Source organism: Lepidochelys kempii, chromosome 21 (genome assembly GCF_965140285.1).
Source record: "Lepidochelys kempii isolate rLepKem1 chromosome 21, rLepKem1.hap1, whole genome shotgun sequence".
In the NCBI taxonomy this organism is placed as follows: Eukaryota; Metazoa; Chordata; order Testudines; family Cheloniidae; genus Lepidochelys; species Lepidochelys kempii.
In genome coordinates, this window is record NC_136400.1 from 2,395,519 (window position 1) to 2,538,336 (window position 142,818).

Genomic DNA, 142,818 nt, shown 5'->3' on the forward strand with positions numbered 1-142,818 from the left:
GTGAACTCACTAGTACAGGGAGTCTCTGTTGCTTATTTGAACAGTGCATTGTCCAGTGAGGTTTCGATCAGGTCCTTAGACGCTACTGCAGTAAGATGGTCAAGTGTCAATATACCCCTCTGAGATAGTTGGTAAGTTTCCATTGTTTGTTTTAAAAATTAGGGAAATGGAGGCAGAGCAAGGAAGCAATTTACCCAAAGTCACATGGGAGAGCAGCAGCAGAACTAGGAACCGAACCCAGATCTCTTGCTCACAGCTCTGCTCGGAGCACCCTCGCAAGTTACTGTCAATCACATTATGTCAGAGACCACAAGGTGGGTGAGGCAATATCTTTTAGTGCAGTGGTGCCAAACTTTATTACACGAGTGGGCCACATAAACCAAAGCACAACCTTGTGTGGGACAAACAGATTCTCTGTCAGGGGCTGACAGCCTGAGCCCTGCTGTGGGCCTTATGAAATTCTCTGGTGGGCCCTATATGGCCCACGGGCTGTAGGTTGGGCACCCCTATTTTATTGGACCAACTTCAGTTGATGAAAGCGACAAGCTTTCACAGTATCCTACTGTGTGTTTTGTTGGCATACATTCTTAAAGTGCAATACGTTAAGGCTTATACTGAAGAGGGAAAGAGGATTAGGAAATACTGTGCACGCATAACCCGACTGAGTTAACGGCACAATCTTAACCTTTCGGAATTCCCTGACGCAAATGTTTGATCTTGAAACTTTGTTACATTAATACTGGTGGATATCATCACATGTCGTTTAAAGGTTATTTAAAAGAGCAAATCAGCAGGTAACTGGCTTACACAGTTCATTGCAATGATATGCCAACAGCCCGTAAAACAACCAATTAGGGTGCAGATATGCACAATGTGTATTATTCCTATTCGTACCCTAAGGTATCTGACAGAACTCTGATTGTTCCCAGGTGTTAGCTGCAGCCGTGATACACTACCACATGAGTTACTGAGAGTTTGGTGGATACCATATAACATATCAAGGTACTACAGGGACAGACGGTATAAGCCCCGTGTGTAATACTGGAATAGGAGAGATTGTTTTGCAGTCCTCACAGGCATGTGAATATAGCAGCTTTCAGTTCAGGACTCCAATTCTAAGCTGGTTTATGTGAGATGGTGGAAAAATTGCTAGTAGCCTAGTGTCTAGTACTGCCCTCACTGTTGCTACCCCAAACTACTCATGTCAGGATATGCATCATTATAGCAGGGTGCAGAGCTGAGTTCCTCTAGCAGGTAACTGTATTTTGATTAGGCATAAATATCAAAGATCATAAAGGACAGACACAAGTAGCTTTAGAACAAAGACTGGTGTATTTCTACCGGAACAGATGACACACAGGATGTGTGAGGGATGAATGCATGGATATTCTGAATGGCAAATACAAATCTATTTTATTCTGACAAAACTTCTCACGAGGACTGGAACACCGACACTCTTATTCTGTGGTATTACTGAGCAAACCTGATGTTTAATGCACAACCTGCCATTTTTCTTTGCATTTTTAATAATAGGAAGACAGCTTTAAGAAGACCTTGGGAAAGGCGGAAGGACGACAAAGTGTAAACCAAGCAGAGTGAATTAGCTGTACAGAGTTCATTTAGCAGTGCATCCATGTTCTGGTTTCTTAGGCCATGTCTACACTAGCTAGCATACCGATGCAGCTGTGCCACTGTGAGATTGCTCGTGAAGCCGCTCTATGTCGATGGGAGACAGCTCTCCTGTTGACATAATTAAACCATCTCAAATGAGCGGCGGTAGCTACATTGGCAGGAGAACGTCTCCAGCCAACATAGCGCTATCCACACCGGTGCGTCTGTCGGGGTAACTTGTGTTGCCCAGGGTGTGGTTTTATTCACACCTATGAGTGATATCAGTTATATTGACAAACGTGCTAGTGTAGACATGGCCTTAGAGAGAGAGAAAATGTCCTCCTCTCTTTTGGGGGAAGCTGCTTCTCAATCACTCAGCTGTTTTCTCTTCTATGAAAAATGGAATAATTTAGAGCACGTTTTCAAAAGCAGATATTAATCCCAGCGTTCCAAGTATAACAAGAAGAAACTGGCCCCAACAGAAAGAGACAAAGATTGCAAGTGATTTTCTCTCACGTCGGTGCAAATCTTTTATTTATCGTTTAATACACCATCCATTCATACACCTGTGGTACAAACTCTAGGAACCTGCCACAAAGCATTAAAGCACAACATACCTACTATTCCTTAGACATTTGCATTTTTAACTCTAATATTTCATCTCCAACCAGACAAAATGTCTCAGCAGTCACAATACTAACAAATTTAACAATACTAAAAATAAAAAAAAAAAGGGGGGGAGAGAGAGAGAGAGAGAGAAAGAACTAACTGGATTAGCTGTTCTGTAAAAATGCAGATGTCTGTTAACCACACTTCCAGGGAAAAGAAAAGCCAAAAAAAAAAAAAAAAAGTTCTCTTAGCGGGAACATGGAATCTTTGGGTTTAAAAAAATTACTTACACAAAAATCTGGCCTTCTTGAGATTTCTGTAAGGGATCATGTAAACGCATTCCAGATATTAAAATCTAAGCGTATAGATCCATTGCTATGTGGAGATCAGCAGCAGGCATGTGTGGGAGATGCGCCTTCTCTTGCATTTCTTACAGCTTGCAGCGCAGCAGCGTGAGCTGTTACCAGATCTGAAACTTACTGAAGTACCTGGAGTGCTGTATAAGGGTGCAGGGAAAATACTCGCAACACCATCGGCCTGTATTTATAAAGGGGCTTTCAGGGCTAGGAAATTTTCCAACCAGTACAATTACAGTGACTCCCAAACAGAACTATATAATTGAACCATTAATGTGGTTTAATTCAAATGACCTACCAGTAAATGCAGTAACAGGAAGTTTATATGGTAGGGAACACAAAACACAAAGAGAATGCAATTTGTTCAATAGTTTTCCTTGAGGCTAGAAAACTTGTTAACTTTGAAAGCCCTAGCAAAATGCCACACTGGTTTGGAAACCACCTACTTGGCATACAACCACATTTAGGTTTTTGTATGCTACCGTTTCATCAATCTCATCAGTTCTCCCTTAAGCATTTTGCATTTCTTTTCCAATCTTGTAGCTGAGGATTTTGTTCCAGTCAATCTTGGTGCGAGTGACGGGCAGCTGCCGACGCAAGGCTTTGAACGTGGTGTCGGACATAGTCTGATAGTTTTCACTGATTGCCGTCTGCAAGAGCAACCACATTGAAAGTGTTTGTCTGAGCAGGAGGATGGATGCTTTCAAAAAGCTTTACTCACTATTAAAGCCAGGCATGCTAGTTACCAACTAACTGATAAAGCAAACTTAGCGGGGGTGAGAGAGAGAGAGAGTGAGTGTGTGTGTGTTGAGAAAGGGTCTCTCTTGCCTTCTTCTCCCGTGAATTTATTTGCAAAAGGCCTTGTGGTAAGGCCCCTTCTTACGCACAGAACAAGCACTGCATGGGAAGCTGTAGCAGACCTTTCCTTAGCAAAGGCTCTTAGGGCATGGCTACACTCGAAACTGGGGAGCGCTCCACGGCACCGCTTTGAAGTGCGAGTGTGGTCGTGCGCCAGCGCTGGGAGAGAGCTCTCCCAGCGCTCCTGGTTCTCCACCTCCGCGAGGGGATCAGCGCCAAGGGCTGGGAGAGAGCTCTCCAGCGCTCCTGGTTCTCCACCTCCACGAGGGGATTAGCGCCGAGGGCTGGGAGAGAGTTCTCCCAGCGCTCCTGGTACTCCACCTCCACGAGGGGATTAGCACAGCTCCCAGCGCTGGGGCACTGTTTACACTGGCGCTTTACAGTGCTGTCACTTGCAGCGCTCAGGGGGGTGTTTTTTCACACCCCGAGCGAGAAAGTTGCAGCACTGTGAAGTGCCAGGGTAGCCATAGCCTTAGTCACAGGGAGGCGGAGAGGTGAGTTCAGGCTCTCTGACTCATCTGCTCCCTGGCCTTTCTGCTGAGCTTGCCAACAGCTCTATCCAGTGTGATCTTCTCATGAATTGGAATCAGTGACTTTGCACCTTCCAGGCCCCGCTCCAGTTTTCTTGTTAATATCCTAAACTGCTGACTTTATTTCATTTGTTTTTAAACACTTATATAGCCCCGTAACTGTGCCTGGTGGCTTACAGATAAACTACTGTCCCTGCTCCAAAGAATTTACAATCAAAATCAGATAAACTGACTATGAAACTAGAAACAGAAGGTAGAGAAGAAAGGACAAGGGGCGGAACAAAACTAGAGCATTAATCTCTCATGTTCTGATTGTTTGTAAATAGAGGGAAATAGCTTTTAAAATATCCATGAAAATAAACAAGCCTAATGGAATCCCATGGATCCCTGCTAAATTCTCTTACCTGATACTCATTTTCCGCATGTTCTATGATTTTAATAAATTCCTTGGCTGTTTGGACATCATTCTACAGAGTAAGAGGAATGAAATTTACTTTCAAGTTCAATCAAAAGGCTGAATATAAAAATCTATTAAATGGGTTTCCTTCTAGAATGAAATTCTGTAAATACTTAGCTCATCAGTGATTAGGGAAAGAAAGCTGACAGTTTCCGACCTACATCGGGCCAGTACCCATTAGTAACTGGGCTGCTGCTCAGCAGGGTGCAGCAGGGAAGAGAGGTAAGTGAAGCTGACATTAAACAACTGAAAGACAGGGCTGCCCTCTAGTGAGCAAAAGAGAACTGGGCATTCTCGATACAGAACAGACTTGTGAGTAGACACTACTGACCGCCTTTTTCTTCCAGCCTAATTGTCATTACAAGAATAAAGTTACCTTCTCTTCTGAGGACTCCCAAGCACTTCTTGCAACTACATTTGCCTGACCTTGGTGCTGAAGAATCAAGATTTTTCAGAAATGTGCTGTTGTATTTTGGTTCAAATTCTCCCTTTTCCTCCCATAGGGAGGAAGGCAACTAGTTTCCCCCAAGGCATACGTGACCCCTACTCTAAACTTGAAGAGCATACAACTAACACCCTGCAGCGTGCCTCTCACTACAGTCTTTAGTCTACAAGCAGTATAAGAAGCTGGGTTTCCCACATGCCCCTGTATGTGTTGCTGCTCATTGACTGGTCAGCCTATAATTTGATCAAAAGCCTTTACAGTAAGTGACACAAGAGTGGAGTCATATCTGAGAGTAAAGCTGCCTTTGGGGACATAAATCAACACAAAAGAGCTGCTGAAATGTTGTAAATTCTCCATACTCACTGAAACCGTTAGAGAGTCTTGGATGTCTTTATGGCTAACTAGCTGCACGTTGCCATCTTCATAGTAATGAACCTGCACAAAGAAAGAACAAGAACAGTTTATAATTCACATTATATTGTGGTAATACCTAGAGGCCCCAACCGAGCCAGACCTCCATTATGCTAGGTGCTGTCCACAGATGCGGCCAAAGACCAGGAGAAACTCACAACAACAATATTGTGACAGGTTTCTCAGTCTCCAGTGGAGACTAACCAAGGCTGGATGGATTTTCCAAGGGATCTTATTCTCAGCCAGGACCTTTCAATATTATGCTAATGCAGTAAACACTCATTACCGCTGGGATGAGAGCAGGCAATAAAGGGTTCACTGGACAACTTGTAGGCTTACTCCTGGTTAGCAGGGACCAGAAGTGAAGTGCAGAGCTTGGATCCACATGGTAATACAATCCACTAACACTAAACCGTCAGGCCAGACTTTAGCTATTATAACTTTCAAAGGATTCCATTTCTTTAGCATTTCATACAGCTGATGCACAATTCAGCAGTCATGAAGTGTCGTAGTTTAAAATGGCATCTTTGTGGACACCTAAGGATTTACTTTTTGAGTCAAATCCACAAGAACCCCTTGAGAAGCAGCAATACAATCGATGTGACTGTTGCTGAGCAGTGTAACTAACCTGGATCTTCAGCACTGCAACCACCTGAGCCGCAGGGGGCGTGATGGTAAATTTCCACTCTGATCTCCAACGGCCATTCCTAAAAAGAACCAAAGCACAAACGGACTGGGAAAGAGCCCAGCGTGCTGCCTCTGCTCTTCTCCCCGCGCCCTGTGGCCATATTCAAAGGCCTCACTGGGCACCTCGTTCCCTTGGTGCAGTGCAGTTCAAGGCAATGATGCACCAGTACAGCTTGGGCTCCGAAACAATGAGGGCTACAGCTCCCTGGCTTCACTAGTGCCTTTTTCACTGGCTGGTTCATGGAGCAGCACAGGGGCCTCTCTCAGAGCAATTTCATACAGCCTGCCAGGGAGGCAGGCCAGAAGCAGAAGTTATCAGGAAGTGGGCAAGAGAGGAAGCAGAGCACTTGTTCTGGATCAGCCTACTGCTTGTGCTCAAAGGGCTAGAAAAGGAAGGAATACTTTAAATACTTTTAAAGTGAATACTTTAAAATATTCTTACCAGAAGTTTTTGGGCTGAAACTGGTGGCTCTCAATACAGGCAATAATTGTCTGCTGTCCATCTACAGTCTTGCCGTAAACCTGAATTCATAAAGAAATGAAAAATAAGCATCATAGTGCCATGTTCCTGCTGCGTGTATTACACCAGCTTTGTGGTCCTAATCCCGGTAACACTAGATGGAGCTTCAATATCCTGCTATATCACAGCGCTGAGAGCATGCAGACCGTGCACGTACACCTTGTCTATGCATGTACACATTACTTCCCTTTCCTGGTCAGCTTAACACTGGAGAGGGCTGCCAGGTGCATTAGTGCATATTTACCCACAGGTGATTGAGGTAATTAAGGGAAACATTTTGCCACTAGTTTCAGACGATATGAATGCGCACACAAAATCTCGGAACCCTCTTGTCTTTGCTGTACAAGAATAAGGACCTACAAGACAGACACTAATGAAGATAAGGAGTACCTGTGGCACCTTAGAGACTAACAAATTTATTTGAGCATAAGCTTTCGTGAGCTCACGAAAGCTTATGCTCAAATAAATTTGTTAGTCTCCAAGGTGCCAAAAGTACTCCTGTTCTTTTTGCAGATACAGACTAACACGGCTGCTACTCTGAAACTAATGAAGATGTGAGCTCAAAATGCAGTACAAAGTCTCCCGTGGGGCTCACAGGCCTGGGGCAAAGACCCATCAATGAAATAAGGCAGGTACTTAACAGTACAAACGCCATTGGGATAGTGCTCTTTCACATATGCCCTCAGCACACTGTCACAGGCATCTCTCCAGGGCTTTAGAGCAGCTTCTGTGTCCTCAGGGTGGGGGTCGCCTGCTTCTTTCCTTAAATGATCAAACTTGAAGGAAAGTTTGTTCCTTGGATCCAAAAATCTGCCATTGCCCAGGTCACCGTGTTCTGTAATTAAGACCTGAAAAATAAAGGGAAAGATCAAAGCGTTTCCTTATGCTGATTTAAATCTCATTTTGCTCTTCTGGGGCTCTTGAGCGCAAGTTTGCTCAATTTCACCCCAAGGCACTATTTGTTTCAGATGAAACCTTATGATCTGAAGTGCCCTCTCCTTTGCAAGGACATTAATGGTTCTGTGGTTCACTTAATGATTTGGGGTTTGCTCTGAGGTCCTTGGAGAAACTTTCCCTCTCACCATGGTTATATTGTAGCTATCCAGCCCAAAGATGGCTGCATTCACTGATGTTGTTTATAGAATGCTTACAACGTTTTTTGGGATCCTTTGTACGAAATACAAACATCAATTATTCTGCTTCTGTCAAACTCTAATAGGATAACTCAAGCCCCATTTCTTTCTCCTTCCTAGAGAGAAGGGTGGGTGTACCTCAGGGTTCCATCATTTTCCTCTCTCTTCTTCCTTCCATAAGCCTGTATGTTGCAGCAACTCCTCCTCTGATCAAGGAGGGAGAGTAAATGTGGTTACTTCACTATGTATCAGGTTTAGGCTGGGGTGAATGGTCTTGAACAGCATAACAGGGCATTCCCTGCCTCACCAGAAGATCAGTCATCTCAGAAGCCAGACCAAGCAGAAGAGCCAAACCTCTTTCTCACAGGTTGTACAGCTTCTGTCAAATCTGCTTCTGTTGGCAGCCTAGTACTGCTATACTTCCCATGCCTGCACCACTTGACCGAACCCTCTTGCACAAGTGGACACTGGGATGCAGTTCCTGTATCAGTATTGAGCTCAGAAACCAGAGGCAGCCAAGCCTGCTTTCAGTCTCCAACAGGGCCCACTTTATTCCTCTGAAAAATGGAAATTAATTGTACCCTTCGTGAAACTTCAGTCTGTAAGTATCAAGAGGCAAAAAAATTCCCAGATCATCTTTTGGAGGCAAATGGGAAGTTCTTTAGTTTGTGATTTTATACAGGAGAAGGGAATGCAGAAAGGCTGAAATGATATAATGGGAGAGCCAATATATTTGGAATAATTGGATAAGGAGGGGTTTGGTATAGATGGAAATGGAAAACAAAACATATGCTATTTTTTAAGAGCCTGATATTGAAACCAATGGGAGCTGGGAGTATGCAACATCTGAGAGCTGCTAAACAGCCCTAAAAGAAAAGCATTCTTTGCTCGCTCTGCTTCAGGCAAGACTTCCAATGGCTTTAGCAGGGAACTGTGCCTAAGGAAGGAGTACTGAATTTAGTTAGCAATAGAGAGCATGGTCAGTCGGAGGCTTTTCTGTAAGGAGAGAAGTTTGCTAAGCACTGAGTGCAAAGAAAAATGTTAGGTGATCAGATGATCATATTTTCAACCTAACCACAACTTCCCACCCAGCTCAGTATGGAAGGTCATCGTAATACCTGCAGTGATGGATACCAATATGAAAACCTGCGAAGACAGGCAGCAAAACTTCGTCTTACCTGATCATCATACCCCTCGATCTTCACCGGAGTGAACTGATCCATGTTATACTGGGCAAATGCACTGTTAATAATGGAAAAAAAGGTAAGCTTTAACTGTGCAATCTTTATTATTTATATTTTCACTGAGGGACTAATGAATAGAAATACCAGTACAGAGAAAATGTCCATATTTAATACTTTCATAGACAGTGGCCTTGGGAATATTTTTTGGTGTGATATCTAAGGTATGACTTGACCTGGGGTAAATGACTAGTTTCCTGTGATGGGAGCAACATGAATATTTTGAGATCTTTGGTATAGAGCAACCAACTATCACTAAGGCCAGATCTACACTACAAACTCCCAACGGTGTAACTACGTTGTTATGGGGTGTGAAAAATCCACACCCTGAGCAACGTAGATATACCAACCTAGCCCCCGGTGTTAGGTGAGACAGTGCTAGGTTAACAGGAGAGCTTCTCCCATCCACATAACTACCGCCTCTCCCTTTGGCGTAGTAATATCTTCACTAAAGTGTTACAGTGCTTTAGCTGCAGCACTGTACGTGTCCCAAGCCCTCCGTCCAGCTTGCCTGGGGGACAAGAGAGACTGGTGTGCCCAAGGGGACTGTCTGTGATGCCACAATACGACTGTTGTTGTGCTTCAGGAATTCACACTTGTTACCGGGTTGGGGAAAGCCAATTATAGACCATACAACTAGTTTGGGGTCTTGGCTCTGCTTCTTGACACCTGCCCGCCCTGAGGATGGCATTCATGATTGTGAGCCACTCCACACAGCGTGACAGGTACCAGTCCTCTGGCGGTTTGAACAAAGATGAATCATTCCTTAGATGCTAAAAGGTTACAATATATATATATGTTGGCTCTCCTCATTTGTTTAGATTCTATTAAAACAAAGATAGTTCTGCTTAGACTTTTGGGAGATGACCTTCCTTTCCAGGTGTTTTGAGTGGAAGGGGGAAATTACAGTACATCGCCCCCTCCACCAACACTACAATTGATCGCAATTCACACCATTATGTCATTAGACTGAAAAAACACATGCTTGTACACTTCCTTAAAATGTTCTGAAACCTGTTTTAAACAACACTTACTGTGCCGCCCCTTCCCTGAGAAGATTGTCATTGTTAAGCAGTAATCGGACATCTAGAGAAAAGAAAGTGTTCAGACAGAGTATCAAATGTCTATCTTTGCACCCTAAAACTGAAATGGAAGCAGAGGCTCAACAAACATTACAGTAGCTGTAAATCATTTTACTAAACAGTGTGTGGTTGTATAATAGAACTAAATTCTTCCCTCCTTGCTGTCTGTGTGATGATTCTGATTAAAGACTAGTAAAGCACAACCATGCTAGGCAGACGGGCTAGCCTACTGGTCATTACAAGTAACTGTCGCTATAGTGGATAGAGCACTGGACTGGAACTCAGGAGACCTGAACTCTATTGGCCTGCTGGCCACTTACCTCCATGCCTCAGTTTCCCCATCTGTAAAATGGGGATAATGATGCTTTGTAAAGTTCTTTGAGATCTACTGATGAAACTCTATATAAGATTACTAGTAGTAGTAGTAGTAGTAGAGTAAGAATTAAACATTTTCCCATTATACTCTCCATTTTTATACATTCACAGCTTTTTGAAACATGTACCTTTCGGGCTCTAATTTTTCTCTTTCTTGGTCACTGTTCAAAACAACTTTTTTAAATTATTATTATTATTAAGTTAAAGAATTTCTTCAGCCACTTTTGAGTTATGGTAGAATGAAAGTAAACCAAAAACCCTTCTGGCTCTAACAAAATTCCAGCCACACCATTGTTGAACAGTGAAAATGGCTCCTGTGGTGTTTTCTGATGATGGAGTCCAAAATATATTACATAAATGGAAAGCTAGTTACTATTATGTCTCCATAACATAAACTTCAGAGTACCTGATTATATCCCTTTACAATCAGATGTTACATTTGTCTGGTAAAAGCCAGTTTAGAGTATTTACTATTCATCACAATACCATCAAGTCAATGCTGTACCAAAGTAGCAGAGTGAAATAGCATCCAGACAAAGGATTTTGCATTCATATGAATGGCTTCAAACAGTTCAGCTCAAGCCTGAAAGGTACTAAGGAAACACAATAGAACAACATCCACGGGTCATGCACACATAAACAAAGATCACAAAAAGATTTACTTGTTTCAGAGTAGCAGCCGTGTTAGTCTGTATTCGCAAAAAGAAAAGGAGTACTTGTGGCACCTGAGAAACTAACAAATTTATTTGAGCATAAGCTTTCGTGAGCTACAGCTCACTTCATCGGATGCATTCAGTGGAAAATACAGTGGGGAGATTTACGTTAAACCTAGGATCTTAGGCCTGGACTCCACAAATGGCTGATTTGGGTACCTCAATTATGAGGTGCTTAAGTTGGGACCCTTTAACATGGTCTAATTTTCAGAAAGTGCTGAGCATCCAGCCTCTTGTAAGGTATCTCAAGTCAGTATTTAAAATCATTAGCCACTTTTAAAAAATCTTGGCCGTAAAAAGTATAGCCTCTCTGCCAATCATATTTTGTGAGGTACCTTAAATACTTTCTGATAATAGCTGAAACCTGGAAAATCCTATGAACTATTTAATTTTCTTTTATTTACTCACCATTAAACACTTCATTAAATTCTCCTGGTGGTGCATGAGTGATGAATTTTGCAGCTATATGCACCTGCAGTAAAGCACAATAGTCATCAGACTAAATTCAATAAAGAGTGCAAGTTTTTTTGTTTAGGTACCAACACACTGCAACAGATTTACACCAGCATAGCTCACTAGCAGAACTGAATGTTACAGTTATAGATAGTGCTACTATTTATGGAGAGATTTAGGCACAAATTTTCAAAAGCGTCCTTTAGTTAAAGCTCGACAGAATTTGATTTTTCTGTTTTTATAATTTTGATGGATAATACTGATGTTTAAGTATTTTTTGAATTTTTATCTGTGTAAATTTTCACAGTTGCACAAAATTATAGGTTTTCTGCATTCATTTTGATGGTCATAAATTTAAAGTTTCACAATTGTAGGAAATTATGAGGAGGTCAGGCAATTATTATTTAGTGACAGATGTTGAAAGTCAAAAAGTTAAAGCTTTTTAACAGTTAAAATACAAACTGTTAATATCATATGCCAAAATACACAGCAAATACCCTTAAATCAAACTCTAATGTTCCCAAATAGCATTTTTCTTACTTTCCCCATCTGTAAAGTCTGATCATCAAAGAAAATATTGTGTGTGTGTATGTGTGTGTGAAATGAAATTGAGGGTTACTGACATTTACTGATAAAAATCTAATCCTTCTAAGCCTACCATTAGTTTTGTGTGGCTTCCAGTTCTGGGGACCCAACTTGAGACTTTGGGCCCGATTTTTCAGAGTATCTGAGCACCCACAACTCTAACTGAAGTCAGATGCTCAACACCTCTGATAAATCAGTCTCTAGGACTCCCAAGATGGTCACCCAAAATTTGTGAACACTTGAAAACATGGACTTTGCTTTGTAAACACCCTTTTTGATCACAAACATCACCTCAGACACCAAACTGCTCAGCCTGCACAAGTGCACACACAATTAGCCAACAATCTCCCTTTAAAAATAATCTAACCGTCTTCTTGTGACCTAACAAAACGGAGTTCCACTGCTTGGAACTACCTGGCGGTCCATATGTCGATTACGTACAGAGTGAGTTACTAAAGTCCTGAAAGGGATGGAGAGGAGGGGCCTGCTACTAGATGACAGCCTACTGGATAATTGTGAAGCTAATAAGTGTAATATACACTGAAAGAATTGAGGGTTACCTGTGATGTAATTGCTTTGCTGCTGCTGATGGGTAGGAGGAGGAGATGCCACTGACCACCAGGAAACAAGCAGCACATGATAGCTGAGAGAGGAGATCCTTTCCAAGAAGGAAGACAAATACCCTCTCCCCACCAAGTACCATGGGACTAGAAGTTTGCATAAAGATGTAGTCCTGCCTACTTTAAACACAATTAGTTATGCTTTACAGGCTTCAAAGGGAAAGTAACTGAAGTCATAAGAACTCGTGGAAGAAACAGTAAAGATACAAAATGAGAAAGCAGAGAGTGATGGAAACGTACAAAGTACAAAAGTGGACAGTGATGTAAAGTTACAAAATTAAATTGAGATGTCAGCAGAGGGAGACCCTGCCTTAGAAACAAGCCTCCAGATTTCAACAAGTGATTTCTCTTGCATCCCCTGTTGTGCGATTCTGGTGAATCCCACCACCCTGAACTGTGGGCACACCTCCTGCCAACACTGCCTGGCTTTGTGATGGATATCCTCCAGAGCAAACACGTGTCCAGAGGTGAAAGTTATTCTCAAGCTAGCTATTAAAACATTATTTCCTGAGCATGTTGTAAAGAGAATAGGCCTGATTAAGCAGAGCAGTGATACAACCCATGGCCTTAAGGCTTTTCACAAACATTGGAAGGATCAGAGAGTTAGTCAGCAGTGAGGCCAGGCACTTATATCTCAGTTTTTGACCTGTTCAGCTACTGTGGGACCCTCTTGTTCTTGCAATCTAGAGAGCAGGAGCCACAGTCTAGAAAAAAGTAGCCACAATGAAACCTTTTTACTGGAGCTAGAGCATCTCAAAATACTTAAGTAATAGCAGCCATAAAACCTTTGGGAATACAAAGCAGCAAACCCTAAGCCAACATTATTTCTGCTGCATGCACTGAATACCTCTTTAAAACTCAGGATATCGTGTATGTATACTACTTTGATTACACAGGTACATCTCCATCTTTCATCCACACAATATGACCTGTGCAAGAAGATGATGGAGCGAATATGGTCAGGAAACTTTCAGACCTAAGACCTCCTACTTGGAAACAAGGGAGAAAAATTTCTATTAAAGCTCATCTGAGCCTAGCAATTAGTTGCTGAATTTGCATGGAGTTGACTAAGGGATTCACTATTGGACACCATGGTTTAGCATTATCAGGGATCCTAGCAATCCATTTGCCATGGAAAAAATATGGAATTTGCATTTTTACAGAGAATCTTAAGTTTTTACATTTTGTAAAAAAATAAAGATGTATAAAGTAAAACCCCATTTATCCGAGTCTCCATAATCCAGCTCTCTGTATTAACTGAACCACCAGATGCCCAATGCTGACAGCTCTTGTGGTCAGCCCCGGGGTGGCTGGGGCATAGGCGGTCAGTCCCTGCGCAGCTGGTGGTTCGGTTAATATGGAAAGCCAGATAATGGAGGCTTGGATAAATGGGGTTCTACTGTATATCAATAAAACATTGATACCTATATATATTATGGCTAGGGAAACTAGTTCAGTGTTTCATTTTAACCATGGAAAAACATGGATTTTTATCAGGTATTTTTAATCTGAGAATTTTTTTTTTTTTTAAATCATGGAAAGCTAAGATCTCTGATCATTAGTAATATCATGTTACTCTCTTGTCTGGAATTATTGTTCATTTGGGGTCCTCGGTTAAGGAAAAAACTGAAAACAATTCCACACAGAACGTGGGACCATTTCTGGCATGTGTCAATAAAGGGAGTTGGTGCCACTCTGTGACACAATGTTAATTAATTTGTCTAGAACAGTATATTTCACTGGAAGTTGTACTATGAGCCTATCATGAAGCTTCACAATGTAGTGAAAGAATTAAGGATCTGGAATCAGAAGGACTATGATAAAGATCTGAGCAGGCTGATGTTGGAAGAAAGTAATACCTGAGATTTCCTGAACTTTGAAGTGGGAAAGGAAAATCAAAACCACCAGTGAGTTCTAAAATGTATTAAATGCTAGTGTGTTGTATCATTTGAATTCACGTGGCTTTGGTACTAAGGCAAATTTGTTTCAGTCTAAACAGTTTCCCTAATTCCAAGACAGGCTTTATGGTTTGCACCTGAGGGAATATAATGTTACTGGAAAAAGAAAAGGAGTACTTGTGGCACCTTAGAGACTAACCAATTTATCTGAGCATAAGCTTTCGTGAGCTACAGCTCACTTCATGAGCTGTAGCTCATGAAAGCTTATGCTCAAATAAATTGGTTAGTCTCTAAGGTGCCACAAGTACTCCTTTTCTTTCCGCAAATACAGACTAACATGGCTGTTACTCTGAAAAATGTTACTGGTCAGGACTCTGGAGACAAATAGACTCAGCCACACAATTACACAGCTCCCTTTGAGGCTTATATAAAACACACCACTTTTTTCCACTTAGTTTTACAGTTATTCATAACTTTCAATTATGGCAAAAGCTGGCTAAGGCTTTCTTTCTGGATAAGGCATTACATTCATTGTCTTCAGCCAATACAACAAGTATTGTTTTAAATTTGTCCTGTAAAGGCCATTTTGAATAACAAACCAAAGTAGTACAAATATCAAATTAATCATTAAATTAATTAATCTGCAGGAGCAGAGTTGAGAGGCCAACCCCCTTCAAAAACACTTTTCTGGCTTCTAGCTTGCAATTCTACATCCTTAGAAGGGATTTAAAACATTTCACTGACAGAGGAGGCATTGCCATGCTTTCTTGGTGCTTCCCCATCCTACCAGCATCACCTCCATCTTAGTTGGACTGAGCCTGATCAAGGCGCCAGCGTCACAGATACTTGAAAAGCAAAAACTATTGATACTTATTTATTTTAAAAAATTATGTTTTTTTTAATGCGGAAAATATTTACATTAGTTTGAGTGCAACTGACAAAAGAATAAAAACGCATAAACAAGGGCATGAAGCGGGATGGAACGTTTGCCCACCTTTCCAGGCTGGGGGCATGTCTTCACTAGCAACGTTAACGCTGCCCCGGCAGCTCTGTAACGTGGCTGTGTAGTCGCGGCACCAGCTCTCCCAGCACCATGAAAAACCCACCCTCACAAGGGAAGTAGCTCCCAGCGCTGGGAGCGTGGCTGGTGCACTGTCTACACTGGCACTTCACAGCGCTGAAAAGTGCAGCGCTGAGGGGGGGTTTTTCACCCCCCTGACCGTGAAAGTTGCAGCACTGTAAAGTGCCAGTGTAGACAAGCCCTTAGTTCCCTTCTGCTTTTTGCTGAAGCATGACAGACAGTTAGAATTGCTAAAATGTGTTTTTTCATTGTTTAATAAAATTCTACTAGCTAAATAACTCTCATCCTAGTTGGAGTATCTAAGATCCATACAACTTCTGAAAATGTGTAACAGAAAGCATTAGACTATCCTTGACCGTGATCAGGATTACTGGATAGTAACTAATATGGATACTGCTGTTCCAGTTTGCCCTGTAGACTTTACTGTGAGTCCTACCCTACATGACTGATGTGTGTGCTTTTCTTAAAAAGTATAAGCATAAACATAAGGCATGTCACTCTGTAAATGTTAAAGCGTTACTACAACTGCTGTACTCACACAACTTCACCTAACTGATGCCAAGATCCATGTCAATAGGAAGGATCACAGCAGGGAATACAGTCCCCCTACTCCACTTCCACAACTGGACACAGTTTGCTCTCTTCCAACTGAGCTCATAAAATGGCCATTAAAAATAATTATGCAGTGTCTATATTTATGCAACATCTTGGTAATTAGATAAATGATGTGTCTGGTCATTAATGCAGCTGCACAATTGCATTGTACTTGGGGCCCTGATAAAGTGGGGCCTTATTATAGTTAGGAAGACATCACCACCTCTCTTTTGGTGTTATACCCCACCTTAGACCCAAATTCTGCTCTGCACCTAAAATAGTTTGCTTCCTAAAAGACTAAGTCCAGGACTCAAACCCTGAATAAACCACAACTCCTACATACACTTCAATCTGTAAGTAACTTCACCCACTTTAGTAAGATTGGTGAAGATAACTAGACACGACAGTGATTGACAAATCTACATTTAGGACAAGTGCCATTAAAACAGCAGCCACGAGCAAAACACACACTGCAAAGACATGTAATCCTTTTTATAAAGTGTAACTTTATCCTCTCTCTCCTCTCCCTTTGCTCTGGAGCAATTGAAAAACAATGGAAGAGAGCATTACTCTACACAACTGAAAACAGCAATGCCTACTCATGAAATGGAAGAAGCAGACTTTGTATTTGGTAAAGAAATTAATCCTATATATCAAGCTTCTGCACTGTTGTCACTTCAGAGTCTCTTCGCCTTCAAGTGTCAGCACACTGATAGCATGTTCATCTGCAGAACTATGAAACTAACTATTTCTGCAAAACTGACCTACTTCCGGGCTCATCATTACCATTTCAGGTATCTCTGCAGAGTGTTAGCTTCTGCTAACTTCCTCTTTCTGAAATGGGGAAAGCATCAAGTAGTGAAGTCACCTGACCGCTATTTTTTTTTTAAATAGAAGCAGAAAAAAGGGTGACAGTACAAAGAATTCATAAGAAGCCAGAGCAATATAGATTCAAAGAGTCTTGAATATGCTGCATATGCTTCAATTATCCAACATTTACCTATGACTATGAGGGACAATGAATAGATAGGTTTCAGAGTAGCAGCCGTGTTAGTCTGTATTCGCAAAAAGAAAAGGAGGACTTGTGGCACCTTAGAGACTAACAAATTTATTTGAGCGTAAGCTTTTGTGAGCTTCATCGGATGCATCCGATGAAGCTCACGAAAGCTTACGCTCAAATAAATTTGTTAGTCTCTAAGGTGCCACAAGTCCTCCTTTTCTTTTTAATGAATAGATAGTTTTAGATGTGACAAACCAGATTAGTTCATTTTGCTTGGTCTCTCAGTGATGTGCACTGATTTTTTTATCTTTTTAAAGTCAGTGCAGTTAAAGCTAAGCATTTAAAAAGAGAAAGTGTATGCAAGACAAACAATGCCCTAAATTTGTCTGCAAAGTGTTTGCAACGTTGTTTATCGGTTAGAACAGAAGACTATGAGCTTTGACTTCTATTCCCAGCTCTGCCAATGTCAGCGATACCACAGGCAACTCGTTTAATCTCTGTCTCAGTTCCCCTCTGATTCCAGCATGTTTAAAATTGGGGAAACACCTACTGAAAGGGGTAAAAGGTGGCTTAGTTTATTTTGTTAAAATCTTCACCTGAAATTCAGTAATGAACTACAAAGTATGAATAGCTGAAAATGGTAGGAATTTATTCAAAAGAAGGAAATATACAATCTTATGGTTAGAATTTATACTATATAACATTGAGCAAACTACCCTAACTAAAAGACTATGGGTTATTCTGATGTAAGTCTCTCTCAATTTCTCTTGTTGAAGCTGTCCCATTTTGTATATCTAATTAAACATGCATTAGCCCACAGACAGCATGAGTGACTCTATAAATCAGTAGTTAGGACACTCACCTGATAGGATTTGAACCAGGATTTCCCACTTTTCTCATCAGGCAGAGGTGGGGTAATTGAACCAGGGTTTCCCCATCTCACCTGAAAACCCTAACCACTGGGCTAAAGGTATTAAAGGAGGTGGTCACTCCTCCATTCATTTTGTGTAGAATTCAGTATGCTCAGAGTTTGCTTGCAGGGCCCAATCTGGTGAGTACAATAGATAGGGCAACACCTAACTCACTTGGTTTATGATCACACTAGGGCTTAGGTATGAGACAGTGGTGTGCATGCCAAAAGGCTGAAACTTAAGCACCTTAGAAACTTTTACAGCAAAAATGTAAGTGCCTGCAGGGTTAGGCAGCAGCTGAGTGGGGATTTTGTGAAACACAGCAGAGCCTAAATTTTTATTATTATTTTTTTTGTAAATAGGGGCCTCTATGTTCCTTTGCCTGGTTTGTTCCTTTCTTCTATTGCAAAGGGTCACTAACCTCATTGATTTAGGAAGAGGCCTGGACTAAAGAAAGCTACAGAAACAGAAGGCCAGAATCACGACAAAGTCCAGGTATCACTTATTGCATGTTTGGCTTAAAAACTGCTGTTTGCAAATGGAAAAAACTGTTAGAAATTAGCCTTAGAATTGTTCAGAAGAAAGCATATTTTATCCCATACTACTAATTAGACTACATAGTACTTGCACTCAAAGCTATGAAAAGATAAATAATGCGAAGTACCAAAATATCAATTTAAAATACCAGTGTTAGCTAAAAGAAAAGGAGTACTTGTGGCACCTTAGAGACTAACCAATTTATTTGAGCATGAGCTTTCGTGAGCTACAGCTCACTACATCTGATGAAGTGAGCTGTAGCTCACGAAAGCTCATGCTCAAATAAATTGGTTAGTCTCTAAGGTGCCACAAGTACTCCTTTTCTTTTTGCGAATACAGACTAACACGGCTGTTCCTCTGAAACCAGTGTTAGCTAAGTAAAATATGTCTCCATTTTTAGTATCAACATTCAGCAGGTAATTCTAGCTTCCAAGTGAGAGGAAAGCCAGGGTAATACGTAAATGAATCTATGAAGTAAATCCTTATGAGCGGAAGCTGGTCAGAAAATTTTTAAAAGAATATTGGGGGGTGGAGAGGAAGTGATAAGTTACAGGGAAGGGGGAAAAAAGTAAATTTATTTCCCCAATGGCAGTTTAAGACACTGAAACAAAAATTTTGTGCTTATGAAGAGCTCTAGTGATATCATTCTATCTTTCTTGTCTTCTACAATCCAAAACCACTGTCAAGCTATTACCTTCTTAGTAGAGTTTATTCAATTATTAGAAGTGAGAGTAAGCAGGAAGTTGTGCAATGTAGATTGCTATCCTTAAAACAAATCTTCCTATCCACATTTCAATTTGTCAAAGTATCTACCCCTTGTGCCACTTGCATATGAAACCCAAGTTTAATCAACGAGAACTCCTATTGCTAGCAGAAGCAGATTAAGGAACTGACACACCCTGACTGACCAGATCTGGAAAGAAAACTGAGAACACCGTCTTTTATACACTGTAGTTAGTAGCAAGCAGGTCATGCTCGGTCTGCCTACACAGTGTGCTGGCAAATTCATGTTCCTGAACATGTCCCAGACTACAGCCATATACTCTCAGGTTATGCAGCTAAATTATGGTTGTAATCTCTTAAATGTTCTGAATTTTCATTGTGTTCTTTTCATAGGGGGTGACCAGAAGAGAATTTAGAAAAACTGAACTAAAGATGATAAAGGCAAAATGAAAGTTTTAGATTGACTACATCTATATTGTCAGTGTATTTGCTTAGTAGGCAAGGCCCGGTCTGCTCTGTTGACACTACATATTCCAATGACTTTTCATAAGAGATGGGGCTCGCCACAAGCCTTCCTCCAACTTGTGCGCTTGCTGACTTCCAACCTGAGGTTGGTTCACTCAGCGGTGGGGCAGGAGTTGAGACTTACAAGAAGAGGACAAGATATCACCAAGAAAATGGACATTTCCAGTTTTTTTCACAGTCACTGAAAAAGATACTTGAAAGAGCATTTGCACAAAAACCTTAGAAGGAAACAATCGTCACAAGGAACTGACTGCTCCTCTCCTGGCTCCCCACTAGTGCCTGTCTGGGTCTTCCTCCCGGGGCACCTGGAAACAGTCCAGATTAACTGTGCTGCCAAGCAGCAATTCCCATCCCATGCCTGTGAAGCAATAAAATGCGGAGGAAGAGCCCACCGTTCTCCCCCACTAGTAGCCAGACTAAAAGGGGAAGGAGGTGCTATCCACCACCCCCTCTGAAATGAGCCGGGGCAGGGGGAATTCTACTAGGGACTGGAGGGAGCGTCGTCCCACCGCTGTGGGGTGCTGTACCTGTCCGTGGGCCGTACTGGGTCATGAAATTAGCATAAGGGGGTTTTCTCTCTCTCGTTGGGGGGTGACGATCTTCCTTGGGGGAGGCAAGATGACAGCGCAGCAGAGGGGGGCACTGGGGGGTCTCGTCCCCCGCCCGAGGGAGATGTGGGGGCAGCGGAGGGGGTCTCTCCCGGCGGCATGGCGGGCGTGGGGGGACAGTGTCAGCGGGTCTCTTCCCTGGCTGTGGGGGGTTCTGGGAGAAGTTTCCCCCCTCGCGATAGGGCAAGGGGCTGTCTGGGGGTCTCCTCCTGCCCTACAGCGGGGCGAGGCCCTGCCCGCAGGGGGCGCTACCCCGGGAAGCTCAGGGGAGGCAAGAAAACCCTGCCCCTACCTTCTCCTCGTCCGACACCCGGTCCTCGAGGTCCGCCATTTTGAATCCTGTGGCTGGGCCCCGCCCCGCCGGCCACCCCTGCAAAGCACGCCGGGAACTGACAGCGGGGGAGAGGCTGGGGCCGCAGGCAACCGCCCATCCGGAAGTGCCGGGCCGGAAGCGCTGCCGGCGCCATCTTGTTTGAGGGCAATCGTGGTCCCCGGTAGTTCTCATTGACGCTAATAGGCGCCATCCCGGTCTTGGGCAGTGGATCAGCCCCGCCCTCTATGGGTGCGACGACTTTGGTGCGTGGCGCGTCCCGCACTGTTGGGTGCCGCGGCTTTTAAAGCCCCAGCTCCTGGAGGCAGGGGAAGGGCAAATGGAGCGGTTCTGCCTTCCGGGCTGCAAAGGGGAGGTGGGAACGTGACTGAATCGTTGACGGCTTTGCCAGCCATGGGAAAGCAAAAAGGGCACCGCAACTACTTCCTAATCGCACGATTTGTGCTTCCTTGGGGCTGGCATGTACTGCGTGGAGGGGCCCCACGCACGCCAGAGGGGTGAGCCCTGGGCCTGACACTGACACAGCCAAGCCTCATCCCCGGGCCGTACGGGAAGGCAGGCCCTTCGTATTGGGTACCCCTCAAATTTCTAGTGTGGGATATGCACCCCAAAATCCCCAGAGCGGGGCACGCACCCCCAGTACTGTGTGCGTCCCCCATGAGTGTAGGACACCCCCCCCGCAGTCCCCGAGCGGGGCACGCACCCCCAGTACTGTGTGCGTCCCCCATGAGTGTAGGACACCCCCCCCGCAGTCCCCGAGCGGGGCACGCACCCCCGGTGCTGTGAGCGTCCCCCATGAGTGTAGGACACCCCCGCCCAGTCCCCGAGCGGGGCACGCACCCCCGGTACTGTGAGCGTCCCCCATGAGTGTAGGACACCCCCCCCCGCAGTCCCCGAGCGGGGCACGCACCCCCAGTACTGTGTGCGTCCCCCATGAGTGTAGGACCCCCCCCCCGCAGTCCCCGAGCGGGGCACGCACCCCCAGTACTGTGTGCGTCCCCCATGAGTGTAGGACACCCCCCCCCCCGCAGTCCCCGAGCGGGGCACGCACCCCCGGTACTGTGTGCGTCCCCCATGAGTGTAGGACCCCCCCCCCGCAGTCCCCGAGCGGGGCACGCACCCCCGGTACTGTGTGCGTCCCCCATGAGTGTAGGACACCCCCCCCGCAGTCCCCGAGCGGGGCACGCACCCCCAGTACTGTGTGCGTCCCCCATGAGTGTAGGACACCCGCCCCCCGCAGTCCCCGAGCGGGGCACGCACCCCCAGTACTGTGTGCGTCCCCCATGAGTGTAGGACACCCCCCCCCGCAGTCCCCGAGCGGGGCACGCACCCCCAGTACTGTGTGCGTCCCCCATGAGTGTAGGACACCCCCCCCCCCGCAGTCCCCGAGCGGGGCACGCACCCCCGGTACTGTGTGCGTCCCCCATGAGTGTAGGACCCCCCCCGCAGTCCCCGAGCGGGGCACGCACCCCCGGTACTGTGTGCGTCCCCCATGAGTGTAGGACCCCCCCCCCGCAGTCCCCGAGCGGGGCACGCACCCCCGGTACTGTGTGCGTCCCCATGAGTGTAGGACCCCCCCCGCAGTGCCCGAGCGGGGCACGCACCCCCGGTACTGTGTGCGTCCCCCATGAGTGTAGGACACCCCCCGCAGTGCCCGAGCGGGGCACGCACCCCCGGTACTGTGTGCGTCCCCCATGAGTGTAGGACACCCCCCCCCCCGCAGTCCCCGAGCGGGGCACGCACCCCCGGTACTGTGTGCGTCCCCCATGAGTGTAGGACCCCCCCCCCCCCGCAGTCCCCGAGCGGGGCACGCACCCCCGGTACTGTGTGCGTCCCCCATGAGTGTAGGACACCCCCCCCCGCAGTCCCCGAGCGGGGCACGCACCCCCGGTACTGTGTGCGTCCCCCATGAGTGTAGGACACCCCCCCCCCCCGCAGTCCCCGAGCGGGGCACGCACCCCCAGTACTGTGTGCGTCCCCCATGAGTGTAGGACACCCCCCCCCGCAGTCCCCGAGCGGGGCACGCACCCCCGGTGCTGTGAGCGTCCCCCATGAGTGTAGGACCCCCCCCCCCCGCAGTCCCCGAGCGGGGCACGCACCCCCGGTGCTGTGAGCGTCCCCCATGAGTGTAGGACACCCCCGCAGTCCCCGAGCGGGGCACGCACCCCCGGTGCTGTGTGCGTCCCCCATGAGTGTAGGACCCCCCCCCGCAGTCCCCGAGCGGGGCACGCACCCCCGGTGCTGTGAGCGTCCCCCATGAGTGTAGGACACCCCCGCAGTCCCCGAGCGGGGCACGCACCCCCGGTACTGTGTGCGTCCCCCATGAGTGTAGGACACCCCCCCCCGCGCAGTCCCCGAGCGGGGCACGCACCCCCGGTACTGTGAGCGTCCCCCATGAGTGTAGGACCCCCCCCCCGCAGTCCCCGAGCGGGGCACGCACCCCCGGTGCTGTGAGCGTCCCCCATGAGTGTAGGACCCCCCCCCCGCAGTCCCCGAGCGGGGCACGCACCCCCGTGCTCCATGCACCCGAGTCCCCGGGAGGAGCCCGCAGGCGCAGCGCGCGCGCAGCCCAGTCCGTCTGCGGCGGGGACGCCCCCGCGCGCGCGGCCGAGCGCTGCGCTCCGGCCCCGGCCCGGCCCGGCCCCGGCGGCGCGGCCATGGCGGACAGCGGCAGCGGGGAGGCGGCTCCGGCGGCGCAGCCTGAGGGCTCGGCCTGCACCCCCGGGCGGTGGGAGCGGCTGCGGCGGCGGGGGGGCCGGGCTGGCCGCCGTGCCCTGGGCTCGGGCGCTGGGGCTGCTGGCGGCGCTCGGGCTCCTCTACTGGCTGCGGGTCCCGCTCCGGCTCCGGGACAACCTGGCGGCCGGTGAGGGGCGGGGCCGGGGGAACACGGCGGGGGATCCCCAGGGCTGTGGGGGCTCCCTGCGGGTGGGGTGGGGGTTCCCTGGGGCTGGGGGAACATGTTGGGGGGGGGAGGTTTCCCCAGGGCTGTGGGGGCTCCCTGCGGGTGGGGCGGGTTCTCGGGGAGGGGCGGGGGTTCTCTGGGGCTGAGGATACACTTGGGGGGGAGGGTTCCCCAGGCCTGTGGGGGCTCCCTGGGAGTGGGGTGGGTTCTTGGGGAGGGGCGGGGGTTCCCCAGAGCTGAGGGAACACAGTGGGAGGGGGTGAGGGTTCCCCAGGCCTGTGGGGGCTCCCTGGGAGTGGGGTGGGTTCTTGGGGAGGGGCGGGGGTTCCCCAGAGCTGAGGGAACACAGTGGGAGGGGGTGAGGGTTCCCCAGGCCTGTGGGGGCTCCCTGGGAGTGGGGTGGGTTTTTGGGGAGGGGCGGGGGTTCCCCAGAGCTGAGGGAACACAGTGGGAGGGGGTGAGGGTTCCCCAGGCCTGTGGGGGCTCCCTGGGAGTGGGGTGGGTTCTTGGGGAGGGGCGGGGGTTCCCCAGAGCTGAGGGAACACGTTGGGGGGCGAGGGTTCCCCTGGGGTGAGGGGTGGCTGTGGTGTAGGCAGGAGGGTATATTACCTGTAGGTAGTTGCTTTTGGTTTCTGATCCCTTTGCACAATTTCCCATGGGCCCAGAAGAGGTTTCTGATGTGCCACCAATCATGAGAAATGTCATTAACTCCAAATAATAGTAAGTTTTAAAGTTATGTCAGCCCCAGGTTCCTCTCAGCTTGCTCCTCCTGTGCCTGCCTGCTGAGGCTGCTTGATAGTTGCCATGGTTTTACAGTCACATTTATGGTTTTTTACTGCCCCACCCCTTGATTTGTGAAAGATCCCACCAACAGTAATGATACTGATTGTAGCGTTCACAAAACTGTCAAATGCACATAGTAAACAAACAGGGTGGGTAGGGAAGAAATAATTTTTTTCTTCTAATCTTGTCAAAATCTAGAAGTAATTGGGATTTGTTCTTTGTTTTGTTAGTGCTCATTATAAATAAACCAGCTACAGCAGACTGTCAAGTGTAGTCCAGAAAAGTGGAGCAGGAAGAGACCTTTGTTTTTCTGAAGCATAGGATAGACTGTCAGTTCTTCAGAGTTTTTGGTCTGGTTGTTAATTACACGTGGGCACTACTGGAAATAAAAATACTGCTAGTTTCATGTGCTCTGTATGTTGGCTTGGGCATGATACTTGCAAGGACACCAACCCTTCTGTTTAAAAATGTCTTACCCCTTATTAGGGCCCTACCAAAGTTGCCCTCCATTTTGGTCAATTTCACAGTCATAGGATTTTTAAAATCATAAATTTCATGATTTCAGCTATTTAAATCTGAAATTTCACAATGTTGTAATTATAGGGGTCCTGACCCAAAAAGAGTTGGTGGGGGTCCCCAGGTTATTGTAGGGAGGGTTGTGCCACCCTTACTTCTGCACTGCTGCTGGCGGGGCGCTGCCTTCTGAGCTGGGAGCCTGGCCAACAGCCACTGCTCTCTGGCTGCCCAGCTGGAAAGGCAGCGCTGCCTCTTGCAGCAGTGCAGAAGTAAGGGTGGCAATACCGCAATCTCCCTAAAATAACTTTGTGACCCCCCCTGCAACTCCCTTTTGGGTCAGGACCCCCAGTTTGAGAAATGCTGGTCTACCCCGGGAAATCTGTATAGTATAGGGTAAAAGCACATAAAAGACCAGATTTCATGGTCCGTGACTCGTTTTTCATGACCATTAATTTAGTAGGGCTATTATTGTTTCAAGTAGCATTTAACATGTCGAGAATTGAAAGAGTCTAGAAGAAACAATGCTTTTCCTCTTATTTTCTACTGTGTTTACTCTGTGCATTTGGCAGCTTTTTGTGTACAGTTTTCTTTGTGTGGATCTTTCATACATCAGCATGGAAGAATTTTTTTTTAAAAAAGTTGGAATATGTGACTCCAACGTGACAAAATTTTTAGGGAGACTCAGGCAGGTGGAGGAATTGTAACTGCTTTCACACTTTTTTTTCCCCTTCAGATGAAAGCATTTCAAGTTGATGATGTCCAAACTGGGTGAAATTGACCCAATCTGAGTTTCATTTCAGCCCATAGGGTTCTGGACAGCATCTTACAGAGGATGCTGCAATTAGCAGTGGAGATAAGGGAGAAAGCTCTCTTGTCTTCCAGGAGCCAGGGGAAAATGGGAAAAAGCTTCACTCTTCAGGTTTATTAGTTAATTATTAGCCAGAGGCTGATACCAAAGATGGAACCTCCTGAGCGAATGTGCAGGTATGAGCGTTTGGAAAGAAGCTCAGTATGCTCTCCAGCTGCTGGAATGGGGTTGGTGCCTTAACACCTCTTGTTGGGTGTGGTTCAAGCCTCATCTTTTTGTATTAGCTCCTTCCTAGACATTTGGTGTTTATAAACGTTTCAAGTGCTGTGTAATAACACTTGTAAAATACTTGGAAATTCTTGGATGGATTGGAGCTGCTATCTATTTAGAGATACTAATTATTACTGTCACCCTTAATTTTGGAAACAAACTCAGCAAGCCTTGGCCTTTCCCTAATGAGCTCCTTAATAAATTGCACAAGGCACTTGCTAAGGAACAGATTCAGCAAAATTCATTTGATGCGGTCACTCACCCTTTTGTTAATATTTACAGTCTCATAACATTAACCATTATGAATTAGAGCTTTCTGGTACTAACTTCCAATTTCTGCCTTGCCTAACAAAAATGCCCAATTTCCGTTTCCAAAATTATCCTTAGTGTGGTTTGTTCTTGGTTGAACTTGCAGTTAAGTTGTGTTCAGTGTTGTTTCAACTGCAGTTGTTGCATAAATCCTTTAATAGTGGGTAACTTTTGTTAGTGTAGACAAGGTTTTTGTGTCCCTCCACTGATGACTGCTTCCTGGCTCTTTTTTGTGGCTATCATACAAGACACATTTACCTTCATGTAGATTTTGAAAATGTTCTAATACTTTGTACAATGCTTATGTAAAAAGCAGTTCAAGAAATAAAAGTGAATATCTCCCACTGCCATGGTTTACTTTTGGCCTGGGAAGAGTTGGGTTGATGGTTTAATTGGCATGTTTATTTTGTATGAACTATGTCAATTAGAAGGATTTTACTGGGCCTTAGGTAATGATAGGCTATGGAATACTGGGTAGCATCTCAAGCTCAGTGCTTTGAAATTCACTCAACAAATCCTAGAGATGTTCAGAAATTAAAATTTCCTCTGTGGTTTGTCAATATTGTATGTTTTGTTTGATGCAACTGGAAATGTCCCTTCTGGCCCTGGTTTTGAGTTATTTGGGAGATGGTGGATAACCCTTTGGTAACACAAATGTTCTGGTATTGGAATGGTGGCTGGTGACTGTTAGGCCATGTTCTTTGGTTGTGCCACCGTCAGTTTGAAGGTTCTGGTTACCTTATATCCATCATTTCAGCTCAGTTTGGAATGTCACCTGTGGTTGGGCATGCTCTGGAATAACTCAACACTACACCCCAGCTGGTCCCACAAAGGGGATCTTTAGTCTGCTTTATTGCAGGTGGGTGAGAAGATGAGATGAAAATTGATATTTTTCTTGAGTCTGTAAGATTCTCTGAGCTGTGGGAGTTTAACACAAATTTGGTCTAGTGTTCAAATCGGTCTTTTTGTCACATTTCTGAGAACAATATGGTTTTCTAGATAAAGATCTAGAAATAGGTAAAGATTTGGTGAAACTGCAGTGGTCACAAGTATCGTTTAAAAACTGAAGGGACACTAGACCATGACACTGATTGCTGAACTACATAGGCTTCAGACTTGCTGTCATCAGATGTTTCTTTCTTCTATTTCTCCTTTACTGCGGATCAGTGGCTGGTTAAATAGATTTATGCTGTGAAGGTGGTGGACCTGCTCCTTAAAATTAACTCTTCCAGAAAAGTCTGCAATAGATGATTGCCTCAGTTTTCTTTAGCCAATGGCTAGGTAGTCAGTATATTTAATGTCTCTCTCCACAGCTGTAAAAGATGGATTATTTGTGCAAAAAAAGTTTTGATGTTATGCACTCTGATTCTGGCTTGTGACTTTCCAGTGAAAATTACATATGTTCTTTCCTTCCTGCCGCTCCTCTTTTAAAATACCCTGATTGTATTGTTGCTTTTCTGTCTGTTAATCTATTTAAAATGAATTCTTCTCTTCCCAGGAGCATATTTACTTATTGAGGAATTAGTATTCCAACATTTTGGTGTGAAGTTGAATTCAGGATTTTATGATAGAGAAATTACACTATGTTACTGTAATAGCATCCTCATCTAACAGAGAGTTCATTTTCTGCTTGCAACCCTTGCTGTGATTCCAACATGACTCTTGTCACTCTTCCTGCATGTGTACTAGTTTCTTTTCAAAGGTAAAGCTGGATGTTTCTTGGGTCTGTTTTTCCATTTAGCTGTTGGCCACTGTTTAAATTAGATTTTCAGGTTTTCTCAGAAGCCCATTTTCAACCTGCAGTATTAAACTCAACATATGCTCAGCCTGCAGTAAATATTGGACATTGGAAACAGAGGCTATCTCTGTTATGTAATACTCCAGTTGGTGGTGCTATATGATTCCAGTTTCCTCTGTTACTGCTTCCTGCAGTGGATTAGTAGAACAACTCAGACCAAACATGCCTTTCTTACTTGGAAATGTGAGATTCACTCAGGGTGGTAACATTGAAGAGGTTTCTTCTGTTCTGTAAATACCAAGGAATGGAAGTCTCTGTAAATCTACACAGTACAATGTATTTGAACATAATAACTTTTGGTGCACTCTTTGTTTTGTTGTGCCTTTTTTAATATTTGGGATCTAGCAGCACCTATTTATTGTTGATTGATTATTGATTCTATGTGCCTTTTTAAAACAGAACTTCTGATCATTTTACTTGCTAAGACTTAATAGAAACTTGTATCAAAATAATATAGCTCACTTCTAAATTACAATAAAACATATGGTCTGTCAAAATTATTTACTCATTCAATAATCATGCAACTGTTAAGATCCGTTGGTGTAGTGAGAGCATTACAATTTTGCTGTCTGGTCAAAGGATTTGTATAGAATCGTTCTGGTTACAAACACAAGCTGTATTTGATACAGTATCTTCTTTTAACTAACATCTTTCTGCTTGCTGTACTCTTCCATTAGTGAAACTACCAAGGCCCTTGCAAAACCTAAGCAATTTTGGGGTGTGTGTGTGTGTGTGTAGTGCGCTATATATGGTTGTTTATGTTGCTTTCAAACATATTTGGAATTTTCTAGTTCTGCCTATTGACTGTGCTGTTCTTCCTTCTTAACAGTGACTGTGTTCTTAAGCACTTTGACTCCAAAATTCTACGTTGCACTTACTGGGACTTCATCTCTTATATCTGGACTGATATTTGTAAGTAGATTCCTCTTCTCACTAGAGCTTTTGCATGTCTCTTGTTAAAGTGAGGATGCAAGAAACCCTCCTGTTCTCTGACCAGTCTCTAGGTGGTGTCCTTATGCTGTAAAAGAAACGAAGGTGCCTCAGTAGTTTCTGGTACACAGGACTCTATCCATTGTTACCCGAAGAGGGTATAGCTATGGTTCCCACAACAACCTTAACTCTGAATTTCCTGAATTTTGTGCTAATTGAATCTCAACCTTCAAAATAGCACATAATTTCCTGTGTTTTAAAGAGGGAAACTCAGTCCCTTTCCCAATGGATAGTTTGCATTACAAAGCCACTGCCACAACTGGCACTCTCTGATTGGCCGTCGCAGCAGCCAGACCACGAAAACTGACCACCTCTCTCACCGTTGGAAGCGGTCCCTTCAAGTCGTGGGTGGTGCGCGCAGAGAAGGCTTGCACTGCTGCCACATTGCACGTGTTCTTTGGACAAATTGACTGCCTTGGGGGGTGAAAGCTTTTCTGGATGTTTCACGAGCACTGAGTTCACTAAAAAGTTACATCTAAAGAGAGGCTCGTGTGGGAGAGGGTTTGGGCTATAAAAGAAATTATTCTTGCTGAACTCTGATAGATCTTTAGCCGTCTGAGATATCAGGCTCTGATCCTGCAGTCAGATCTGTGTGGGCAGATCTGGTTGCAGGATAAGGGCCTTTAGGAACATTCTTTCACTGTCAGACATCACACACAGTTACCAGAATATGCTGAAGCTGTGTTTAGCAGACATTTTGTGTGGCTAAAGTTAAAAGAAAAGAAAAATCTTTTTTTAATGTGAAGGAAGCAATTTGTTTACCATCGCTGCAGGAAGAATGTGGTTTGTGAGTACTGAATGGGGGATTTGGGAAGAGCTGTTTAAGAAGGAGATGGATGATGATGTTTGCCCTAGTCATTTTACATAATTAAGATACAGAAAAATCCCCGCTTTAAAGAAAAAAGTGGATTTTTTTGTTGACATTTAAAATGGATGAGTTATTGCAACATTGCACAATAGGAATGCCGTGTATTCAAATGTGACTTCTTTCTTCATGCTGATGGAAATACCCAGATGAATTGGTCTAGGGTGGTCCTCTACTGAAACTCCCGGAGATCATTACATATAAATGCCTCATAAGGCCTACAGGAGGAAAGAGGAAAGAAATAACACTCTTAACCTTCAGCATCTCATAAATGAACTAAATGACTTCCCTCCCTGGACTCTCACAGGCTATCAACAAAGCATATTGCAGGTGATACAAAATGGGCAAAAAAGTGAATTTGGAAGAATGAAACCCAAAGCTAGGCCCAGTCATGTAGTCCTTACTTCCAGGGGTAAGTCCCTTTGGCTATGTGCTAAAGTAAGGGCTGCAGGATCCAGACACCTTATTTGCTGTAATTGCTTCAGAAGTTAGCATACTTTTGTGGATGATGATCCATTATTAGGCTAAAATCTGACAAATTTCGTAATGTTTTTTCTTCCTTCAGTGTATGGAGAGCCCCATGTCTCTCTTGTTTAGTGGAAGGAGATATAAAAATTAACAATATTTTATATAGATAAATAGTGTCTGTAATCAGTTGCAAAGGGGTGTCCACATGGCTCACATTATTGTTTCATGTCTATTGTGAATACTGGAAACTTGTTGTCTAGTGAAACACTTGGGTGCAATATTTCTCTTGTTCCCATTCCAGATATTCGAATGGTGGTACTTCCAAAAACATGGCACCTCTTTCATTGAGCAGGTGTCCGTGAGCCATTTGAGGCCGCTCATTGGAGGAGTAGAGAATAGTCCTCCAGTGCCAGGTTTTTCAGACAACAACGGAGAAAACGAGACAAACAGGCAGAATTTGTCAGGTAATTCCTTCTAACTTTTGGCTTTGCAGGGACATGTTAAGTGTCTCCCCTAAACCCAGAAAGATTTGTTCAAACTAGTTGGATTTCTGTCTTAGAATGGTCTTGGCTTCACGTTAGTGCCTATAGAAACAATCAGAGAAAGATGTTCTCTCATTTGGGACCATCAGTACGAGAGAGTTGCAGAAGTGAAGAGAAATGATGATGGAAATCAGTGAAGTAAAATCCGGAATTGCTTTGTGAATACCGTTGCATTTGTTAGAACTGCTGAAAGAAGGAACCTATGTATTGCCTAGTATGTTACATAATGATTAGAAATAAGAGTTTAAGTCAAGAGATTAATACACAGCTTGAATGCAAAAAATAGACTGAAACACACCACTGAATTGTCCCAGTAATACCAGGCTTTTGCAGACACCAACATTTTACGGTTTGCAGGCTCCAAAATTACACAATTTGAGCATTGCTCCGGTTATTCTCATACAGTGTTTAACCTTCTTCCCAAGTGCTTTTGTATGACAGGAATGCTGGAAACCTCTGGCTTTGCACAAGTCATGTCCAGCAGGAAGTGATCAGGGAATGAATTGAAGTTATGTGGATTTTACAGAAAGGGCTGTAGCTGTTTAAAGACAAGGGATTAATTTTCAGAGTAGCAGCCATGTTCCGTATCCACAAAAAGAACAGGAGTACTTGTGGCACCTTAGAGACTAACAAATTTATTTGAGCATAAGCTTTCGTGGGCTGCAGCCCACTTGATCAGATGCATGCAGTGGAAAATACAGTAAGACGATTTTATATACACAGAGAACATGAAACAATGGGTCTTACCCATACACACTATAAGGAGAGTGATTTTGGAACTTTATTCAAACTTGAAGTAGTGCTCTTTCATTTTGCAGAGTGCAAAGTATGGAGAAACCCTCTTAATCTTTTCAGAGGAGCAGAATATAGCAGGTATTAATTTCATTTTATTTTCAGTATAACAAGCAATTGTTGAAATGAACTTAGAGCCTACACACACCTTTTTAACTTGTTGCCAGCGCTCTCATCCTTGCACTTCTTGGAAATAATAAGTGAGATCCAAAGAGCATCATGGGTAATTGTTGGGATTTATACCAGTCCTACACTTAAAAAATATCTCTCCAGAGCTCTAGGCACCTTCATCCCATATTAGAAATTCAAATATTCTTGTAAACAAAGTAACTCTGTAGCTTCCCCAAAGCAAAGAAACAGCTGTTCCAGTGCTCATCGCAACCCTCTTTCTCCAAAATTCTAAAATATCTGCAAACTTGTAAAGATTTGAGCTTTGCAGCATGCCCTGAAAGCTGACAGATTTGGGCTATTTCATTCCAAATCTTGAGGAGTGAGTTCCGAAGTAGAGTCTGTCATATAGAACGCCCTAGTGGAACCCCACACTCCCTTTATAGAGCGTGGTTTCAGCTTCAGTATTGTCGTTGTCCATAACTCTGACCCTGTTGCACAGGGATAGAGGCATTTCTCAAACAGGCAGTTGCCAAACCATTTTGGCTTTTAGGTTAAAAATTCATGCATTGCCTTATCACCAGGAAGCCATCTGGCAACCTGTACAGAACACTGGTGTTGCAATCTTATGATTAGAAAATGCAGGTAACAAATGATCCTTCAGTGCTAGCCCCTGTTTCTGAAGACATCAGACATCCCACTGTAACAGCTGTTACCAACACGTTTTGAGACTTTTCTTGCCTTTTGCTAAAGGTACACGTGGGTGACTGGGAAGGAACCGCTTACATACTACGACATGAATTTGTCTGCTCAGGATCATCAGACCTTTTTCACATGTGACACAGACTCTCTTCGTCCTTCAGATACAGGTACTAGCTATTTCTGCATGAAAACAGGGATGTATGTGTGAAATATGGAATGGTTGAAATATCGAAAGTGTATTGGAAATATTCACCCTAAGGTGATCCCAACTACTGACTGGAAACCTATAAAGCAATAAGTGCATAATTCAGCAATTTAGGGAGTACAAAATATATGTTTAGTGATACACTTCTGAGTTCTATAGGGAGTGCAGTCTAGAGGTTTAAAGTGATTCCTAAACTCTGCCATTGACTCACTTTGTAACTATGAGCAAGTTACTTCCTGTCTTGTGGCTCAGTTTGCCCATCTATAAAATGGGGATAATGCTAAAGTAACTTACAGGAGTATGATGAGGCTTCATGTTTGCCTAAATGCTCAGAACCTTGGATGAAAGACACACTAAAGACAGTGTGTTGCGTATATGAAATAGTAAGTTGTGAAAATGTTCCTGCTTTTGCAAAAGGTGCTTTAGACTCTACGACATGCTTAGTATTGTAGTTTGGTCTCCTGAAAAATGGTCCCCTCAGCAGCTTTCTGCCCTCGGTACTGTGGTTGGTCATTAGTTCAATACTGACTCAGAAAGAAGAGCGCCTGCGTCACCTAGATCAGTGGTTCTCAAACTTTTTTTTTCACAAACCACTTGAAAATTGCTGAGGGTCTCGGCAGATCACTTAATGATCTTTCCAAATGTTGTTTGTACCGTTAGCTAACTATTGTAAAGCGCTTTGGATGAAAGCGCTATATTAAAACATAATAATTAACGTTTTTTTGTTCTACAGATAAAAGCACACAACTCATATTTTAATATCAGTAGTCTTACCTTTCTAATGCAATGGATGTGCCCTCTCTAGCTGGGGCTGGGAAGGAGGGCCATCTCTCCCCAGCCGCCGCAGCCCTGGAGCTGGGGAAAGTCACCTCTTTCTCTCTCCGCCACAGTCCTGCACATCCCAAATTCCCCCCACCCCCTCTTCTCACCCCACTGTCCCCTCCCACCAACCCTCTTTTTCTCCCAAGGCCACCACTTCAACTTACATGTGCGTCTTCTCCAGGGTCCAGGAACCTAATTAGTGGAGCCATGCCTGCGCGGCTCCACTAATTAGGTGGGTGGCCCTTCATTCTCTTGTGTGTGACTGCCCAGGCACGCACCTTAGAGGGAACTATCCATGGACCACCTGAATGGAGCTCATGGACCATGGTTTGAGAACCTCTGACCTAGACATTCCTTGGAGTTCTCCCATTGAACAGGCTGTGTCCAACCCTGCTTAGCTTGAGATCTGATGAGTTTTCAGCTCAAGATGGTTTGGCATCCAGAATACAGGACTAAAACTCTTGTCATATAATAGAGCTATGGTTGTAACTTTATTGGTGTTTTAGTATAGATTGCAGAATTACATTTGTTAAGGGATATGGTGAGAGACTCTTGTTTTTGTTTACTTTGTTGTTTGTAATACATTTCAGAAGTTTGAAAATAACATCTTTCCTTGTTTGTCTTCAATCAGTTTCTTATTAAACTAGCCCACAGGACTTTCCCTTTGATTACATTTACAACATCATGGAGGTAAACAGTGCTTCACAGTTTGGTGAAAAGGGAGATCTTGTGTTGTCTCGGTTTGCTGTGCATCTAGAAAACCAAATATTGTAGGATAATGCATAAACTAGGCATTACAGGATTGTTTTTTCCTAATTATATATTTTTAAAACCTGGACTGTGTTCTCCACTAGTTTAATGTCTTTAAAGAAGTTCACAGTTGGGGCCATAACTAATGAACAGTCATGTCTCTTTAAGTGTATTGTAATGTTACATTTTTGTACAGTTAGTATGCCCTACCTGGCTATTGTCAGATGAGGTGCTAACTCTTATCAATTTGTCAAGTTCAGGAAGCGTTAGCTGTCAGCTAGCTGGTGACATGTTTGATATGAGGAATGTATTTTTATTGCACAAATGGAGTATATTGTCTCGTCTTTTAAGCCAAGACTAATATTTTGTTTCCAAAGGAAAACTCAAATATTTTCCACATTATTCTTACTGGACAGTTGCAGTTTTTGTTCCAAAAGAAACATGTATAGATTCTCCAGTTTTTCTTATCAAACTTGAGCGAGGCCAGATATTCAGTTCCATAAACCAACAGTTTTGGAGTCTTTTCAGAAATGCTGTTGGGTGTGAAGACTCTAATTCTGCCTGGGAAATGGTAGTGGTAAGAACATTGCCCTTCTTTTGGGTAAAGTGGGCTCTTAAATTTGGGTTCCATTTTTTCATAATGCGGGCTGATGTTGTCCAGAGATCTGCTGTGCTGAATTGGTTCTCTTCCCACTCCTCCTCTTGCTGTAATTCTTTTGCAGAAAATTAGAATTCAGACAAACCTCCTAGATTCAAACATAGTTTAGATAAAGAGCATATTCTGATCTGTGTGTATTTTTAGCTGCTTCGTAGCACCTTTCAACAAGATGATAAACAGTAACAGTATATTTTGAATTGGCTGTAACATGTTATGCCACTCGAATTTGCTCTTGCTTTCTAACCCAAACTTTAAAAGGGATTGCTTAACCGTGTATAATCTGTTAAATAACAGCTTTGAGAAGGCACTTACTCAAGGATTTAACACCACAAAACTGCACCAGAACAATAATTTTTTTTTATTATGTCTTTCCTTAAAAGAAAAGTATTGTCAATAAAAAACAAAAACTCGGATTTCATGCAGGACTGTGCCAGGGCCGCTGTCAGTGTGCACCAATGGAGTAGTTGTGCACCAGTCTGGATGTGCACAGGGACTATGTGATTTGCATGTGAAATGGGTTTTAAATGACCAATGAATAATCTCCTTGCAGATATTCCCATTTTAAGTGGAATTTGTAATCTAATCAGATGTGTCATAATATTCTGTTGGTGGTGGAAGGATTTCCTCAGGATTTAAATCTCCTTTTGCTGCATGCATCTGAGGGAAGAATAGAGTCAAGCTCAGAGTACAAATGATTGTTGGTCAAGTGGAGCTGATGTATAAATAACCTAAGTGTTAACTTCTTAAAAAGCTCTAGTTTTCATGGATGGTTAACTGTATATTTCACACATAAGCATTTCTGTTCATGATCTGTTTTAAAACATTTTTCCAACAGTTATGCAGAAGGCATGGCGAGAGAGAAACCCTCAAGCCCGAATCAAAGCAGCGTATCAAGCTTTAGAGTTAAATAATGAGTAAGTTTGAAATTAATATAAACATAAATCTAAGTTCTGGCATAAAAAAAACAAAGTGCTTTACCCAGGACACACTGTCACTTTTTGTTTAAATTTAGAATTAGCAAGAAGGAATGTCTTCGAATAGTGTGAGGGTTTTCCTGTATGCATCAATTAGAAATAAATGTGGCTATCGGATGCAGCACTTAGCTCAGGTTTGATTAAAAGATAGCTTTTGGCCTGCGTATCTTTTAATTTTTAAAAAGAGTACATTAGTTTGATTTGTGCCATTTCTGTCTTTGGGTCACTAGAAATAACGTACACAAGGAGAAAAAACTTATTTTGAGGTGAAACAAAGTCAGTCTTCATATGCAGTCTTGTTATTGCAATATCATTACTGATTGCCAATAACGTTGTAATCAGACTTACAGATTTCATGGCCACAAAGAACCATTTTCGACATTGTCACACTACCTTTTCATTGTTTTTGAGAAAATAATTTTCCTTGCTGCAACAAACTTATTTTTCCATTTGAGACATTTACCTTAAGTTCTTAAAACTGTAAAGGCTTCTGTTTTCCTAGCACTTGTCACTTGACTGTAGTCCAGTGAATACTCTGCTAGGTACCATGTATTTCACTGGGTGTTTGATAAGGATTCTTACATACTTAATTTTTATTCATTAGTAATGGGTTTTCATAAACGTTCAAGTGCTACATACAGGACAAAACCTGTAGATACCTTTGATGCCGTTACTTTCTTCTGCAAAAAATCCTTACAACTGACTTCCGTCTGAGTAGTTTGTGGCTTTCTTGTTTTTGTTTCCATTACAGTTGTGCCACTGCATATGTTCTCCTAGCCGAGGAAGAAGCAACAACTATTACAGATGCTGAGAAGTATTTTAAGCAGGCGCTAAAAGCAGGAGAAACAGTTTTCAGAAAATCTCAGCATTGCCATCCCCAAAACTCCCAGCATGAAGCGCAGCTTAGTAAGCACCTTGGCACTGACTAGTTAAACAGATTTTTCTGTTTGAGCACAAAAGCAAAATGAAAGAAATGTGATTGTTTTTAGGGTAGCAGTTGAAACACCAAACTCAGATAAGGAGAATCGCTGTTAGTACTTATTCTGTAATTACACTTTAGCATGATATGCTGTATGAATTTTATATGGTCTTCATATGAGTAAGTCTATAAAAAAGCAGATAGAGCGTGTAGTCATCACAGTAGCGTATGTCACTCTGCCTTGGTGGGCATCTGCAAACATGTGGCAGTATATCTTAATGTCTTGATCTGATACTCTGGTGGTGGGGAATAATAGAAGGATTAGTAAGCGTTAATGGTGCAGTTCACCACTAGTTTTATCCCACCCAACAGATGGAAAGAAACTCAAAAGTTCTTGCCATATGATGACTGGGAACCAAACTGAAGTGAATTGCTGGGTTTGGTCTTGGTGGACCACTGCCAGAATTTGGGCTGGGAAGGTATAGGTGATTATTCCATACTCTTACTACTTCTCTCTGCTGCTGGTTAGGGAAAGGGTGGTGTGCATTCTCTCTTGGAGAATGTCATCTCATGCCATTTTAGGCACTCTATTAAAGAGATGTCCACAACACATCCCGCAGCCCTTTTTTATTACTCCCTTTCTGCAACTAAGCATATCTTAACATAATAAAGATTGAAAGTGAGTTTTTTAGAATGGAGATTGTTTTATTTTGTTACTCAGGAAGAGACACCAATGTGTTGGTTTACGTGAAAAGGAGACTAGCCATGTGTGCAAGAAAACTTGGAAGAATAAAAGAAGCAGTAAAAATGATGAGAGATGTAAGTCATTTTAAATAAAACGTAAACAACTTGGGTAACCACAGTGGAGGGGATGGAACAATTAGGTTGTGACTGAGTTTCATAGTGAGATACGAATGTTTTCAACAAAATTTTAGTTTTTGATATCTGTGAAGTATATATGTACATAATATGGCTAATGTATTTAGAGTTTTACCTTCCATTTCCCCTTTTGTTTGGCTTGATGATTAACTTGTTAAAGTAGCTAAACTATATGCTTCGTACTATGGCACTTTATTTCTTTCACTTGCCCAAGGTGGATGGTAAGTTATTTTTACACAGGCATGTATTATAGATCAAACCAACTACCTTGTGCAGCTAGCCAAGTCAGGCGGGGAGCACATTGTGTGAACACCTGGGAAACAAGTGTACTGAGCAGATGAATGTAGAAAAAATTGTTGTGGTCTCTTTGGTGGTGGGGGGCAGAGAGAGGTGGGAAGAAGTAAAGGATGAAAAGGAACATCAGTCATTATATTAAGTTCTTGAAACCATTGCATTGAATATTTATGTACTCTATTTTATCTAAATGCCTTGCTGAATTTATTGGACAATGTGATTAGATTTATCATCTGGTTTGGGTTAGCAGCTCAGAGCTGATAATTTATTAAGGATGTGAAACAGTGACCTAAACAACACTGGAAAATGAATACAGTTCTGATATTGCATTTTGGAACAATTTATGGTTACTTGCTTTGATTAACAGATTGAATATAAGTAAGTGTGTCTGTTGCATTGGCAGGAAGAATTACAAGGCCTAAAATGGGTTATTTATCAACTTTTTTTTTCTGGATTTCCACAGAAAAGCTGATTTCTTTGGGCTTTTGTGACCTTGAATAATTTGAAGCACAAATACCAGACACATCTTATTTGGCTAAATTAGATTCTTTTTGTTCTTATATTTGGGGTTATTGTGCCCAAACTACCATTTTAATAAATAAAGGCAAAAGGCTTTCTGTGTTTTCAGATCCCGCTTATGGTAAGTTTGAGTAAAATGGAGGTATTTCTCTTTTCTGATGTGCAGTTAATGAAAGAGTTTCCACTTCTTAGTATGTTGAATATTCACGAAAACCTTCTGGAGGCGCTGCTGGAATTACAGGCATATGCCGATGTCCAGGCAGTTTTAGCGAAGTATGATGGTGAGTCACATTTGTCATGATGCCTAAAAACATTCATGTTTGCTATTGTGTGTGTTAACATAGAGCATGTGACAGATATTCCTCAAACCTCAGCTTTAGTCCGTGAACAAACACAACCGCTCTGTGTATTGGGGACAAAGTGAGCTCCAGGAGCACCTCTTTTTTTACCTCTCCTAGTTCCTTCACTGCTAACTGATTTTTTTCAGCCCTTCACAGTCAATGCGCTGCTCCCCTCACCAGAGTTGTCCATGCGAGTGAGCAGAAAAGAGGCAGTCTTCCCTACTGTCTGACCTGCGTCTTTTATACCACTCTCGGATCCTGTTTGCCAGAGAGATCAGGACTCAAGCATTTGATCCCTTATGTTGCAGTATGTTGCACAGTTACTAGTCCTCCAGGCTGACCTGCTTCCAGTGTACCGTATGCTTAGAGATTCTGTGGAAGAGCCTAGCTGTTTTGTTTGTGTCCTTAGAGTCGGGGACCAGAATGTTACACCCAAGTCACTTTCAAAACTGTCCCTTAAATCAGCTTCAGAGAGGAGGCCTACAGAAGCTATGTTTCTGGCAGTCTTCCTCGCACCCAGGAGTCAGTGTGTTCCATAATGCCTTGAATCACTATTGCTTCAGGGAGTAAGTGGCATGAGGGTCTTGCCAAAACCTAATACCCAAGTGTGTGGCCAGTGTGCTGATATTACTCAATCCATGCTGTGTTGTGTGGGTATTTTTCATTAACACGGTAAAAATGTTTACGTGGTCATGGGATTTTTTCATGTTGACTTCAGAAAGTTTGACACTTATTTAATTTAGGGGGCACTGATTCCTTCTAAACATCTGGAACAGTTAGGATGAGCTTCAGAGGGCTGTAGACTCAGAGAAACTTGCGAGAAATCCTTCCCATATGGTACTTGCCAGATGCTTGGCTGGTTTGTTACATGATGGACAAGACTGAGAGAGGTTTTAAGAAACAGGAGGAGTTCAACTGGTACGCAAAGACTAGTATTCAGGAATTTATTTAGGAACAGAATCTTTTGTCTATTTTTACAATAACCTTGTATTGTAGAATTTTAACTCTCCTAAAGACAGTCAGGTCAAATTTGGGACCAAATTTAAGCTTTGTATAAATTTAGGTTTTACAGAAACTAAAACCGATAGATATTTTTCCATAGAACTAAAAATAATTAAATGGTGAGATATTTTAGTTAAATTCCCCTGTAGTGTTTGTAATTCAATGTTGAAAGGTGCTAATGTGTGAGAACTTGAAAATGAAATTTACTAGAAACTGACTAGTATATTTTTAAGTTAAGAAATGCAAAGAATAACTTGAAGGTTAAAATTTATTTGTTTTAATACTGAGCGTGGTGTTTAACACAGCTGAAAATGCTTTCTAAAGGTGTTTAACCCACTAATGTACCTCTATATAAATTCAGTTTTACAACATCATATCTGATAACTATGCTCAGACATGAGTGGTGAAGAACAATTCCTGACCCTGCAACTGGGACTGTAAAACCAGGGGATTTTTCTGAAAGAGGATTTTGGGGACTGGTGCAAAGCAGTTAAGGAATTGAAAGTTTCTAGTCATAACTGAAATGTTCCAGATGTTGAATTTACTGTATGGGCCATCCCAAATGCAAATCATTCAGCTCAGAGGAGACAGATTTAAAATGTTTGTCTTACTTTAGAATCCTAAAGTTAACTATTTATTGTACCATAGATATCAGTCTTCCAAAATCAGCAGCAATATGTTACACAGCAGCACTGTTGAAGGCCAGAGCTGTTTCAGATAGGTAAGTGAACACAGAAACTACTGAAATCAGTGAATTATGCTAATCTTGGATTCTGGTGTAAAAAGATAGATCAATTATTAAAAACAAAACCCTAAATCCCATGTGTAGCATTCATATCTCTGAAGACAGATTCTTTCTTTATTCATGAGCAAATGTTCAGCTTCTCTCTTCTTCTGTTATTCTCGTGCTTCCTTTAAAGTATACATTACACACACAACTAGTCCATACAAATATCCGATATTTAGCTCTTCTGGATTTTAGATGGTTCACTCTTCCTGAGCGCGTGCTGAGATGATGGAGGGTGTGTGTGGAAGATGGATGCTTGACCCTTCATGGAGATTGGTGCTCCTCTTTCCCCCCCCCCCCCGCTCTGGTTGCTTGCTGACTGCATCCTCTGCTAATTTTAGCTTTGCCTCTTAGTGTGTGTCATCATAAAATCTTGTAATGCTAATTGAATGCTCAGCTTTCAGTCCAGTTTCCATCTGAAAACTCCAGATGCAAAAGTTTCTAGTATCTTGGTCATCACTTCAACTTCTTGTGTTTGTTATGCTCCAGAGAAAATAATTCCATAGCGCCACTTGGTTTCCAAAAGCTTAAGATGCCTTTGGCACGTGAATAAGGATGGTAGTCAAGATACCTGAGTCAGTCACCTGTGGTGGTGAACTGCATAAAGAGCAAAGCAGGGCTGAGCCAAAATGCGTTTTCTCATTCTCAAGAATCAGTCTTTCCCACAGTTTATGATGAGCTTCAATCTTAAAGTATCATTCTTGTTTGCATTTTCTTTAGTAAATTGTTGAGTTTGGGTTTTCCATGCAGGTTCTCTCCAGAAACAGCCTCCAGAAGAGGGCTCAGCACAGCAGAAATTAATGCTGTGGAAGCAATTCACAGAGCTGTGGAATTTAACCCTCATGTCCCAAAGGTAAGAACTGACTTTTTTTCTCCTTATGGGGATCAATTTAGCTTACTATCTGAAATATAGTCACTATTTGCAGTGGTCCTGGAGTCTCGCTATCTCTGTGGAACATGTGACTACTTCTCTGTGGTTGAAGTAGGCTGAGGGTAGCTCATGTAAAACCTGAAACTACTTGGAAATCCTGGGTGAATCGTAGCATGGGTAGAAATAATAGCATCCACCACTAATGACTGCTATAGTTGAAGTTGCAAATCAGCTTCCTTGGTATCTTCTTGTTCTTGCACATTTGTAACTTTTCCAGCCTTTAAACTCAGTCTTGTATATAGTCTATAAGAAGAAGGTTTTTTCACTAGGAGGGTGGTGAAACACTGGAATGGGTTACCTAGGGAGATGATGGAATCTCCTTCCTTAGAAGTTTTCAAGGTCAGGCTTGACAAAGCCCTGCCTGGGGTGATTTAGCTGGGGATTGGTCCTGCTTTGAGCAGGGGGTTGGACTAGATGACCTCCTTAGGTCCCTTCCAACCCTGATATTCTATGATTCTATTCTATGATAAGGTTGCGCTTTGGGCAGTTCATAAAATGGTTGTAAAATACAGGTTAAGAACATTTGAAAATACACTACAGCACATGTTCAGTGGAAAACTGAAAGTGGCATTTCTAAACATAGATTCAGTAGTCATGTGGCAGCAGCTGTTTGACTGCATGGTGAAGTGCCCATACAACTGAGCTGATTTAAACATGCAAAGTGTGTTTAAAAGTAATTGTCACTCTCCTGCTGCTGCTACCATCCTGAGAACCTGTGGCCTAAAGGAATTAGCTGGAATGCTTGGGTTCTCAGGACAAATTTTTTGGTGGCCTCAGAGTGTGGCCACCAACTCTTGATGGTGGCCGCTCTCACACTTTTTCCTAATATACTTCGAGGGTTAAAAAAACCAAATAAATATGCACATATACACATCCAAATTGTTGTAATTTATTTATTGCTAGCTAGTAAGTCTGTTGTGAAAAGTGATGTTAACAAACATACAAGTAGCACTTTTCACAGGAGACTTAATCAGCCCTGGCAAGCCTGGGGGCAAATTAAGCCCCAGATGGAGGGTCGGGGAAGCAGCGGGGGCCAGTGGGGCTGGGGGAGGCATCAAGGGCCTGAAGCCCTGTGGTCATAGCCCAAAGCAGGACTGGCTCTAGGCACCAGCGAAGCAACACAGTTCCAGGGGCAGCATTCTGGCCATCTTTTTTTTTTTTTTTTTTGCTTGGGCAGTTGTGCGCTTGGGGCAGTGAAAAACCTAGAGCCAGCCCTGGCCCAAAGCCCCATGGGGAGAGGCCGGGGCCCAGGGACAGAGCTCAAAGCCATGTGGCCGGAGCCTGGGGCCTGCCACTGTGCAGCCAGAACCTGCGGCTGGAACCTGAAGCCCTGCGGCCAGAGCCTGCTGCCCCACCACCCCAGGGCTGAAGCCCAGAGCCTGAGCCTCATCACCCCTGGGAAGGTGGGGAACTCACTGGCTCCCTGCTCCTCCAGTGTTGTGCCCCAGGTAACTCCAGGGGGGGCAGGGCCAGCCCGTACTGGTGGCCCCAGCAACCAACCCCAAGGCGGTGCATCCAGGAGCAACTGGGAGGGGGAAGGGGCATTACTTCCACCCCCCTCCCACCCCGATCACAGCCCAGGAGGCTGTGTCCTCAAGAAAAGCTCCTGATGGCTGCATGCAGCCATGGTGGCCGCATTAGAGAAATGCTAGACTTCTTGATTTCTAGTCCAACTTCTGCTCCTAACTTAGTATTTAGCACTTTCCAAACATTTAATTAAGTCTCTTAGCACACCAGTAGAGTAGGTAAAAATATAATTGTCCCCACTTCACAGATGGGAAAACAGGCACAAAGAGTGGGAATGACTTTCCCAAAATTTTGTGTTAGAACTAGGATTAGAAACCACATGTCCTGGTTGCTGTGCCCGTGCATAATCCACCACTATAACACTTCTCAAACAAGGCACTTAACTTCTGTCAGTTTCCCCATCTGTAAAATGGGCACAATACTGGTACTTGTCTAATGGGTATGACCTTTACTACTATTCAACTTCTTGTTGGGGAAATTACAACCACTGAGGTTAAGGGTGTCCAGAAGCAGATATAGATGGAAGCTGTTTAGTTTGACGATTTTATGATAACCTCATCTTTGATGGAACACCCCCATTTAACCCAAGGTGAATTGGGACTATAATTATTGTATGTTGGTACAAACTGTTCTTGAATTAGAAATTTGGGCATAAGTAGCAAAATTTCATGCTCTTAATAGTAGCTTCTCTGACAATTTCAAACAATGAATCTGTTAGATCAAATTTCCTGTGTTTTAACTATAACTAAAAGCTTTTTCTAAACATCTGAAATTTTGGCATTTGCAAGTGCAGATAAAGACTGGACATGTAAAAGATCAAATAATTAACAATAGAGAACAGATGATTCCCAAAAGGATGGCTGAGTCATCATTTTAGTCCCTAGTTAATTTCTGTACCAATCTCTCTCAAAAATTTCTCCCACTTGTAAATAAACAAGTGCATGGAATAATATTCCGATATTCCCCTCCAAGGCAAACTGCACAATATGTCTAGTTTAGCACAGACTGCCTACTACTGTTACAGCAGTAATTACATACTAGAAGAAATCCTGCTGCTGCCACAAAGCTAGTAGAATGCTTAAGGGCCCAGAAGCCATGACACAACTTCTGGGAGAAAATGGTGAATTGGCTGCATTTTCATGCTGTCCTGGCTAGTAAAGGCTCTGTGATCTAGTGATTACAGGACTAGAAGTCAAGATGATACTGAGGTCTCATGTGACCGAAGAGAGTAATTTACTGGAATATCTTTGGCAAGCTCCTTCACCACCTTACACACCACTTGTTCTACCTGCAAACTTGGGGCAAAGACAGAAGATTACTCTTCTGAAACTTTTGACAACCGTCTGCTTACCAGAGGACTTTCCAGGCTTGTTTTCCTAAACATCTCCTGGGACTAACAACTTTTCTATGTAGTAAAGCCACCTTTTTAACTCTGTACTTGATAACATTGGCAAGAGTTAGCGTTATCTTTAAAGAACATAGCAGCAAAACGGCTACAGATAGAATTGTTTATCAGGGATTCTTTGCCATTTCCCCCTCTAGTTTTAAAGGGCCTGGCTATCTGTAGCATGCATTTTGTTAAAGAGGGAAACTTAGTGTGGTGGATTAATCTCCCTTGGCTGCAAATATTTCATTAGCACTGATTGCTTCTACAGGGCTTTGATTCATCTGAATAAATAATAGTTTGAACAATTCTAGGCTTAACCGCTATCCATAAACACATGTAAGCTGCTACATGCTTGTGGTTACATAGGAAGATCTTTTAAAAATCAGCAGCGTATTTAAGATATTTATGCCTAGATGAGAAATGGCTTATTTGGTTATCGCTTGCAGACTGTGACAGCAGTAGCTTCCTTACTGTGAGAATGTCTGTGAAGCTGAAAAACAAGAGTGTCAGAACACACTTTTCATTCAGCTTCAGCCTTCAGGAGAACCGAATGAAATATAAAACTGAACAAATGGGCTAAATGCAACCATACCTGCAGCAGATGTCCTCGCTGTTTCACCAGGATTGTCACAATATGCCGTGATAACTGCATCCCCATGAACTGTTAAAACTGGCTTACAGCACAAGTCCTCTTCCCTGCCTGTCTAAGCCTCTCTGTGCAGTATTTCCTGCTAAGACAAGTCTTATGTCTGTACGCTCCCCTTATCAGGGAAATGTTCTTGAGGACTGTGGTAATTCCAACCCATTATTGGTATTAGGCCATTTAATATTTATATTACAGTCATACTTGGAGGCCCGGACCAGGTCTCTGTGCAAGGTGCTATACAAACTACAGTCATGGTTCCTGTCCCCAAAAGCTTACAATCCATGCTAAAATTTCCTGTCCTCCCCAGGGCAGTCTGCTTGTGTGCTACTGAAGGCACTGTCAGGCAAGGGTAAGGGCTAATTAAAATGTGTAGTCTTCAAAATCCCTGAAGCTGGACAGGCCTCTCCAAGGAGTAACTACTTATTTTGTTTTTCTAGATTATTGGCAAGAGCACCTCTAAAACCCTGATAATTGTATGAGATCTGAGATCTCTAATTCAGAACAGTATGTGTTCATCTCCCGCCCCCGCCCCCCCCTTGGTCTGTGTATGAAGAAAAATAAAACTAATTCACTCTTGTGCTGCAGGTCATGTCTGCTAATACCTGAAGTGGCCAGGATATTAGACACCCCAAGCAGGACATGTACCTGAAATCTAGAGCAGGGCAGGAATTTTTTGCCTAGGGAAAATGTCAATTTGTTGAAAAAGAAACTCTTCATGGAAATGTCAGTTTTGACAAAATCTCTGGGAAGAGGGAGCAAGAGATGTCCCCTGCCAGAACTTCCCACAGCCTGATGGTTAGGGCACTCACCTCTGCTAAAGGAGACTCAGGTTCAAGCCCCCTGCTCCAAATTAGGCAGAGTAGGGGATTGAAGCTGTCCCCCCACATACCAGACACTTGCCCTAACCACTGGGATATTGGCTATTCCAGGGTGGGTCTCTTTCTCTCTCTCTCCTATACGTGTTTTTTCTTGAAAAATTTCAAAAGGTCTAGATTTTTGTTCCAATGCACAATGCAAACAAAAGTTGAAACCTCAGAATTTTTTGTGAAATGGAATTCTTGTTTTCAGGTTAACCTTACTGAACTCTCAGCAACCTCTTTACTATATAATATGCAAGTTATAGTCTTGAAAGTGGAAAGTTGGCTTAGCCCTAATTCTCCTCAACTAATCATGGAGTCCAAATGAATCTAGCCATGAAGGTCTGAATTTATCTATTCACTGTGTTCTGTCTGCCTGTCCAGTTTAATAGAATGTGCATGGAGAAAGCTAATTGCTGAGAGAAATTGCTGCTTGTTCGCATGATTGATCAAGAGTGTAGCAAGTTCATTTCAGGCAGTCTCAGACAGATTTTTCTTCAGACTGTGCCTTTAGGGGAAGAAGATTATAACAGGTTACCATTATCTAAAAGTTCTTTTATTTTGTGTATCCTTCACTTCCTTCAAAACCCTTATGCTCTTTGAAAGAGTTATATTAACTACTTAATGTGAGGCGCATTCACTAGTTTTGTAGACAATCAAATAAATTAGTATTATGTTTCAATAACCATATCTTCTCCTCTAATCATGTGCCAGTTGAGACTTTTATTATTTGTATTACAGTAGTACCTAAGGGTCCCAGTTGAGATTGGGAGCCCATTGTTTGTGACCTGAAGAGTTTACAGTCTAAACAGACAAAGCAGACAAAAGGTGGGCGGGGAAATGGGCACAGGGAGTGAAGTGACTTACCCAAGGTCACACAGAAGGTCAGTGCCAAAGCTGGGAATAGAACCCAGCTCTTCTGAGTCTCAGTCCATTGTCCTATCCCCTGACCAAAAATGTATGTACATAAGAGAGAAATCCATCTTTCTTTGCATTTAATGAAAGTGGTTGGTTTGGGGGAATAACATTATGCTGTATTACACAGCATTCAAGATTAACACTAAGAAAGGAGAAGGGAAGTGAACAAGAGGTTTTTCCTTCCATTGCAGTGACACTTCTTTGAGATGGATCTTATTTTGAAAGGGTGGGGGTCATCTTAACATATTCTTTTGTTTCCCCCTTTAGAGGTGAGGTACTGAGTCACAGCTGTCAATCCAGACCCCTGTAGTATGTTATAATAGGAAGGAAATACAGGCACTGAGATGTAACCAGGAGATGATTAGGAAAGGGTGTCTCAATATTGCAAATACAAGTTTGCTTTGAATTGGGTAAGCTAGTATCTTTGAGTAGCTTTTGGAAATAGACATTTTCAGCATTAGTACCTGGTTTGTTTTTTATTACCTAAAACTAAATGGTTAAACAGGGACTATAAGAAGTTAAGTTCAAAAATTCGCAACTGCATCTTTTATTTGGACAGCACGGTAAGTGTGCATGGCATGACACACACAAGGCAGAATACATGATCCCTGCCCTCTAGAACTGACAAACATGTTATTGAGGCACTAATAATTACATTGAGGCTTCACCATTGCTGCTACATTTTCCTTCCCTTACTGTTTAAGCACTTAATTCAACTGCCAACTAGTCACTGCAGAGAGCGTGAGGAGTCATGTCAAAGGTCAGATATTTGAGACCATTTTCCCACAGCAGCCCTGTGCGAGTGATCCTTTACCGTGTTAAAAAAAATAAAAAATAGAAGGGATTAAAAAGGATTAGCAAGAATATTACCCTCCAGAGTGCAGGCCCAAGGCACTAAGAGAAGAACCTAGCCAGGCAGTAAATGTGCTTTATTTGGCCAGAGCACAACCTCTGCTACATTCCTTCAAGAATCTGAATGGGAAAAGTTAAGTCCCCAAACTGGATTAGTAAATAATCTCATAGTTTGTGGCATCTGCTGAAATAAATTGGTGAGTTGACTGCATTCTTATACTTTGGGAGGGAGTTAAAGGAATTGCCAGCTACACTGATCAAAGATGAGGATTAACTTTGGCCATTATTGAGTGGGACACTATATACTATGAAAGGACAACTCATAAGCGTATACTAGAAAATTGGAACATTCATTTTAAACTTGTAAAATTATTTAACATTTCTTAAAAACAAAGTTGAGGATTAAAACAAATTGGCTTCTCCTCCTCTGCTGCATTTAAAAAAAATAAAAATAAACTGAACCTCCTGTAAGGTTTTAGAAAAATGTAAAATGTTTGTTTAGTAATTCTGCAATTTTCATAGTGCATATGCTCAGTTTTATGCTTGCCACCTCTCATTCTGAGCATCTAAAATTGGGAGTTCACTGCCTGGAAACAAGTCAGCTGTTCTGCCTGTGTATCGGCGCATTTCTGCCTTCTCCCATCAGCTTGTAACAGCAGTTATAGTTGTGCCAGCACAACACAGCTGTGAATTAAAGATGGGATTTTCAAAAAAGTGCTCAACATTGGTTTAACTCAGCTCCCATTAAAGTCAGTGGAATTAGAGTTAGATCCATGCTTGATGCTTCCGAAAATACTGTTCTAAACTTTATAATCAAGGATATACCTGGTAGCCTGGCACTTAGCATCAGTTTCTAATTTGAACCTGACACTTGGGAACTAACAGATATTAAAACCTTTAGATTGAAAGTTTTCAGAGGCAAAGGTATCAAGGTGCAAATCAACCTAGACTTGCAGCAAGCACTTCAGTGTCATAGCATTAACATTGCTTTACATGGAGCTCTTAACAGATTTAACGGCTGACTTCTGGGATACCTGCGCATGAAACACTTGTGCTAAATCAGTTCACTTTCCTTTGGCATTCATGGAGCACAACCTGATGCAGCATAAAATGTGTGTCTATGTGTGTGCGTTTCCCCAGATAAATTACCTTATGTGTTATGATCCAGGAACTACACTCCAGCCATAGAAGTGTTTATCTCCTCACTGAAGTAAAATGCAAATCCATTTTGATAGCACGTATACTTCTTAACATTCTGAATGTAACATTCTGCTGAGTTTAGCAGCCCAACCTCCCAGTTTTTCTGTGTAAATAAGATCTGGCAAGAATTTATCAGAACTGGGCCCTAAATTGCAATGCCTCCCTAATGCATGAAAGACCTCCATATGCTATGTTCTGATCATTTTGAAAAATTTGGGGAAATCAAGGATTTGGGCATGGCCCTGTAATTAAGCATGCTTTCTCTTTCCATTTTCTACTTCTAGTACTTACTAGAAATGAAAAGCTTAATTCTACCTCCAGAGCATATTCTGAAACGAGGGGACAGTGAGGCAGTAGCATATGCTTTCTTCCATCTTCAGCACTGGAAGCGGATAGAAGGGGCCCTTAACCTGCTGCACTGTACATGGGAGGGAAGTAAGTATCTTTTTTTTCCAGTGCAGCTAGCTAATCCCTCTACCTTTTATTCAAATAATTCATAACTGGCATACTTTAACCAGCGTCTGAGCTTCCTTAAGGCATCCTTGTTCAGTTCAGTTTCAAAGGGAACTCAGCGCTCTTGTTTGGCTTTTTGCTGGAGATGCTTAATTGATGCCACATTACAGGAAGGCGAAGGGATTTACCCAGGGGGATGCAGACAACTACAGTCAAGCAATACAAGTATTCGTATTCATCAGCAGGCCTCCAACGATAGCTGTTCACAGCCATATACGGAACTAACACTTTTTGTGGCCTCCACCAACTTGTTACCTCCCCCCAAAAGCTCCCCAGGGTGTCTGTGTCAATTGGAGCCAGTGCCACCAAGCAGCCAGGGTATAAAAAGCAGAATTGAGGCTGCAGACACACTTACCTAGAGAGGGACCAAGGGCTGAGAACAGCCAGCCACTGACCCGGGGCGGGGCGGAGAGTAGGTCCTGTACAGTCACCTAGGAAGAGGTCTGTGTTCGCTTAGCAGCCAGCCAGCAACAGCTCCTGTGCTCCTGCTGGCAGGTCAGGATGAGGAGCAGCAGCAGCCTCAACAAGACCAGAGCAGAAGAGACCAATCCACCTCAGATCAAGACCCCGTTGGATTTGTTAATCGTTCATTTTTCTTCCACTGTTGGATTAAAATATGTTTATCTTAATATTTGTTAAGTCACTGTTTGGAGCTAGACAGTACAGAGACTGAAGTATCCTCTTCATTCACCCCAGAACTGGGGGCCAGCATAAGCAGCAGCAGTGCAGCGTGGCACCCCCACCCCCTCTGCCATCATGCCTTAACGTGCTGTTGCTTCCGTCTTACTCCTGGAGGGGCTTCCTCCCCGATGGAAACACGTGGGGCGGGAGGTGCAAGGAGCAGGTGCTGCTGCTTACACTGGAACGGATCTGTAGAGTAATAGGGCTCTTCCATCTCTGATGTTGCTGTCAATCTTCTCTCTCATCTGTATTTGTACAGCGCCCAGCATAATGGGGCCCCAATCCTAATAGTAAGAATTTATACTGTGGCAGGACCCAACCCAGGCTGGTATGAATTCTTACTGGAGAGATGACACCTTTCACTAAGTTCACTTCTAAAAGAAAATATAAAATACAACATGCAGCTGTTTCCAGTCTATTTCTAAATTTGCTTTCTTGGTGACTGAGATGTGCTTTCTTGGTGACTGAGATGTTCTTTCTGGTGGCATTTCGGGGGTTTGATTTGTACGTTGGTCTAGCATAAGTCTGACTGACTGTCTTGTCCTCAGCATTTAGAATGATCCCATACCCGTTAGAGAAGGGCCATCTTTTCTATCCCTATCCCAGTTGCACAGAGACAGCAGACAGAGAGCTATTGCCAAGTAAGTGGTTATTTTGTTTCTAAGTAATAACTAGAATAAAATATATGTAATAAAATTCCAGTATGTACTGTACTGTGTTGCTGTGTATTTACTCTCTTGTGTCCTTAGCTCATGAACTGCTTGTGACATGGATTCTGCTGTTTGTCTGGTGTACTTAGAAATGCACTGTGCAAATTCAACAGCAGTATACGTTGTAACCTTACATCCCAAAGGATCCCAAGGCACTTCACAAACGTGTGTGTGGGGGGAGGATATATAAATATATAATATTACATACTTTCCCACTGAAATGCAGCCACCTTTTGGATGAAATAAACTGTGTAACTGAATAGCGGCACTGCCCAACAGTTTAGTGGGGAGAGTGAGAAGCACCATACCAATTGCAACAGCAAGGGGAATTTTAGTCTTCAAGGTGCCACAAGTCCTCCTGTTCTTTTTGTGGATACAGGCTAACACGGCTGCTACTCTGAAACCTATAATAACTCTTGGCATCCTTACCAAATTCCAGTTTAGTGTGTACACCTAGATTGAGTGCCATGGGATCTTTAATGACCAATGGCTATCAGAAATTAAGTTTTCAATCTCACTTGGATGGGGTCCCCACCAATGGCAAAGCACACCTCTCTGCTGTCTCCTTAGATCAGGACCAAATCCTAGCGGAGGGTGCCACCAAGAGGTACTGAGTTGCCAGTGAGTGTTGCCCTATGTCATGAGGATTTTGTAATAACATCATGTCTGGCGGAAAGAGGCTTCCATGGCTGGTGCTTCCAAATTCTATTTCCCAACTTGGAGGGCAAGAAAACTGGGCTAGTCCTCTGTGATCACTTCTTTTTCTTTCTTTTCTTTTTTTTTTTTTTTAAGTAATGGTTCCCTGGCTGTTGTAGTGGAGCTGCTTCCTTCATCATTATCTGCAAGTAGTAGGTAGATTGATAAACATTCCAGACTCTTGCATGAGAGTACCCAGCAGAACCTTTATATTTATCATCTTTGGTTAACCTGTAGTTTGAGAGAGAACCTTATTGTTCCAAAATTTGATTTGATTAATTGTACATTCCATGGAATATTTATTATCATACATTGCTATACATCAGCAATGAGACCTAAGATTTGACACTGAAGAATGAGTCTTCTCCCCTACTTCGTTATCCAGGTATTAGCCCACATGTATTCTGTGTAAAGCAACCTGAAAATAAACCACTAGGACCGTCACTCACTCTGTCGCTTATTCACTTAGATGATAATGGGGCTCTTGTTTCATCTTACCTACTGGTGGGATTCTAAATGTGGGCTTCTACATCTCTTGAAATCTCAGCTTCTTCATGGAATTGCAGGGGCTACTGCTAAAGTGTCAGAGGGATACAGCTGCAGAAGAGCAAACGTACACGTGTGTTTCTGTTACAAAAAGTGAAAAGTTAAATTTAAAATGTGTAACTGAAGTCTGCCCCCAGACTCCTTTAAATTATTCATTTCTCACTTATGCAGGATATTGCACAAGGAATTCCTTGGTTAGTGACTAACCCTAAGCTGTAGGCTTTCCAGCATAATTAAACACCAGCACATGCATGTATTTCAACACAATCATTCACACATTCCTGTTACATTTTAAATACAAGGCTATTCATAAATAAAGCCATTTTAACATTTTTTTATTGTGCAGCTTTCTCAAGAAGTCTTGGAATTTTAAAAAAATCAATACTTTTAATATATTTAAAATAGAAAGTAAACCAAATTGAGGCTTAAATTGATAAACTTCAAATAGAAGGCTAATTGTTCTAATTGGTAATGATGCACAGAGAGAGAGCTCTGACCATGCAGAAATCTATTTAGCTCTCTTTACATACTTTGGGCCTGATCCTGCATTCCTTGTGTAGTGGCAGTTCTGGGAGCGTAAGGAATTCTTGTATATTTTTGTTTGTTGCGCTCCCCAATTTTTCCTGCCTTTCTTTCTTTTGTGTTCAGGTTGCTAGTCTTCTACTATTTGTTCCTCTCTCTAGTTCCTGTTTAAAAAGCACCCCCTCACAACCCATATATGTCCTTAATATATGGTTACACACCATTCTCTGAGCTGACCATGTCCCAGTTAGGTTTTTATGAGGATGGCTGATGGTAGATGGGGTGTATTGCATGTTATGTTTCATCATGGGCAGGCCACTGCTTTGTTTGTCCAGTAGAAGAACAGCATGGATATCCTAGTAGTCTGCTAAGTAACAGGGACGACTAGATGTCAAGGAGGTGAAATGAGAGAGAATCTTGAGGGGGACACCCTTAAGCATGTTTGATTAGGACTTATTTTCTTTCCCTTTGGCATCTGGCCTCACAGAAAGCCTTATGCATTCCACACCGTTGTGCTTCAGAATCTCAGCTTTCATTCAACCTTTTTTTTCTAGCCTTCATGGGTTACAAAGGAAAGGTTGCATCGCAGATTGGGTCACATTTGCAGTTATCACTTCCTGAATTTGCAGGCAACCTGAAACCTGGTGACAGCTTGATTTAACTCTGTCATCTTTAAATTTCCTTCTGTAGCCTACTGAAAGCGTGCACAGCCCCAAAGTGAATAATAAAAAAATAAATAACACTGGCTATTGCACTGACAATTTATATATCTATTTTCCATGTTTAATTAAATCAAAAGGTACTTTTTGCTGGGTCTGCTCCAGAATTAAGTCTAGCTTACTGAGGAATACACAGGACTTTCCATACTTAATTGCATGTACAGACCCTGCCTGTTCCTTTTATTTTAAAACATTGCAAAATTCTTGGATAAAAAATCTAGAATTGTCACAGTCCCTAGATGGTGACTACTTTCAATGTCTTGAGCTGTGAAAGCTCCATATTCCACTCCCAAGAGCTGTCTAGTGAAATTATTTTGATTTCTTTGCCCTAAAGTGTAAGTAATGGTTGTGTACAAAATTTGTACCCCAGTCTTGATGCTGTTTTCTTTGAGATCTGCTTTGTCAATTGCTCTGAAATTTACTGTAGCCTGCCAGCTTGCGGTCTTTGGGAAGTTTTAACAGAATCTGACCATGTATATTATCTGATTTGCTTTCAGAATTATTTTACTTTTTAGACATGGGAATTCTTAAGCTAGAAAAACATGACATAAAAAGTAGGAAAAAAATAGGGTGCTTGCTTTTTAAAACATTGGCGTTCACTAAAATAACAGAATTTAGCATTTGTAACTGTTAAAAATTCCTTGATTATTTAAATTGGACCAAGTGTTTTCATTGGAACCTTTGTCTTGATGACATCTTGTGAGTTTTATGTTACTTTCTTCTCTTCTGTCGCAACAGTTGATTCCAAAACTTAACCCTGCAATGTTCTACAAAATAAAGGAGGGGGAAAAAGTGGTGGGGGAAGGATAGCTTTAGTGACACCAATAAATAACTGAAGAGCAAAAACATGTAGTATATTAGAAAACATATCAGGACTAAGCCACTTAAATATGCTTTGAGTAAATGTCAGGGGTTTAGTCTTGTGTTGCACTTAAGCTTTGGGTCCATGTATATGTCCTTTGGAACTATAAATCTGAATGTAAAACACTAGCTGCTCTGCAATAATAGTTCTCTTTGACATCTTTGTATAATGTAAACTGGTGTGTAATTATGACCTTTTGTAAAACAGTCAATGGATATTAAAATGTCAAATAACTTTTCAATATTTCCCTTTCAGCGTTTCATGATGTCTCCGTTTACCCACAGAAGGAGCTTCCTTTTTTCATCCACTTCACAGCAGGGTTGTGTTCCTTTTCGGCAATGCTTGCCGTTCTCACACACCAATTCCCTGAACTCATGGTCATTTTTGCTAAAGCTATAAGTATTGTCTCCAGTCCAGGACTTGCTTAGAGTATCTGTGAGATATTCAGAAGCCGAGGGCCCTGTCTGTGCAGGTGTTTTGTGATGCAGTAAATATGCATTGTCATGTGCTTCTGAAGTTACTTGTCATGCAACTATTAAACTTGATTCTTCACTTGGACTCAGAGTTCCTCATTTTGTAAAGACTGTTATTTTTAGATTATAAAGCTGATTTCTGCAGATCGATCTTAGTAGATAATCAGTCCCGATTACCAACTTAGGAACAATCCAGCCCTCTCTTTCTCCCTTGGCTGGAAAGGCTGTGGAGAAGAATTTGGTTTGCACATTAGATCTATGGGTTAGTCACAGCTTCTCATTTTTAGTTTAAATTGAATTATTTGAAACAAAAGCTTCTGAATTTTGAGTTAAGGGCTCTTCAGTAACTAATGGGTTAAAACCAAAGCTATGGGAACGTTTAGACTGTAAGCTCTCTGAGGCAAGGACTCTGTTTATAGCTGCATCTTGTACCATGCCAAGGGTATTGTCTGTGCTTAACAAATAACATTTTGCACACACGCTCTCAAGCTGTTTAACCTCCTCCTCCTAGCCCATTGTTGCTTGATGCTGTTGCTTTTCATTCTGCAAAATGCTGGATAGTGACGGTCCAAAGATGCTTCAGTAGTGACATTAAGGGCTGAAAAACGTCTGCAAAACACTTCCATTGCATCAGATAAAGTTGGAAAGCAAATCAGTGAATCCCCAGAAAGCCTGCTAATAAAATAGCCCTTTTTTCACTTGCATCTCACTTCTCTCTTGTGCCTCTTCCCTCTTCTTTGCCTTTAAAGATCTGGAAGGCCAAACTGCACATGAAAGGTGTTAATTAAGTTACTTAGTGTGCTTCTGGAAAGTGCTCAGATACTGTGGTGATGAGCACGGTATAAAACCTATGTAGACTAGAGGGAGAGTGGCCTTGTGGGTAGGGCAGTGGCCTGGGACTCAGGAGACCAGCTCTTCTACTGATCATCTGGGTTTTCCCTGCTGCTTTTTTTGTCAGTTTAGACTGTAAGGTCTTCAGGGTGAGGCAGTCTCTTACTATGTGTTTGTACCGTGCTCCGTGCGGAGGCGCCCCTGTTTCAGCTGGGACCTGTAGGTGCTACTGTTTTATGAACATGCAGGCAGTATTACAGTCGCTCGGTCTCCCTGGAGCGCCTCTTCATCAATTGCATTGTGTTAAGCCACTGCTACTGTGAGCCTGGGAGGCACCGTCTACGTCCAGCCAGAGCAACGCTGTTCTCCTGCTCAGAGAGAGTTCTTTCTAAGCACGCAACAGACAGTACAAGGGGATTTTACAAAAATACTGAATGGAGTAGTACACTATGCTATGACTTTCATGATGGCCCAGGAGCCAGTCCTTAGCGGGAGGACTGGGAAACATCCCATAGCATTGTGCACCCCTTGGCTAATGTGGAAGGGTCACTGCTAGGCTCCATGGGGAGCTGCACAGAAGAGTCCAGTGACAGGGTGGAGTGAAATGGGAGTACCCTACATAGATAACTTCCATACATGCTTCTAGTAGCCCCCTCATGGAGAAATTAGCCAAGAGCTGGGATTTGTGCATTTGTATGGTGCCCGCAGCAACCCCTGGGATAGTTTGAAAAGAGCCTGTAAGGTATATATGGTAGACTGGGGGGGCTAAAGAACAAAACCAATGTTCTCCAAGTCCTTTGAGACTGATGGAAAAGCTTCTTGGGCATGTACAGCAATGAGTCTAAATGCAGCAGTTTCATTTCCATAGTGGTAATGGCATACAACATTTTCTAAGATGTTGGAGTGCAAAAGGCACCTTATACATTCAGACCTTCTTTTGTTAAACTCTTGTGACTTAAAAACACCCAAATTGATTTCTTCAAATTGTGTTAAGCAGAAACAATCAGGACTTTGCACCATTAGTAAGTAAATTGACTTCTTCTTTCATGCTAAGCTCTGTTTGTTTTGTTACCTCATTTCCTTCCTTTACCCTGTTTGTTGCATCCACTTGTTGCATCTCATCTGATACTTAAATTGTAAGCTCTTTGCAACAGGGACTGTTGTCTTATTCTTCTTGATTGCAATATGTGTACTGCAGTGGGGCCCTTAACCATTGATTGATTGGGTTTCCTAGGTGTTATATAATAGAAATAAATGAGATAAAGCCTAAAAATAGGTTCCTATGTAGTTATCTTTCTGTTGATTTAAAAATTATTTTAACACTTTGTCTGTGAACTTTGTTACTACATGGCCTGAGTGCTAAGATACTGTGGTGATATGTGGATAGATGTTAATCAAAGCTATGTAAACTTGGCACTTACACAGTTGCTGTCTTCTAACATGTTCATATTGCAGTGTAGTTCAAAACTTTTGGCTTGTCTTGGTGAAAATGAAGTTCTAAACCTTTTCTCAGGAAGAGGCACTGGTCATGAGTCACCTTGTCTTGCTTTGTAAGGAACTAATTTGTGAAAAATGCTTTTTGAAGTTGGGGTAAAACCAATAGTCAACTTGGACAAAGAAGTGGAGTGATTAAAACATCCTGTGGTTTTCACTTGTACTCTTATAGGGGCAGTGGAGCATTTCAGCCCCAGAGAAACTTCCCCACCAAGCACTGCATTGAAGACAGATTTTATTTTCATAAAATTTTACAGTGTGTGAGCTGCAAAAAATAAACTGGAAACTCTGAAAAGTGAGGGTGAAAAGGCAGATTGGAAGCCAGAGAAAATGTTTCAGTTGCTAAGAGCAAGAAAGTCTCAGAATGGGACTGACCAGGACAGAGAGGTGGATTACTTGTTTGATTCCAAGCCAGCTGTTAATTAACTGCCATTTGCATTTTAGAAACTAAAGCAATTGGATATAAAACATTCTGGTTCCAGTTCCTAGGTGGGAAGTTGAATGACTCTTACAACATAGTTAACTCGTTCTGTTTTAAGGAAGCACCATGTTCTGCTAGTATGAGCTTCAGGATGGAAGTTGGATGTAGGCTCTGATCCTGATTTACTGTGCTCAATCCCCTTACTCGTGAAATGGGGATTTCTGCCTACCTTCTGTAATGTGCTGTGAGGCACTTAGAAATGTGCTACACAGAGTATCTTGCATGTCTCACAGAGAACTGATTCTTCCCACCCACACCTTTTGTTTCTCTTCATGGTTTCTCTCCCCTGCCAGCCCCATATAAGGTTGCACATAGTGGTAACCTTCCTTCTGGCTCTCAAAAATAGGTTATGCCGCTCTAGAAAAGAGCAAAAACTATGGAGTCCTACAAGCTGCTTGCCACCCTGCTTATCCCTCAAATAAAAATCATCAAAAAATCAAAACCACGTTGCAATGTGCTTGCCCTCCTGTCTTTCATGTGGTAGCCTGGAGCACTAACCACAGAGCCACTGAACACACATTCAGTCATTATTCTGGAACTAAAAAAACCTTGAATAACTTGAGAATGAGAGAGCGTCAGACTTCCTGCTGGTGAGCAAGTCAGGTAATGAGACAGATGGAACAAAAATGCTAACTTATTTTAAAAGTGCAAAGTTCTGATGGAATCCTTGTTTTGCTGACATTCCCGCGCAGTGGTGGCCAAGCCACGCAGGTCTGAGAGCGGGGCCCCATTGCCACACTGCTCTGTTCATCTTTATGTGGGAAAATGTAGTTGGATGTGCCAGTGACAAAGTTCTGTGCTGCTTGTAATTGGCTGGCTTCATGGCAACCAGGGTCTAACTATTTGCTTGATTAATTCTTTAAGGACTGCATTAGCAGAGTTGTATGATTTCCAAAGAGATACAAGGTCAGATGTTATACTAACAAAAAATTGCTTGGGGAAGTTCTCTCTGCCGAGTTTCTTCAACCAAAAAAATATAATTTGTGTGCGTTACATTCGCTTTGCATAACAGGGAATTTGCATGTCAAGTGGAACGTTGGTGAATATGGGCAAAAGCACTAGCCTGGTTCATTCATTGGGCAGTGCTATAAATTGCCCTTATTATCCATGGGAAGGGATGGTTTTCTAGTCCCTGTTCAGCTGAAAAGATGGATGAGAAGTGTGCATGCCTCTGTGCCTCTCCCAGCAGGATCCCAATGGATAACCTTCACAGAAAGTACAGAAATGGTTGTAGTGACTTGCAGTACCCCTGGATGTGTTCTTCTCCCTGGCTGGGTGCAATAATAGTTCTTAAAGTGCCATTCAGAACAGGTGCTTCATATCGACTCTCTTAAAAGAAATTAACCCAACTAATCCAGTATGTATCAAAGCTTCCTTTTGAGGAAGAATGCCTAGTGGTTAGCACATAAACTGGGAGTCTGAAAACCTGTCCTCGAATCCTGAAAAGGCTTGGTCTTGCCACATAGTGGTATTTTTGTTTTAATAGCAGCAAAGTAGAAATGTGTTTTTGTTTTGTTTTTTGTAGTGAGCAACATAAAACTTGTCAGCTCTACAACAATCTACTGAAGTTAATATCAAGGATACAAAGCATACAACTACTGGTTTTCTGCTATTTAAAAACACAGGATTATCGCTATAAACTTGATTAATACTCAAGTGGTTAAAATTTCTTTATTCCTAAACATAAATGTGTCACTATACTGTGACTATTACATAAGTCTTATTTTTATACCTTCATAAAGATCTAATTGCCTTAAATTTATCCCTTTGAAATGGAAAAATCCTAATTCCAGGTAAATCATAATACTTTTGTGCATTTGTTTTTATTACATAGCTCAGGATTTTTTCTGTAATGGAAATTTTGAATGGTTTGATCATAGTGAAGTGTGATGCCAAGGATGGGTTTATAGAAAATCCAAGACACACAAGTGTGGGCTTGGTGGGTGAGGTAGAATGGTATGTGTAATACCTAGATTTTTCACTGTTAAGCTTTAGGTGAATGTAAACCCTAATGTCATTTCTTATATGTAATTCGTTGAGTAGATTATTTTAATCAAACCGTAGTTTTCAGCTGTTTGACTCTGTATTGTTAACTATATGCTTCATAAAAGCCCAAATGTTAATACTTCTTTGTATTGAGTTGAGTAGTCCTGGTTTAAATATTTTCACAGTTTAGTGCTTGAATTTAGTATCTTGCCGACATGCTCAGGATCTAACTGATCGCCATATTTGGGGCTGGGAAGGAATTTTCCCCGAGGTCAGAGTGGCAGAGATTCTGGAGGGCTTTCACCTTCCTCTGCAGCATGAGGCATGGGTCACATGCTGGTATGAACGAAAGTAAAATGGTGGAGTCTCTGTAACTCGAAGCCTTTACATCGCAATTGAAGACTTCAGTAAGTCAGCTGGAGGCTATGGGCCTATTTCAGAAGCGGGCGGGTGAGGTTCTATGGCCTGCAGTGTGCAGGAGCTCAGACTAGATGATTATCATGATCCCTTCTGGCTTTAAAGTCTGTCTCTGATAATTAGGCCTTCAAAAGTATGAATGCACTTGTAGAAGCAAAGTTTCCCAACTCTTCAATGTGTGCAGTCTTACATATACTTAGGTTTGGAATGGGATTAGATTTTTATCAGTAAATATCAGTACACATCGATTTCACCATATACACACAAACCGACAAAAAAAAATTCTATTGATAATCGAAATTTAAGATAGGGAATGTAAGAAAAATGCTGCTTGAAAATGTCTTAGTTTGATTTAAGGGTATTTACTTGGTATATTTTGATGTGATGTTATAATTTGTTTTAATGGTTATAAACCTTTCACTTTTTGAATCTGTCTGCTGTCATTAAATAATTGTCTGACCTCCCATAATTTCCTGCAACTGGGAAAATGTAAATCAATAAAAGTGTTTTAAAATAAACACCAATATTCTCCACTGAAATTATAAAAAATTGAATTCTGCCAAGCCGACACATACTTCAGAGTTCTACAATAGCTGCTATCAATCTGTATCAGATAATGATTTTATTCAAGGTAAATTATTTTGTTTTCAAGGTAAAGCATTTTACCTGGATGTCTGTCATTTTAATTAATCCTACTTTATAAATCATATTAACTGTATTCCAGGATATCCGGCTGGAATTTGCCCCTATTAGTTTCTTATACATGTTTAGCAATATAGTAATGTCCAGTCTCCAGACAGAACAGCCCCACTATGCTGAGTATGGCACAAACCCATTGTAAGGCAGCCCTTGCCTTGCAGACCATGTAATAAAATAATTGCTCAGTAATGTAAGAAGAAAAAGACTTCCCCAAAACAAAGGAACGGTCTTTGGGGATTTGTTTTAAAGATATCACCTAGCCAATCTCTGATGGCATTAGGAAGAAACTTTCTCTGTGGACAGGTTATTCCAGAGCTGCCTACTGGAGGGTTAGTTGCTGCTGTCTCCGAAGCAGCTGGTACTTCCGCTGTTGGAAACAGGACACTGGACCATTGCTCTGATCTAGTGTGGCATGTCCTATGTTTTTGTGACAATCTGCTTTACTCTATGAACAAATCCGCTACCATTTTCTGAAGGCTCATTAAGTGAAATTGGAGAATTAGCTTTTTACCCAGCTGCTGAACTTTTCATATTTATAAACACTTGAAGCTTTTGCTTATCTAAGAGAAAATGTGCGTCGTTTGGAGATGTGCAATTCCCTGCCAATACATAACGATTATAGTTCTACACTTCATATAAAAAATCCTAATGTGTCCTGTAACAAGCTGTGTGTGTCGATGCCAAGGGCAAAGGTTTCTTGCCTTGCTAATCTACATCTTAATTCATGGATTTAATGTGAAGGTGCCATATTAAAGGGGGGGAAAGTTTTGGTGGTTTAGAATATGAACTATATCTGTGAGCACTGTCTATTTGTTAGATTGTATTTATAGTATTGAATCAATGGTCTAAGCACTTCTTTCCTGGAAAACTAAGGAAATGTGCCGCATTCCTCCCCCAGCCTCCCTGATCAACATCAAGGGGGTAGAACTTAACGAAGCAGCAGGAAGATTCAGAGCAAAGAGAAACTCCATCCTAACTCCTCCTGTTTCGTCTAGGTGTTTTGGCTCTTTTGGTGTGCAGGTTCCCCCAGTGTTTTGGTGTTATACCAATAAAATAAAAACCAGCAGGATCTTATTAAAGGGGAAAAGGCAAAATACCACATTTATTGTGAATACAGAAAGAATCATAGTAAGCAGTTAGTTATAGCTATAACATTCCATTCAATTTCATATTTATTCACACATTCATTCATACACACACACACACAGGTTCTGCATGGTTGTTATCATAGTTACCAGCCTTAGAGTTGCTCATGCCAAGCCACTGGCCAGGTGGCCTGGACACGAGGAGGGAGCAGGGCCTTGTCAGATGCTCATCTGATGCTCCTGGAAGTTGGCTTGCAGAATCAGACCCCAAAGTTCTCAGTTTCTAGAGTCCATTTTTATAGGAATTTCTTCCTATGCCAGTCTATGGGAATTGCTTCATCATGCTGTTGCTGAATCAATCAGCAGATGGCACATTCCTGACGGCTCCGTGCTTCCAGATGTTATCTTGTTCTTTGGTTCTCCCATCCTTGAGGCTGTTAGGTGGATTCCAGTCTGCTCTCCAGGGGTCCTCTGGTTATTTCCACTTGATGCCTTCTTCAGCCGATGGACACTGGATTCTTAGGCTGGCCCCTCCCTGATCATTCAGTTATTATTCACACCAAGCATCCATACACATACATCCTCTATCTCTATTTTAATCACAATTGTTAACAAAGCAAGATGAATACAACAAAAGGGCGGGGAGTCTCTGGGTGCTGTTTCTGTTGTTACAGAGTATTGCTTTGAGTCTCTCTCTGTGTGAGTGATGGTTGTTACAAAGAATTGCTTTGAGAACAGACTCTGTCTTAGAATATTAAATCTGTACTAACACAATTTGCAGCTTGCAAGTTTCACACAGAGAGGGAGAGAAACAGTATAAAAACCAAGAGACCTCTTAATTAGTAATACCCTGGAATTTAAACTATGGGGAATCAAACTCATTTGTGATTTTAATACAGAACTTCTTTAATAAGATCCAACACTGGCATCCCGCTAGTAGCAGACTGCACCATCTGAGCACAGTGGGGTGAGTTAAATTGAGTTTCAGCTCCTCCTCTGAGTTCTCTTGATTTTTTTGTAGATTTGTCAGCCCCTCCAATATAGGATACAAATTTTTTTTAAAAGTTACTCTTGGATGAGTTTATATACACGTGTGCTGTACAGTGTTATCACATTCCTTGTTGGGACTATACTGTGGCCATGAGTGTCATACAAGGAAACATTAAGGTGCGATTAGAGCAAAGGATTGGAGGCTGGGATCTGCTGGGTTTTATCCCCAGCTCTGTCATTGTCCCATCAACTTCAGACAAGTCACTTACCCTCTGCCTCATTTTGCCCATCTCTAAAATGGGAATAAGACTTTCTATGTCACCGAAGTGTTGAGGGTTTAATGTATCGTGACATGCACTGAGGTTCTGAGATAAGTGTAAGTGTAAACCAGTATTAGTATTAAATTTCTACTCCCTGGTGGAGGTACAGCAGCAGGGATAATGCAGCCTGGGTTTGAGCTGAAGAAAGATGTGGGATTTCTCCATTCGTACTCCAACGGTATGAGAGATCCCCCTGCTTTTTTAACTCAAGCACAAACTTTTCCTGTTTTGTTTCTTCTAGTTCTTTGGGATGCTTCTTTCACCCTTCAGGTTCATTATGGAAAAGATTAAGCGCTTCCTGCCATCCAGTTTCTGGCATCAGCTGACCCAAATTTGACAGGAATGTGTTTTGCACAGTAATGAGTGCTGATATTCTCAGGAACCTTACCACCAGCTCCCGTTGGGCAATGTAGCACTTACCTGGCAGCTAGAGGAGTGAAAGGAAGATAAGCTGCATTACTTAAACTGTTGTCCTCCATCTTGTTAATGGTGCTTAAAGTAACCAAATCCCTTGTTTGGCCTTAGGATCTATAATCATTTAAGAAAACATTTTTGTTGAACAATAACTTGTTTGCTCCCTGAACCAGATGTACAAGTCGATGTACTTTCTCTGTACTAAACTTCAGAACATAATAAATCAGGCAGATGTTTTCAGTGTTGGCATTTCCTTCTGAACTGTAAATAATGATACCTTCACTAGCCAACCTCCCTGGTTTAAGTATTCTTAAAGGCCTGAGTACAGTTCTGCACTCTCTTTATTAGAAGGCCACTTTTGTAAGTAGCTGAATTTGCTGACCCTTTAAGTGGCTGTTTAAGACAGGTTACACTAGACAGTAAGCAGCATGAGCAGTCTAGTCTGCTTATGTCATATCCCATAGGGTTGCATTGCACAAGGAAACTAAGGTGCAAACTTAGAAAAAGCTTCTGGATTCAGTATTCAGATCGTTCTAGGTTAAATGCTAAACACTCTGCCTTTGTTTTTGTTTTCAAAGCGAAAGGATTTAAGAATTGGCTTTTAAAGTGCCCCCAAAATGCTTGAGATACCTATATATGAGTCATTTTGTGAGGCAGGGACTGCTAAAGGTAGGTCCAAGATACATACTTGCATCCACTGATTCTGAAGTGTGAAAACAACGTAAACTTTGAGCACTCCTGAGAGGGATAGCACACTTACGTAGATTTCTACTGGTCAGTAACGAAAAGAATCTCCCAAAGGAGGTAGCTGGCAGCACCATGGCTTGGGACAATTGAAACGAGACATCCGGGGGAAAATTGCCTGTTTTGTGCTTACAGGGCTTGGGTCTCTGTTCCTCCTTATTGAGGAAACAAAACCACACTAACCTTGACCCCTTGAAGTATGGAGGTCGTAAAAATGTAACATACGTAAATGTAAAGGTATCTGCTTTTGGGTGGGGGAGGTGTCTATTAATAAATATCAGTGTTTATCTGCATTCACTTCTGGAGTCCCAGGGAGGCTGTACAAGGCTGCTATCCTCACATTTCAACCATCTCACAGAGGTCTCAGGAGTGCAGCAACTTGTGATGCTTTTCACTGCACTCTGGGCACGTAACTCAGATTGTGGGGGCCGATAGAGTCCTCTCACACCCTGCTTCTTGTTACTGCCAGCCAAATGCAGAATGACTAACTTCTATGCCTTTAATGGAAGAAGCTGCTGCATATCCTCATGTTACTGTTTGACAACACATAACTCAAGATCAGTAAGGAGGGGTTTGACACTCGAGGTTCTTTTGACCATTTCTTTAAGCGCTTCTGTGGTCGTGCTGCTTAATGGAGTCAGGGCTCCTGAGGAGATGAGGGTATTCTAATCGGTACAGATAAAGTCCATGTTTAGCCAAACCTTTGATCCTGTGGAAGCATCCCCTCCCACCAGCCCCTCAGTGCAGTCTCAGGTCCTAGCCAAGGAACAGGTGGGCAAGGTCGGGGTCTGAAATCTGATCTCAAACAGTGGCAATGCAGTCTCAATAGGCTACATAAGGGATGTTTCCCCTACCGTTCAGATTTTCCCCGTAATTCCCTCTTGATGCAGGAGTTGGCTAATCCATGCTCAATTTGTCACTGAAGGACTGTGAAGCGGCCAGTCATTAGCATATCCATTTCTTGAGTATCTCTTATGTCACAATTGTGTCTGAGAGAAAGACCCCCCTTTGGTAGGCACCAGGGCCCAGCATTATCATCTCCTACTGTACAGTTGCATTAACGGGGCCTTTGCTGTAAGCAGTAGGTAAAATACTTGATTTCATTTAGGAGGAGTCAAGAGGGAAGATCTACAGAAAGATACTGACAAAGTTTTGGAGTTCTCCAACTACCCGTAGGTAATTTTCTCAACTTTTCCTTCCAGTTGAATATAAGCCAGTGGGGCTATTTCTCACTGTGGAATCATTGCTGTGATTAATAGACATGTTGTGCTCATGTAATTTCACTTCATGGCCCACAGGGGCCCAGAAGGTAACCAATCTAATGCTTTTTAAAGTTGAACATTTTCCAGCATTTGTGTGGGGTTATAAATGAAGCCCTGCCTCCCATGTATCATCCCAAGAGCTGCTTTCTCTCACTGTCCTCCCCTGACATAACAGTAACAGAAAGGGGATGGGCTTGTGCCGAAACTAGTGCTAGCAACTTCCCCTGTCATGCAAATCTGCTAGCCTTTCCACCGCTGTCAGGGATTCTTAATGAGGGAGCCGCTCTGCTTCATTTCTTAGGGGAACCACACATGCCTTACATAGCATTCCTTTGCCACTTGTGAGCAGTGTCCCAGCACCTGACCATACATTGCAATGCCATTTAACTATCCCTCAGTGGTATGCACAGGTACATCTATAGAAATGAGTAATGACGACTGCTCAGGGAAGATAGAAAAATCAACTATTGTTATCATGTGTTCCATTTAAGAATTTTGAAGCAAAGTGCAACACAATAACCTGAAACACACCCAGCTCCTCACGGAGGCGCACGCCCCATCATTTACCACCCGCACAACTACACAACCAGCCCACACAATAGCCACAAACATCATTCAAGCCTAGAAGTCAGTTGAGTCAGTGAGAAGTGATGGAAACAGCTGCAAGCATGGCTGAGAGTGCTCTGTGTTTCAAATATCGCCAGGTTTGTTGTTCACCGGGCTTTGCAGTCCATTGCCCTCCAGCTCTGAAATTCTCAGCCATTTTGGGCTTTTTACACGACTTTATGAATTACCCCTGAGACACAACATAGACTTTCGGCTGCTCGTTTATCTATAACTTTGTCAGGACTGAGATTTCAAAGCCACCTACAGGAGGTAAGTGCTCAGATTCCACTGGAAGTCAGTGGGCTGGGATACCAATTCTCTCAGGCCCATTTAACGCACTCAGCCAGGGAACATAGTCTCTCTTTGTGGTGGTCCCTTTTTTATGCTCCTAAACTGAGGCCTGGATAAATGAATGATTCAGAGAAATAAACCTGTTTCTGCTAGAAATTCTCTCTATAATTTAGTCCCCTTTGCACAGGTATGAGCGTTTCCTGTTTCTGCAACATCTATCAAATAAATCCTGTAATTAAAACGATTTCCACTCACTGACCTGCTGTGACTGATGCGGCATTTTGCGGGTTGCAATATGTTTCTGTGTAGCAGGGTCTGTGTGAGACGACATCATTTCCTTCAGGCTTCTAAGCCAAAGAGGGAAGGCCCTTGGTGAAGTAGGATTCCTAGTGATTTATTTACAACACTGCAAGCCTTTTGTACAGGTGCGTGTGCCACTCACTTCACTCGTATCCATCAGCGTGTGTGTAGTGACAGCACTACCCACGGGGTGGGAATGCACTGCTCCCCAAGCGCAGTGTAAGTGTAATGTTGGCACGAAGAAAGCCCTGGCCTGGCTGGGGCAGTTTTGCTGCAGCCTAATTCCCACTTACTGCGTCCAATTTATTTATTCCCCACCCCCTCGTTTTGGAATTGTTGTGAAGGTGCCAAGGCTCATAGATCCCTGACTCTGAGCGAGGCAGGGTTCAGGGGTCACAGGCAAAACCATTAATAACAAGGTGCAAACGGCTGGTTTATATGTAACGTGAAGCTTTTTACTTATTTCGTTTTTGCACTTTGGGGGCTCGGTCTGGTTGCTTACGGAGCACTTGGTGTCTGGTACCTGTGTTGGCTGAGAGCAGGCAATTGGGTTTCTACAGGGCTTTGGAGGAATGCAGCAAATTGTTCTCTGGTGTTGTAATTCTGCAGCAGTAGCTGGAGCTTATTTGTCTTCCAGTTATTAAATACATGCTCATCCTTTTTCTCTCTGGGAAGCAATGGGTGAAAACCTCCAGAAATACAGACTGGAGAGGGGTTAGCGGGTGCGGGGTGGTACAGGGGCCTGCCTCGCTCCTTCAGCTGGATCACAGGTCTCTAGTACCAGCAGATCGAAGAGGTTAAAAAGTGAGCTAGTTCCCCAGAAGGAGGTGGATGCTCTTATCGGATTCCCATGGTCATAAATTAACTGAACCGATCCTTTCGGGGCTGGGGGAGAGGACCAGCACTCCCCAGTTTGCTAGTATCTGGTGCTGGGGTGTGGGAGCCAAGGCCCAGGATTTCAGGGTCAGAAGGGCTGCAGAGGCAGGGGGTTCCTCTCCCGAGGAAGCAGAGGACAGGGCAGCTGCTGAAGGTGCACAGAGAGCGGGAGGTGAGGAAGAGGTGCAGTATAAAGTCCTGCCCAGCAGCCTATGGGCAGCGCCAGCTTTCCATGTATGTTGCACTTCAAAAGAGCGAACGGGCATCTCATTTGCCTTTGGGCAGCTGGCTTCCACTGTTCTTTATCCAGGTTGCAGTGTAGGGCGATTGCCGCTGTGCCCTCCACTCTGGGGTTATATAGACCATGGCAGCAGAAACCCACGCCCACCTTGAACCCTCTATGGTCTCACTCCGTCCAGTCTCCTGCCACCCATTCACTCTGCTTCCCTGCCCCATTGCGCCCTTCTGGCCACCAGCCAGCCTCCCTCCCTCCCTGTCAGGGCATCGCATGCCCTGCTGCCTGTGGCTTGGCAGAGGTGGGTTGCTGTCTCTCGTGCTGCCTGTCTCTTTTGAGCTTTGCCTCTCCTCTGAGCCACTTCCCCTTCAGTCCGGATTGGAAACCTGCGAAACCCTTTCTGAGCCCTTCGGTGCACGGAGGATGCTGTGTAACGCACTGTCTCTACCATAATTCATTGTATTAGACTGGTTCCATGGGGCTAATGTCTCTCTCTCTCTAGGTTTCAGAGTAGGGGATCTCTTCTCCTTAGTCTTTGGCTCCTTGTTTGTTTGGTGAATTCCTGGCTCTAGCCCTGGAGCATTGTCCAGTGATGCATTCCTCTGTGCTTGTTAGTCTCTGAATTATGCAACCACAGCTTGGGCTCAGAAACACCCTGCTGTCTAGATGTTCCCTGTAATCCCGCTGTAGGCTATCATCAGTCATTCAGCAGACTCTGTGGCTAGTGCGTTCTCTTGTCCTGAGTCATCAGCTGAGATTCCAGGGCCGTAATCCAGCCCTTCCCCCTCCTCCAATGCTCTCTGGGGCAGCCTCCCATGTCTCATGTTCAGTAATAATGGACTTGGAGGCGGTAACCAAACCAAACAAAGTCCTCCCACGTGGGTCACAACAGGTTATGCAACAAAGGTCCCAAGAACTCTGACCCTGGGGCTTGGCGCTTGGTCCCTGCTGGGGGGGAACATGACTGCTTGGTGAGCACATGTGCGTATCCCCCCCCCAAGGTGACAGCTAGTGGCTGCTGGCAGAGCTCCTTGTGTCCATGCACACACACAGGAGAAGCGCACAGCATGGGCTGTTGGCTAAGTGTACAAATTGTTGATGGGTCTATGGCAGCAAGGAGGCACTTTCAGGGCTGGGGCGCATTGGAGCATCCCCCTGGCTTTCCTTAAGAGCCTGTTACTGACCTTAACCATGTCTTGTAAGTAGCACCATGTTATCTACGAAGAGCGTGTCATTGTGTAGCCAGGGTGTAGTGCTGGCTCTCGCTCATGCCCGGCTTCTGAGGAGGAAAATTCTGTACTCAATCTCTGTCCATTTAGAAGTGTAGGATACATCCAACTGGTGCTTCATTTGTAATGAAACTGGTGCCCGGGCTCAAGCAATTGTTTTACATTCATAACGGATGCAGCAAGCCTAGAGTGCCGGGGCTCAGCCCTGGCACAAATTAAGCACAGCATACTACTTCTTACCCAGCCTCATTATGTGTCCTGTCCAAGATCTCAGCTTCACAGACATCCATTCAGAAATCCATCAAGCAATTAATTCTGCTGCTTGTCTTTTGGTTCAGAGAGGCCTTGATGAATTTCAGGATGATTAGCACGCGATCTTCCATGGAGGGCTTTCCATACACTTAGCACAGATCACTTAAGAGAGGTTAGTGAGTGGAATCGAGTATCCCCTGACAAGACTCCAGCCTTAGTAAGCTCTTACAGATAGAAAACATCTGCTTTCTAAGGAGGCTTGTGGTGAATGGAGGGGGAGTTTGTCGGTCCCGTTTGTAGCAGAGCACAAGGGAGGTCTGAATTTCATTAGCCCTGCAAATGGAAAGTCTCCACATTAAGCACAAGAAGGTAGTTCCATATAGCCAACTTATTTCTAATTGCTAGATATTTAATTACTAATCCCTTGTCTGATGCTAGAACAAAGGGCAAACATTAGCTGTCTCATAATGGCCTCTGTGTAGTCACAGATGGGTGGAGAGGCAAAGGGAGTTCTCCAAGGCTGCACAGCAAGTTGGTTGCAGAGCCAGGAGAGAGCCCTCTGCTAACCATCCCTATCTAGGGGGAGGGATAGCTCAGTGGTTTGAGCACTGGCCTACTAAACCCAGGGCTGTGGGCTCAATCCTTGAGGGGGCCATTTAGGGAACTGGGGCAAAAATTGGGGATTGGTCCTACTTTGAGCAGGGGGTTGGACTAGATACCTCCTGAGGTCCCTTCCCACCCTGAGATTCTGTGATTCTAACGCCACTGTCCTTCTCTGTGCTACTTTGGACATGATTCAGTATCATCGATACAAGCTCCTTTGTTTATGCAACCCACTCAAACCCAGGGAAGTGTCAGGCATCACTGCCTGCCCTGTGCCTTATCCCATGCACAGCTGGGAAAAAAGAATACATTTCTACATTGCTAGGGCTGGGATGTGCATGCAGTCCTGCTTGGACTCCTCCTCTGGCCTTAAGCAAACCACGCAAGGCCCAGCTTTCAAAGGTGTTCAGCACCTGCAGCTCCCCTTGGTTTCAGCTGCAGTTGTGCTTGAAGATCTGGCCCTTAACTCTCCTGCTTTGGTCTTGCTGTTTGCAAGACTGGGATAATCCTGCGCAGTTGATGAATGTCTATCATGCTAAGGACCACCTTTGTGGGGAGAACATAACTTTAACATTTCCTGCCTTGTGTGCAGGTCACACGCACCCAACCTGAGTGATCTCCTAGACGTATTCCAACATTGGTTCACGCACCTGCCTGCACGGTTTCTCTCTACCTGGGTGAGTGCCTCGCACAGATCCGGCACAGCTCATCTGAAATATTTTGGAACTTGTTATTGCCTTATTGGGAGTGTATTAAAGCTCAGATTGTATTTTCCCAGTCCCTCAGATGTCACACTTCTGCCCTGTTTAAATAGATGTAAGCATCGACAGAGGAGTGACACATCCCCTACCTGCCCCTTGTGCAACCAAGTCACTCCCTAATTTTGCATAAAAATTCACCTCCCCCACGCATCTCATGTCTACCATGCATTGTAAGCTTATTGGAGCCAGAATTGAGACTTTTGTCTGTAATGTCCTATAGAAAAAATGATTATTTTGCCTCTGGCTGCTCATTCCCCTTCATCTGTCTCCAGTAATGTCCCTAGGAGAAGCACACATTGGTAGTGGTGGATTGTTTCATTTGCATTTATTTGGACCCCTGTGATTTTTGCTGCTTCTTCGTGCCTAAAAAACTAACCCAAAAGGCAGGGCGGTCTTGTGATGCACTAGAGTGGGACTCAGGAGATCTGGCTTCAGTTCCTAACTCTGCGACAGACGCCCCTGTGTGCCCCTAAGAGGCAAGTCACTTAGTCTCTGTATGCCTCAGTTCCCCACCTGTGAAGTGTGGAGAATACTTCCTTTTTCTCATCCTTTGTCTACCTGGTTTATTTAGGACTATACATTCTTTGGGGCAGAGACCGTCTCACACTAGATATGTGCAGCCCCCAGTGCAATGGGGCCTTATATCTCACTTGGGGCCTCTAGCCGCTTCTCTAATAACTGTTAACAGACATCCTTAATCCACTGCCCTGTGTCATTATAATTCCCCGTCATGCAGGGTTGGGGAAGGCCACAATTACCAGTGCTTGAGAGGCTTGCCCCTTCAGCTGCTGCCCCACCGTGAAATGATGCTTTCCCAAGGTTAACCTCGTAGAGTTGGTGTGGTTTGCAGCTTGGAAGGGAAAGCCAATAAACCCCAGTGGCTGAGGCAGCCTGCCAGCATTGTTGGATGGTGCTCAAGACTTTTTTCTCCATTGCTTTAAAATACTGAACACCCACGTTCAGGGAGAAAAAATATTCCAAGGCTTCAATGGCAATTCATGATGAAGGTGCAGCACATGTCCTATCATTCATCAGGTGGGCCTGTAAACCAGCAACACTGTATTTCTGCCAGAGGAGCACTCCCGAAAGGTCTGCAGGGAGACGGAAAAGTTTCTTCCGCTCCGAGGGCACTGGGGTCCTTTCTGGCCCATTTTGGGTGCATTACCCACATTAGTTTGTCTTAAATTGATGGCAGATGGGGCCGTAATGAAGATAAATGAGGGGTGCTCTTCCTGGTAGATTAGATCTGGCACTGGTGAACACGTCCGCTACAGCAGGTTTGAAATGCCCTGGGTGGAGTACAAGCCCTTCTCCTCCCCTTAATCTGCAGGAATTCCACCAACACCCTTTGGCGAGGAAACAAATTGCTGTGAAAATTGCATAATGTCGGAAACCCAGAGGAGTTTGGAAAGCCCAAGGGGAGGCACCAGAGATGAACAAACCTGACCTTGAACCAAAGCCTTGCATCAGCTGAGAGAGGCTGGGAGCTGCTGGTGGGCGCTCTACTGCCTAATATGAGCACCGTTCAAACGAGAAACCGCCTCTGCTCCCTCTCCGCTGGCTGCAAGGCCCAGAGTGAGGTACAACGGAGATCCGGGGACAATGGCTTTGCACCATGGCCACGCAGAAGGGAACGCCTCTGCTCCAGTGCACGGTGCGTACATTGTCGTGTGCCCCGAGCCTGCTGCTGCTGTGCACCTGTCAGGTAGGGAACAGCTGCGAAAATGGCTTGTTGTTAACTGGGATGAAACATGTGAGTGACAATCGCAAAGCGAAGGAGTTCAGGCGCTTCGGCCTGGCTTTTGGAAGAGGCAGGTATAAAATCTGGACTTGATAAAGCAAGGTTGAGAGAAGACTTTGTCCTGCCTGTCTAAAGGACACATCAGTGCCTGGAGGCACCAGCCTTTTGGGCCGTGGAAACCCAGTGCACACATGGCGAAAGCAATTTCATCCATCCCAGGAGTTCAGCAGGGGCTGGTAACGCGCTGCAGATACAGACTGGGCCGTAACAGATGTACCGTCTCGTAGTGCTGATGAAATGCCCCCTCTAGTCCGTGTTCACACACACACACCCATCCAGTGCTGCACGGGCCCTGCTCTAGGCTGGCCGAGGGGTGAGTTCTTTGCCACTGCATTTCACACAAGACTCTAGTTAAAGTTTCAGCTCATTACCTTGTCTATATGAAAAGGATTCAGCAGGGGCCAGACGGGGAGCCCCTTCCACACCTGGGCAGACCACACCAACTTGCCACGCGGAGGCGGGGATTCACAGCTTGGCTCACCAGCAAACGCTTTAGATTCCTGGGATGCGTCTAGGTAAGCTGGTTCCCCCACTACTTCAGCCTAGTCACTCCTGAGGCAGAGCTGGGTAAAACCACAGTCCAGGGCAGGAGCTTCATTCCGAACAGTGAAACGGCACAGGCATGGTTTAAAAATAATAATAAAAAAATCCCTTTGCTTTAATCCCTCCCTGCCCCCGTTCTGCTGGCTGCATCTCTAACGGCTGAGTGCTCGAGGAGGCTAATCGTCAGAGAGTTTTCCCAGCTCTCTGAGGCGTGGTGGAAATACAAAGAGGTACAGAAAACAGACAGGACTCCCCCCCGCCCCCCCCCCTTTTTTTTTGCAGCTGAAAAAAATGTAACCATTGAATTGTCCATTGCCATGGAAACCAGTGGGCCATGTTTCCACGGAAGTTGGGTTTCATTCCAGTTGCTTTAGGGTTATGATACCTTTGCAAACTTGCATGAAAATGTACAGGGTCAGCACGCCGTTTACTCGCCTGCCCTTCAGCAGAATGATTGATCCTGGAAACCCCGTGACACTTTACTCAGCCATCACACAAGCATGACTCGCCCTGGGCAAATAGGGAAGCAAACTTGGGGAGGAGAGTTTAGAGGCATCCTTTACAATTTGATTCAGTATCGTGGCATTTCATATGTATTTCCTTTAAAGGACTTGTATAGAATGACACAAAAATGAACTATACATGTATCCCAGTAAATACACTGCTGCAAACCCACCAGGCGGGAGGTAGTGTATCAGACACACTATATTACAGTTTTCAGAGTAACAGCCGTGTTAGTCTGTATTCGCAAAAAGAAAAGGAGGACTTTTGGCACCTTAGAGACTAACCAATTTATTTGAGCATGAGCTTTCGTGAGCTACAGCTCACTTCATCGGATGCATACCATGAAGTGAGCTGTAGCTCACGAAAGCTCATGCTCAAATAAATTGGTTAGTCTCTAAGGTGCCACAAGTCCTCCTTTTCTATATTACAGTTAACTCCTACGGCACAATACTGCCCACCACAAATAGTGGCCCAGTCAGTCTATATGCAAACATTACACTGGGTTAGCTAAATCCGTTTCTGAACCAATTTAGTAAAATTGGTGTGACCTGCTGGTTAGGAAAGTCTTAAACCAGTTCAGAGTGGCTAACAAATCAATGTAAAGCACCCTTAAACCAAATGGAGAGCTGACTGAGCTGAGCTGACTGAACTATACTCATTCAGAAATGGTAGTTGGTGCAATTTCTGTGTGTAGACCAGACCTAATTTAGGGCCTGCGGTGGTGGGGGGCCAGGGGTAGTGTGTGTGGGGTGCTAACAAATATTTTTTTCTATCAACTTCAATTCTGGTCAATAATGTGGAAGTTTTAGCAACTCAGCGAAACTCTGGAGGCTAACCTAGTACACTGTGCAGTCAGGCGGCTTACACAGAGACCTGCCTGCCCATGAGGCAGCCAGCAGTAGGGACAGGAGGCTGGAGTATATGAACCATTGGTCTGTTCTGGTGGGACATGTCTGGCATGCTGACGATCTTCACGGAAAACCAAGAATGATCATTTCAGTGGAAATCTCACTGGAAGACGGCACCAGGCTTTAAGCAGAGTGGGGAAGCAGGTTGGTTTCTGTACTGGAGACTGTGCAGAGAAGCTCTTGCTCCCAGTCACATGTGTAGTAATGCACAAAGCAAAGAGCGCTGGTTTCTGATATAAGTTTATAATGAATTTTATCTTAAAATAATAAAGCAGTATACACAACATACAATGAGTTTTACAAAGAGCCACTGTTATATTAGTTTACTTTAACACCTACCAGTATCTTCACAGACTCTTTGCTCTCTTTCTTTCTCACTCGATGGATATTTTTTTCCTTTAGCAGTTATTCAGATTTTGGGTGACAATTTGCAACTCTGCCTGTCATCTTCATTGAGGAGTGGAAGAAAAGTCCACTTACAAAGAGTTGCTCTTGTCATCTTATGTCTATAGTGCAGCCGTGCATTAACATGCTGGGTCTGTTTGAGACCATCGAGCTTCCTTAGGCTTTGCAACATCCTTCCTTGGGCCTTGCTAAAAACAAAGCAAAGAGAGAGAGCTTTCTGCAAGGATTTCATTGTTCGCTCTAGGTTGGTGATGGTGGTTTGGGTTTTTTTTTTTTGGTTTTCTGGTGAAATTTAATTTATAGCAACAAAATTCTTTAGGGACACACAGGGACCAGTCACTCACATTCCGATGATCGGTCTCAAGTTCGTAAGCAGCTGCGCTGACCTTTTGCAGGATGACAATGGGCAGAGGAAGCTTCACAGTTTACGCAATGATTGCAGACTCCTTCTAGGGAAGGGGATAGTTTTGCTGAGCAAGTTGGAAGGGTCCACGGTATCTCCTGGGAAATGTAGTCCTGTCATTAGTGCTTTGCACAATTAATTAAATAAAAGCCATGCAGCTGAACTGCAGCTCCCGGAATGCCATGGCCCATGGAGCACAGGTCGTGCCTGACTTTGTTTTTCCCTCTCTGCTTCCCGTCTCCTCACGTCTGGTCTAACCACTCGGCCCGCTTCGGTGCTTTGCACGTGTGCACATCAACGGTGTCCTCGCACTCCTTGCAGCGCACGGCGCAGCACCAGTGGAATTTGCACTCGCACTTGGTGATACGCGTGACGCGGGTGGTGTCATAGCCCCGGCCACAGCACATAACCTCACAGCCGTCAGTCCCACGTGACAGCTTATGGCACACGCGACCCGCCGTCCCCAGGGAGCCTGTGGGAAGGAAGCAAGGGTTCATTACACTGTCCCTGCTCAATCTCGCCATGAATGAAAACGCTCCATGGTGGCCCCTTGCATAGTTCTTGGGAGGATGTCCCACCCATTGCTATCAGGGGCTCTCTGCAACCAACTACTGTCCATCCAGACTGTAAGGTCTGTGGGCCAGGGCCTGCCTGTTTTGTTCTCTGTCTGAACAGCCCCTCGCATGATGGGACCAGGTCAGGATTGGGGGGCCACTAGGCCCTACTGCAATATAAGTTGGAGAGACTGAGTTTAAACACATGCTGTTTTAGCAGTGTATGAGCTCCTAATTTACTGGCTTTACATGGTAGGTTCTTGGGTGCAGGGATTGCACTGTGCCTTGTGGGTTAACAGCAGTAAGTTTACAGATCTATGGACGAATTGTCTTTCTGCCTTAGCATTCAGCTCCCTCGCCCAGAGAGGACGTGACTCCTTACACAACAGCCCTGGCATCTTTCTATGCAATGCAGAGCACAATTTTCTGGATGAATTTTCAACCAACCACATCCTTGAACCATGTTTCATTTGTATCCTGTGGCTCATAACTCACAGGGCAGATGGGTTCAGAAATAGAGACACTTTGCCCCAAGCTGCTCTGAGAACTGGCCCCCATGGTAGAGCCTGGTCATACGAAGTGGCCTGCCTTGAAGTCCCGGATCCTGTGTTAAGCCCATAAACAAAAGCACAAGCGTGGCATCTACTGGCTAGTGCTCAGGAATCATTGGGACCCAATTCCCCGTGATCCTGCACCTCAGGCTGATGATTAGACCAGTGCAACATGGGTGGGAACCACTGCCACGTTGGCATGGTGCCATTCCACACTCACTCTCCACTGGTGTAAATTACTGCACCAGGCGCAGGGAAATGGGGAATTGGTTCCCACACATGAGGGCCTCTGCATGCATGGACCTAAATGGGATCAGCTAAGCCCCCTTAACAGCAGCAGGGAAATACCCAGTCATGCATGCTTTAAACAACACGGAGAGCCTCTGCTACCTTAGCCCCTCCTGCTGCCCTGGGGATCTTCCTCGCACGTCTACCTGTGTGCACAACCAGGGCTAGCCCTGGGCTCAGGCTCGCCGCTGCTTGTTTGGAAAGCGCTGCATACCCGGGGTGATTTCCCAGCTGCCTTTCCTAGCCCAGAGCCTTCCAGCTGCACCAGCTCATCAGCCAGAAGGGCTGGGAAGCCAGACCCTCGTGGCAGCTCCTAGTGTGTGAGAGGTGGAGATTTGGAAGCAACCTCCTAAAATGGCTGAAACTCTCCTATTAAACATCCCCTCAGATTTGCTAATCTTCCCTGCCCACCCCAGCCCACCCTCTGTCCATGCACTAATCTGTTCTCTGAGCCAGGTACAGGCCACGGCTATCCCCCTCACCCCCCTCTCGTCTTTGCTGTTTGGCTCTGCATTCCCTGGGTTTGCTCTCTCGCTGTGCCTGGTCCTGTCTCCCCTGGGGTGAGTTAGTTGGAGCTGGATGGAACACACAGCAGCCCTCCCTTGAGCTCTCCCCACTAGCGCGTGTCAAATTCCCTTCACTTCTGGTTTAATTATCCTGTATGATGGCTGGAGAGGCTGAGTTACTAGGAGCAAAGGTTTATACACAGCAGGAAGCTACTGGACCTGGGACCTGTACCAAGCCATCAGCAGACAGCTGGCTTGAGTGTCCAGTTAAGTGGCCCTGGCCAACCCCGATTTAGAAGTGGAAATGTCTCACTCCAGTTGTGAGGTCCTCTCCAGGGCTAACGGCCTTTGCAAAGCTGTTGCAGCTGCCAGTGAACTGGCTTCTCTGGTCACGCAAAGAAAAAAACAAGGATCGGGGCCTGGTGCTGCTCTGAAAACCCCATTGAAAGGTTTGTTCATTGCTCTCTGCAATGGTCTAGGTAGGTAAGGGAGACTTTGAGTGACTGAAGATCGCTTTGGAAGATTTTGCTTAGCTTTGCCCTGGTGCAAATGAATGGGGTTACTCTGGATTAACACCAGTGTAACGGTCAGCCAGACCGGCTGACTCCCAGCCTCTGAAATGGAGACAGAGTTTAGATAGGACTAGTTTAAACTTGCAGGTTTAAACTAGGGTAAATGGTGAATTCTCTGTAACGTGAAATCTTTAAACCATGATTTGAGGACATCAGTGACTCAGCCAGAGGCTAGGGAGCTCTTTCAGGAGCGGGCGAGGTGTGGTGGCCTGCAAGGTGCAGGAGCTCAGACTAGATGATCATGATGGTCCCTTCTGACCTTAAAGTCTATGAGTCTATTGGCGGATGCAGCAAGGTCTAGTGGGAAGAGCAAAGAACTGAGACAGGACTTCAGGGTTTCCAGCTCTGTCCTCTGATTCACTGCAAAACCTTGGGCAAGTTACTTCACTCCTCTCTACTTTGATTCCCACTGCGGTAACACAGGGTAATAGTTACTAGAGGGGGGTTGAAATTTTGTCAAAAAGAATGGTTAGTTTTTCATTCAAAACTTTTATTTTTGACAAATGTTCATGTTTTCATTGAAAACAAACAAACTTTTGGGTATTAAACTGAAACTGTGCTAGATTTGGGGGTTTCATTTTTTTATCAAAACCCTCTCCCCTTGGGGGAGGAGAGGGAATTCTTTCCTGAGCAGCTCTTGTCACTTCCTGCTATGCAGGTTGATGTTTGTGCAGCGGAAAGTGCTTTGCGAGTCTCTGATGGAAGGGGATAGTGTAACCCACACACCTCCTGCATGTGGTGTTTTGACCCATCTACTGGCACCAAGCCCACTTAGTGAGAGAGATAAAAGGAGTCTGCTCTACAGCCTTAGCTAACATCCAGTTGGCCTTTAGCTCATGCAGTAGAGATTCATGCACTAAGCTCCAGAGGTCCCAGGTTCAATCCTATCTCCTGGGGACTGTTGGCATTACACTAGTGCCGTGTGTGGGTTTAGTATTTGGGACACGTTTTAAACAACTCCCCCAAAACAAGCAAGACTGAAAAGTCAAGTCATTTGAGTCTCTTTTCTGACTGACTTCACGGTGCACGGCACAGCCAGGACGTCAGGGCATGTCTACACTGTAGCTGGGGGTGAGCCTTGCAGCCCAGCTTGGCAGGTTGTCTGCACAGCATTTTGGAGCCCTTGGCAGTGAGCCTCCTGCCCCGACTCCACAAACTTGGGCTAGCACTGTAGAGACAGCTGTGTAGACAGCCGTGGCTGGGACTCTGACGCCTAGGGATGCGGGCGGGTTGGAGAGCCTGAGCTCCAGCCTGGGCCACAACATCCACACTGCTATTTTTAGCAAGCTAGCTCCAGTGCTTGTATGTGTCTGTCATCCGGGTCCAGGAGTCTCGCTCCAGCTGCAGTGTAGACGCACCCGCCGAGTCCAGCCGCAGAGCCCTGCCGTGCATGGCTGCAATCGCAATGGAATTCCAGTTGCATGATTAATAAACCACGGGCTATTTGGTTTTAATTTGCTATGTTGTTAGGGCTTTTTAGAGCTAGTTGGAAAACGAGTCATTGTGAAACGTTTTTGAATTCTTTTGCTGCTTTTTAGAATTTTTTCACAAATTAAAAATTCAGACCAAAAAATCCCCAAATGGTGAAAAAAATTATTCAACAAAATTTAAGTTTTTTTTCCCTATTGACAATTAAATTTTTAATATTAGCTTGTCAGAAGTGTGTGTGTGTGTGTGTGTGTGTCTGAATGAGAGAGTCGGGTCTGAATATGCCCTGGGCCTGGCTTGATGACTCTTTTGCTCCTCTTTGTGAGTTTAAAAGTACAGGCATGTCTGAAGTGGCCCCGGCTGGCTGTGAAGGTTATACCAGGGTGGCAAAGTTTGTGGTTGGTTTATTGTGTGTTTTGGTTGATTGGAGCACGGCTTTGCATCCGGAGGAGGGTTCCTGGTATTTACTGAAACCTTCGTGCTGCTCCATGGGGTTGCCAGGTGCCAAAGGCAGCAACAAACTGGTCGTGAGCGACTTCTGCCCTGTCAGTTCATCCAATTTTCCGCCGGTGTACGCGCCCCCTGCTGGCTTGATTGCAACACGGCGGCAGCTATGGCTGGGCTCCCTCCACGTGGGGCAGAGGCCAGCCGTGGGTCTGCATGTGTGTGTGATGGGGTGGCTGAGGTCAAGGCGAACTTGTGGCGAACGGGGGAAGTTCCGGATGACTGGAAAAAGGCTAATGTAGTGCCAATCTTTAAAAAAGGGAAGAAGGAGGATCCTGGGAACTACAGGCCAGTCAGCCTCACCTCAGTCCCTGGAAAAATCATAGAGCAGGTCCTCAAAGAATCAATCCTGAAGCACTTGCATGAGAGGAAAGTGATCAGGAACAGCCAGCATGGATTCACCAAGGGAAGGTCATGCCTGACTAATCTAATCGCCTTCTATGATGAGATTACTGGTTCTGTGGATGAAGGGAAAGCAGTAGATGTATTGTTTCTTGACTTTAGCAAAGCTTTTGACACGGTCTCCCACAGTATTCTTGTCAGCAAGTTAAAGAAGTATGGGCTGGATGAATGCACTATAAGGTGGGTAGAAAGTTGGCCAGATTGTCGGGCTCAACGGGTAGTGATCAATGGCTCCATGTCTAGTTGGCAGCCGGTGTCAAGTGGAGTGCCCCAGGGGTTGGTCCTGGGGCCGGTTTTGTTCAATATCTTCATAAATGATCTGGAGGATGGTGTGGTTTGCACTCTCAGCAAATTTGCGGATGATACTAAACTGGGAGGAGTGGTAGATACGCTGGAGGGCAGGGATAGGATACAGAGGGACCTAGACAAATTGGAGGATTGGGCCAAAAGAAACCTGATGAGGTTCAGTAAGGATAAGTGCAGGGTCCTGCTCTTAGGATGGAAGAACCCAATGCACAGCTACAGACTAGGGACCGAATGGCTAGGCAGCAGTTCTGCAGAAAAGGACCTAGGGGTGACAGTGGACGAGAAGCTGGATATGAGTCAGCAGTGTGCCCTTGTTGCCAAGAAGGCCAATGGCATTTTGGAATGTATAAGTAGGGGCATAGCAAGCAGACCGAGGGACGTGATCGTCCCCCTCTATTCGACATTGGTGAGGCCTCTTCTGGAGTACTGTGTCCAGTTTTGGGCCCCACACTACAAGAAGGATGTGGATAAATTGGAGAGAGTCCAGCGAAGGGCAACAAAAATGATTAGGGGTCTGGAACACATGACTTATGAGGAGAGGCTGAGGGAACTGGGATTGTTTAGTCTGCAGAAGAGAAGAATGAGGGGGGATTTGATACCTGCTTTCAACTACCTGAGAGGTGGTTCCAGAGAGGATGGTTCTAGACTATTCTCAGTGGTAGAAGAGGACAGGACAAGGAGTAATGGTCTCAAGTTGCAGTGGGGGAGGTTTAGGTTGGATATTAGGAAAAACTTTTTCACTAGGAGGGTGGTGAAACACTGGAATGCGTTACCTAGGGAGGTGGTAGAATCTCCTTCCTTAGAAGTTTTTAAGGTCAGGCTTGACAAAGCCCTGGCTGGGATGATTTAATTGCGGATGGGTCCTGCTTTGAGCAGGGGGTTGGACTAGATGATCTCCTGAGGTCCCTTCCAACCCTGATATTCTATGATTCTATGATTCTAAGGGGACTGGAGGGACTAGAAGGTAGAAATACCTCGGGGCTGCTGAGGCACAGAATAAATGTGGGGCGAGTGGCTCATTTAAATGTAGAAACCGTTTGTTCATTGCTATTTTCCTCTCCCACAGATTGCCTGGGTACTGCACGGCTGGGTCCGGGGAGCTGTGCCAGTTGCCAGGGAAGCCGATGGCCGGGCAGGGCTGTTTGACCTGGTGGACAGAACCGTCACACAGGAGACCGGTGGTTTTGCCGCAGAAGCTGAGTAGCAGCGACTTGGGCTTCTCTGCACGTCACCCCAAGCCCGTGCGGTGTGGCTACTGTGACTCAAAAGCCTGCAGTAACAGCTCGTGCACACCCTGCCTGGCTGCGTGCTGGAGCAGTGTGTCCATGAAGGGCCTAGGGAGTCTCCGATCACATACACCAGAATTGGGGCAGGTGAAATTCTAGACAAACCGGTGCAACGCAAATCTCTGTCCCAGCAGCATTTCTGCCCCTTGCTCACGTCTAGTGCGGGCTGCTGCCCAGGGACCATGCTGATACCTTGGAGGGCAGGTGTGGGCAGCAGCGGTTGGGCAGCAGCTGCCTGGTAATACTGGGGGATGGTTCCCTGATATTCCTGGGCCCTCAATGCACTGTTTGAGCATATAGGGTAACCAGATCAAACCCGCGCTGGTTAGAGCTGGGTCCTGTGCTGTGAAGGGCCCTGGTGGTGGGTGGGTGGCAGAACGTGGGGAAAGGCACAGGGACGTTTGACAGGAGTTTCCTGAGGCCAGTAAGGCGAACTCCAGTGGGCTGGCTCCCCCCCCGGCTGTTGGGACTCCGAGCTGATTAGTACATTAGGCTGGAAGCCCCAGAGGAGAAGTAGCCACCACCCCCTCGCTCAGTATTGAGTGACACCCAGCGATAAGCAGGCTTACAAATGGCTGGGGGGTTCCCAGAGCGGGGCTGCCTGTGTGGGGCTCTTCTGATTCCTTCTCAGCAGCAGCCTGACAACTGCCATTCACCATTTCCTAACACCTGGACGTTTGTAGGCTTGGAAGGGACAAGATTCACAGCCGACTGAGCTGGTATTTTGCTGAAGCCCTCCCCTGCCCTGTTGCCTGAGGCACCTCTGATTTCCCAGGCATACAGCACAGAGCCAGCCCCCTTCATGTCCTTCGTGCTACCTACGGCAGCTCCCATAATCCCTTGCTTCTCAGCCTGGCCAAGTGGCAGCTGTCTGCCAGTTGCACTTTCACAATCACAGACTCTTCTGGCTGGGAAGATAATGTTTGGTTTTTTATTTTAATTTTTTTCTTCTCATGAGAAATTCCACAGTAAACACCCTCAGGGGCTGTTTTGCAACTCACTGGTTTTGTGGGGCCTCTGACGGCAGAGAGAAGGGAATAAATATGGCTCTGAAACCTGGACACCTTCCACAAAGAGATGGAATAGCAGAGAATGCACAGCGTGTGCTGTAGGTTACCCTACATTCTGCCTTGCTCTTGCAGCCCCGGCCCCAGTTCAAACCTCACTTTTTGCTAGGCAGCTCTCTACACATGCAAGCCAAATGCCAAGCAGTAACTGCAGTGTGGCTGTAACATGTTGGTTCCACGATATTAGAGAGACAAGGTGGGGGAGGTGATATCTTTTATTGGACCAACTTCTGCTGGGGAGAGAGACAGTTCTGGGCTAAAGAAGAGCTCTCTGTGGCTCGAAAGTTTGTCTCTCTCAGAACAGAAGTTGGTCCAATAAAAGAAAAGACCTCACCCATCTTGTCTCTCTAAGTGGTAACAAGGTGAGATAGCCCTGCGCTGCCTAAATTTGACAATTGGGCTGAGAACGAATAGTTCAAGGGGTGGGTTGCTCTTTAATATGGGTTGTGGGAGTCCTACCCTGGGTTAGTGGGAGGCTGCAGGCCTGACAAGGGGGTGTGAGATGTTTTGCTAGATTCCCCGCCGCACCGGCCATGCAGACAACTGTTGGGGCAGGTTCTTACCTGCTGACTTGTCCATCACACAGTAATCAGGAGAGTTCTCAAAGTACACCAGGTCTGTTTTGGTGGGTTTCCTGAAGTTCTTGTTGGCCACGGTGAAGCCGGTGCCATCCTGATTCATTGTCACCTGGATGGCCCCGTTGTATTTCTTCCTAAGGTAATCCCCAGTTTTCCGAAAATCTGACATTGCCAACCAACAAGTCCTTAGGGTGCAGGAGCCGCTGACTCCGTGGCATTTACACTCCAGCTTCAGGAATCGCTTTACAGCCTATGAGAGAAAAGAGGCCATGAGGAAAAGGTAGGGCCAAGACAGCCCATTGCACTCACGTCAGTCAGATCCCAGCCACGGACGTTCAGCCTCCTGGAGTTGCTCACTGTTTCGTGCCCACGTGGGATGGTGGTAGCTCATGGGAAGAGGCAGGGAGTTCTGTGAGCCTTCTCAGAAGAGCCAAAGGGCGGCTTTGGAAAATCATGAAAGACTGGCTTTTGTGAAGCCCCCTGATCACCCCAGGGAACCGAGCAGCAGGGATTGAAGGCAGAAGGTCTCTGCCATGCCACAAACCTCTCTCCCCTTGCAACACCTCTGACACCAAAAGGCCACAGGCATGATTTACGCACAGGACACATCTCAGGCAATGTCTACACTATGCAGTTTTTAGCGACACAGCTGTGTTGCTACAGCCATGCTGCTAAAAGGTGCGCAATGTAGCCGCTGTTTGTGCCGACAAACAATTTCCACCCCCAACGAGCAGTGTTAGTGTTGTTGGCAGGAGAGCCGACAAAGCACTGTTCATAAAGCATCGGTAAAACTTTTGTCTTTCGGGTGTGTGGTTTTTTTCAACGCCTCTGAATGACAAAAGTTTTGTCGTTCACTTGTCATTGTAGACAAAGCTTCAGTTGAAAGCAGGTCTGTGGTACTGCTCGTTATCTTGCCCTGTGGCCATTTATCCTGGAATCGGGGTGGGAGGAGTGATAAGACTGATTGAGAGAAGGAAGCTTTCAGCATTTATGAAACTGAGTTCATGGGCTGGGGACAGGTCAGAGGTTAGGCTCTGTCCAGAAGGGGATGCCCTTTCACAGACCCAGGCCCGACTTCAGTGCTAATGGGGTGTGACGGTCAATAGTATTATGTTCACCATTTTTACAAGACTATGATAAATTTTGTACAAAGTATGGCTTGTTAGGTATCATTTGAAACGTTGTAATCTGCTGAACATTATCGTCCTGGTAAAATGTGTGTATCAGCTGTGTATGTAAAGTTACCAGTTTCTACTGTATAACGTTGCTGTAACATGTTCCAGAGTCAGACAGGCCGACTTAAACCAGTTCTTCAGGGACACTGGCACACCCAGACAGGTATCAACACAGTCACCTGGGTTATCACTTAGTTCAGCGACCATTCTCCAGCAAGGGAAGGTGTGAACGAGAAATCTACATTTCATCACAGGGACAGTTCAACACTCACGTCCTCAAGACACTACTTGGCACCAGCCCCCAGCTGGGGGTAATCCTCAGAGGGGAGAGTGGTGTAAGAATGAGTGACAGTGGCCTCAAATCACCTCTCTCTCCCTCATCTCTACTCATGGCAGCTGCAATGCTGGAAAGACAAAGAAAGCATCATTGAACTGGGAGAGCGGTGGTCCTGGCTGGCTTTTCAGCTGGTACAGACTGCTGTAAATGTATGGCAAGACAAAACCTTTTGCCTTTCAGTTCACTTAGCTTGTTAAGTTAGGTATTAGCTGGTGTTTTACTCTTATTTCTTTTGTAACCAATCCTGACTTTGATGAATCATCACTTGTAATCACTTACAATCTATCTTTCTGTAGTTAATAAATTTATCTTAATCTTAACCAGTGTGTTTGGATTAAAGTGTGTGGGAAACTCCACTTGGGATCACAAGGTTGGTGCATATCATGTTCCATTGATGAAATGATGGACTTTCTATGAGCTTGCACTATTCAGCAGTGTGCTGAGCAGTACAAGATGCACGTTTCTGGGGGACAAGGCTGGGGCCAGGAATCTGTCGGTGGTCTTCCGCTATGTAATTCACTCGTACTGTGCAGCTGGAAGCAAGTGACATGCTGGAGGCTGTGTGTAAACTGGCCAGGAGGGGCTGCTCACCAGTAAAGCAGTGTGACAGGCACCCCAGCGTGGAGAACTGAGGAGACACAGCTATTCAGCAGTCCAGATTATACCCTGGGGAATGTCACATGGGGATCAGCCTTCCTTGAGGCCAGTGGGGCTGCAGGGAGGGCTGCAGGCCCTGGTGGCCCACAGGATCCATCTGCTCCCCAGAGTCTGCAGGGAGCTGGCAGGTGACCCAGCGCTAGGTGACCTGGTGCTAGCTGCTCCTCCATGTTCCCAGCTGCTTGTGCAGAAGCCTGGGCTCTTTGCTGCAGAGAAGAGCTTGGAAGCAAGCAGCTCAGCCATGGGGGTGGGGGCCACGGCCAGTCTGGTTGCCTCTGAGAGAGTCCCAGTTAAATGGGGAATCACCCCAAACACGGGGGCCCTATTGTGCCGTTCCAGCCCCCTTACCTTCCCCCCACAAATGAGCACTGCTGTGCTACAAACAGCCAAGGCGGGGAGTCCAGGCAGGCAAGGGCATTCCTGCCAGTGGGGCTGGTGGGCGAAGGTGTGGGCTGGATCGGGGTCCCCCCCTCCCCTGGCTGGAGAGTTAGTGCCTCTGGCTGGGAATCAGCCAGCAGCTATCATACCCCAGAGCACCCAGCTGGGGAGGAGATGCCCCAGCTAGGCAGGGAAGCTGCTTTCCTGCCAGGCACCCTTGGACGACTAGGGCTGCAGCAAGTGGCCTGGGGCAGCTGCTGCTCTGTTCCCATGATCCATGCTGTCCCTAGGTGCTCAGCCCACATGGGGGTGTGACCAGCTGTGCCCACAGCTTGGCGACAGCCCTGGCTGCTGGGCGCCAGGCCGGGAACGGGGGCGCCCTTCAGGGTAGGAATCCAGACTGCAACCTGCCCCAAGGTTGTGGCCTGGGCCGGCTGCACTCACCGGGCTCTGGCGCTGGCCCGGGCCTGGACCCTGGTACTCACCGTCCTCCCGCAGCGGTTGTTGTGCAGGTTCATCAGCGCCCGGGCGTCCTTCACCTTCTTCTCCTTGGCGTCCACAAAGGCCTTGGCGAACTTGATCCCGTAGTGGATGTTGTCGCTGCAGCCGCCCCAGTCGAACTCCCCTCGCTCGTCCTTGGAGCGGCCGCGCTTGAGGGGGTCGCAGCTGCAGGCTTTCAGCTCCCCTTGGCTGCAGGCCCGGGTGATGGCGTAGACGACCCCGGCTGAGGAGATGGCGTAGACGAAGGCCGCCTCTCTGCTGCCTGCCGGGGGGAGCGAGGGACGGGTGTGAGGGTGTGCACCGGGCTCGGGCAGAGGCAGCCCCAGGAGAGCAGGAAACATACCCCAAGGTGTGCTTGGCCCACCCTGAGACCCCTCCAACAGGGCCCCGTAGCCTCATTCTGTCCCCCCACGCTTCTCCGGGCGCTGAACCCACGGGCGTCAAAGCGGCCAAGGCCACAGGCCGGGGAAAAGGCAGGGCCTGAACTGAACCTGGCTAAACAGACTCACAGGGCTGAAGGCCACCAGTTCCTCCCAGCTCCGCCCGTCTGCTATGCCCACTGCCAGGGGGGCACTGCTTGGACTCCATCTTCCTACCGCATGAGGCAGCCTACCTTACCAGGCAGCTGGCTGGCGCTGCCCACGCCTGCCTTTTCTGCCCCATGGCCATGCCCGGGCTGACCTGGAGCTAGCTGCTTTGGACTGCTAGGGTCCCGGCTAGCTTGCAAGCCCGAACAGCGTGAGTGGGGCACCTCACCCCGGGGGCTGGCTGGCAGTGCTTGCATTTCGTCCCCCATCACGCTGCCCGGCAAGAGCAGTGCACGGCATGAGCCAGGGCGCGGGGTCATGCAGAGCCAGGTGGTTGCCAATGAGGGGGTGACAACTGCACTAGCCGGGGGGAACTGTCAGCCTGGCTGTGCCAGTCTTTATCGCTCAACCTCCACTTCTCCCTCAAGTGACAAAATGCTTCCGCCCACGGTCCCAACAAACGGCTGCTAAGCTCCTAGGCTAGCCCCCTGGGGTTACCAATTTAGGGTGGACGTATTCCTGGAGGTTTCATCACAAGACATAATCTTTAACGAACTATTCATCTTTAATTCCTGGAGTCTCCAGGACAATCCTGGAGGGCTGTCAACCCCAAAGCCCCCTCACCTCTCGCTCTGCCGGGATGCCTGCCCATCACATGCCAGCCCACCCCCTGCCTGGCTGGGGTCTTGGCAGCTTGGTAATTAGGACAGTTTACCTGCCCCCCCCACCTCTTTTATTTGTGGGATCACCTGTTGTCTTGTGTCATGCTTCCTGAAAGCCTTGTGGGGCAAGGCCTGTCTTTTAGCGCCTGGCACAAAGGCCCCCCACTATCTTACTGGGCCCTGTAGCGGCTAGTGAGAAACAAATCACCCCCATGTGTTACCCCTCCGAGGGACTCTGCCCGCTGGCTAACGGGCTGGGTTCATGGATCCACGGGCCGCAGTGCGCTGCTGGCCCAAAGACCCTGTCCTGCTGCCTGGCTGTTCGAAGAACTCCAGCGGCTCATTTTGCCCCCCGGTCATTTTGTAACCTCATTAAAAAGCAACAAGGGGACTTGGGCCCAAAGGAGAGGCTGTTAATGGGGGGTGGGTGTGAATGAGTCCAGGAAGCAATGCAGCAGTGCGGCACGGCGGGCTTTGAGTGGGCGGTGGGGAGCACTGCTAAGCGTAATGGATCTTAGTGCGTCCTCTGCTGGGGGAGCTGGAGGAGACGGGAGATGTCCCCAGGGGCTATCCAGCAGCCTTGCTGGTCAATATTCAGCACTTGCACCAGCCTGTTCAGAGCTCCTTTGCTGGACAGTTCCCCGAGACCCTGAGCACAAGAGGAGCAGTGTAACTCGGCTCTGAGAGAGGGACCCAGGGAGCTCCCTGGGATGACAGTGGGTGGGGGCGGCTCTGATGAGCACAGAGCTTGGGGTCCTGTTTGGGATATGCTCGAACTAGAGCTGCCCTCTGGTGAGGTCAGAGTCTAAGGTCCCTGGAAGGAACAGGGAGATAAAGGGGGCGGCCTGTTGGCAGACAGGAGTTCCCTGGAAGAACAAAGCAGGGGCAGATTCCAGCAGATCCCTGCACAGAGCTCTCCCCACGGCAGATCCCTCACCTCACAAAGCCGGGCTTGGGGAGTATGAGCTTGAAGTGTAACCTGGGCGCACAGTCCAACCCCTGAGAGGGATGCCACGGACAGCGTGACAGAGGAGAGACCCAAGGGCGTTAGGGTGCTGAGAGCGGAACTGCTCTGGAGGCCGCAGACTGAAAGCACAAGGGCTGGGCCCTGCTGGGAAGGGGAGAGGCCAGAGAGCAGAGCCGATGGAAAGGGGGGCATGTACAATCGCACCATGTGAGGGAAGATTGAGGATTAGCTAGAAAAGACACCGATTGTCCTGCCTCTCAGGGTCATTTCTCAGGCATGCCCAGTGTGCCTGCTCTTGCTGGCGAGCTTGGCGTTCTGCAGGGCACTGGCTGCAAACCTCTAGCTGAGTTCCCAGCTCCTCACACCGCCCTCTGTCCCTCCGTTCCCTCTCCCTCCCCTGCTGTGGCCAGACTGAGCAGAGGAGCCCTTCCATCCTGGGCAGGGACAGCTGTCGCCTTCTCATCTCCCCGTCCTGCGCTGGGAAGCGCTTACAACCCCAGCCTGCCCGAGCTGCAAATGGCTGGGCTGCAGGATGCCCCAAAGCAGCACAGGATGCCGCCTGGTATTCTACGGTTCTGGTTTGAGTTCACAGCTGGTTTTATATGTTGCAAAAGCAGCTGCAAATCAAAACCATGCAGCGGTGCACTGAGGAGGGACCCTTTCAAAGGCAGCCTCAAAGAACAGAGCGGCTGGGGAGGCCGCCCCGTAACTCAGCATAGGCAGTTCCAGGTGTCACAGGCTCTGCATTCTGAACATCTGGGTGGACAGGGATGAAGGCCAGCAGTCCCTGGTCTCTATCATATTCGGGGAGCAGGGGGGGCTTAAAGCCATTGGTTGCATCTGATTGTGGGGGGCCCATAACTCCAAGAGGTTTAACCCCAGCCTCTGCCCTTCGCTCTGCAGGGACAGGAAGGCTCTGACCCAGCAGCAAGCGTGCCTCAGTCAGGGACTGGGACAGTTCCCCGGACCCATCTCTCCTGCAGGCTGCGGCCAACAGTGCTCCCCCTCTGCCTCCTCCCACCCTGCCAGCTTCCCTCCAGTAACCCGCACTGGGATCTTTCAGGATCTAGCTAGCTCCTTCCTCCGCTCGCCCTTCTCCCTAGGCTGCCTTGCCTCCTAGACAGTCCTGGATGTACAGTGAGGGTGCCAGCACCTCTGCCTCCTACCCGGGGGTGCTCAGACACTCACCAGGTGAGTGATCTGGGGTGAAGGAAAGCACCTTCCCAGCTGATCTTGGCCTCCAGGCCCTGTGGCTGAATGTGACCCATTGCATCGAGGGGGAGGGCAGGTGGGCAGGCAGGGTGGGACAGGACAGGACCATCTATCTTCTTGCTTGATCATTCTGATTCCAGCCTCATCCACAATTGATCACACAGGAATTAAAAACACTCCCTCCAGATAGCATTGGGTGTCAGAACCCCTTGTGAAGGGGTGAAAGTTTTGCAGAACTAGGAATGAGGAAAAGAGAGCTGATTGGCTGAATGGGCTGTCAATCACCCAGAGAAATGGGGCAGGACTTCCCTTCCCTGCAAAGGGTTCTGGGTAAGGAAGCCCTCTATAAAACTGGCAACTGCAGGCCAGTTTCTCAGGGCTGCTGGAGGAAGAGTTACCTAGAGGAGCCTGGCTCTGCTGGAGTGATGTTATTAAAGGTATTCTTTGCTGTTATTGGCCTTTATTTAAAATAAGTCTTGGTATTGTTTGTTTAAACTTTCTGAGCTGGGTCTTGCTGTTCTGTTGGACAGTTTTGTGGCTCCTCCGTGCCACACCCCTCTTCCTCCTTGCTCTTCCTTCTCCTCAGAGTTGCTGAGTCACAACCTGCCCTTCTGCCTAGCGAGCACTTCCCTCTGCTCCCAGGAGATGCCTGCATCTTTCTGATGTAAAGTATCTCCAACAGGCTGGGAACTCTTACCCTAGAAGAAATGAGTCTTTTGGGGTCCCCTGGACTTTGACTGCTAATGTGGGGGGGCATTGTGGACACTCTAACCTTAGTTATTGTCATTTCCATGGATGTAGGAGCTACAGTATCAGATCTGTTCAACGTGGTCACTGTGGCATGCAGGATGCAAATTGTTTCCCACTGTTTGAGCTCATGGTGTTCCTAACTCTTGTAACTTTGTCACAAGTCTCATGGGATTTGGTGCTTTTTCTTAAAGCCCCAACTCCTGGAGTCATAGTGCTATGTGAGAATCTGATTTGTCTTTTTAACGGGAAGTTTCTAGTGCGACTGGTAGCCTGAAAACCTGGCCCCCATAGGCTCATAGGCCAGGTGGAAAACAGACCTCAGCATTCACTATTTTTAATCCTGTTTTTTAAAGTAATCTCTGGATATTTGGGAACCAGAGTCCTGATCTGTGTAAGCGCTGAATTGGCTGTGCTACCTGTGGCCAGGGAGTGAGGACCAGAAGCACTAAGTCAGATGACTGGTCTGTGGGGTCAGTACCCTTCCTCCCTAGCTCGCTCTCTAGAGCAGAGCAATGGCTGCACAGAGTGCTGAGAGAATGGTCTGTCTAGTTCAGCAGCCAATGCTGGAGGCTTCAGAGAAGGATGCAGTCCTGCTGCTGACACATGGCAATTACCTTCTGATTTATGGTACAGTGCACCTGTTGCCCCTCCTTGTCCCTACATCTTGGGGTGGAGGGTCACTTCAGTGCCAGGCCTATGGCCCACTCCTCTGGGACCCAAAGCTGTGGTTGTCCTGAGATCTAATTGCTCTCTGTCTTGGCTTCCCTGTCATGTAGGGAGACAGCAAGTTCCCATGTGAGCAGCTGACTCCTGGCCAGCCCTACTCTCCAAATATTTGTATATCCCATTACTGTTTACATACATGCCTGTTCTTCAGAAGTGTCTCCTTCCCCCACCCCCTTCTGTCCCAGAACAGTGATAGGCTCCTGTTACCGCCTGATTAACTTAGAGAATAGTCATGCTTCCAAGGAAGTAACCCAGTCTGTCACACATGGCAGCCGAGCCACAGAGAAACAAGGGCAGAAGAAGAGGTTCCTAAGTGATTCTTGAGTGCTGGCACAATAGGAACTCTAAGCTGCCGGCTTTACAAGGGCACCTAGCTGATGGATAGCGGGGGCAAGGGAAGCGGGGGTTGGCTGTACTGTAGGGCTGGGGAAGAGGATATTGTCTGGGAAGGCTCTGGGGCTCTGCTTTTTGGGGGTACTTTAGCCTCTGGGTATAGCAGGGGTCTGGGAGTAGGAAGGTGTGGGAGGGACTGATAGCTTGTGCAGTAGCAATGGACACAGGGCATGTCCCCCAGACTCCAGAAAGGCGTTAATATGCCTTCACCTTGTCCGAATCCCTCTTCAGCTGGGCATTGCTCCAGGAGGTGTAATCCCTACCACACTGCTCTGGATGCCCCTGCTGGAACAGAAGGGGCATGGCGTGTTGGGAGCTGGGCTCTTTTGCATGTCTGGCCATAAGTGTCCCTTTGGAAGCTGAGCACACGAAATCTGGTGCCAATGACATGGGACTTGCCCTAGGTTCCCCCAGGGAGTTGATGGTAGAGCAAGAATGAACCCAGCTGCCCTGAATCCTGGTGCAATGCCTCAAGCACAAAGCCATCCTCTTTTCCAGGGTGGGTGCTGCACTGCTGGGGATTTCTTCCTGGATACATAGGAAGAATCCTGTCCTGGCTGCATTCCAGAGCTGGCTGCAATGAACCTTAGCACAGCATGGTTAGAGACACAACTGTCCCCTGGATGGGTGTGAGCGATGGCTCCCATCAAGTCACCCAACCAAGGGCACCAGGCATCTGGCTTCCTACTGATGGGCAGAAGCTTGCTGAGTTCACATCAGGTCTGGCAGGACAGTGGTTGAAGCAGGGCTAGGAAGATGAGTCCAGCGGTGGTGGTGGAGTCCAGCAGGCCAAGTTGCAGGGTTCTGGGGTGCTCAGAACCCTGTGCAAGTGAGATGGGAACTGGCTGCTCTTTTAAGACAGGAGGTGAAGGCCACAAGCTGCAGGGGTGAGTCTGGGAGGGAAGGGGCTCGAGACTGTCAGATGGGATGTGTGGCAAGGTAAGCCCCTGGCATAGGGTGCCTTGACTTTCTGTGAGGTTAAGTTGTGAGGGAAGGAGCCAGGGATCCTCAGTGAAAGCAGATCTTTGGGATCCCCTTGGACCTATGTGCTTGTGAAGTAACTCTTTCCTTTGTTAGCCACCCTTTCTCCTCTTCCCTGCCTGTTATGCCTTTGGGCCCTGAGCAACCAGTGTGCTACGGTGGTCCCATTACATCACGCTGGTACAAGAAAGGGGTGTGTCTAAAGTTACCTAGCCTCTCTGTGCCTGCTATGAATGGACTGTGGTGGAAATGCCAGTTGGGCCCTGGGCTTCCTGGGTTGCTGCATCATAGCTTTGTCCCAATGTGCCATGCAACAGCGCTGTGCAATCTGACTCTCTGGCCTTTCTAGGATTACATCCTCGCCCTGCTTTGGATGGGGAGAAACCAACAGTCAAATGACTAGGAGCATCAATGTCAGATCCTCTAGCAACCCTTTCCCCTCCCTGTGGGTTCTCAACTTCCAGCCTCGCCTTCAGATACTCCATGACTCAGAGATATGAAAGAACTTAAATGCAGAGCGCCTCCTAAATCTAGAGGGAGGGACTAGCTAGTTTTCTTTTCCTTCCAGTGTGTTATACAAGGTCTTTATAGATCCTAGTTAATAATCTTCTCTGCAAATGCTCCTTTCCTCTGTCAAACAGAAATTGTCCACCCTCTTCCTGTATCTGGGGCTATGTCCGGGTTTCTCTCTGCCACTGTATGCAGAGTAGAGCAAGTCAGTCTTTCAATCAACATTCAGTTTTGCTGGAAAAACCCAATCTGGTTCTTGATTGGAAAAATGTAAACACAACATTTGAAAATTGTTTTTTGGTTAAAACATGCTCTTCAGTTTCATGCTTTGGTCAAAAACCCCAGAGAAATTGTAGAGGGGAAACATCTGTTTAAGAGTTCTTCAAAATTTCCTACAAAAAATAACTGGCATTTTTCAATCAACTCTCCAAATTCCCTCCCATAGACAAATTGCATCCAGGCTGGAGCTGGGCAGTAATTTACCCAGGGCCAGGCTCAGTGGGAAAGGCAAAGCTGACAGCACTTACTGCGTAGCATGACTCTCCCGAAGACGGTGTGGTCTCTGTCCAGCGTGCTGCAGTTCCAGCGGTGATGCCGGAACTGGTGTTGACATTCCCGGATCCACTCCTTTGCTCCCTCCCCGACCGACTGCATGGTATCGGGGTACCTCTGGCAGAGTTGCCGTTGCTTGTTGACTAATCCAGGGATGTTATCGCAGATCACTCTTGCCCCCAGTGCCCCAATGTACCTGTAGAAAGAGAACACGCTGTGAAAAATCAGCACAGTGCAGGCACTTTATTGTGTTCAGGGAGTGGGGTCCCATGGCTTAGAGCAGGGGGGACTTGAAGTCAGGACTCCAGGGTTCTATTCTAAGCTTTGGGAGGGGAATGAGGGTTGGTGTATTAAAAACCAGGAGTCTGGACTCTTGCTTCAGCTCTGGCCCTGGGAGGGAAGAGGGGTCTACTGGCAAAGAGGGTGGGGCAGAACTGGAAGTCAGGTGTTCTGGGTTCTGTTCCTTGCACTGCCATTCACTCTGTATGATTTGCTCACACCGTGGTAAGCTTGGTGTGCCCCAGTTCCTCTCCTTGTGCTGAGTGTTGGATTATGCACTGGGCAGGCAACCGGCTGCTTCAACCTCCCCAGCCTTCCTCCCCTCCCTGCATGCCAGAAGCCATTCTGGGAGGGACTGTTTTGCCTCCTACTGGTGAAGCTGGTATAGACACTTGACTTACGATGACTGCTTTGGGAGAACATTGACTGGGGGCTAAGCCCCGGTTTTCCCCATCAGCAGGATGGCACAAAGGAACCATGACAGAGGGATGGTGGGTGGAATATGCTTCTGCAGCAAGGCGTGGCTGGGGGTGTGAGCACAAAGGTGGTGATTCTCTCCCCTGCCCCCCAGTTTCACGCCTCTGCTGCACACTTGCATCTCTTCCTACCTGGCTGCTTATTAAAGGTCTAATTTTTGCCATTTAAGAGTGGTGCACTCAACGCAGAAGGGATTCAATCTTTATTTCCAGTGGCGTGAGCTTAGCCCTGTTGTCTGATGCCAGGATGGGGAAAACGGCCTACAAGGATCTGTGTTTTGCTGACAAGCAGACCCTTCTCCTTCAGAGGCAGCGCTCCACTCATTGTACTTTATGGGGAGACCTGGAGCGCTCTGCTTGGATTTGTATCAAATTCCCAGTGCTGTGATTAAACCAGACTGGCAGGGTGTAGGGATGTTGCAGTGTTGAGCCATCAGGGACTCTGTGTCTAACAAAACCCTGAGCTGCACCAAGCCCAGAATGGGAGGAGGGGAGCTGTGTGCTCGACCTGAATTATTGCTGTAGGAAGCAAAGAAACCTGGGGAGCAGGTTCTCCTTCTGAGATGCTGAAGTCAGGTGCGTGAGGGAGGCAGTAGCTTTCAAAAGTGACATTTGTCTGTGAAAGCCTGCTGAACTTTCAGCTCAGGGGATAAGTTACTGCAGTGGCAGCTGATGGAACTGGCTGATATGCAAAACCCTCTAGCCCTGCCTGTCCTTCCTGCCACATGAATCCAGCTCTGCTGGCGGCTGCAGGATTTGATCAAGTAGCTCTTTCCAGCTCAGAGCAGTGGGGCAAACACATGAACCAGCATGGGCAGGACTTGATTATTACCATTAATTCATTTCTGCTCTGTGGCCCCTTGGGAGCCTAATCGAGGAGCAGGCCCCTCTTGTGCTAGGTACTGTACAGTCAAGCTAGAAAAGGGACAGTCCCTGCCCCAGAGAGCATGACCCACAGGGCTGACTGGAAGCAACAGCTGGATGAAGCAGACATGCAGCACAGCGGTGGGTTGAGAGGCAGTGACATCAGAACAAACAGCATTCAGGGGTCTCAGCTGGCCACATGGAATACGGTAGAAGCCCTGCAGTGTATCTTGGGGGTAACAGTGACCCTGGGCTCTAGAGATCCCAATTTTTGCCCCATTCTTTTGTGACACATTCAGGGGGTGGAGGGATCTGCCCTCAATAGCCACTGACAGTCTCTCCCCCTTTTTTCCTGCATATGGAAGCACATCCCAGAAATCAGCAGGGCAGCCCAGCCCCCTACTGCCAATCAATAGAAGAATCAAGACCAGTGGGTAAGAACCACAAAAAGCATTAAAATTGCTTTGTCTGCTCAGACTCAGGTCCATCTAGACCAGCCTCCTCTCTGCCAGGAGCCAGGACCAGCTGCCTCGGAGGAAGGGGAAAGAATCCTGCACTAGCAGTGATAGTGATGACCTGCCCCTGAGGAATGTCTCTTCCCCTCACCCCCGATTAGCTAGAGGCTGACTCCTGGCCCAAAGCAGGGGTGTTTATCCCTTCCAAAACACTTGGGTTTTAAAACCCTGACTGCTGCTGTTCTGGATGTTCTCCATCCACTGGCAGCCCCGTCTCGTCTGTAGTGGCAAACGTGCCTTTGCCAAACAAGCATGGTGTGTCCTCGGTCGCCTGTGTCAGTATGCTCAACTCCCCTTCAGCGCCAGACTTCTCTGCTGACTCTAAAGCAACACAGACAACAGAGTTGGGTGGAGAATTTTCCAGATCTAGCCAAAAGCCCTGCCTAGGTCCTTTGTTTACCCCAGCCAGAAAGCAGCTGATACTTTGTGCTTGGGAATGGGCTTTGCCACATACCACTGAGCTGCATTGCTGGCTGGAAGAGGAGAGCTTGGGGTGGGAGTCAGATTTTTTTCAAGCCTGTAGGCTGGAAATAAGACCCTCCCTTTAATAATAAAAGCAATAAATGTGGGTAATATTTCACTGTTTCTCTCTGGCCGTGCTCTATATCTGTCTCAGATAGCTGGCAGCCCCAGGAAAGCCCTGTGACTACAGAAAGGGAGCAAAGGCTTCCCCTCCCACCACCACCTTTTAAAAATATTTTGTTTAAATGCTGGCAGAAACACAAGGTCATCTCAGGCTGGAGCTGTGGATAATACACTCCGCTCCCTATGGCTTCGCAAGCCAGGGCTGTGCTGGCCAAGGCACATGATTTTCGCAAGCCTGCTCATCAACCTTTCATCAGGCAGCAGCAGGGCAGGGGAGGTGGGGAGAGCCAACAGCAGCTCACCAAGTGATCACTACCAGGGGCTGGAGGCCAGTAACCGCTCCCTTGTGCTTTGCTCTAAAGGGAGGATGGGTTATCACGGTTGCCTGGGGTGCAAGCTGGGTTCAGTTCAGCCTGCTCTGGGAGTGTTGCACTGAGTGCAGGGGCGCACACAGGAAGTGGGGTTTTCCCCTCCCACGTTTCCTCAGCAGGCAAGGGCACAGCTGGGAACTCAGAGCTGAGTGGTGTGCTCTGCTCAGGTGCCCACCTGCAGGCTGGCCTGTTGCTGCTGATCGACCGATATGGCTTAAGGGTGACTTTCTGTGTGCTGCTAGCATGGGCCAGAGCCCAGTGGCAAGAAGCCATCGCATGGATGTGCAGCAGCATGTGGCAGGGCTGGCTGGTTCTGCAAAGCCAGGGCAGGGCTCTCTGCTCCCAAAGCCCCTTGTTCCCCAGAACTTCAAAGGAAACTGAGGCTCCTCCCCAAAGCAGGGAAATGGGGCAGGAGGAAGATGGTGACTCCTGGGTGAGTCTGGCTCACCAGAGTGCCTGCTAGCTCAGCCTGCTGGGGGCGGCGGGAGAGACCATGTGGAGCCTGGCTTGGCTCTGGGGTCCACCAGGAGAGATGCTGCTTGTGGGCTAAGAGAGCCACTGTCTGCTCTGAGCTGGGAGGGTTCTGCTTAGGGGCCGAACCACAGTCTTGTAACTGAGAGGTTCTTCCCGCTTCTGGGCTGCAGTGGGGGGCTCTGTGGCTGTTGGATTATGTGATCAGTGTGGGCTGCTGAGGGCTCTGAGACTAGTGATACGTGTGTCCCCAAGAGAGATGGGGGAGGATGGAGAGGTCAGGTCTGGTGTCTGCATCTTTTTCGTCTCTCTGGGACCAGTGGCCATGGCTGAGGCCAGTGCTGGAGTCTCAGGAGAGAGACTGGGGGGTTGGCTGCAGCAGTTGGAGAACAGATGCTCAGTCTCCATGGGCATGGGAAGAGGTGCCCAGAGAAGGAGGCATTACTAAGCAAGGCATGAGAATATTCCTACTGCCTTCCTCCCAACTCCCCTAGGAGAACCTCACCAAAGCACTAGGGGCTCTGGAAGATGCCCCAGGACTTGGATGCTCCCCACTCGCACCAGTCTAAGCTGGCAATGGCTTCGCTGATGTCCCCAGAGTGATGCAGGTTGAAGTGGGTGTAAGCAAGAGGCAAATGGGGGCTGCTGGCTTGAAGAAGACAACACTGTGAGCTGACAAAGGAGATGCTTTCATAGCAGGAAGCCATATCACTAATGGCAACTGACTAACTTATCCCCGCAGGAAGATTTGGTCACGTAGAATCCTCTGAGCAAGATAAACACCGGGCACTCCCTTTCTCATGCTGTGAGAATTATTTCTGCTCTCCTCAGCTCTGCTGCCAAATAGCCAGATCACAGCAAATATTATTGGAAGGAGAAAGTGGGATGAGAGAACAGAGTAGGGTCACTGATTTCTTCATTTTTCCATGATACACCTTGCCAGCATGTCTGGCTCCCAGAGCTCCCTTTCCATGCTGTGTGAGAGCACTATTTGCAGCTGTCCACAATCTGGAAGAAAGACAATGGTTTGATTTTTCTTTGCTGTCCTGCACCTCATGGTCATGTACACCTGTGCAAAGCAGGTGTACAATGCTACACAAGGAAGAGGTTGGGTTTGGTTGGGTTTTTTTGATGCACCTAATTTCCCCAGGTGCCAGTGACTACACAAGGTGCAGAGACAATGGAGAATCAAGCCCTGTATTCCAATGGCACCATGCAAAATTCTGTGATTTCAAAGTTTTTGGTTTTGGTCCATTTCAGAATGGAAATTCTTCAAAATTTCCCAGAAAACACAATTGCTGGGGGGACGGGAATTGTTTTGGGCTGATAAAATCAAAATGTTCCACTCATAACCCCAATTATTAAAAAATGGAACCAAGTCATTTTGAAACAGAAACCTGGAGCCTTCCTTTCAGAGAACGTGGAGATGGGACACTGATCTTACCAAAATGCTCTGTTTGGTTTGTAAAAGAGAATTTGTCTGACTCCTTTCAATGCTGTGTTTTGATAAATCTGCGTTTCTGATGGACCCCTCTGCCCCCAATGAACCATCAGCCACCTCAGCTTGCAGTTGCCACTAGGCAGCCATGGAATTGGGGAATGGAAGGCAAAGGGAGGGAAGCAGAATGGTCCCAGCACGTGGAGATGGCCCAGGCAGGCTCTTCTGGCATGATCACCTTTGAATGGGGAAGGGAGGTGAGAAGGAGCAAGGGGTGTGGGAGCAGGGAAGACAGGTGGGTGTGGAGGAGAGATGTTGTCCAGGTGATCAGAGCAATGTCAGAGGCTATGGGGAGAAGCACATATGGGGATGGGCTGATGTGTGAGGGTGTTGAGGTCTCTCAGCCAGGAGCAAGGCTGAGCAGTTCCTAGCCCCTGTGGAAAGAACCAGGGAACCAGTGACAAGCCACAGAGGGAAGCAGGTGCCAGGGGAGGGAGACTATTTTAGCTGCTGAATATTGGAGAGGGAGAGTTGAGGGGAGCATGCAGGAGGCCAGGTGAGTAGGGTGAGCCAGTGGAGAGCTGGGCAGGGGGAACTAGGGGAAGCATTGCCTTTCTGCAAAATGGGCACAAGGATAGCTCTATACTGACTGGGGGGCAGGCAGTGAGGTAAGTCTTACTATGGATGGTAATTTCTGCCAGTGTCTCTTCCATCCCCAGGGATAGTGGAAAGGGAGCACAGCTACACCCAGTTTCACAGGCACTAATCTTGGGATGTTGCTCTTTCTCTCAAGTTTTGCTAAATAGGAGACCTACTTTGTGTAATGTTAAGTCTGTGACTCCTGCAACCGTGTCATTTGACATGCTCATAGTCTCATGTCCCCTCTAGTGGCTGGTCGCATGGAGGGTAAGAGCCCAGCTGCTGCCAGCTAAAGGAGTTAGTAGTTTAGCTCAGGTAGAGGTCAGGGTTGATGCTCTGCATGTGCAACACCTGGTGGTGACATATCACTACTGTATGGCCTCAGTGCTTCTCTTTACAAATAGCACACAGGAGACCTGTTAGAGCAGCATCCAAACCTCCCATTTCTACAGAACTCAGATCCCACCACTGCCAGGAGATGGCTGTGAGCCTCAAGGAGGATCATGGGAGATGCCAGGCTAATGTTGATTCCTACTCTCAGAGCTTCCACCTTCTGTTTGTTACTCTTTCCTTCAGGAGCAATTGGATAAGACACTCTAAGAGCATTGGCAATCTGAGTGCTAACTCCAGAGCTGAGCTTGCTCTACACACGGGCAAGTGGCTTTGAGAGCTGGAGATGTCAAGGAGGTAAAGTGGTTCTGACCTTCTGCTACTATTTTTCCCATGGGTAAATTTCTTACAAGCAAATCCAAATATGCAGTTGACGTGGGCTCTCTCAATTGCTTCTGAGAGCAGGCTCCTCCAGTGCAGAGGGAGAACAGAAGAGAACTGTCACATGTTGGCTTCCAGTTGTTTTTCTTGTTCTAAGAATCTGCTGACTTCTATCCTTATAAACAAGGAGAACCCTAAATTGCTTCTAAGATAAACACACAAACTGGAGGCAGACGCATCTGTTTACTCAACAGTATACATTTCCTTTTAACCCCCTACCAGCGGGTGTTCCTGTGTGGAGCGCACTCCAGTTCTTGAAAAATTCCCATGAGGGCTCATGTTCTCAGAAGGCTGCTGGCACTAGGTTGGGTCATCCAAGAGAGATTTGAATCCTTCATCACATCCCTGTTCTCCTACTGCTACAGCTATGAAATAAGGTCCTCAGGGTTATGGGCTTTCCTGCCCTCATCGCTTCTCCTGAGGTTCTACGTTCAATTGCCCTGTGGATTAAGGGAGGAAAGACCAGTGTATTGCATGCAGGAATGGCTGCTGAGGTTTCCTGGGAGATGCAGCTCCCTGAATAAAGTTAGCTACAATGATCGAAGCATTCTTCTGTCAGCCTAGCTGTCTACAGTGGGGGTTAGGTCAGCATAGCTATGTCAGTGTTGTGTGGGGTGTTTCACACCTCTGATGTATCTGTGAAACAAGCAGCATCCTGAAAGCGCTAGGGTGACACCAAACAGCAGAGAGGAATTGGCTTATGGCTTCCTTCTCCAGCAAGATGCGTTCCTGTTACATACCTCCACAATCTGCCATGACCAGTCCCCAGGCTGACTGGAATGTTCTGGGAGCTGTGGCTGTGACTTGGGAGAGGTTTTGACACCCATCATTCTACTTATTCACCAGGCAGTTGTTCTTTCTCACTACTTCCTGCTGTTTGTCCTGCCCCACTTTCATTGTATTTCATGAACTGGAGCTTTGCTCCAGGACAGAACTTGTCCCTGAGATCCCCTGATCCTTGTTTCTAACATGGGAACAAATTTGCCATGCCATCTGGGTGGCTGCAGTGACCGCTGTAGTCTTGGGGGTGCTGGGGAGGTCAGGACAGACAGCACACTTGTATACAGGATTTAGAACTGGTTATAAGCTGTCTCCAACCCAGACCGTGCACTTTGAGCTCCCAGTGCATACACACCCCCAAGGACTTGGCAAACACCCCATCAGCTCTTCTACCAGCTACCTATGGCTCCATCCTGCCCCTTCTCTTTTGCACGTGAGACTGCAGCCAGCTCTCAGGGCATGTGAGACTATCAAGCCCCAGTCAAGGGAACAGCTGACCCCATTTATAGACCAGGCTCAGGTAAACTTCCTGTGTTTAAATGCCACAACTTCTCTGGGCCTGAATTAGAAATGAAACATTTTGTTCTCGGCGTTCTTTTGTAATGGGGACCTGGACAGCCCTTGCTTCTCATTCTGCAAAGGCCAGCAGCAATGAGCCCTATGCTACCCTCAGCTGTACCAGCCACGTCCCAGCCACCCTCTGTAGAGGCAGGACAAGGTCTCCCCATCTCTGGGTTGAAGTGGGACTTGTGGTGCTGAGGCCATGGGGGAGCTGCTGTATACAAGGAATCGGGTTTCAAGCAGACCCAGCATGCTGAGGCCATGAGCAAATATACCAAATATTCCAAAGAACTGGGAATATTTGCTGTGAAATAAATTTAACTTTTGCCACATGAATGGATTTGAAAAGCCTGCATCCATTAACTTGCCTCACTGATATCTAGCAATAGGCATGTGGCTAGGAGGGTTATGAGACCCTGGTAAAAAATCACCAGAAAAACCTTTTTGTTCTAACACTGAACAAGGAACTTGGTAGCAATTGGGAGAATTGGCGACTCTTCCTCTGCAGTAGTGCAGAATCTTTTCCCCACCTCCCCCGGCAATGGCTTTTTGCTACAGGCTTACAGAAATGGCACATGGCTCCCCAGGGAGAGTGCAGGTAAATTAGCAAAGTCTGCCTGCTGGGCTTAAAAGAAACCATTCTCCAGAATGCTGACAATTTTAGAATCTTCATGCCCCTTCTCCCTCCACGACTTGCTTTCGCCTAAGTGCGTGAACTGCTTCTGTATCACGCAGCCTGATTTATAGCCCTGCTTATACAGATGGACGACAAGCCTTAAGATGGCCAGCTGGGTTTGACCCTAGTTGCTCCCAATTAGAGCCGCATATTCTCCTGTTCCCTAGGAAAGTGCCTCCATTATCTGTGTCTGTCTAAAGCCTCCCTGGGAGGAAAGCAGGGGCTTCTGCACTAGCGTGTTTATAGCACCCGTGTGCGGCTCAGGAGGAGTGCCGCCCTGGCATGGTGAGGGGTGTCCACTGGAGAAATGGAGGCACAGGTTCAGGGCTGCAAGGCAGCAGCTACTGCCTTTGTTTCATAGGGGAGGGGGGCTACTCAAAGGGTTGGGGGGGAGGGGGCAGAGCTGACAAGGGAGAAGGGGGAGTTCAGCTTAGTCTCCCCTTAGACATAACCCAGAGGACATCCCAGCTTTTACTGTTTAAAAATCAAATCCGCTCCCAAAATACCACTGACTTGGCCTTAGGGCCGCACTGAAAGCTGCTTGTAGCAATGGCCTGCAGAGTCTGGACCTGCCCCTCTTCCTCAGCTCAAGCCTGGGGGCACAGGGCTCGTTACAAGTGAAACAATCCCCTCTGCACCAACAAAAAGGAAAACAATTTAATTGTGTTAATTAGTGTAAAAAAACAAACCCAAAAACCTAAGGTGGGTCACAATTTTCCTACAGATAACCGCAGCCCCATAGTCCGGGTAAAGAAGGCAAATTCTCTCTTCCCCAATGGCCAGTTCAGTCTAGTCTGGGAGGACTTATGGATTTCCCCACTAATGCTGAGCTCTCGCATAGCAGCATCCATGAGTAGTGCTTTCTACCATCTCCACTTGGCTAGGAAACTCCACCCCATCCTGCCAGACACTGACCTGGTCTGTTATTCTGGCTTTTTGTTACCTCTCAGCTGAATTACTGCAATGGTGTACATGGGCATGAGGCCTCTGGCATGTAGGAAACTCCAACTAGTATAGAACATGGCCTTGAGTCTCCTCAGCAACACAGGCTTCCATGAGCACATCACACCTGTCCTCTGCTCTCTGCCCTGCCTTCATATGGAATACTGGATCAAGTTCAAGGTTTGGTTTTTATCTTCAAAATGCTCCATGGCCTGGGCCCAGGAGATCAAAAAGACTATCTAAAGCTCTGGGACAAAGCCCATGGTAATCACCTACACTCCTCTGGGACAGTGGAACTTGCAACAAGGGAGAAACTTTTCAGTGTGAAACACAACTTCTTGTGGCCTGGTCCAAGGCTGGGGAATAAAACCCCTCCAGGAGCTAAGGGCTATCAGAAACCTCAGCACTCCAAGTGCATTGGCATGCTTTTTTCACCTTCCCTTCGCTAACAAACACAGCAACAGGTGTGTAGATATAAATAAGACACCCCCTACCAGAGCAAGGCACTCCATGGCACATGCTTCTCCCCTTGGAGAGAACAAACAATGTGACAGATGTTAGGCATCAGGCGTAATGCATGGCTGGAAGATGCTTTGGTGCTCTGGTGACGAGTATAAAATCCTGACTAGAACAGCCCTGCAGAGGCTCTGTCTGTTGCTGCCAGTCAGCAGAGCATCTCACTGTCTGAAAATAATTAAGTTTGTCCCCTGACTCATCACGGGAAACTTCTGCTTTTCTGGTGCTCTGGTGGAAATGCTTGGGCTCTTACTTCATGGCAATTGTAAAGGGCTTTAATAAAATCAAGGCGGCTCTGGGGTGAAAAGAACGGTCATGTTTATGGGACAGGCTGCTAGTTTGAAAGCGCAAATATTTCCTCTTCCTAGTTTGGTGTGGGGATTGAATCACTGCTAGAATACCAACATGACATGAGCTGCTCCTCTGGAATATCGGAGATTCTCCTTCTCTAACACAAGCCATGTGCTCTGAGCATGCAGGGAAACTGTCCAGGCCTCCCCACGACTGACCTTGCAACAGTCAAGGTCATTATTCAGGGCTCTGGTAGTGATCTGATGGGAGCAGAGAGCGAGAATAATAGGAACCTCTGCCTGCCTTTAGGATCCACATAGCCTAATGCTCAGAAGCACAGGTTTTCGTGGGGGTGGGAAAATTGGAACATTTTGTGGCAGTATTGATGTCTTTGATTTTAGATGGGAGAAAGTTGAAAGGAATCATTTTGGCTTTTACTTTATTTTGCTAATGTCTGTTTTTATAGAGACTCGTATGCTAAATATTCATTTAATATTATGAATGCATTTCACATAATGTTTTGACATTACCGATTGAAACATTTTGAGGTAAACATGTTTCACATGTTTTTCATTATTTCCAAAGCATAATATTTTTGCAATTTGTTTCACAATAAATGTCAATTTTGAAGGGTCAGGATTTGCCCTGGGAAAGTAATTCCATTTTACAACCAGCATTATAGCATTTAGGGTTGCACCAGTTCAATGGAAGGTGCTGTTTTTTAACTGATTTAACTTGGTTTAAATTACTTAAATAGGGTGAACGAGATTTAAATCAAATTAAGGGTGTCCACATGGATTTGCACTAGTAAAACTAAGCTGGCTTTTAAACTCCTCTGCAGTTAACTGATGCACCTCTGATTATAGGCAAGGCCTCAGACCCCCTGACTTCAGCTCAGACACAAAGGGTGCACAGGCTGCCGGCTCCGGCATGGACAGAGCCAAGGCAGAAGGTGCTAGCTCTACTTCTCAGTAGTGCATGGAGAGGTCATGACTGCAAACTGATGCCAGGATAAGATTTGCTCTTCCTGCAGCTGCTTTCATCCCAAGAGCTCCCCAGGCATCTTGCAGACGATCCACAATCACCCAGATTGAACAGTGTGCACAGCAGGGCAGTCAGGAGGGGATATTTTGATCAAGGAAAGCAGAGTAAAGCCTAACTCTGAAAATATCCATGTCGGAGCTGCTCCAAAGCCTGCTGAAGTCTGTAGGAGACTTTAGATTGACTCCTTTGGAGCAGGCGCTTAGGGCAAACTGGGCTTTAAGACCTGCTCTGAAAGGTCCAGCACAGAACGATGGAGTGGGTGGTGCCTTCACACTGAAATATCTGGCACTCAACTTTCCTATACTCCCTTAAGACAGTTTGGAAGCTCTGAATTCCCTTGTACCCCTTCAATATAGTCACCTCTTAGTCACAAGCTGCAGCTTTGGCAGCTGCAGGTAGACTGGATCAAGCAAAGAAATGCTGGCAGCCTTGTCCTGTGGCTCTCTGCAGAGCAGTCTTCACAGGCTCAGAGCTTGACGAGGCTTTGTTAAAAGCAGCCAATCCATTGTTCTTGGCCCACGCATCAGACACACTTCCCCCATTCAATACCCTGCTCTGGCTGTTGGATGCCTGTCCTATGTCACGCTCCCACCTATTCTTACTCAGGCTAGTAGGCTCAGCATCATTTGGAAGAAATGCTAAGCATGTAATCCCTCTGCTGCTAAGCAAACGGTGCCATCAGAACCTCTTCAATTGAGTTATAACCTCAGTCAAACATGACTTGAGCACAGGATATCTTAGCTGCTGGGGGAATGGATCAGAGCTGGATTCTTTAAAGGCTTAATTCTGATCTCTGGCATATGGGCTGCTGCCAGCTGTATATTGGGCAACATACAAGGGCGTATTCTAGGATTCTATTCTGGAAGGGACAGGAGTAAGGGCAGGAGCAGGGGAGGTTTTGCCCTGCTGTAATCTCTTCTGTGGAGGGAAGAGACTGGGGTCTCCAGGCCCTCAACACAGCACACAGACTGTAAAGTAGGCCACAAATCCATAAGTGACAGGTTGATCCTGAAGCCTCCAAAGTCCTGACAGCTGTGTACCTAGCTTCCAGATTTTGTTCTCATTCTCTGCCTCTTCTCAAAGACTGGCAGTGTTACAATGGTTTTTGTGAGGGGGGACATTCTGCCCTCCCGGATGTGGGGGAGAGTGCAAATACCCACTGGAGTGAAGGGCTCTGGACCCCCCCTTAGAGGGTACACTGTACCTTGCAGAATCGGGCCATAGGAAGTAGTCCAGGGCCACAAATTCACTTCATATAGCAGACCCCCAGGCTGCCACTGGGCATCACTTCAGGTGGTGCTGGGCTGGAAAAGATTTCCTTGTGTAGAGAGGAAACCTCTACATCTCATCTCTGACCTTTCCAGCTCCCCTGTGGATTCCCCCTTGGTTCTCAGTTGCTTTAATATCCAGTGCTCCCACGCATGCCACATTTAGATGGACCTGCAGCAGGGTTCCCAGGTTCTGCATCCACTTAGTTTAAACATGAGCAAGATGCTCAGCACAGTGGCATTAGCTAGTTTAATATTCCATTTATTTCACGCTGTCCCTGTGGTTTCCATTTTCAGTGTGCCACTGACTCTTGCAACTTATCACAGAGAATCATAGACTTGGAGGGCCAATCCTCCTGTGCACTGAACCCTGGCCTAGCATGGTGCTCTCCACTCCAGGAAGTGGGTGCTGGTGACTCAGTAGATGGGGCTCTTCCCATTGAATCATTATTGAACCTGTGCATCAGTATGGTGCTGGAGGACACTGGAGACTGAAGAGGTCTGTTTAGGTGAGATGTAAAATGGAGATCCTGGTCACTTTTGATTGCTAAAGAGCCCATGATGGGTTTTTTACAAAAGCAGGGGGCAAATTCCAAACAGGATGACTGTTCCCTGGGCCGGTTTCACATGGATACTGTGTTTTTTCCTTTCCTGGCCCTGGCTACTGTGGGTACAGAATTTCTAGCTGACTGCAAAGCACTTTAGGATTCATTCATGGAGTCTAAGGCCAGAAGGGACTAGTATGATCAGCTGTCTGACCTCAAGGTGCTATATATGTGAAAGATATTACTTTGTTTGTTATAAATCCTTAATATTTTATTAAGCTGTACTAGGAGTGGAGCCATCCTGGCCTGTTACAATTGTTAACACCTTGGAATGATTAACAGCCCTAATTTCCTTACTTAGAGCCACTGCTCTGCATATTGAAAATGCTGGTCTCACTTGAATAACTGCACAGCATTATGCTGTTAAATTTCCCAACCCCATTTAATTTGTGTGGTTTTTTCCATTCTTTGCTCTCTGGTCACTTTCTAAATTTTGTTTCCCCAGCCTTGTGGCTGATTCCTGATCAAAGCCCCCATTCCATGACCTTACAGCCCTAATGCCTGTGGTATCAAAATGCGGTTACTACAGAGAATTGTTTCATAAACAAGTGTCTTGAAACTACTGGTCTCCTCTGGATCTGAAGAATCAAAGAGCCTGCTCCCAAGAACTGGCCAATGGCCTAGTGACACCCCATGTTGGTTGTGTGGGTGTGCTGTGGTGCCTGGAACCACAACTGAGCTTGGAGCTCTGTGCTCAGTGGGGTACAAACCTGTAGTAAGAGATAATGTCGTCCCCAAAGAGGCACAGAGATCAGATGGGCACAGAGGCGAAGGGACTTGTCACAGCAGGTCAATGGCTAAGCTAGAAAATAGAAGCCAGGTCTCCTGAGTGTTGGGCCAAGGAATATTCTTGTATTGAAGAGAAGACACAAATGTGGTCTTAGAAAGCAGTAGGGAATGGAAACAACCTCCCTTATGAAATCTAGCTCAGTACAGGCTGAAAGTTGTTACAAAGGGTAGATCAGTATCTCTCCCATTTGATAGATGGGAAGCAAATACACTGAGGAACCTGTTTATTCCGAGGTGCTGAGCACCTGCATCTCCCATCAACTTCAACTGGAGCTGAGGGTGCTCAGTATTCCTGATCCCTGGCTTCAGTGTGACTTGCACAAGCTTATACAATGAACCAATGCTGGAACCGGAGCTAGAAGCCAGGGCTTGCGAGTTCCTAGCCACTACAGTGTTTACACTGCTCAAGAGCTTGGATAATGGCCTTTGGTAGCTCTAAAAGAGAGGATGGTCTGTGGTTCCAGCGCTGGGCTGGGACTTAAATCTGGGGTGGATTCTTGGCTCTCTCAGCCTCCTCGTGCGACCTTGGACAAGTCACTTAGTCTCTGTGCCTCAGTTCCCCATCTGCAAAATGAGGAGAATAGTTCTCCCATCCAGTCTTGTGTATTTGGATTGTAAACTCTTCAGGGCAGAGACCTTTTCCTGTGTCTGGACAGAGCCTAGCACAGAGTCCTGATCTCCGTTAAGGCCTGGAGGCACTGCTGCAGTGACTATTAATAATGGGTTGTAGATTTGTAAGAGCAACAGATGAGTTCCCCCCCACACCCTTTTTCTTCAGTGAAATACCATCTAGGTAAAGGTTCCTCTGAAGATTGAACCAAGAAATACAATTAGAGCCGATTGTGTGCAATGACTGAACCCATTTGTTGCAATAGGTTCCCACCAACGCACACTGGAACTACTCCACAGGCCAGAGTTCATTTTTAGCTGGGTTTGCCTTAAAAACAACAAAACCACTTATTTTTCAAAAAAGCCAATGTTGGATAGCAAACATTAGAGTACTTCAGCATAAAGACGTCCTGGTTTGTGACCCCCAATTGCTATCATTCAGGAGTGATGTGTATGTGCTTCCTTTTATCTGGAGAGTCCATTTCCTAGGAACCTGCCTGTTGCACCCTCCTTCCCCTACTCAGCCATGCGGGATGAGACTGGGTAGAAAGGAATGGCTCTGTAGTTTGCTGCAGGTGTTGTGGAAGAGAGAAGCAAACCACAGTGCACTCTGCATAAGGCAGAGCTATGTAGAGAGCTGCTGGGACAGCTGCTATCTTGGCAGATGCACTGGAGATTTAACCAGGGACCTCCAAGCTACAAGCATAATCTGCTACAGTGTGGGCCAGAGCTGTCTGGGGGGGCTGTAACAGATCCTTTGCCAATCAGCATAGAGGGAACCCTCGAATATACCCTCGCTAGAGGGCTACACTGACTGTAAGAATCAGTTTTAAGGTTGACTTTATGCCAATGACTTGTTTCTTCTGAATGTCTGACTGGACTGCCTGTCTTGAGTACTGCCAGTCTGTCCCAGGAATGATCTTTGGGATGCACCTTCATGGGGATTTAAACAGAATTCCATTGTGAATATGACTGGTGCTAGTACAGGATCTCCCTTATTGTATCTGTGGTTTTAAAGGAACCCAAGTGGCCCCTCGTATCCCATGAGCTTCTGAGCCAGGGAATGAGCTTGCTTGTTTTATCTCTAAGGAGTTTGATGCCTCACATCTGTTCTGGTGCCAGACGAAATTAAATATTTGTAATTTCCGAGGATTGTGGTTAGCATTAAACAAGTTAGCTAAGGAGGATTGTGTGGCTTTGAGTTTATAGGGGGCTGGGGCATGTGTGTGAGGGTTGGGTGTCTGAGGGAGAGGGGGGCACATGTTTGTGTACATTCTTCTTTAACCAAACCTTTATTTTAAAATGACTTTCCACACTCCAGTAACCAAGCTCTCAACAGCGAGTAAACTCTACTAAGTTATACACCACGTTTGTTTGTTGCATAGTTTATATAGACAAGCAACATTTGTCTAATCTGCCCCAAATCTTTTGAAAGAAATTTGAGGCTCATTGTGGGGCCTGATCTTCTTCATACAGTAGTCCCACTATCATGTATAGGATTAAGCACTGCAGTAAGGTTTTGCAAGGTGAGCTGTATCCCAGAGCAGAGACTGGGAGCAACTGGGCTTCCCCAGTCCTGGAGTCATTTTGTATATGAAGCTGGCTTCCTTACACTAGTGCGCACTCATGGGCAAATGTGACTTAGAGATTTTTCCCCTCAGTACTCCTTTTTCAATTTCAGTGATCAGCTGGTATTGGGTTGCAAGTAACACTTTATAGTTTGGAGGCTTTCTACATGAGTCTTTGTACATGACTTTCTTTCTTCCTGCTGTTGCTAGTTAACACAATATACTGTGATGCTTGAACTGCACTGGGTAACACAAACCCAGATGTGATGGCACCACAAACTTTCACAGCTCTTTGAGAACTGAGTGAGCCCATGTCATAATTTGAACTTGAGCTTCTGTGGTAGTGTAAATAACAAATATTCAGAGCTACAAGCTTTGAACAAACACTGTTTTCAACTAACAGTTTGCCAATTCCTGGAGCTTTGGTGAAGCAATGTGGGCCTGCCTGATGTCACTGAAAATCCATAATTTGCTGTTTAGGTGAAGCATTTGGTTGATATTTCCTTTCCATGCACTGTTGGCTGAACTGATCCGGTTCCTTCAATTAAACTCCTTTAGAAGTTGACTGGGAAAAGGAGATGCATTTCCTCTAGGGCACAAGCATATTGTGTCAATCCCTAAAGGGTTTTGGCAATAATAAAAATGAGTGATGATGCACCACCAGAAGTATTTACTGTAATATCAATAGCACAAAAGATGTGCTTGCGACCCTATCTAGATCACAAGGAAGATAGCATTCAAAGAAAAGCTGGCCAGAACACTTTCTGTGAAGTCATTTCATCTAAATATACTGAAATATTTCAAGGAGATACAATGGTTTCAACAAAGTTTTCATCAGGAATGTCTGAGGTCCAAGGCTCCACAGGTCTCTGGTCAGATGTGACCAGAGACCTGAACTGTGAACACCTGAGCATTTCAGACCCAAACCAGCCATTTTCACATAACTGTTGCAAAAAACATTTGAAAGGTTTTCTTTGTATTTCAGTGTGGAACAAAAACAACTGTGGAAACCTCAATGTTGCGCAACAGAATTCTTTCCCCAGCCAGCGTGGAGTTAATGCCACTACCCACACAGGGTTTTATCACCTGAAGGCCCTTCCTGGTTCTGCAAAACCCCATCCCTAGAGCTAAAAAAAAACCTGCCAGCCAAGAGGGTCATCTTGAGAGCATGGGAGATAGCTCTTAAGAGCTAGATGGAGCTTCCCCAGAACACATGCTACACTGAAGTATTTACTCCTATCAATTGGAAAAGGGGGAGAGACCTTCAATTGTAGACCTTCAGAGATCAGATACCATGGTGATGGGGGTGCCCATAAGAATCTGGATACACAACTTAGCTGTTATCTGTCACTAAAATGGAAAGGTCCACACCTGCCATCTCCTGGGAATCCCTTAGAATTCCCAGTATCTGAGTGACAGCTCAACAGCTCTAAAAGTCCAACTTTTAAAATATTTTTAATGTGAATTTAGTGGTGGTAGAAGGTGCTGAATTGTCAGAACAGGAGCCAGGAGATCTCTTTAGTTCCAGAACTGGGAGAGCAGCAGGCCAGTAACTAGAATATCTAAGACTGTAAGCTCTTGGGAGCAGGTTTGGTATTTTCTCACTTTCTGTAAAGTGCTATATAAATACCAACTATGGCCACACCTTGCTCTGATTGAAGATGTTGGGGAATTCCACCCCCCTTCAGTCTAGCAAGAGAGGCAGGAGGGAAGGGAGTCTGGGCACAAAGGCTAGACCCGCATCTAAATCTGTAGCTTCCAAGGGTGCAGCATTCAGGGTGCTAGCAGCTATGGGTATGACTTCACTGCAGTGTTTACCTAGGTCTGGACACCTGGATGTGGGTTCCTGAGTTACCCATGGCTGCCTGAGAGCATCCAACTACAATGCTGTGCTCGGATCAGACCTGTGTAGCCATGCAGGTGCTAAGATTTCTGGAGCCTCATCCCAGGGGTCAGCCCAAGTTTGGAAGCTGGTCTGAATCTGAATTTGCCTGAAGCTCAGAGGGTTTGGATCAGGAACTCCCTCAAGGGAAGAATTCCCTCCACTGCAGGAATCTGGGTGAAATTCTGACCTGTGCTATGCAGGCGGTCAGACTAATGGTCCATTCAGTCCTTATTATCTATAAGAAGTACAATTCCATGCTGCAGAACGGCCTGGAATTCAGCACTGGAGGAGTTAGCTTTGTTCACCCAGAACAGGTCCTACTCTTGCTATGTTCTCACTAGACACTGGAGACACTGATGTCAGACATCTGCAGTCTCCAAACTATTGGGAGATGTAAGATTGATCTGCTCCTTGGCACTGATCACATCTATCTCCCTGTTCCCCATGCCCTTGTGATCAAAATGGCAGTTACATTTACAGTGTGAGGAGGAGGGGTATAAACCCTCTGACCAAACATTATTTTCTAACCAACAGAGTGGAGACAGGATTATATTGTGAGAGAGCAGGAATGGTGGAGTGTGAGCTCAGAGGCATGATCTGCATCTTCTGGTATGTTTGCACAGAACCTAGAAATCTTTATAAAATCTAAAGATTAGAGCTGGTCAAAACCTATCCGTTGAATATTTTTAAACAGAAAATGGCCTTTTTCTTAAATGAAAACTTCCATAGAAAATTTGTTCCCTTTTGAAAGGTCAGTGTTTCATCATAAACCTAAGAAACAAATGGGTCCTTTTATTTCTCCCTGTTTCTTTGCTTTTCCTCCTCTGTCAGCTGCACAAAAGGAAAAAGTAGGGGAGGCAGCAGGAGGAAAACAAAGTAAATGTTTTTGGTTGAAAAAATGGAAGAAAAGTTGCAGGATTTTTTTGGTGGGGGCGGACACAACAAATCTTTCTAAACTTCCCATGAAAAATAAATGGCCTCTTCCTACCAGTTCAGTTAAGATAGAAAACACCAGCTGGGACTAGCCAGTACTCATTACTACTTACTCCAAATGCTGTTAGCTGGCCCATGGAGGTCTCTTCCAGTCCCTTTCTCCCAGACACACAATCCTTTAACCAGCCCTCCCTTCTCCCTCCTCCTTGGTAAGGAGCTGGAATATTTCAGCTCCCCTTCTCTTCCCTGAGCCTTTTGCTTCCTCAGCAACTCATGCATCAGAAACACAACATTCCAAGAGGAGAATGATCTGTTCTCACCTGCCCTAAAGGTGGGGGCAGATGCCATAGATAGTGGTGGCCCCAGGCCAGTGCCTGGATCAACCTGTTACGCATGGCTAGTGATGCACATTTGCTGTCCCAGTCACTTCAGTTCCACATGGGCTGAAGGTGCCGTACGAGTCCATCTTTGGGTATTGCTGGGAACAGCGTTCTTCCTTTCCGTTTGTTTGTATTACGCTTGTGGTCAGAGCCCCCTTGCGCGGGGCGCTCTTTCATGCAGTCCACCTCTTGTGTCTAATGTCACCACTTCTTCCCCTTTACTAAACTCTGGGATATGAGCTCAGTGCCCATCCCCCTTCGCCTCTCCCCTCTTACCAGTTGCTGAAGCAGTCCAGCTGCCCTCAGGGTACCACTATGGAGCTGGTCTCTGAGATTATGCCAGTGAAAATGCAATTGTCCTCACCCACACAGCAAGAACGACTCTCTTCCTGGCTGGAGAGCACGTGGATGGCACCTGCCCCTCAAGGAGCTATTGCTGCAGAGAATTAAGCAGGGGGAGAAGACAAGCTCCTCTTTGCTGTCATGTTTGGTTCTTTCACTCCCAGTTTTTAGCAAAGCCAGAAAGTGGCTACTAAATCCATGTTGGGTGAGGGCCCTTTGCAGGCTGGACTGCACTGAAAGCTTCCCTCTATCTGAGCAGCAGCTGACACCGATTCAGTCTTAGCATCACTGTAATGTTAAAGAGCCACACGTGCCTTCTGGAAAACCTCACATTCTCCACTTCCCTGGTCACTCTTGCTCTCGTTTCTGTCCACTTATTTCTGAGGGAATTCACAAGGAAGGAGACTAGGACTAGAAGACTGACTGGCTCCTGTTGCTTTATCCCTACAAGAGTTTTCTCTGACCTCATTCTCGAGTTGTCACAGAGATGATTGACAGAGGTTTACCTATTTCAAAGTTCTCTTGTTCCTGATGATTCCTTCTTGAAAGAGCAAAGCTCCTGTCTTGATTCAAATGTCCCAGAAAATAAACTAGCCCAGAGCCATTCAGACAGTAGGACTTCTGCATGGCAGAGTGTAAAGGAGAGGCATTCCATCTGTCTTCTGGTATAAAAGCTACCCTCTAGTGAAGTGACTGACCGCTCAAGAGCGGGATTCAAGCTGCAGTTTTCAAAGGACCCTTTGAAATGTTGTGGGTGCCTAAACGCCGTGGGTTCCTTTGACAAGCCCCAGCCCAAGAATGTAGTGGGTTAAATTGCTCTTCCTGGTCTCTGACATGGGCATCTCTCCCATGATACCCCAGGGCTGGCACTGATTTTTTGCTGCTTAAGGGGGTTGTTTTTTTTATGTCTGAGCTGAGAGGTTTTTGCAAACACAGTGGTGTGTTGGCCAAAAAGACTTTCAAATGCTTTGGGGGCTCTGGGGCAGGGAGGGGACTTTATGGCTGAAATGCAATTTGGAGAGGGTTTCATCTCACTTCAGGCAGAATCTGCGGGTGCTGGGGTCGCGATGGGGCATTACAAACTCCTAAAATACACCTGGGGCCAGATTTTCAAGCGGTCTCCCTCTGCCCCCACCCCTGAGAGTAATAAGGAATTTCCCACCTTTCTCCAGGGGAGCGGAGACTCTGCCCAGAGCTGCAGTACGAAAAGCCGCGATGCCATGTTCGCTTCACTTTGCTTTCCTAAAAAACTTGGTCCTGGCGACTCCAAAGCACAGAGCCAGGCCCTCGCTAACACGCTCTGATTCTTAATACGGGCCACCTGTCCGACCCAAGGCTGGGTCAGCTGCATTCACAGATCTTTCAGAGCCGGGGATTAGCAAAACCTGAGACAGCTCATTGAACTTCTCTGGCTAAGGGCGTGACCCGAGAGGAGCTGAACCAGTCCTGGCTCCCACTGACTTCACCGCTCCCGGTCAGGTCCTAAAACCGTTACCCTGAGCAAGGGCCTTCAATCCCCGGTCTCAAGGACATTGACGAGACGAACAGACCTGCCCTGGAGTGCAGCCAAGGCTGGTAGCAGCAAAACCTGACGGGGGCTTCTGAAGGGAAACTGGGTTTGATCTCGGTCTGGCTGGGCTTTCTTCCTTGAAGCCGAACTTGAAAGGCGGTGTATGGAGCAGCAGGGAGACTGAAGCCCCAGAGATCCGTATCCGCGGCACCAGAGGCCCTAGGATGATCCGAAAGCTCCGCTCCGTAAAGCCCCCCAGGTGAGCCTTCTCCAAAGGACACCCGCGTGGGTTACCGACCCGCCTCTTGGCCGCTGCAGAATTCAGCCATGACCCGCCCTCCCCTGGCCAGGTTGGATATCTGGCTGTGGAAGTCGGACCCCCCCCCCCCCCCCGTGTTTGTTTTTCCCACCCTATTTCTGTCGGCGATCTGGGTTCGTAGCAATACAAAAGCGAGCATCTAGTCAGCTGCCTTCTCCTTTTCTTAACTTGTAGCAGCCCAAAGGAGGAAAACTGCAACCCCCCTTCCCTGGTCTGAAATGGACGCAGCTAGTGACCCGCGGTCACAGGCCAGGAGACATCAGGGAGGGTGTTTTGGAGATTGGGGGGGGGGGCGGAATGGGTGACTACGGTGTGTCTGAAGAGAGAATTGCAGCTTTGCCCCCATGTCTGTGCTGCTCAAAGCCCTCCCCGCTGCAGGCCCGTGTTTGAGGGGGGAGTTTCTCGCAGCCCTGTGCAGGCTGAAACAGGGACATGCAAGCAGGCTCCTGGCTCGCCTGGGTAACGAGGCGTTTGGCGTGGCTGCGGGGCGCGCTGCAAGTTTGGTTTGGGGACCTTCTCCCGGTCAAGCTTCCCGTCGGGAAACAGGACCTGTTTTCATGCCTCAACCCTCTCCCAGCTTTACAGACACCCTCTTCGAGGGCTAAACACGCCACGGGCCCGAGACTGGGAGAGGTTCGGGCCGCTCTTCCCTGTACATCGAGGCGCCTGGGCCTCAAGGGGCAGCGGGGCCGCCGGCAGCGCGCGGCTCTTCGCTCGGGGGTTTCCACCCTCGAAGTGAAATCCGGTGTGGTTTACAGGAGCCCCGCGCTACAGATCGCAGCTTGGGCTGCCAGGCTCTCAGGGTGGCATGGGACCAGCTCCTCCTTGGTCCTGCCGCAGCGGCCCCCCAGCCGGAGTCATTCAGGGAGCTTTGATTTAATTCCAAAGTACGAGAAATAAGAACACCCTGAAATTTAAACTATCCTGGGGGTAGGAGGCTCAAGCCCTGTTTGTACCAAAGCTGCATTAACAAGAACAAGCGTAAACTTTTGCTTTCGCCATGGGACGGCACCCTAACCAACTGGCAAAACGAGCAGCTTGCCTGGACTATTCATTCCCCCCCCGGAATGTGTCTAAGGGCAGAGGGGGGCTTTTCCCAGGGCAGTTTTGCTAGGGGAATGGGGGTTGTATTGGGGCCAGGGTCCCCTCGGTTCCTGAACTCAGCGGGGAGCGCCGGGGCTGGTGGCAGCCGGGGCGAGCGGAGCCGCAGCTAGCTCGCCCTGCGCCCCGGGGCTGGCGCTCACGCGAGGGGAAGGGGTGCAGGGCAGGGCCAGCCCCCCGGGCCAGGATAGGTGGGGTCCTAGGGCCTAGCCTCTCTGTCTTCACTTCTTGTCGCGCTGCCTTCGACCGGCTGGAACCCGCCCCAGCGACCTCCCTGCTCCGGCAGCTCCTGTCCCGCGCAGGGAGCCGGCCTGGGGGGGACGGGATCCCCCCTGCCCGGGCACGCGCTCGCTCTGGGGTTTGAGCTTTGGGCCAAGGGAATGTGCCCCCCCCCGTTAGCTACAAACCCGGCTGGGGGGTTAGCAGGGCAGTAACTTCTCTCAGCTCAGCCAGCCCGGGCGTAGCGCTGCCCGGCCCTGGCCCTGTCCTCCCTCGGCCCTTCCCACCCTCGCTGCGCCGTGCGCTCAGCTCCGCGGACCCCCCGCCGCCCCTCTACCGCGGACCCCCCGGGGACCAGCCCGGGCCGGGGCCCGAGGCAGCAGCTGTCAGCGCGCGCTGGCTGCGGGCGGGAGCCCGGTCGCCCCTTCGGCTCTCGGGGCTGGGTCCTGTCCGGGCCGGGGGCGAAGCGGAGCGCTCCCAGCCAGCCTGCTGGGGCTGCAGCGGGGCCCGGCCCGGAGGGGCTGCGGGCTCCAGCTCCCCCAAACCCGCCCCCCCCATCACTTACCACCACGACGAGTCCACTCCGGGCGTGAGCGTCAGCAGCACCAACACCAGGGCGAAGCAGAGCCGGGAGCTGGCATTCGTGCCCTCGGCGGGGGCCGCCGTCCGCGGGAGCTGGCTGCAGCCGGGGGCACCGGGGGCCCAGGGAATCCTAGCAGCGCCTGCCCCGCGGCTTAGGCTCAGCATCGCTTCCCCAGGGCGGCTCTCGAGACAGAGAAAGAACGGGGGCAAGTTTTATCCAGCTTCCCTCGGGGCGCGGGACGGGGCCGGCCCCCCTCACTCCTCCGGGGCAGCCAGGCTCCGCCTCGTCCGTGGGGCCGAGAGCGGCTTGGCAGGTCCCCCTCTCCGCGGCTGCGTGGGCAGCGGGAAGCAGGCGAGGGCAGGAGGGCTGCTCCATGCGCCCGGGCGCACCGGCTGGCTTGGGGACGCGCCGCCCGCGGGGGGCACCTGCAGCCGGGCTAAGCCCCCAGCGCGGGCCGGCTCCCGAGCGGGGAAGGGGCGGATTCCATGGAGCTGCTGGCGCGGGGGCTGCGGACACACTGGGGCTGCGGGCGTGGGGGCAGCCTAGAAATATTGACAGCTCCAGCGCGCTCCGGGCTCTCATTGGGCAGAGTCAGCGGGGCTGGAGCCGGCCCTGCGCTCCCCTCTCCCCACGGGCGCCTTAGCCACCCCCCGCAGGCTGCGGGTCCCGGCCCCCCAGGCACCAGCCCACCTGCTGCCCGGCGAGAGCGGGACGGGGTCCTGGAGACACTGCTCGGCTCCCGGAGCTGGGCTGGGCTCCGAGCGCCTCAGGGAGCGGCCGGCTCCGGGCTGGGTACAGCTCTGCCAAAGGGTGGGGGGGGCACTGTCCCTTCCCCAGGCGGGGGCCAGCGAGCAGGGGCTGGGCTGGGCTGGGCTGGGCTGGGGGCGGAGCAGGAGGGTTTCCTTGTAACGGAGCCCCCAGCTCTTCCTGGGGCTGTCCCGGGGCATGGTGCGCGTCCTGCCCCGGACACTGCGCCTAGGGGGGACCGGCGGGACCCTGACTGCCAACAAGCCAGCACTTCCCGGGAGGGGGAACCACTGAAGGCTCAGCCCCGGTGGGGCAGCCTTGCCTCTGGCCAGTGACCCCCTGCGGGCCCTGGGGTCCCCACTCCTGCCTGGCGGGACAGGACTTCCAGCCACTCACTCGCCCTCTAGCTCACCTCGGCCTCCCTCCGCCGAAACTCTGAGCCCCGCACGCCTATGAGGACGGGCTTATTTTAATGCTTCTCTCTTGTGGAGACGGTCAGAAAAGGGTCACTGATTTCCCCCGGGCCCAGAGACGCTACTGCCCAGGTATGGAACCCCCCTGCCCCCCACTACTGGGGCGATCTGGAGGGCGAGAGAAACCAGAGCAGCTGGGGGATGATTCTGCGAACTCCCCCCGTGTGAGTCACTAACCAGCAATGCCCAGATTCCCGAAAGTGAGGAGTGATTTGGGGAGCCCAGTGTAAGACTCTGACAATTAGGCTCCTTTAAGGCGTTTCACCCTCACCCCCAAATCACTTGCATCTTGCAGATCTGGGTCCAAGTCCCAAAGTGTTTATTCCAACCTGTAGCAAAAGCAGTTACAAATGCCGGCTTCTCTACGGGGGGATCTCAGGTGGCTTCCTGTCTGTCCTGGTTTTGGGCCAATTCTGGCTCTGCTCGGAGGGGAGAGGAGCGGTGTGTGTGCAGGCAGCTCCGGTCGTTGGTTTGATGTGCACAGGGAGATTCTGAGCACATGGTCTGGAAAAAAGAGACCCCGTTAACCTTTGGCTTTTTTAGGATTTCCTTTCAAGTTCTCAGAGAAGGCTGTGGGAGAGGGACAGGTCCGCTCCCAGGCCTTGGCCATTGGGATGGTTGAAGCAACACTCATTTCTCATAAGGAATGGCTTGGGCAAAAATTCTGGGGTTCAGTGTATCTTTATAACCTCCCCTGATAACTTGTTTCCTGACTCTCAGCTAGAGAGTAATAAAAATGCTTCACACTTTGTCCCAGTGCCTTTCATCTTCAAAGCAGCCCTTTGCAAACATTAACCAATTAATCCTTGCAGGGAGTTAAGCATTTGGCCCCAATCCTGTAAACACTGAAGGGCCTGCCTTAAGTCTCATTGCCTTCACTGGAACTACTCACAGGTTTAAAGTTAAGCATGTGCATAAATGTTGGCAGGGTCTTAGCTGACCAGCTTTACTGGTTTAAGCAGCGCTGATCATTGTAGCAGAAATAACCAGTTGCTGTGGGCAGAGTGATCCCTTTATGGTAGGAGAAATCCTTCCTAACCTTGCTGAGGAGAAGATGATGCCCTGAAGCATGAGATTAAGTTGCCCTTTTTAGGCTGCATAACTAAGAGTTCATCCCAGGCCAGGTTTCCATGTTTTACAATTTAGGATTTCTCTCCCACCCCTGCTTGGGTAAATTGCTGCTTTGGACAAAACGCTATTAAATCGATGTATTTGAGGGGAGGGCAGCATAACCGAATGGCTAGATCACTGGACTGGGATTGGAGACATGGGCTGTCTTCATGGTTCTGACCCTGGTGTGCTGTATGACCTTGGGCAAGTCACTTCCCATCTCTCTCACCCTGTGCTGTGTCTGGAATGTGTGTGTGAGCTCTTCATGGCACTGCTGTCCATCTGTGCAGCACCCAGTGGCAAGGAGCCTTGCAGGGGCTACCGTAATGCAAATAATTGATCTGACTGTTAATACAATGAGAAATGCAGTGAATAGAACTTTCATGTTAAAATACTTCCTGTTGCCTGAAGTTGCAAGCCTCCTGACTGGTAGCTCAGTCAGAAACATTAACCGGGTGTCTAAGATCTGCTTGATGCAGGTTGTGCACACCCACTGAAATCACTGGGACCTTTGCCCAGTGTGCATCGCTACAGCAGGGTTCGGACAGCCTTCCTTGGAAGTGCCGTATGCTGCCACTTTCCCAGACAGGATGCTGGTCTCCCTGGGCCAGGGCTCTGACCCAGTCTGGCCAGCCCTGTGTTCCTACAATGGGGTCAGGCGCAGCAGGGCTGCTGCATGCCCCCAGAGCTCAGACGTCCCTGCAGTGGCAAGGCTCCCCGAGGCAGAAGCAGGCCAACAGAAATCAAGAGCTGGGGGGATCACAGACTGTTCTTGCGCTCACCACATGCTGAAATCCACCATGACTGCAGCACTTAACACTGACTGATGCTTAAGGTAACTTAAACACTTGTATTGCCAGCAGACGCTTGGCTTCTAGCGCAGGTCCTGATCCCTCAAGGCCCTTACTCACCTGAGTAATGCCCTGGAAGACTGGAGAACTGTGCATAGGAGTGAGGGCCTGAGCCTGCAGAATTTGTCTTCTCACTGTGGCTAATGCATCCATGTAGGCACCTGGGATCTGTTTTGTTAGTTGGGCTCACCCAGCAGAGAGGAAGGACTGGGTAGAAAAACATCTTTGTGAACTGCCTGCCTGAGTGGAAAGCTCAGGGATCTGACTCATGATTTCTGAACACTTTGGGGTTGATCTCCTCGGCTTTCCTGTGCAGGGATCAGGATCCAGACAATTGGCTTTCTTCTTTTAATGGAAAGGATTTAAAGGAGAGTCCCCATGGTATTCAGTTTCGCCGGCATCACCTCCTTTCAGAGCAGTCTGACCCCACTCCACCTTGTAACATAAGCACAGAGGGAGAATTCCCCTAATTGGAATAGACAGGCTGGTGGGGATGAGCCGCCAGGTGCTATGCATGGTCTCGGGGCTCTGTGATAAAGTTAACCCAACCCTCAAACTTCTGGGTCTTGTTTTTCATTCCTATTAAATATCTCGGATATAAACTCCTGAGGAAGCGGGAATAAGCGGGTCTAAGGTAAGCACTTTGGAAGTCAGACCTCTCAGACAGCAACCAAATGGGTGAAGGCAGTCGTGTAAGGTGAGCGGTACCATTTGATGGTTTCAGTATCGCCATCCTGAGTGTTCAAAAATGATGAGTCAGGCCCCTGGATTCATGGGAATTTAAAGAATGATGAATGCTGGGTTCTTTTGATCTGCCTGCTGGGGTTTTAAGCCGTCAGGATTCACATTTCTCAAGCTTTTCTCTTGCATCAGGAGAAACTTACTTTCTATTTTAAATGAAAGCTGAGATTGTCCTGTAAGAACAGAACTAGAGCCTTAAGAAAAACACCAAATATCTTGAGACTTATGATCAAGTTGTGATAGTTGGCAAGACTTCATGAAGATGTGCACTGTTTCTTTAAATCTACAACAGAAATCCAGGCAGGAATTGGGGGCTGCAGGAGGTACTGGAAGTAGAGATGGACAGAAGGCTTTAGGGATAACACTGTTTTTTTTTTATTCCAGTAAAGTTCCTTATTCAGTGTTAGAAGAAAACGGCTCTTTCTGTGACTCCTTAGCACTGTCACATGACAGCACCCAAAATCGGACATCCCAGAGACCATATACCCCCAGGACTGAGATGACATCCTAGCTCGCTGGAGTCAGTGGCAAAACTCCCTTTAACTTCAGTGGGGGCCGGGATTTCACCCTTGCCATTTAGTGCAAGGAGAGCAGGCAGCTAAGTTCCTACTGCAAGCGTCTTCAGAAGATTGTTGTCTTCTAATCACAGGGCAGGTGGCTGTCGGGGGCTCAGCCAGAGCCTCTCCCTTCCCAAAGCAGGGCAAGGAAATGGGAGAAACGCCACTTTCTGAGGTTCAGTGGGCAGCCCACAGAGCAGCTCATCTTGCTGCTCCGTGCTTGGGAGCACAAGGGTGGTAACCCTACCCTTCACTGGGAACCCTTCACTCTCTCAACTCCCATCAGGCCCTGTTTGTCCCTGTAACTCTCTGCCTTGTGGTCCCTCCATCTCCCCAGTCACCAAATTTTGCATTGCAACTTCCCTCCGCTCAATACGGTTGTGCTGGATTTACCATCATGGCCTCAGTCAGACTTGCTTCTGTTGGCCCAAACACACTGGGGCATGGCGTTGGCTCAATTGACCGTGGAGCAATGACACCACACCAGCTGAGGATCTGCCCCTCTGCTGCATACTGGTTCAAAACCACACACCTTATCACAATAACACTCTTGTCCGGCAACTCACAAAGGCTGATCTTACCTTGAAGAGCTGGCTTTTTGTCATGGACCCTAGCTGGCTTGTCCTTCTCTGGTGTTGGATGCCAGCAGGTGTCTAGACTAGCGTGGAGCAGGTTTCCTCTGAGTGGCTTTTCAGGCACTTTCAGTGGTGCCTAATTGCTTTCATGGGACTGCAAACCTCAGTATCTGCTGGAGTCCTGGGATCTTTTGCCGCCTTCGCTTTGCCAAAGTCTCCAGCCAGAGCCACCCCCAGGCGCTCTCTGCTCTTTCCTTCATACTACAATTGTTAGATTAAATAATGACTTCACTGGTGTAAGAAACTGAGACCAGAGACATATGCCAGTTTTTAATCCAATTAGACTTCTCAAAATTACAGTGTCAGAAAGCAAGTGCCAGCGGGACTTGGTCCTTTTGTCTGCGACCCAACTGAAATATTGCATTACATCTTATTTATAAAGCTATCCCACTGGGAACAAAAGATTGAAATATCTATATATAGACGATTGTTGGAGGCTGTGGATTTGTTTAGAAGCCTCATCATAGTGTATAGTGTGCTATGATCTCACGGCTGCTTCTGCGACCAGCGAACACTGAGGGCTGCTAGCAGAACACACTGTATTCCATTCGCTTCAACCTAATACAATAGCCTGGGGCACACTCTCTAGTTGGTAATATTTCCCACAGGGGGGCATGTTTCTGCTGTAGGCTGTTACCATGAAGTGTAACTTTCTTCAGTGCCGGAACTTGGGTATTGAATTTTCATTCATGGCTCTGAATTTTTATTTATTTTTTGCTGGAAGGGTTATAAAACCAGCCAAGATGCAGGCCCCCTGAGTCTTGTGCTTTCCCATCAATAATTGCTGGGAAATAATAACCAACCATTCCTATTTCATGATGCTTTCCCACTGTAAACAGGCTGATATTCACTCAAATTATGAGATCAAAAAATGATCCTGTCCCAAATTGGGATGAAAGGTCAAAATCTTGAAAATTTTCATGAACCAAAAATATAAAAAAACAACACACAGTTTGGGTCAATTAGAACATTGCATGTTGATTTTGAAACATTTTATTTTGATTGTGACTATTTAAAAACATTAAAAATACTGTAAACTGTGACTTAAATGTTGAAACAAAGTTGTTTTGAACCAGAAAACTAGATTGTTTTTTACATGTTGAGAAATGTTTTAACTATTTTTAAACTTTTTTCAAAATTTATTTTTAAAGTCATTGAAACGGACCCTTTCCAGGGAAAACTTTCGATTTTGATGAATTGGCATTTTCTAATGGAAAAAATATAGATTCCAAGGCCAGAAGGGATCATTTTGTCTGATCTCTGGTAACACAGGCCAGAGACCTCCCCCAAAATAATTCCTACAGTCTTGATTTAAAAATTGCTAGTGATGGCAAATCCATCATGACCTCTTGAAAATTGTTCTGATAGTTCCCATCAGCTATTCCTCCTTTCTTCCTCTTGCTTCATCCCACTTCCAACCCCACACCCCGTCACACACAGAGCTTTCTATGCCCCCCGAAAGAGAGAGGAGCCAGATACGCTAAGGGCTTATCTACACTAGAAGTCCTACCGCGGCCCAGCTGTGGTGCTGAAGCTATGCCGTGGTAGAGCAGACACTTACTACAGCAACGGTAGGTGTTTTCCATCCCTGTAGTAAATTTGCCCCCTTGAGAGGTGGTCGATGGATTGATGAAGAATTCTTCCATTGACCTCGCTGCATCTACAGTGGGGGTTAGGTCAATGTGATGTCACACAGGGCGTGGAAGTTTTTCCAGCCCCGTGGAATGTAGCTAGGAGGACCCAAGTTGTAGATGTAGACCAGGCCTAAGAAGGCTGCAAGGGCCTGCACTATTGCCAATCTATTCTATGTGGGAGGAGCCCAGATACTATGGTGATGGGTGGCTGTACCCCACCCTAGGATGGATGAAGAGCTGGGAGCTATGTTCTTTAGGTGGTGATAGTAGTGCTGTCACAATGGACACCTAGGGCTCTGGTCTTTGTTCTTTTTCAGCAAAGGAAGAGAAGAAATGGCAAGTATCGTGCTTTAAAGCACATTCGTTTCCAGTTGGTAAGAATACAAATGGGCAGCCCCATCACTTGGGTCTACGGATGGGACCTCCACTGGGCAAACTTAGAACCTGCCCGAAAACTGGTCAGGATTGGAATGATTGAGGTTCTGGATTTGTAATGGAGCGACTGGCTGAGGCTCTGGGCGGACAGTGGAGATAAGAGCGCTCTTAGAGTGGGGAGGGGACATTCTTTGTGCTTTGACTTCTATTTGACTCTGATAAAAAGCAAGGTAAGGGTGTGTGTGTGTGTGTGTGTGTGATTTAATTTAGTCCTTGAGAAAGAATTGGAGCTGCACCCAGAAGGCCAGATTTCACAGTGCACAGCACCCATAGTCAGTGTCAGATTTTTTCCAGAGCTCAGCATCCAAATTGCACCCATTATGCTGAAATCTTTGGGAAACATAGCTCCTTATTTTAGTGACTGATGGAAGTGGAGTCCTCTTGAAAATCTGTCCCTAGGTTCTGATATACAGTACAGGGAAAGACTCCTGTTGACTTCACGGGGGGTTGAATCAGGCTTGTATTTGTTAGACTGTATGTAAGAATAAATCTCGGTGGGGTTTAAGTGGCTCAAAGTGGCTGAAGATTTCACAAGGAGAGGGAGCCCAAGTCTTGCTCTACAAAGTGCTGCATGCCGGGGCCTGCTTGGCTCTGGCCGGAAGAGTGTGTATTTGATCTTTCATTCAAATTAGCAGCGTGCACAGAATGTGTGAGTGTTTTATACACATGAGCTGCTGTGCGTAAATAAACAAGGCTCTGCTTTCAAAGGCTTTCATGGTTCATTAACTTCAAAGGAACAAACTATTTTCTTAACAGGTCAGTCACTCTGGAAACTCTCATTCCCTTGGTGTTGAAGGTGGCTGTTGGCTCTTGCCGGGTCTTGGCACTGGCTTGGTGTGGCGGCTGTTGTGTCTGTTAGTAGTAACCCTTTGCTTTGTCAGCATGCCTCTGATCCGGGGGCTGCAGTGTGTGTGTGTGTGCGAACCCCTCCCACACCCTCACCCAGTTGGCTTTATCATTGATTTTGATTTTTTTTTGAGGTTTCTAAAAGGAGGAGAAGAGCATGAGGAAATTAAAAAAAACAGTTTATAGACATTGTTTCCAGAGAACTGATGGTGGGTGGCATCCAGCCCGCAAAGGACCGTGCCGTAGCATACCTGTTTGGAGGGCTGGTTTGTGACATCTCCGACTTCTTAGTAGGGTTGGGTGGGAAACAGTTTTCCCAACCCATGAAAGCTTTTGAGATTTCAAAAACTATTCCCATCCTGAGTTGTGACAAAAATCCATCTCAAATTTCAAGAAACAAAATGTTTCGTCAATTTAAAAATGTTTCCATTTTGGTCATTTTAATATTTTTTTTATTATAGTTAATTTAAATCCTAAATAAAGTTGTTCTGAATTGAAAAACTGGCATTTTTTTATTTTGAAAAGTTTCAGTATGTTTCATTTAGATAACTTGCAAATTTTTTTCAATTTTTTTTTAGTTGTGAAATTCAGATCGTCTCTCGCAAAAAAGTTTTGGTCTTGATAAATTGGCATTTTCCAATTAAATGTTTTGTATGAAAATTCCTGACCAGCTCTACTTGTTGGTGGCAGTAGAGTGAGGGGTAGGGCTTATGGATAAGACACTGCCTGGGACCCAAAAGATTTGGGCTCCATGCCTGGCTCTGACAGACTTCCTGGGCATGTCACTTAATCTCTCTAGGCCTCAGTAAAATGGGGACAGCAATCCTTCCTGCCTCTGTCCTGGCTCTTTGGGGCACGGCCTGTCTCTCACTATGTGTTTGTACAGCGCCCAGCACAATAGAGCCAAAACCTGGATTGGGGCTGTAAGTGCTACTGTAATACATACAATAAGTGAGTGTGAGGCGAACCTATGGTTTTGGTTAAATGTAAAACTTTCTGGTTTCAGCCCCCAGAACAAGAGAATCTTGTTACATTCAGCCCCTTGGCAAAGCAAAGCTGGAGGAAAACGTGCATGAACTCCTGTGAATGGGAACTCCCGTGTTATCTGGAGCTATGACACTAAACTTTGATGTAGAAGCTTCTAACCCTGTAAACTGTAATTCTAGGATGTGTAGGGGCTCAGATTTGTACCCTGAGCTAGATCAATAATGTAACAGGGAAAGAGAGCTCTTGGGGAGCCTGTTCACTGTGTTAAAACTTCCTTTTTAAAATAACTCTGAGCCTTGCGTGGTCACAGCTGCTTGGAATCTCAAGAGGAAAATCGTTGTCCCAAAACAACCCCCAGCATCAGTCCTTCTGACCTCACACGAAACCTGTTTTCTGAGGAGACGCAGCTGCTTATAAATAGACCATTTATTAACAGCTTATTTTGGAACAGGACATTAAAGTGACACTGATAGTCAAGCCTGATCCTCTGTAGGCAACATGACCAAGGAACTCTGTCACCAAGCGGGCAGGGAGGATAGTTCTCTGCAGAAAGCATTGTGTGCGACGCATCTGAGCAAAGGAGGTATGTCTCCAGGACCTGCCAAAGGTTTTTCATAGGAAGCTGAACTGTTCTTGGTTAGATGGGATTCCAGCAAGACTCTAAAGGTGCCATTTGTTGTTTTATGGCAGCGAGGGAGTGGGCCTTAAACCTCCCCATGCTGGGACCTCCCCAGTGTCTACATGGGACCTAGCTACAATCATCCCTGTCCCAGTTAGCAATAGGCGAAGGGCAGGGTGGTCACAACCCCCAAGGACTGTTTGTGATACCGTGATGGGTCACGGCCCCCTGGCTGACCACCCGTACCCTAAGGCCCTGATTCTGCACTCAGACCCATGCCTGGCAACAGGACTCCTTGTGGAGTTGACAGCAGGACTGAAGCCTATCATAGATGCTGCTTTCCTCTCAGTTCTAGGCTATTTTCCACCCCCGAGTGAATGGCAATAGCCCATTTCATAACCCTGTTCTGGTTTTTATACAGCCCTTGCTCACTGTAGCATCTGACAGCCTCCGTAATAGGGGTACGTACCTATGTGACATGGGTCCACGGTGGCCGATGCTGTATGTCTCCGGTACCTAAGATGATCAAACTACCTGAGAAAGGGCCACAGTTCTTGAAAAGTGAAAGCTCCATGTTTGCAACAGGGCTCTCCACCCAACTCCAGGGCTGCTGGGATCTCCCATGCAGCAATTTACGCAACTGATCCAGGGTCAGACTCGACCCTCCCCACACAGGACTGAAAGGGGTTAAGGTGGCCAGGCAGACCAATTAACTCCACAGGCTGCACCTGAAGGAAGAGCCAGGGAGCAAGGAACTAATTGAAAGCAGGCTCAGCTGTGCAGGAACAAGCAGGGCCCAAGCCAGGTAGCTGGTGAAATGCTGCAGGATGGCACGCAGCAGTCACTCCCTGGGAAGAGAGAAGGGGTTTGGAGCTGGTACACCCAGAGAGAGAAGGGGAACCAGGCATGGTAGGGCTGAGCTGAGGGTCCCTGGCCTGGACCCTAAGCCCAGAACTGCTGAGCTGAGGGTCCCTGGCCTAGACCCTAGAGTAGAGGGCATTGAGGGAGTGGCACCATGGGGCAGTGAGAGGGAAGACTGCTCAGGGATGCTAGGGAGAAAGGACTCCTCTACCCTGGAAGTGGGGAACACTCAGTTAGCCAGCTCTAGGGCTATCTATGCTGCAATTCCTGGAGCGGGAGAAGGGCTGCAGACCTGTGAGAGAGAGAGACAGCCATGGTGTGCAATCTGTGGATGGGAACGTCGACCTCGAGAGCTAATCCCCAGGGTGACCAGGAGGAAGTGCCAGACCAGTGGTGAGTAGTGCACTCCGTGACACCCCCTGTGGGCACTGAAAAGTGTCTGTAAGGAGTCACACTGGTTTCAGTGCAGGGCAGGTGCTAGCCAGTGGCTGACTCTAACCCTCTGTGGGGAAGGAGCACCCAATACTGCAATGAAACCCTGGGCCGCTGCTTGGAAACTCTGACTTTATGGTGTAATAAATTGAGTCCCAGCATCATTAATGCTGAATCACTGCCCATTAGTGCAGTGAGTGCCTACCTCTCTACTTAAATACATATTTGTAAGAAAGTTTCCTTCTAGCTGGAGAGGAATTAAACTTCCCAAAGTGTGAGGCACTTTTAATTAAACCATTTGGTCTCACTTTTAGGTCAGTGTTAATAACTTCAGATGGCTAGGAAAAAACAGCAATGAATTGGTCATTCATAACCTCTCGCACCACCATGGAAACAGGAGCTAAACAAACAGAAATTATTGATACTCTTCAGAAGTGCTTTGTTAGTGTCTCCCCCTAATTATCTTGACCCCCACGCTAATTACTTTGTTCTCTCACAAACTGCTTATGTAAGTGCCCCATGGATGGTGCTGGGAGACTACAGTTCCCCTTATTTGCAGTTGTAGGGAGGTGATGAGCTTTTGGGTTTCTTGTGTTACCTAGCTCTGTGTGAATGGCTCGTCTTCAGGTGTCCTGCCAATGCCCCCCATGGTGGGTGCACCAGTGTAGGCCAGGCAGGGGTGGGTTTGCCATGGTGTTGGCTAACGCTGCTCCTGGAGTTTCGCAGACTGTTGTATCTAAATAGAAGGATGCTTGGCATTTTCCAAAGGCTTTTTGAATGTCACTGTCAGCCGCAAGGGGCTGTTTTCCCCTTTGCAACGTTCCAAACACCTGGAAGGGCGCAGGGCAGTTTTGAACCGGACACAGTTGATGCATCGTGCAGGCTGCTGTCTCTCTAGTTCTGTCCTGGCACTGCTGCCACCCCCCCCCCCAATCTCTGTAGTGATGGAACAGAAAGCAAAGGGGACCAAAGTTTTCTGAGGATAGATGAGGCCATTCCTGGAACTTAGGGGGGAGGAAAAGGACCTCTTCTGTGTCTGAACCCCCTGGGCTTGTTCCTGTGATGTTGCCTAGAAAACTGTAGCAACCTTCCTGTTTACACACACTCCTGCTGCTCTAGTTTGTGACTTTCATGTAAACCGGTCCCTTAGCAATGAGAAACAGGGACCGGTTTACAAGTGCCTGAAACGGGCTGTGTCCTACCAAAATCTTACCCAGTGCTTGTCCCCATCCTGACCTGAGGATTCAGACTTCTGTGGCCTGAGGTTCAGTGTCTCAGCAACCACCTGACAGGTTCCCGCTGTTGGCCAAGTGCTGGTTTCATTCCCAGGATATTGGTGTAGATGAAACACCGTGCCTGGGGGAGAGCATGAAAATGGTTTCTGAAAAGGAGGCATTTCAGACTTATCCAGGTTCGTTATTTGTATCACTGCAGCTCCCAGCTCCACTGTGCTTGGCACCCAGATAGGAAGAGGCAGTCCCCGCACCAAAGTGTTTAGACCCCCTAAAAACCTTTTGCTATATATGCAGATAGGTGCCTAGTGGATTTTCAGCAGCAGCACCTACGTGCCTAAATACCTTTGAAAATCTGGCCCGTAGCCTCTAGTAAGTGCCACTGGGGCTTCTCCAGCTCAGGTGGTGGACATCAGGGACTCTCATGTGTGCCCGTTAGTTGTCAGCTGGGATGACCCTATGGGTACCTCTATGCTACAATCGGAGGTGTGGCGACTGCATGTGCAAACACACCCTACCAGCGCACATCTACCCAGAATCACGGGTCTCTGCATGGGCTGAAGTCACCCCTTTGCTAACACCCAGTAGTAGAAGAGTTGTTCTGAGAGAAAACAGCACAGCAGGGGGGCCAACTGTGTTTAGGTTTGTCCCAGGGACAGAAGGCTAATCCCCATGATGCTCCCATACAGCTATGACCCTGACGCTTCTCCAGAATATTTACCAGTCCAATTAGCCCTGTGTTCCCAGCCTCCCACCAATAACAAAGAATAGCCATTGCTTTGTGACAGGGTAAGGGTCACTGAGCTGCTTTGGGGGTTATTAATATCACCACAATTACAATACTGTGTGGCAGGAAGAGATGCAGGCAGTAGGAGTGGCTGTCAAGCTTTTTGCTTTGAAGTATAAGCCACAGAGCTGCGTCCAGGCTACAAGCCTGCTTTCCAGCCAGTAGTCTAACTGGGGGAATGAGTTGAGCCGCTTCATGTACCAATATCTGCTATGCAAGTGGAGAGCCAACCTCTAATCCCTACTGGGTCATGCATGTAGCTGTGGCGTGCCTGCCAGACCCAGCTGATTGTAACTTCAGAGGCAGAGAAGTGCCTGGTTTTCTGTCCCGGGTAATTGTCCCCCAGCCTCCAAAGCTGCATGTATCATCTCTGCAGCCTGGAGTTCGGCTTCTCTCGCCCTCTTCCCTGGATCCCTAGCTGGAGGTGCTGCTTGTTGGCTTGCAACATAAAACTAAATCAGCCCGAGCTGGGTGCCTTCCCAACTGTTGATGAGGTCTCAGTTTAGAGCAGAGCCCCAGATCCTCTTCTTGGCGGTGTCCATGGGGTGGACAGGCCGATGCCGTGCTCCATGTGCAGCACTGACAAGATTCAGATTAATTGTGGCAAATCCAGGTGCATTAGTCACAAAGCCCCCAAAGCTCAGGAGCAATGCGCCACCACTAAAAATACCAGGGCAAGGCAGAGTAGCCCTGGTTTTATGTTGCTTGGCCTTCATCACCTAGAGGCAATCGGTATGTCCTATGTGGTGTGGTGTATAGAGAGAGCGAGTATACTGCTGAGACAGTGAGGGGAGAATTGGTTATCATAGAATATCAGAGTTGGAAGGGACCTCAGGAGGTCATCTAGTCCAACCCCCTGCTCAAAGCAGGGCCAGTCCCCAATCTTTACTCCAGATCCCTAAATGGCCCCCTCAAGGATTGAACTCACAACCCTGGGTTTAGCAGGCCAATGCTCAAACCACTGAGCTATCCCTCCCCCCGTATATAAATCCTAGAACCCTGCCCTCTCTGGAGGTCAGCCAGGCACAGCCTCTGTCATCGGTGGATCAGACGGGGCCCAACATTGACAGGGGGTGACATCAGCCAGAGACACGAGTCCACTGATTAATCTCCAAGGTCAGTGGCTGTTTTATTTATAACGAGGCAAGTGGTTGAATTGGATTTCTACAGTGACACTCTTGTAACAAGTTGTTCACAAAGTGTTTGAATCCTCAGTCAAGCAGCCTTTGAGAGACACTGTGCAAGTGACAGGTTTCAGAGTAGTAGCCATGTTAGTCTGTATTCACAAAAAGAAAAGGAGTACTTGTGGCACCGATGAAGTGAGCTGTAGCTCACGAAAGCTTATGCTCAAATAAATTGGTTAGTCTCTAAGGTGCCACAAGTCCTCCTTTTCTTTGTGCAAGTGAGTGATTTTTTTTCCCCCTCATGTACCCCCTTTCCCCCCAAGTTCGGATACCTCTGTTGGCCAATATGTTAGCGCTCCACTGAGATGAGATTCTGTGTGAAAGGGACCCTTCTTCGTCCTCCACCGCATGTGCTATTCTGCATAGTCCATTAAAACGTGAAGGGGATTAAATCTGGTTGAATGAGAGAGCCTGTCCACTTCAAACAAACCTTATAAATCAAGGAAATGCTGAACTATGGGACACTTCTCAATGGCACATGTCTGAGAGTGATTGACTTCATATTGTCATAGGGCACTTCCTTCTGTCTCCAGCTGATAAGGAAAGACATAGCATATTAACCTCCCTCACAGCATAACACCGAACTTTATATACAGTCCTCTGCTTCCCCGTAAGCACATTGCACACCTTACCTGTGGGAATATGCCAACTCTGAATATTTGCTGAGACTTGGGACTTAAACTATCTGAATTCATCCACATAAAGAATCTTTAGCATCGGTTTAAACACAGCTCAGATTCTGCTTCAGGGAAGTATCATTTCTGCGCTTCCTTTTCCCCTGTTTCATTTTTATTTCATGAAAATAGGATCTTTATTTCTAACAACTTTCTTTTGCTCCTTGGTTTTGTTTTTCTTCATCTGACATCAGGATCCTCTGGTTGGGACTTCAAAATTCTGTTATGTTGCAAATGTGCCTTGTAGAGCCAATCAGAAAACTTTGATGGAACAGTCTTCTGTCAGAAAATGCAATTTCATCAAAATCAAGATGCTTTGCAAAATAGTGACAATTTCATTGAAACTTCATTTTGGAGGAGAAAAAGTGGAGGGAGGGAGGGAAGAGCGCTGACCCTGTCAAATGTCCTGCTTCCATATTTTTTGAAAGAAACCTCTTGATTTTTCCTTTCAAAATGACTTTTACTTTAAACATTTTAAAAATCTTGTATTGTAGTATGTGTACAATATAAAATGTAAAAAGCCAAAATCAATACAAATCATTTTGGTTCTATAGAAACGAAACATTTCACTTGATCTCAAACTAATATTGGAATTTTCTTTCCCAGAGAATTTTTTGAAATTTTAGGGTTTTGTTCTAAATTGAAATGAAAACAGGTCTTGAACTCTCAATCCTCCTTGAAATGGAATGTCCATTCTCCAGTGCTTAGTCTGAAGGGAGGAGCTGTCTGCTGTATCTGCAGAACTGTTCCTTAATGGAGAGTTTATCAAGCAGTGATTAATCAGCATGAGGAGGTTGGCCCGCTTCCTGCCCACACTTGGCTGCAGTACTTGAGTGTGTAAACAGGCCAGGGTTAATCCACGTGACGTGTTTAGGAGAACGAGTTGCTGTTTCACTAAATGTAATTAAGGGTTTACATACTTTCAGTTTCCTATTCTGCATGAATATTGTTGGCATGTAAATATTAGGAATAATTTCCTCAATGTGAAACCCATTCATTATATTGTACGCATAATGCTTGCAGCGGACAGTAGAACATGTTATGGATGTCAGCCTATACAGACGAATACATGATCCTCATAGCACTTTATTTAGTGGCTTTTAGCGAGGTTGTACTGCACATCATTAACCCAGATTCTACTTCCACTCGCAGCAGTGGTGCTCGCTGGAATTCAGTGTAGTTACTCTGGATTTACACTGATGTCAATGCGGTCCGGAATGTATACACAGTTCACAAAACGTAGCAAGTAAGCTTTAAAGTATGTAGATTTCCTCTAACATCGTGGGCCTGATTCTTATTTACAATAAGGCCTCTTGACCCAACTCTGGCAGTGCAATGGGGCCTATGTGGGTATAAAGTATTCTTCCACTGGCTTTTATGGCCCCTTACTGTGCCATTAGTCTGAATGAAGACCATGCCCACTATGTGCAAACCATCTGTATTCTCCAAAATCAAATCCATCCGCTGGGCTCTTCTTTCAAGATCTTCAGCTGTGAATTTAGGAATCTGTCCTAGGACAGTGGGAGACTCACAGCTGGTCTGTCAAGATCAAAGCGTCTTTTTTTTTTTTGTTTGTTTGTTTTTTTGTTCTGCCTTTAGAAAGAATTTCTGACATTTCCAGGCTGGCAGGTATGAACCAATGTACAGCTTCCTTTTCCTTTGGTGGGGAGGGGAATGGGTTGCTGCTTCTCAGTTCTCCTTCCATAGTGGTTTGCTAAGATTTCTCATGGCCTTGCTAATCTCAATGAATCTCCATGAACATTCACACAGAGTTTTATCTGTTGTTTCTTCAGCACAGTTATTGTGAAATTGGGAACACAGAAAAGAAAGTGGAAGAACTAGGGGCAGTACAAGGATAAAACCAAACTAGGGTAGGAAATGTACAACACATAGATTTTGTTTTTTTAATATTATCGAAGATGGATTTTAAGTGAGCATAGCTTCTGGATTGACTCATAGCCCCTGAAAGGCAAGAGAAATCCAGATCAGATAACAGATTATTATAAAGCATGATGGGAGAAGCGTCCTGCACCCTGATGAGCAGGATACACTTTCCAAGGGAGAGTCTGGGCTGCACAACCCAGGTGGGGACTATGGGAAGGGGACCATGATTTTCAAAAGTGACTAGTGGGGTGCGGGGAGGTGGACATGGGGAAGAAAGGGAGCTGATTTCCAGGGAGTGCTGAGCACCCTGCTTTGAAAACCAGGCCCCTTCAAGGCATCTGAGGTTGGGGCACCCAAAATCACTAGATGCTTTTGGAAATCTTGGCCAAGAAATCTGAGATGTGCTGTAGAAAATGCATATGGGTTGTACAGCCTTCTCCATAGGTACAGGGGAAAGAAATATGACAGATCCCTGCTCGGTGCAGCTGCATCTCTTTCCTCCCTGGAGCTCAGAAGCACATCAGCAGGGATCCCAGGCTGGGACCATCCATTTATGGATTCTTTGCTGCTGGGCCAAGGTTGGCTGAGAAGTGATTGCGGGAGCTGTTTGTTTTAAAAACAATTGTCAGCTGTGTGGGGAGATGGGGATTGGTTCTGCTCCTAAACCCATTAACACCCCACAACCTGCACTGGTAGTCAGTCTTGTGATATTGGGTGTTTTGTTAAAGTCCCAGCTGCTGGAGCCAGGTGATTGCCTGAGAGTCTCCAGCTTCATTTAAAATAAAAAGTATGTTTCTAGCCTTGGGATTGCAGTGAAAAGCCAGAGAACATGTCCCCTAAACTCTCCCATGCCAGAAGGCAAACGGAACGTGACCTGTATCTTGTAAATTCCATGGATGTTTTTATGTTACTCTCATGATTTTGGGGGCCCTGACTCATGATCCTTGAACCTTGGTGTTGGCCATACTGTAGTGTCAATAGAGAGGGCCAGGGCTGACTGGGCCATGGAGTCTGATGTACCCTCTTCGCTCTGTGGGTAGTGCTTTCTCCAGGTCAGGGGTTGGTGGACATTGCTAGGCAAGCTTGCAATGCTGTACCTGTCCTGGGGGCAAAGGGGTTCGGATAATGCATCCTCTGAGCTCTAAAGCCATGTGAAAAAGTCACCACAGCCCCCTTTGGCTGTTAGCACAGACAATGAAAGACCCAACCCCCCGAATCCCCTGGAGACCAGCTCTTGGTCCTGCCCTGTGTACTCCGGCTCCCTGCGTGGTGCCATAGTGATGGCTGCAATGCACAGTGACAATCCCCTGGCTGTGAAGAGCCTGGTGACAGACTGGGGGTGGAGGATGGGGCTTGTTTAGAGGAGATGGGCAGAGCAGGCAGCAAAATGCGGTGGGCGGCACTGGTGCAAGTGGGGCTTGTACAGCACGGGTGTAATGTGTTCTTGAAAACATCGATTGGGGGAGCGGGATCTCAGCGGTGAGGGAGGGAGGCATTGGGTATGACAAGATTGTCATGATCTTCTCCTTGGTTGGGCTCAGTGGGAGAGGCTACTGCTCCTTTGTGGCTGTGCTCTTCAATAACGAATGCTACAGGAGGGCCCCCGCTCCTCATTTACCCCGGGGTGAGAGAGAGAGTGGGATCTCATTTACACCAAGATAGATCAGACTGTCTTTGGGCATTTATCTTGAGATTTGACTGTGAATCTCCTGCTGTTTGGTGTTTTTATTACAGCCCCAGCCCCTGGAGCCAGGGGATGGTGGCAGAATCGCAGCTTTCACTTTTTAGGCAAACAAAAACCACCCTCCACCCCCCGCCTTTTAACCTAATGATTTTGAAACCAACCTGACTCATGGTGTTGGAACAGTTTGGGCTTAGTGCTACTGTGAAGAACAAAGGTTCTTATCAATTAATGAACAATTGATGAGTCAAGTTTGCATTCATGGTTATGAGCCCTAGGGTGGGGTTTCGGTGGGTTTTCCTTTTTGAGTCTACCCCGTCATATCTCTTGACTCTTGCTCCTTGGCTGGCCTTCAGACCACGCACTTTAACAATATAATGCCTTTACACCATTTTCTCCTGCACTCTGATCTCCAGAAAGTGTGTGTCTGGTTTACATGAAGGATGCTGTGAAGCTGAATTCTGTATTGACACCAAGTTCAACCAGAAGCTGCAGAAGAAGCAAGTTAGCTCTTTTTGTTTTTTAAACTGACAAAATGTAAAACAAGGGGCCAGATTCTGATCTCAGGGTCACTAGTGTAAATCTGGAAGTGCACAGTTAACTTTGTGTTACAGAGATCAGAAACCAGCCCAAGGTGTCTAATCCAAGCTGTTTACATTCACCTGCCCAGCAGATACCAGTGAATGGTCTGATTCCTTGCCTCTAGTCTAGGCGTCTTGCAAGGCTGGAGGAATCTGGATTATGTCTGCAAGCCTCCTGATGTCATGCTATGCTGGATAACGAACTCCTGCTAAATTGGATCAGCTTTTCAGTTGGCAACCCCTCTGAAATCTGACAGAGTCAGGGCAACATGTGTTTATACTTTCAGCCCCAGTATGCCAAGAACTTAACTATTTGCTCTGATAAACACTGGCGCTGATGTGTAAAGAGCCTGAACATTAGATAGCTTTAGTTACTGCAGCAATTCTAGCGTGAGGCAGGTGTAAATTAGTGTTAACTGGAAATCATACTGCGCCATTTTGGTTGTTGCTTGCTGATGCTTTAAAATGTCTAGTCTAATGCAGATCCATCTTGGTTTTGTGCCCTAGAAATTAAGAGCTTGGAAGATGGAATAGAGAATAACATCTCTCGGACCCATATTAGCCATTCTTACTCTGGTCTAAGCCCTTGTCCCCTCTTTGGGAGAAGTGTCCCGGAAAGCTCCACCTTACATACTGGAATCCAAACCATACAGGACATTGAAGGTCCAAGGCAGCATTTTCAGGTGTAGGAAAAAAGAATGGAACCATAACATTTAAAAGCCTAAAATGATCCTGAAGGAGGGATTATGAAATTGGTTTCCCCTTCACAAAATAGTTCTATAAACTTAGCAGCAGTCTCTCTACCCAAAGGGAAACCCCAGCACAAGGTGGGCACCTAGGAAACAAGTGCACGTTGGGGTACCCTGTACCCCGTGTTCACGCCATGCTGTATTTTGTATCATTTGACAACTCATAATCTGCTGAATATTATCCTGTTGCAAAGTGTGTAACAACACCGCATGTAAAATGAGATCTTGCTCTATGATTGTTACTGAAATATGTTGTAGTTCTGGGTAACACCCACAAACCAGTTTCTCAGTGACAAAGGCACACTGGCACCCCCTCATACGCCCCCCCCAGGCGCAGGTATCAACAAAGTCAAGTGGGCCATTACCTGCTTAACTGGCCATTCTTTAGCAATGGGAAGGTATAATGTAAATCTCTTGTTTCTATCACAGGAACGTTTCAAATCTCACATACACGGGGGGCTGTTCATCTATGCCCTGGTGGGGGGAATCCTCAAAGAGAAAAGAAGGGGGCTGGGATAAAAAATAAGAGATGGTGACCTCCTCCTCCCATCTCCCTATTCACAGCATCAACAAATACCTAAAGAATATTGAACTGGAGGAGGGGTCCCTGGCTTTGGGTGGGGGTGGGGTGAATCCAGCTGGTGAACTGTTGCAGCTCGGTGTGAGGAAGACATTTTGCTTTTAATTTCATTTAGGAATTAGCTTGTGTTTCTATCTTTCTATTTCTTTTGTAGCCAATTCTGCCTCTTATGCCTTATTGCTTGTAATCACTTAAAATCTATCTTTCTGTAGTTAGTAAACGTATCTTATTGTGTTTATCTTAACCAGTGTATACCTGGGTTAGTGTGTGTGGGAATCCATTGGGGATAACCAGACTGCTGCATTATCATTACCCAGGGTTGGAATGACAGACTGACTATGAGCTTGTACTGTCCAGGAGAATACTGAGCAGTGCAAGACACACATTTCTGGGGAACAAGGCTGGGACTAAGAATTTTCAGGTATTGCCCTGTATGTCGTTCATGAGTGGCTAGGAGAGCGTTCGGGTATTTAGCTGGGAGCGAGTTCACATGCTGAAGACTGCATGAGCAAACCAAGAGTGGCTGTTCTGGCAGTAAAGCAGTGAAAAGACATCCCAGGCTAGAGAGTTCAGGGGACACTGCTGTTCAACAGTCCAGATTGTACTCTGGGGAATGTCCCACACAAGATGATGTACTATGGATCTCACAGTTCAGCCATCAAGGGACATGTCAGAGGGAAGAAGTGTGTCTGGGAAGAATAAGATGGCCGAAACCCCATCTCAGGAACATGCCAGAGGCCAATCTGGTTAGACTTCAGTGGGGTTCAAATAGTCATGGGAATTAGGAGATTGATCCAAAATCCATTGTCAATGGAAAGACTGCGTTTGTCTCCAACAGGCTTTGGATCAGGCTCTAGAAGGGGCTAGATCCCATCAGCTTTGTCATCCAAGGAGACCAGTGCATCTTTGTTCTTTACAGTAGGTTTTCTAGAACTGTGCCCAGTCTGATTTTGCAGGACTCCAGCAACATTTACAGTGTGTTTCCCTTTGCCCTGAAGCATTTTGGAAAGAAGCCCTATCTGTGCAGGGACCCCCTGCCAGCACAATGATGCGTTCAGATATCCTAGAGGAGCATCCAGGGGAAAGCAAATTCCAGCTCTGCTCTTCTCCAGCTGGTGCAGCTGAGTGGTGCCCCCTTTATGGCTGGCCTGACTGAGCTGTGGGCCCCAGGGATCTTGGTAAGAATCCGGGTATTTTGTATAATACGAACAGAATGAGCCTGGCTGCTGGGGAAGAAACACCACTAAAAGACTAAATCCCACTCTAGTGTGAGATTGCCATGAGCAGAGAGAATTTAACTGGGTATACAAATCCTTTTTGCTGAGAATTACTTTGTAAGACTATGATTGTGTTGCTGCAAAAACCCAGATGAGTTGTAGTTTTCCTAATGAATGCAAGCGGATCATGGTGGAAGGCAGTAACAGAACCTGTGTGTGTGTGTAACAGAGCTCCAGGGCCCATCCCCTGGGAAGGGGAATCTCTCTCATGGGGCATGTTTTTCCATTCATCTGGAATGACTTAAAATATTGTCATTGAATCACTTCTTTCAGGAAGAGAGAGCCTTAGAAGTGAAGAATTAAGTCTTGTTATTATCCAAAGTGTGTTATAAAGGCTCACGCATAATGTACGTGCTTTATGCAGCACCCTCCAGCCAAGGAGCTCTAACTGTTTTGCAGATATTAATTAAGCCTCACAACCTGCTATGAGGTAGGTCCTCATTTGATGACCATTGTTACGCTGATTGTACCGATGGCAAACTGAGTCACGGAATGGGTAAGATTGGGATTGAGCCCTGCGTGTGTGTGTGTGTGTGTGTGTGTGAGGTGCAAGGTGGAGATAAGGAGGGGGGTCCCCTAAGTGAAGGGGAGGGGGTGGGGTGGGCTTTTAGCATGAAAACAAAAGTCAGAGCATTTCAGAGAAATCCAGAGCAGCAGGGTCTTGGAGTCTGGGAATGTCTTTGCTGTAGATCATCCCTAAGGTATGAAGGTCTCTATTTAGGGCTTAGGGCAGTCTGAGTAATTTCCCTGGTGGGAGGTGGGAGCCCTTTATTTGTGTGTGTTAACACATTCTGAAAGGCCCCCTATTTCACAGAGGGGCTCTGTAGAGGCCTGTCTGCCCCTCACACTTCTGTCCCTGTCTGAATCCTGGGATTCTGTGACATTCTCTGACTGGCTGGAGAGGAGATCAAGTTGTGAGAAGAACAAATCCTGGGGAGGTGAGCTCAAAAATGTCACCACAGGCCATTTCTAGCTAGCTGTTCTTTGAATCCTTCCATAGTAGGTTCATTTTAAAAGCCCAGGGACAGATTCTCATCAAGTGTCAGTCAGCCTAGCTCTATTTACTTCAGCGAGAACCCGTATGTAAAGGTAAGTTAGCAGAGAAGCTGACATGGGGTTGTTGATTGCATCCAAACCTGCAGCTGTTGCTGAAGTCAACTGCAAAACTTCCAGAGACTTCAGTGGGGCCACACGGTATCTGACTTTGTCTGCATACACACTGGGGAGCTGCTGGGCACAGAATCTGGGCCCCGGAGTTCATCGGAAAAACATTTGAGGGGACCAGATCCCACGCAGCGATTAAACTTCACAGGTCAGATTGGCAGCGGTGCTGAGCACCTGCAGCCCCAGCTGGAGTCAACGGGAGCTGCAGGTGCTCTGCACCCCTGAAGAGCAGAGTCCAGACACTCCCACACTTTGTGGGAGCGTGGAAGCCCCGCTGTCACACTCAGTGAGATGTCGCTGTGGTGACTGGAGCGCCAGGATGAGCTCACGCTGTCTAAGCCCTCTTTATATAATGGAAAACCAAGCCTCTCTCTTCCCCCCCCTCCCACCCTCCCATCAATGCCAAGAGTTCAGCAAAACCCTTTGTTATGACATTTTAAACAAAACATGGATGTGTCTCATGGCCTGAAGACGCTGCAGGGACCCTCTGCAGGCAGAGAGGGAGTCCAGAGCAAAGCCTGCCTAGCTAGTTGTTTGATTGGAGTTCCCAAGTGAGTAATCCTATTAAAGGCTGTGTCTGATTCAGCTGTCCTGCGGCATGGCTAATCCTGCCAGCAGCGGTGTGCATTCTCCTATTTCCAAGGGAGATTTCCCTGTGTCCCTCCAGGCGCAGACCCATACATGGAGCACATTGTTGTTCGTCTGTGTCGCCTTTCACCCTATTAGTCAAGAGCCGAAGGGACCCCCCACCTCTCTCGTAACGAAATGTGAAGCAAACTCCTAAGAACCCTGGAAGTTTGTTTAATGTCCCTATAAAAATATAAGAATGTGTGGGCTTTTTTCATCTCTCCAAGATAGCTAATTAGCCAGATCTCTGGGTATTGCTGCTGGCCATGCATATGCTGTGACTGGCCATGTTTTATATGTAGCGCGGGGGAATCCTGCACACTGATTCCACTTTCTGCTCTTTGGCCTGCAGTGTTTAATAGCTTCCCAGCCAGGCAATGTCTTTCCTCTTCCCAGCTGTGGATTTCCTAGGCTTTAAGTGCTATTTACCTTATCCTTAGCTTCATTGCTGTGATCTTCCTCTCACCTCTAGGAATTTCACACCCCCTCAGTGCAGATGGAGGCGACCTCTCCGAACAAGAAATCGGATAGGGTTATTTCACAGGTTGATCACTGGATTTTGTGGAGGGGGCTATGAGACCGCATGCTGGGTATTCATTCTATGAAGGAAATTTTATTCTGAATATTTGAGTCGAGAGAGGGGGGCAGCTGGGAGCATGGGATACATTCATTCGACAAACGCTTCCTCAATGCTGGAAAAGCAAAAATGTTGCCCAATATTTTCAGGTGCCTGGTTTTCTTAAAAAGCAAAGTTATGACCAAATCGTAATATTCTGACTAATGTGCAAATTCTCTGGGGGAGGGGGAAATTCATTTTGTTTGCAAAAGCCCCTTTTCATTGATAAAAATGTTCTGACAAAAGCAAAGCAACCAACCCCCAAACCTGTTGTCCAGCCGTAATGAATGTATCCAGGGGAAGTTGGGAGCAGAATAAGTAGTAACACCTTCTTCCTGACTTCCATCCCCTTGCAACTGTGAAATCCAAAATCAGAAATGGGTAAGGATCTATCAGGGCTCCACTCCATCTGCCTGTTAATGTAGTAAGCTCTCTACAGCACGTTTTTTGTTGCTTTGCCCAGTCTTGCTTTAAATGTTGTGGTAATGAGGCCTATCCATTGTCCCAAGGGAGACTGTCCTGCAGCTAATAAATCTCTACCGTTAGGAAGACTTTTCTTGTAGTCCGCCTAAAGATTCCCTTTCTTAACTCCATTTCTTTATCCTACCCTTCTCACTTATGAAAATAGTCCTCTACATACAGGGAGTTCCAGCCTAATCATCAGATGTCAGAGTTAATCATGAAGAATACCTGTTTCAGAACCCACTGACACAGCCTGAGACAGCAAATCTGGGGTTAAAAGACTGATGTGAGGCTGATGTATGTGTGTAACGTAAACTATTTCAAGTGTGAAAATTCTGAGAACACTGGAGAAAGTACATGCAATAAATTCCCAGTGACGTTTCTCTTTCTAACTAATGTTTCGCAGCAGCAGCTGCCCAACATGCTAACGGCTCAGAACTTCACATTTATCAGTGAAGAATTACAAGAGCTAGAGTCTTGTGAAGGGCTTTTTGGGCTCAGTTGGCTAAATAAAAACTTGATCTCTTGCTTTGTCTCACCTAGGATTTTCCTGTCATTGTTGATGGACTGATACAGAACTTTACAGGTGCCTCCAAAAGAGATTCCATATCTGGCCTTCTACTTAGCACAGACTTATAGCCCAAGGCCGGCCAAGAACAAAATCCTGAGCTCGGCTCTGACTGATGTTTATTTCTCCTTGTCAGTTTCAGTTTGGATCTCTGGAGTGCTGGCTAGTTGCAGTGGGGGAATTTATCAGTTCCAAATCCCATAGCCCCCCCAGTCCTTCTCCTTTCCAGCCCCAGCTAATTACCACATGGAAAAACAGAGGAAGGCTATGGTGGGGCTCTGTTTGGTTACACAAGCGAAGGCAGAGATTAGAACCTCGTTGAACTATGGACCTGTGAGTGTGTGGCAAGGCTTTTTACGTGCTCCAAGAGATGGTTATGGGAGGCCCATTGTTTGCATCTAGCTAGGCCAGCTACAGGGTTTTAGACCAGAGCATTCAATGAGGAATAGAACAAGAAAATGTGGGAGAAAAGGGTACATACAACACACAACATTACCAGTGATACTAACCAAACTGAACCAGTGACCAATGGATGGAAGGTGCCAATGGGAACTGGTTATCTTGAGACACCCATTCAAAATCCTCTCCCATCCCTTGTGTGCAAGGCACCTGGGTGCAGAGGGCCTGATGACCCACATTATCTAGTGGAGACAGTGCTGGGTGTTGTATGTGTGTAAATAGTTAATAGATATGATGCCTTAAGTGGTTCTCAAGAATATGTAGCAGAGTTCCTGGTTTTTATAGGAC

The 142,818-nt window shown here is 46.5% G+C and overlaps 3 protein-coding genes across 5 annotated transcripts; 1 reads left to right on the plus strand and 2 right to left on the minus strand.

Moving 5' to 3' along the window:
- Window positions 1-2,113: 2,113 nt before the first annotated feature.
- CAPZA1 (capping actin protein of muscle Z-line subunit alpha 1) lies at window positions 2,114-24,580 on the minus strand. 3 transcript variants are annotated; one of them, XM_073320099.2, is made up of 11 exons: window positions 24,406-24,579; window positions 20,856-21,236; window positions 11,437-11,500; window positions 9,893-9,944; window positions 8,796-8,859; window positions 7,126-7,332; window positions 6,407-6,486; window positions 5,906-5,984; window positions 5,230-5,301; window positions 4,369-4,431; window positions 2,114-3,226 (listed from the first exon to the last, which is right to left on the minus strand). In XM_073320099.2, the coding sequence occupies exons 2-11, from the start codon at window positions 21,066-21,068 to the stop codon at window positions 3,086-3,088; spliced, it is 1,035 nt and encodes a 344-aa protein (XP_073176200.1). In that variant the 5' UTR covers window positions 21,069-21,236; window positions 24,406-24,579; the 3' UTR covers window positions 2,114-3,085. The 3 variants fall into 3 exon arrangements, with proteins under 3 accessions (XP_073176200.1, XP_073176202.1, XP_073176203.1); XM_073320101.2 differs by lacking the exon at window positions 20,856-21,236 and having other exon boundaries at window positions 24,406-24,580; XM_073320102.1 differs by lacking the exons at window positions 20,856-21,236; window positions 24,406-24,579 and adding an exon at window positions 12,627-13,324.
- On the plus strand, window positions 23,524-55,022 carry ST7L (suppression of tumorigenicity 7 like). Its single transcript, XM_073320098.2, is given in 16 exon segments — window positions 23,524-23,644; window positions 23,646-23,757; window positions 29,110-29,192; window positions 30,905-31,067; window positions 31,964-32,018; window positions 32,799-32,914; window positions 36,018-36,096; window positions 36,908-37,062; window positions 37,797-37,894; window positions 38,934-39,048; window positions 40,759-40,831; window positions 41,648-41,750; window positions 49,500-49,650; window positions 50,958-51,050; window positions 54,720-54,871; window positions 54,874-55,022. Coding segments are annotated over 16 exon segments (1,671 nt in total). The 5' UTR covers window positions 23,524-23,551; the 3' UTR covers window positions 54,904-55,022.
- Window positions 55,023-74,846: 19,824 nt separating this feature from the next.
- WNT2B (Wnt family member 2B) lies at window positions 74,847-117,659 on the minus strand. The gene is made up of 5 exons (XM_073319951.2): window positions 117,060-117,659; window positions 93,723-93,943; window positions 86,452-86,729; window positions 83,405-83,669; window positions 74,847-75,849 (listed from the first exon to the last, which is right to left on the minus strand). Exons 1-5 carry the CDS (start codon window positions 117,239-117,241, stop codon window positions 75,620-75,622), a joined length of 1,176 nt encoding a protein of 391 aa, XP_073176052.1. The 5' UTR covers window positions 117,242-117,659; the 3' UTR covers window positions 74,847-75,619.
- Window positions 117,660-142,818: the final 25,159 nt, after the last annotated feature.

What these genes read in the sequence shown, in the direction of transcription:
- CAPZA1 (XM_073320099.2), bottom strand. Translation starts at nt 21,068, where the DNA reads ATGAGAACTACCGGGGACCACGATTGCCCTCAAACAAGATGGCGCCGG. An exon ending in ATTTAATGAAGTGTTTAATG is followed by an intron (nt 9,945 to 11,436) that starts GTGAGTAAATAA and finishes TCTTTTCTCTAG; the next exon opens with ATGTCCGATTACTGCTTAAC. An exon ending in ATGCGGAAAATGAGTATCAG is followed by an intron (nt 3,227 to 4,368) that starts GTAAGAGAATTT and finishes TTGCTCTTGCAG; the next exon opens with ACGGCAATCAGTGAAAACTA.
- WNT2B (XM_073319951.2), bottom strand. Translation starts at nt 117,241, where the DNA reads ATGCTGAGCCTAAGCCGCGGGGCAGGCGCTGCTAGGATTCCCTGGGCC. An exon ending in GGAGTGGACTCGTCGTGGTG is followed by an intron (nt 93,944 to 117,059) that starts GTAAGTGATGGG and finishes CTCTTTCTACAG; the next exon opens with GTACATTGGGGCACTGGGGG. An exon ending in ACAACCGCTGCGGGAGGACG is followed by an intron (nt 83,670 to 86,451) that starts GTGAGTACCAGG and finishes TTTCTCTCATAG; the next exon opens with GCTGTAAAGCGATTCCTGAA.